This window comes from Dryobates pubescens, chromosome 8, assembly GCF_014839835.1.
Source record: "Dryobates pubescens isolate bDryPub1 chromosome 8, bDryPub1.pri, whole genome shotgun sequence".
NCBI classification, from domain to species: Eukaryota; Metazoa; Chordata; class Aves; order Piciformes; family Picidae; genus Dryobates; species Dryobates pubescens.
Genome location: NC_071619.1, coordinates 17,465,732 through 17,609,910, shown reverse-complemented (window position 1 = coordinate 17,609,910; position 144,179 = coordinate 17,465,732). Strand labels below are relative to the sequence as shown.

Genomic DNA, 144,179 nt, shown 5'->3' with positions numbered 1-144,179 from the left:
TAGCCCTGCCTCTTGTTTTAGGCTCATTTTAGAGGTTTGGGAGCATGGGCTTCTCCTTACCTTTCAGCAAGTGTGTGGCACTCCTTTTGCACAAGATGGTGATGAACTGTACTTCATCAGTGCCCTTTATCTTCTCCCCAGCAGCATAGAGAGCCTGTAAATTAACACAGAATTGTAAGAGAGAGGTTCTGTGTGTGCAGCTAATAAAGGAATAGAGCTTGGCTTAAGACACTGCTAGGGTAAAAGGGTTTGAAGTAATGTAAAATTTAACTAGCAACTGTGTTCCCCACTAGTGACCAGAACTAGACTCTCCTAGAATGGTTCATTATGAAAACCCTTCACAGTGTCTTCTAGGCAAAATGGAGCAGCCACTGTCTCCATCCTTTCTATTCCTCCTGCAGCAGCTGGAGCATCCAGCAACACTCTTGAGGTTTCTTCCCTATTCTTTGCTGTCCCACTCCACCATACCCATATACTTTCATGTATCAAAACCAAGTCTAGCTTTTGTCTTTGGGACAGCAAGGGTCAGCAGTACAGGTAAAGTTAAAGAAATTTCTTCTGCTTGAAGATCATCCCTCCCCAAAATTACTATGCCTCCAGCCTTCTGCTGACCAAGTTTTTGCTGCCAACTCTAGAATTCTGAAGTTGAAGACAGGTGGGATGCAGGCATATCTGTGTTCACAGGCATTTGAGAGTACCTCTGCATCCTGGCGAGCCAGTGCTGTATCCACATAGAGAGTGGCATTGTCCCTTTCACCCTATGAGAAGAAACAGAAACAAGGATCACAGTGGCAAAGATCTTCAGGTTAAAGGTCAACTTTCCTTCTCAGCTGTTTCTGCAGAGTACTCAAGCATTAATATTTCACACAGCACAAACACCTTCACTGAGAGGCACTGAAACCAGTCATATGCAGTGGAGTAAAAAAATTGCTAAATTATTCTGTTACTAGGCAGGAAAAATGAGAAAAGGTAATAGGATAAATGCACTCAGAATTGAGGACAGCCCCTGGAGGAGTGGTGAATCATAGTTGAGAGGCTTTGTGTTCTAAGAGCCTTGTAGATTGCAATGGCTTTAATCCTAGGTAAGTGATACATGTCCCTGCAGCAGAGCTGACTGTAAGTTCCCAGCTCTCTTATTTCATCATATTAAAGCTGAAACACAGATGCAGTCCAAGTGATGTTTGTCTTTGCATTTTATCTGGGGATCATGACTGTATTGCCCCTTCTATTGCATGTCTTCTCCAAAAAGGAAGAGAAAACCATGATAGTCTTCATATCCACACTGCTCTCCTCTAGCATTACCTGAAGAAGACAAACCAGAATCTGTTCCAAGTAGCCACTTGTTTCTGATTTGATGTCTCTTTCCAGATCAGAACCATATTCTATTCAACAGAAAGACAAAGACAAGGGAAGGACTTGTTATATGAGTGATAGGGTCAGGATATTATCAGTCAGCCAAGTACACAACTGTCTGACACTAGTCCAGAAGGTCACTAGGAGGGGGGGAAATAGAGCTGAGATCAGTTCATTCCCTCAGTGATCCCCAGGTTGGTATTTGCGTCTGAGTCACTAGATCCATTGACATCCATGGCATAAACACAGAGCTAATATTAGAGATGAAGTTAAAAGGTCCAAAGATAGATTGGATATTTACAAATAGATATTTGATAAATTCACATCTAGGGTGTGTTTAATGGAGAAAAAAAGCCAAGTACGTAACTCTGCTTTTGTTTGTGTTCTGACAGTAGCCTGTGTGGCCAAGCTGAACCAAATTTGTGATTTGCTGACCTATTCCTGTAGCGGTATGAAGACCTAGAAAGTGATTTTCAGACTCTCTCAGCATAGCCATGTTATGTTTGCCAGGCTGAAAACAGAGTTAGGTTGCAACTTCTTGCTTTTTCAAAAAAGAACCAGACATTTTCCTGCTGGCAGTGTTAGCTGGCAATACCATTCCTACTGTGCAATCGAGCAGCCACATATTACTCTATCCCCACAAAGCAGAGTCACAGGCACTTCACCTTCTTTGTACGCCTTGATTATCTCTTTGATCTGTGCTTTTGTCCGGGATGCCAGGATCTCTATAATGACATCTTCACTCGTTCCCACACCCTGTAGTAGAAAACATAGTGGAGAAATAAAGGTGGATAAAGGCTTATAGTAATAGAGTACAATTTATTGCTGGAGAAGCGTGGTTAACTGGGGAGTCAGGTGGCAGCTGCATGTTAGGCTGTTGTGCTGAGCTGTGAGAAACTGTCATGATGAAAGCTGGAGACACAAAGCATGTTAGGGCTGAACAAGGTTTGTTTTACTGAGGTGCCCAGTTCATAAAGAATGATTTCATGTAAACCTGCACTGCTGCAATGCATTTCTGGATTTGAATCTTTGATGACAGCCAATTTAAAGGGATACAGGGAGACCAGTGCTTGATGGTCAGTCCATCTTTGTATCATTTTAATAGACCTCTCTGCATCTGAACTTGAAAAAACAACCAACTGCATCAATAGGTAGGACTCTACCCAACCCCAGCTAACACATGACTCCTTGATTTCTTAAAGGTTTCACATCTTGGGAGGGGGGAATGTCAGGGCTGTAGCTTTGTGTCATTGCAATCCATTCAGTAGAGAGCAGAAAGCAGCAAAAAGATGCTTTACAAAACTGCATAATCTGTGGATATTCATTCCTCACCAAAACAGAATTGAATTCTGCCGTTGCCTTCCCCAGGCTGCATGAGACAAATGTGAGAGCTCTAAATATTAAAGTAGGTTTTTCATCCAGAATATGCATTAATAGTGTAATTAACTATTTCTCAAATGTTGTTGCAAATAACAAACTTAATCATCTAATAACCCAGTATTACCACTTGCATTAACAAGCAAGTGTTATTGAGCAATAAATTACAGAAAATCAGCACTGTGTCTGTGCTACCACTTGACTAGCAGCACACAATTCAGTTACCTTCATGGCATCATAGAGCTCCTTGGCATCGTACTTGAATGGGGAGTACATGAGAGCTACAATCAGCCTCTCAAAGTTACCACTCAGTTCTGACTTCAGGCTTTCAATCAGATCCTGTTAAATATGCATCACACAGTTAGATAAAAAGCCTTACATGATGTTTTTACTGCCTGGTACTGTTTCCATCCCCATGACCTACAGCAATGAAGCTGAATGACAGCATCGTGTTGATAGATTATTAGAAAAGATTCAGGGACTGTAAAAGGAACCCAGCTTCAAAATGGGATTTGTCTAGGTCATTCCATGTTCCCTGTTGTCCCAGTACTCAAGCTTCTCCTGGGTACTAAATAATTCTGCACAAGAGTCAGGAAGATTAGAATCTTCTGCCACCCTGCTTTACTCAGCGAGCAATCCTATAGCTTCAGATAGAGATGATTCTCAATGCCTGCACAAAAAGATGCACTCAGGACATTTGCAGAATCGGTCATGTAATCTCTTTGATAATAGAATTCAAACTTTCCTTTTACTATTATGCAGGATTTTGAGGGTATGACTCCCTCTGCTTCAGTGGGATGCAAACACTCTATTTATTATCCAATATTTGGCCACCCCTGCATTTGCTTCCCTTTCTAAGGCACTTGCATGGCAGTCTCCTTTCCAGCAAGGGTCACTGTAGACTCCAGAGTAGGGCTGCTGCCAGATTTGTGGTGGAAAACATTCCCAATAAAAATAAGATTGTATCAAAACAGAAAGATAGCCACAGGAAAACATGGTTGTCAAAGTTTTCACTGTAAGAATTAAAAACAAAACAAAACCCAAACACCAAAACCCCATAAAAAAAAAATCCCCCCCACCTCAAAAACAAACAACAAACCAAACCCAACAAAAACCACCCCAACCAACTATTTGAATTTTCCTTGGCATTTTAAATGGTCCCAGAGCAATATTTTACTCAAAATACCACTTAGGTGGCAATTTTTGTTACTGCTTCAAAACCACTAAGAAGATGCACTGTAACTTAAAATAGATTTTAAAAACCCAAATCTGGTCAAAATGCATTTTACAAAATAAATTACAATAATTGGAGGAGAAACAGTTTTCCCAGGGAAAAAAAACCACAATTCCACATGTTCACATCAGACCTTACAAGTTATAATCTACTTATTTGCAGAAGACATGCTTATCGTTTGCATCATGCATGCAGGAAGAACTATACAACCATTCCAGTGGAAGGTCTCCCTGCCCATGACAAGGGGGCTGTCCCTAGATGATCTTTAAGGTTCCTTCCAACCAATGATTCCATGATTTACTACATCCTGCATGCGGAGAAACAGTGACTGAAAATGGCTTTGTATAGGAAGAACCTTTCCAAACTGTGCTTTGAAGGATTTGGCAATCTGTTGACGCTGCATATTGGTCCTCTTGGTTAGGACATCAATTATAGCTTGTTCGTCAGTCCCTGTGGAAAGCAACAATAAGCCATAAACACAGTGCACAGAAATTAGTTGAGACCTGTCCAGCACCCCAATTCAAATATTCAGATCACCTTCTCTAGCTCATTGCCTTGAACCCAAAGTTTAAACATGTACAGAGGCAACTCAAATTTTAATGTTTCACATGGGGAAAAGAGAGAGGTGAGAGGAGAGGGGAGAGGAAAAGAGAAAAAGAGAAAAAAAGGAAAAAAAGAAAGTTGAAGAGAAGAGAAGAGAAGAGAAGAGAAGAGAAGAGAAGAGAAGAGAAGAGAAGAGAAGAGAAGAGAAGAGAAGAGAAGAGAAGAGAAGAGAAGAGAAGAGAAGAGAAGAGAAGAGAAGAGAAGAGAAGAGAAGAGAAGAGAAGAGAAGAGAAGAGAAGAGAAGAGAAGAGAAAAAAGACAAAGAAGGTTATATATCTGGCTGCAATTTTCTTAAGAAATAATTGCAAAGTTGGAAACCATAAGCAGAACTGAATTTACTCATGTGCTTGGAGTCAACTCACCAAGCCCTTTCATGGCCTTGTACAGAGTCTGAGCATCAGGTGTGGGGTCAAAATTTGAAGCACCTATCACAGATACACCCTCTGCTTCACTCTGAAAGAAGAAGAAAAATACAGGACTTTTCACCACTGCTTTTAACAACTGAAGAAAAAGTATTTTGAAAGAACATTAATATTACTCACTGCCTACATATGGGGAAGGGAGAGAAAAGTGAAGGGATTGGTTCAAAATCTCCCCAGCAGAGCAGAACTCCAAAGAGAACATAAATTTCCTGCCTCTACCTCTGTGGACCAATCTTTGGCTCCTGGAATAAGTATGAAGGATAAAGCACAACTGACAATGCTGTAATAGTCATTCGTGCAGGCAGTCTGGCAGAAAAAGCAGAGTGGGCTAGACTTTCCTATTCATTCCTCAAACACGATGCTTCACAGCATGCATGCTGTCACACTGCATTTCCCAGTTATTTGGTGCAGGGTAGTTTTTCAAAGTAGTTTTTCAATTTCATGGAATACTCATGCTCTTACAGATCATCTGTCTAAGTAGCAGCCTTACTCTGCTGCTGCTGCTGTACTTCTGCACAGCTAGTTTCAAAAATGAAGCATCTCCACTGAAAGGATTTGGAACTATTTGGAAGGAAAAGATGTGTCTGGAATGCAGTTTTGATCTCCACTGAGCCAAGGGCCAGCTACACAGGAATGCTTCAGACAGACCCGTAAGGCATTGCTAGTGCCAGAGTCCGAGGGCAGAAAGACACGCTGAGAGTCATTCCAGTCACTACAAGTTAGCAGGGCCATCAACCGGAACCCAGGCTTAAGAGCTTCGATTCAACAAAAGCTATTAGTCAAGGCACTGGCTTGACTCACCTCTAACAATAAGCTTCTATCAACAGGGGAGTATACAGGTAGTTAGCAGCAGAGAGATTTAAGTTGCCCTGGGAAATGACAATGATGAATTTACTTGCAGGAATGGAGCTGTTAATATTAATATGTTCTGATGGATTTTCCAGTGGGGGTGGCTTCAAAGTCAGATAAAAAGTACCTTCAAATTACAGCTTACAGACCAGAAGGAATCACTATGGTTGTCCTATCTGTCTTAGAGAACATGGACTACCAAGTGTTTCCCAGAAGCCTCCTGCTATGATGCAAATCCCTTCTGCTCTTATTTCCTGTGTGAAAGAGGGATCTACTCCTCTTCTAGAGTCCTTCTAGGTCACCCAAGTCCTCCACAGTGAAAAAAGCTTCCTAAGAGGATTAAGCCTTCAAATGATCCTTGCCAGGTAAAAAGAAAAAAGAAAGTAAAATCTTGTGGAAGTTCCCTCTGGGACCTGCATTCCTGGCTTTTAATGAGAGGCCAAGCGCTTAAGAGCATCTGTCAGCAGATGTCAGTTCTAGTCTACCACTAGAGCTGAAGCATGCCCACATTGTGCTGCACAGATGCTCAGGCTGGCTGTGGGAAAATCCAATCAGGTGTCCCTTTCAAGTGCTTTACCAGTAGGTATAGCTGGCACATGTTTGCATACTGGCCCCTTTGCCAGCCAAGCTCTGGGACCAGTAGAAAGCAACAGAAATGCAATGAGAAGTCCTGTGAGAGGCAGCATGTTCAACCAGTAAGATCTGGAGAATTCTGCTTTACAGCCAGCACTGAGACAGACTCCTGTGCTACCACACCTTGATCCCTGCAGAAAAAGCAGCTATGAAGCAGATGGTATCAACAGGAAACTTCATAACAAATGCAGGTTTCAATCCTAATGATTATGGAGCAGCAAGTTTAAGGCTGTGGTTAAGCTGTCACTGCAGAAAGAGCAGCCTTAGCAATGCCACTCTTAATCGCTTGTCATCAGCCTGGAAAAGTTTGGCTGATCTGGTAGGACTGTGGCAGGTGCTCCTTTTCTGGTCCTCTGAAGTCAGCCAGCACCATCACAAATGCCCTGGAAAGGGGGTTACCATTATCCACCTGACTTTGCTCTGAAGAAGATGAGCAAACCTCTCTAGCTGCACGCTGTGTGAAAGAAAACACCCTGGACTCATGCCTGGTGACTCAGTGAAAGAAGGAGTACAAAGCTGAGCTTTCATTTGGGGGCAGTGGAAACAAAGTAAACAGTGGTCTTTTTTGGTTTTAATTCCAATAAATATTTACAATGGGTGGACCAAGTAGCACACTCATGACTCACTCCTACACCTCTTTCTCTGTGTACACGATTGTTCAAGCACAAGTGCAATCACATCAGGTCTCCAGAGAAGCGCTGCCAGTTTGGTCTTGTCTCCCAGATGAACTGGGAATTACCTAACTGAAACTGCTCAAGGTATCAGTCTAACTGTCATGTGAATATTAATAATTTGTATCAAAGCAGTGGAATTAATGTGCCTTACAGCTGATGCTCTGAAAATTTTACTTACAAATGAAGGGAAAGGGGATTAAAAGTTTCCCTACCAGAAACCTAATTGAAAAACAGGAATTTGGGAACAGAGGGACTTCCTGGCTTTAGTTGGGTTTGTTTCCCTCTTTTTTTCCAGTGTAAAGTTTCTTAAAGAGTGTTTGTTTGTTTGTTTTCATTCTCTTTGCTCTTGAACTACATTTTTTTTTATGAAGGGTTTTTCAAAGTAAACCAATCTTTTACCATCCTTCCTTCACCCTTTCATCTTCTTCTCATGCCTCCACCCACTACAACACCAGCAGGTAAGAGATGGCTGGAGCCTGTCAAGGGCTTTCCCCCTTGTTTTCTCACTCTAAGTTCTCAAAAAACTTCCATCTTTGAGGGTGATGGGGAAAAGATTAGCAGAAGGCTTTGGAAAAAAAACCAAAACATTTCAGTATACTAAATTTCCAAAGCTGAAACAGGAAGGCAGAGGGAAAGGAGGAAAGATTACCATCTTAAAATTTCTGAGGGGAAAAATGTAAATATGAAAATCATGTTGTGAGATCAGGAAGCATACTGAAGGAAGCAGGTATTATCTTGCTATCTTGGTATTCCCCATCCCACAAGGTGTTTGGGGTTTATTTGGTTTGGTTTTGTTGGGTTTGGAGTGGGGTTTTTTGTTGTTGTTTTGTCAATTCTTTTACTTTTCCTTTGTTTGGTTGGATTTATGGGGGGTTTGTTGTTGTTTTGGGTTTTTTTTCCTTCTTCTCCAGTTCTCACTCCTCAGTTTCAAAATTGTGACCAAGAATCTGAAAACCAATCATGTCCATGTAAAGAGTTTTCTTACTCCTTGGTATATTGCAGCTGAGGTGGTGTAATGCACTGCAACACAACTTTCCTGTCTTGCTTGTGTACCTACACTGGCATGTTGCAACAGAGGCCCCTTGACCCTACTGAACCATGAGCACCAGGACTGTCAATGTCTCAACTGCAAGAACAGCAGCACTGGAGCCTTGGTGCAGGCTCCCCCCTTGCAGAGGCTACTGAAACATGAAACCCCCTTCACAAGAAGAATTGAGGGAGATTCCTGGACAAATCTTTCCACAAACAAGGCAAAAGCAGTCCAAAGAAAGCCTGTGTACTACTGAGAGTGGCGCTTGGTTGGGCACATGTCTGGGAAAGATTTCTCTACCGGTAGTCCTCCACTGCATGCCACCAGCATCTCTCTTCAAGGTTTGGCTTATTGTTACCTGGAGGTAAAGCCTGAGGGTACACCTCACCTTCAACAGATGTGAGTATGGCAGAGCTGCCATGGATGTCACCAGATCTGTGTATATTGCCAGGGCTGCCTGCTTCCTGGCTGAAACTGTACCCTGGAGGGTGCCTTAGCACACCCCATGAGCATCACCCCATCCTGCCACATTATTCCCAAACCCACAAGTGTTTAAAAAGAGAACATTCATAGAATTTCTGACTCCTTGCAGACATTCAAGTCCACATTGTCACTGCAATATTAAAAATCTACTAAAGAAAATTATACTGTGGCTTGACCACATCTCCCTCTGTGACCATAGTCTGACAGCATAACTAGGGATCAAAATGGCCAGAGGCCAGTGCCCTGAACTCACTGCCACAAAAGAAGAGAGTGGATAAGGAGCCCACAGCTTGCAGACCTTAGCTGTGTAACTTTGCTGCTAACCAGCACCAATTCCTCATGTACACAGGCACATAAATACCCCACTGCACCACTCTCAACTGAAAGACCAGGCAGTCTGCTTTCCCTCTTAAAGCTGGTAATCATGTTAACACCTTCCTTAATTGAGATTTTTGAAGTACTGAATGCCATTTTGTAGTCAGAGAACCAGTAGATAGGTCTTGCTAACTTCTAAATGGAAACATTAAATTCTCAGTGCCTGATGCAACTTCTCAGTTACCTTATTATGGTGCCAAAAAAAGCAGGGTGTTTTACTTCAGTATTTCCCCTACTTACCCAAGCCTTCCACCACGCCATTGCAGTCTCAGTAGGGACACTTGGGGTCTGTTGATGAAGAAAACCACACTTATCACACCTTGTGGTTACAGAATCTGAGATTCAAAGGGAGTGGAGGGAGAAGAATGAACAAAAATTCTTTTCAGTAAACTTACCACAAGTAAACTGGAATAACTGTACTCCTCAGGAAGCTTATTCCCTCTGTAAGCTGCAGAATGCAACTAGCCTCTCTGTGCTGAGAACACACAGTTATAAACCATCCTTATCTATAAATTCCATGGGGCAGCGCCCTCAGACGTGGCCCAACCTGTTTTTCGGATATGATCTCACAGTGAGAGATTAAGTTGCTTAATAAACGAGGTTTCCCTTGTGAGGAACCCTGCATTCAACCCTGCTGACTAAAGCTTGTAATTTTTCCACTGCTTCTCCCCACACACACCCTTGCCTGCTAACATTTTGGCCTCTTGCACAGACATCACATGCAAATTGCAGCCAAGTAATTTCTCAGCATAAAACTCCATAGAGGCTTGATGATTTCTGGTACAAGAGAAAAAGCTACTTGCTCATTAGTAATCACTCTTTCTATCCCTACCAATCTGGAAAACAGTGAAATGGGACACTAGAAACATAGCAAACCCTCCTCCACCTCCCTTCATTCAAAAAAGTCTATTAAAAAAAACCAAACCCAAACCAACAACCAACACAGCCACACTCCACACCATACATGTCCTACACCCTACAGTAAAGCTGAATAAAGCAGCAGACTGTACAGAGTCTTGGGAGGTCTGACCCATCCCATACCTAGACTTGGAAGGCATGAGTCAAGAAGCATCCCAAGGCTAACACAGGACCAGCACATTTAAGGCTAACAACATTCAGTAATGGAAATTTCAAAGTTGTCACAGGGCTTGCCCTAGCTGCTGTGACATGTTAAGGCTTAGGAGTGGAGTGTGAAATTTATTTTTTCCCCTTTTTGTTTGCTTTAGAAAGAGCTGAACAGCTCTTAATGTCTTAATTTGGAGAAATGTTTCTGTAAAATCAGCTGAAATATCTTATGGTAGCAATGTTTTCTGGTCTAGACTTTTGTCAGTGTCCACCCATGCCACCATTCATTTCATTTCAATGGAAAGCTGCCCTGATGGAAACATTCCCACCAGCTATACCTTAATCTTTGCTATATAGAAGCTTTGGTCCCTCTCACTTTTACAGACCAACATAGGATGCTGGATAAACCCCAAACTATGGGCCTCCATTATGTCCTTCCCACCCACTGATATTTCATTTAATCCAGCAGGGTCCCTGAAGGCCTGGGAAGCTGACCTGGCTATTCTCAAGAGAATGAGCTGTGCCAGCTGCTCTTGCCTCAAACTCATCCATCAAACGGCAAGGGCAAGTTGTGAAGGAGGCACTGCCCTTGGCATAATAAGCATGCTGCTAGGGCCTGCACTGGCTTGGTTTGTAGCCTTATTTGAGAGGCAGGTTCATCAACAGCATACAACAAGGAGAGCTCATGAGTGGTCCTTTAGTCCTCCTTCTGGGTGTTGACAAGAATTTGACTTAGACAGTGGTCCTATTTCCTTGTACTGTAGGGTTCTGTGGTACCCCACAAAATACGGTCGTGTCTGACCTATCTCCAGGAGGAACATCTGGGGAGTAGGTCAGTTGTATTGTAGGTAGAGACACCCATAGAGTGTCTGCACAGCAAATCTTTCTCAAGGCTCATTCCCTAGGCTGTCAGAATCCCCTGCTCCTGATGATATGTCCAGCACAGTCATCAGCCAGCAAGAGTGGGCAGAAACCTCCAGCAGCAGCAGAACATGCACCATAATCAAATTTGGTTTGTGTATTTCTAGCCATTTGGTCAAAACAAATTTTCAGCTGGACAAAAAGAAGAAGCTACCAGTGTATTCAGTTTTTCTTAACTCCATTCTTGGGACTTTCCAAGATTGAGTCAGTGACATTGCAGCTGCCTCTGAGACACTCAATCAGCCTAAGGAAAGTTATGATAGAAATCACAAGCAGGATTTTGCTCAACCTCTTCCATGCTGTATCAAAAAGATTCTGATTACTGTACATTATTTATGTTACTTCAAGAAGATTTTTACCATCCTTTAAGCTCTGGCTGGTCTGCTTTAGGCTGAATGAGAGTAGTCTAGAGGATATTTTAATTTAGACTTGGAAAGACTTAAGGCTTCTAGGGTGCATAAGCAGCCCCTTTACTCCATTCCCTTCTGTAGGTTTGTAAAGTCTGGCCCTACGCCTGGAAAGTTTCAAGCCAGAAGCTGACTGCTTTGGAACATGAAGGTTTATGGAAACCAAGTTCCCAGCTGCTCAACAATTTCACTTACACCATGGCTTTTACTTCTGATAAAATTTTTACCAGCCTGACAAGAACAGCACAGAGTTTGTATCTGGGGGGGGGTGGGGTGTGTTGTTTGTTTGGAGTTTGTTTGTTTTCTGGGGGTTTTGTTTATTTGTTTGGTTTTGCTTTTATTTGTTTTCCTTTTTTTTTTTTTTAGCCAGAAACTTGGAAATCAAGTGGAATCATTGGGGAATCAACAGACCAAACACAGATACTTCTGTTCAAAGCAATAATCTGATCATCATATAACATTAGCTACTTAAATTTCAGGAAATTTGAGCATACTGCTCAGATCAATGGGAGAGAGGTGTTGTGCTGCCAGGCTGGAAAATGGGAGAGAGGTGTTGTGCTACAAGGCTAAAAAAATCACTAACTTTCTCCAATCCAGTCTGTAAGCAACACCATGTAGAACTGTAGTTCTGTTGAGGAAGCAGTTCAGCAAACTGAAATCACCACACTCATAAGTACTATGCTTTCCAGGTCTGGATATTACCCCCTTGACTTACAAGCCTTTTAGTCCTACACCCATTGCTAACAAGCTTCACCTTACCTTCCAGAGACATACACCAGTCTCTTGCCCCAGCAGCTGCTATATTTGCAGACAGCCTTGTGCTCTCTCACCATGCAAACCACCAGCTTCATCTTGCATATGATAAAGCACTACATAAACAATCCAGAAACCAGCACTACCTTTCTGCTTCTACTGCTGTTCCTCTCTCTCTCCCCACCCCCCCCCCCCCCCCCTTTAATTTCCTCTTTATCACTATGTAAATAGATGAGCAGCTGAATGTCCTCAGAATTCTTAAGAGCAAATGCCCTGACATCTACTAATCAGCTCACCATCATAAGAAATCAGATCATTATCTAGGAGAGCTGTGTAAATTTGCCAGCAAGCCAATTCAAATAAAATGTTGTCTATTTTTGAAAGAGGTGTGAGCTAGGGAAAATGAGCAGCTGGGAAAAGCAGCAGTTTTGTACAAGCAGGCCATCTTTAATGCAAAAATAAAGTCACTAAAGCCTAACAACAACAACCAGAAAACCCCACGTCACCTACATGGCAGTTCCTTGCTCACTCTGCCCTTTCCTCTTGTACTTTGGATCAATTTTCACAGTAAAAATAATTTGAAAATAGTTACTATTTTAACTTGAAAATCACTAGTGCAACTTAATTTTCCAGGTTTCCTTTATTACCTCAAGCAGCTTTGTGCCAAATATCGTAAGAAAAAAAAAATCACAGCTATACTTTTTAGGGGATGTTCAACCACAGAAGCAGCAACAGAGTAAACATTCAGGGCTGGGCTCCCCTCAGCACCTTTGTATCCCAGGAGGATGGGGTTAGTGGGGACAGCCAGTGCTGCAGGGTTTGCAGAGGTTAGTGAAGGGTGTGTCACCTTTGCCTTTCCAAAGCACCTTTGCAGCACAGAACCTCTGTGCTGCCTGTAAGAGTGCTAGGGTGAGGCACTAACACCAATACAGCATAGCACGTCCCCTTGGATTGTTTTGCCTCTGCCTGAGCATTTTTCTGCTCATTCCTTTCTTATTCTAGTGCTGGTGCCAAGGAATTCCTCCCAGTCACCCTAACAACCATTCTCTACACAAAGCAGGCAACTGCTGCTCCTATTTAACCCCAAAGGCCAACAAAAGGAGAGCCCTCTGAATCAAACTGGGGAAGGGCAACTCACTTGGGTTTGATGGGGACATGACAGATGCCAGGAGTTCACATGCCAGCAGTGGGTGGTAAGCAGCATTCAGGAAGCTGTGTGTGAAATGGTTTGTGCATGTCCTCACCTACTTCTGTGGGGACTGGGTTTTGCGTAGTCCTTGATGGAGTAAGTACAGGTGTTTGTACACAATTAAAGACAGTCCTGTTGCTTGTAAATGACACTGAGATGGAGGCAGACGTATACAGAGCAACCTAAGGGAGAAGAGACGTCCCTGGATATGTCTGAAGTCTGAAGGCAGCAACATACCCTTTACTGCTTGCATTGACTGGCATGTTGGACAGTCTTTCTTGGTAAGATATGCTTTTCTACAGATTTGCACAATTTCTGCTAGTGATAGAGACATGAATTACTTCTACTAAGGGTAGAAATTAGCAGGTGAGTTACACTGCTAGCATTATTTACAATGTAGCTGTCTGGCCTTCTTGATCAGTCAGGGTATCTACCAATATCATATATGGCCAAGAACCACAGATCACACACTACCTAGCTCATGGAGGAGAGAGAAAACTTTAATTAGGGACATTAGACAATAATAACTGTTCAGAAATAGTGCTGTCCTGATGAGTTCTGGGATAAGCCAGACATGATTGGGAGCAGGGACCACCCTGACAAAGGTAAACTGAAGTAAAGAAACATAAAGTACTCCTTTCCTCTCTCAAGGACACAGTATTCAGTCTCTGCTCAAGTACCTATGGTCTTCATCACTTAGGGAGACCACTGGGGACACTTTACATGAGCACTCATGCTCACAGGCAGGAGCAAGGCATAGATAAATGTGCCTACCTGTAACAGTCTGTCATTTAAGGTATAGACAGTTCATTGAGCCAGATCTCACAACAGTGTGGGCACTTATATGTCTTCCTCTTCATCTAAATACCATCTTCTAAGACACACTGAAGTATTCACAGCTACTAGGAATTTGTGGGGAGGAACCGTTTGGGTTTTATGGTATGGTTACACAATAAAATGTGTGCTGTTGTGTGCTGTTGCTTTACAAGAGAAAACAACATGTTGCACAAATTGTTTTTTGCAGTAACAACAGCAGAAAACAGGGCAAATCATCTTATAACAGAGAAGACTTTGAATTCAAAGCACTGAAAATAGCAATAGTGTGGCTAGAACAGCCAGCTTTCCTTAAGCTAAGGGCTTTAGTCTAGCTGTATTAGTTGAAAATCTTCCAAGTGCTCAAGTTTTATCTTGGAGCCTTCTGTCAGATATAGGTAGGTCTAATGCCATCCCCGCTGTGACACTGAGGTGATTAGAGTCCACTTGGTTAAACTGAAGGTTTGCTGAGGATCATGGAGAGAGCAAGAAATTGCAGCAAGCTCTCACAAGAGCCAGACACATAGTGCCGCAGTCTCAATTGCAGAACCGCACAAAGTATCCATTCATGCCCCAACAGACCACCTTGTGTCCCTAGCTGTGTGTTATTTTCAGTGTGCCAATTTTTATCAAAAAGGTGATAAATGAGGGCTGAATGTTTCAGACATGGAATCATTGTCATCAGCTCATAGATCAGGTCAGTTAGGTACCTGCAAGAACAGAAGAGAACTGATTAGTCAGGTCTTGTTTGCCTGAAGGATTTTTTACTCAGCATGTTTCAGGACTGATCTGTGTTTCTTTGATAGTGATACAGCACCACCAATGAGCATGCCTGTGAGATGTGCAGTGTAGAAGACACAGCATGGGCTCACGCACACTGTGGCATTACCAGCTTTGCTATGCATGGAGGCTGCAAGAGGCAGGGGCATGGTCAAGGGAAGAGTGGCTTTGAGGAAGGTAAAGGAAGGAGCCTGGAGAGAGATACTGAACATGGAAGGAGCTGAGGAGAAGGGACTGGTTGTTATAAAGGTTTGTGAGTGCTAAAAGGAGGAAAGGTCATAGCCCCAAGGCCTGTCCCCAGCTTCCTTCATAGATCAGCCTACAGTGGAAGAAGAGCACTGAGCAGTGGGATTAGCAAGCTACAGCTGTCTGCCTGTTGTTCTGCTATAGAATGGCTTAGAAATGCTGAACCCTTCCCCATCTAAGAACTGAACCTTAGTGGGAGCCTTCAGCCATCAGACCATTTTTAATTGCAACTAGTTTGTTACAAGATACATAACAGCAGATGCTGTTGGCTTAGGAGATAGTCATCTTCCATAATGCTGGACACAGGGCATCACATTGCTGCAGAAGCTGTGTGATGTCTGAAGCATTGCTTTTTGTTAGGTTAGCACATCCGCTTCTGGTCCAATGAGCTTTTGTGAATCTCAGCAGAGACTTGGGCAATTCTATAGGAGCAACACAAGTAACTGGGAAAGAAATTAAAACTCTTATCTCAGGGTATAGTCACACTTCCCATTTCCAGTGGGTATCTATGTGAAGCAGTTCAATCACACAGATATGAGTTTGTTTAAATGCTCTTCTAAGTTGATAGACATGCAGCACCCAATCTGCCAGGGTGAGCAGATATTTCCAGCAGCTAGCTTCTCCCTGTTTAGTTGCACAAGCCCCAGCCTATCATGGGCACCTCGTGTTTGCAGTGGTTGACATGGATGCTGGTCAGTCGTGAAGGTGTGGACAACCAGAGGAAGAATGGCAGTGACTTGTCCTACAGGTTTTACAGGCAGGGAGTTGCTCCTTGGCAGGAGCAGATGAACAGAAAACACCTGAAGAGCATGCAGACTGTGGGCAGTAGAGAAGGCTGTTACTGGAGCTGAAACAGCTAGTTTAAGCAGAGTTTCCCCAGCAAAGCAGCTTGAAACACACTAACTTTTTTAAAGCAATGGAAACACATGCACTGCTCTGGAGAAGTCCGAGGCAGCTGTTCTGCTGCGGAAAATAGCCTGTCGAGTCCTGCCCTCCAGCGGCAGGCCAGCCAGGCCTAAGCTTAACCCCAGAGAGACCTGCGCTGTCCTTGCCAGAGCACTGAGCACTGCCAGGGGACTGCAGCCCAAATGGCCACACCGGGGTGGTGCCAAGTACCATAATGTCCCAGTGCCTGTGTGTGAAGCCCTCCCTTCCATGGGTGACAGCCTTGCCAAGCAGTATTTCCTGGCTGGCATTGATTTGGATCTTGCAGCATCTGTGCTGGGAAAGCCTCTGTCAGCTCTCACTGGACAAACCCTACAGTAACAAGGCAACAGGCTCAGGGGGCTGTCATTTTCCTTCAGCCTGCTGTCTGAGCAGTGCTTCTGCACAGATCATCTTCTGTGTGCAGCTCTCCCAGTGCTGGTTAGGAAAGGGGCTGCTGGGGCCAGATCCCAGCAGAGAGATATCATGCAGTTTGCTTGTCTGCATATACACTGGTAGGCTACTTTTATACTTATTTCCTGCTGCTGAGTTTGGGATGTTCCTGAACTACCAAAATTACTGGAATGCTGGATGTGGGTCATATGCATGGTCATCACCAGAAACCTCTCACCTCTTACCTCTGCTCCAGGGGGAGCTGAAAAGACAACCAGAGAAGGAAGCTGGCAGCTGCTGACTCCAATAGGAACCACTTCCCTCTACAGATATGAAATCTACCTGGCCAGGACTGCTTAGCTATAGAATTCCAATAGTCAAAGCAGGTCTCTGTCCTTACAGCAAGAGAAATGAAGGGCAGAGAAACAGACAGTAACATCACAGGAAGGAAGAAAGCCTTAACACTGACTATACCATCCTACCCCCAAAAATTACTCTGCAGAGTTGGTGAACCCAGAGTTTTCCCATCAACTCCTTGGAGCCCCTCTTGACACTAGCAGGCTGCAGCTCAGGCTTCTATTTGTTCATGGCTCAGGTGAAGGAGAAATGGATTCATGATAGATGCAGAAAGCTCATGCTCTAGATGTGCCACCCAGGATACCTCAGGAGTGTCCGCCTGAGGCCACCTAGAAGTGTCCTGTTGCTCTTCCCAGGGTGGTGCTGGGTCTGGCTACATTACAGGCAGATCTGCTCCTTCATTTCTGAACATGGCCAGGAGCGAAATAAGCTGTTTCCTATTTTTACCCAAAAGTCAGTTCAGTGATGCAAACTATAAGTATTGGCAAAACCAGACAGACAGAGGGCTAGAAAGCTCTAGATCCTGCAGAGAGATACAATTTCTCCCTGTCCACTTCTTCCCTTAGAGAAGGACAAGTGCTGCAAAGCATCAGTAGTACCTGGCTGTACCTGCTAGCGTGGGAACAAACAGACACAACCCTGGTCTCTGACTGTCCTGGTGGATTGACTGTCACTTGGGGTGTTTGAGACCTGGGCTGTGTGCATTCCTGGAACCTGAAGTTGCCTGTCTGCTCAGGACATTGCAGTATTTCCTGGTTAGAACTAGGCCAAACAGCCTTACTGCTGCATTAGCATCCCTGGTCACCAAAGATCCCAGCAGACCTTACACAGTTGTTTCAGAAATCTAGAAAAGAAAAACCCTAATGTTGACCAGAACTAACCCCTACCTTGAAGCATGTTCACTTTCAGCTAAGCTATTCCTGTTGCACAAGGGAAGAGAGGCACAAAGCAGCCACAGTTGTGTTTTTGTAGAGGATGAGCTGCCACGCACAATTGCCACATTCTCCTGTTGGTTTTGGTTGGACATTTCATTATGAAGAGGAATCTTGAGACTCCTATTTTCAGCACAAAAAAATTCCTATGTACTGAAAAATGGAGACTAGAAAACATTTGGGAGCGCTCAGAGTTTTATCCTGAGTCATGATCAATAAGGATAGAGTTGTTTTATTTAGTAACCTGTGTCAAACACGTTTATTATGTGTGAATATATCTTAACTGCTATATTCCCCTGTGCTCTCTGAGAAGACTCATGCTCTAAAATCTACATCCCTCTGCCATCAGAGGGAAAAACATATACCTCAAATTTGAGGTGGTTTGGATCACAGGATCTAGGACATTTCTGTGGGGCCCTCTACTTCTGTCATGAAGAAATAGTCTGCACCTGAAAATCATGGCCCAGAGACTCAGCAGGATGCTGGAGGACACCAGCACAGATGACGGGCAACTCAGCTACTACACAGCAGTGATAGGTTGGCATGGGGAGGGCTCATTTCAGTGAATGTTATGGCAGAGATACGGATGGGGTATCTAAGGACATTCTGTAAAGCATCTATCCATGCACAACAATCCTGCATCTCTGAAAGATTAAAGGGAAACATTTATCAATCTACATCAGACAGAAAACCTTTCAGCAGGCTGCTCCTCTTCTTTCAGGTAACTCTTTCATCTCAACCCATTTTCTTACAGTTCTTCTGAGCTGCAGTAGTGAGAGTAATACCTGGCTAGGACACTTGTCTACACTTCCAGTGTCTACACTCCCTTGTAGTGAAAAAGGGGTCCTCAATGTGCAGGGAGGGGGGAACTTTGCTGCAGAAACTAATAAAGCTTGAGAAGAGTCCTGACTCCAAGGGCAAAGCACATTCACAGAGTAGATATTAGACAACTTCCAGCACAGGCAATATGCCATGCCTGTGGTTTCTTGAGAAATGGGAGGATAGGGGGAAAGTTCATTTTTTCAGTTCCTGGCTCCAGGAAAGCCAGGAAAGTTCTTGCTGCCGACTTCCATGTAGCCAAATGGGGTATGCTGGTGTATGTTCATATGTAAATGCCACTCCTGAGACTGTGAAGTATGTTTAAGGAAAGATGCTAAATCAGCACTAGGGGCTATTTATAGGCAAGACCGTAACCAAAGCTCTGGATCTGCACATTCCCCATCTCTGGGGAAGTTCAGGTCAGATCTGAATTTGGTTGTCTCAGGCATGCATAAACCTAACCAGCCACAGCTGCAGCCAGTGTTGGGTTTTTGTTAATGGAGAACAAAAATGCCCAGCCCTGTGGCTCCAGGACTGCTTTTGTTTATCAGATCTCTTTCAAGAGCCCAAGCCTATTTTTTTTCATAAGAAGCAGATAGAGGAACAAAAAAGAGTGGAGACCACAAAACCATTCTGGGTGAGTATTGTCTTGCAAGCTTGGGGAGCGAGTAAGAGCAAGCCAGGCTCTTTGTCAGAGCCTGCGACTCCATGAAGGAGGAGCACAGCTCCAGGCAAATTATTTTGGCCCCCATTAGCCTCACAGCCCACTTGGAGCTGCCAAGTGGGAGGATGATGCCCACCTGTTTTACTGTGACAACTTCAAGTGGTTGTCAGACCCCTCAAATACCAGTGCTCACTGGTTTTGCAGATGAGGCTCACATGGGCTCAGGGTGCTGCATGTGCGCAAGGACCAGCTTCCTTTCCTATTGCACACAGGACTGTGGCTGCCATGCTGGGCAGACTGAGTGTGCAGCAAAGCTCAGCAGCTTTGCATCAGCTTTGATTACCCATAATTACAGCCTGCTGGGGTTGGAGATTTTTGTGGCCTACCACTACTGACCTTCTTGGCCATCTTGTTTCCATCAGTCCTTCTCCCCCCAATTCTCAATGGAGCTTGAAGAGATACAGAGGAAGCATTAGAAGCAGAGAGGGAAGCTTCAGATACAATGAAGATGGGGTCTGAAGATCCAGTCCTGTGTCCTTCAGGCAAGAACTCCTAAAAATCAGTAGTTGTGTATGAAGTCTGCTGACTCTAGTGTTCTTATAGGTGTATGGAAGATTTGCTATAGAATTTCTCTTTGCTAAACTCTTCAGCTTTAGCAGCTTATTTTACATGGCTTTTACTTCGTTTCTTTGCATTAAATGACTTAAGATAGCAACAATAAGTTCAGATCCTGCCCCATATGTTAGTGTTTGAGAACTGGCTCCACCAGAATTTACTTAGCATTTCTATCCTGCTACCTGACATCTAAAATCGTTTACAACAAACAATGGCTTACCTTGGAATTACACAGAGACTGAAACTCTCAGGATAGAAAAAAGAAAGTGAGGACAGAACATACCTTTGTCTCTAGTCAAATAATCAGTAGAAACTTGAGGATGGCAATTCTGACAGTCTAACCCCGTCTTCTCCTCCTGACCACTAGATGCTGAGCTGGCTAGAAACCAGGTACAGACAAACTTATCCCCTCTTAAAATGACCCTTCAATGAAATTCTCTGTAGTGTTTAACCAGTAAGCACTTTTATTGTTCATTTTGAATCCATTAAGACTACATTATGTTGGGTTATAAGACTTTGGCTACATCTCCCACATTTGCATGCAGGTGTTACATTTGCAAGGTTTTCCTCAGAAAAAAAAATGGAGCAGGCACATAAAATGCATAAAGGTTATATGATTATAACACAGAAGCAGCATGTCAGTTACAGAAACTTGTACCACATGTACCGGTAACAAACCCACACCTCCATGTAAAACTTCTCTGTCCCTCAAAAGTCTGACCGTTTGCCTCTCATCTCCATGCCTTGGCTGCCTATCAGCCCACATCTCCACTGCTCCTGAGAACACATCTTTTCTGGAAAAAAGTTCAGTACAGTACATCATTTCTCTTAAAAACTACAACTTTTCTCCCTCACTACCCTCTCCCCTGCAAATGAAAAGATCTATTATAATCTATACATCCGTTCAAGCGCTGATATATGTTAGGAATCTCCCTTGCATTATTCAGAAGTATCAGATCAGTAACAAACTTCTAGACAAATTAGGATGACCCCCAAATTACCCTTCCCCCCTAAACTACAGAGAACTGAAAACGCTATACTGCATTATCACACTCGCATGCACGTATCCTGAGCCACCTCTATTAATTCACCTTAAGCCCTTTTTAATAAATAACTGTCCAGCAGTAACATCCAGAAGTGTGCTGTCTCCTCCAAATTAAACTCCATATTTACAGAAGTAGGGCTGCTTTCGGAGTGACGTGTGTTTAAAAAAAACCAACACAACAAAACAACAACAATAAAAATAACAAAAAGAAACGAAAGAGAGAAAGCATATTATCGATCACGTTGTCTAAAGACCAACAGGAGCAAAAAAGCATTAGGAGCACCAGGTGCAGAAGCATTTGAACTGGTACAGTTCACGAAACAACGTCATTCATTGTTCTGCTCGCTCATTCAGATGAAGAGCTGATTCTTTTCCTTTCTTTGTTTTGATTTTTACTTTTACATGTAGGACCGTCTGCTCTGCAGGCTACTCCCACAGATGGCAATACATGCACTGAGGCTGAAAGATGGCCATAAATATGCTTTGATCAATGTGGTTCTGTATCAGCTTTAGACACGTGAGGTTTCCTTCCCTGCTGCTTTGCACCTTGTGTCAGTTCACATCTGTGCAAAGCATCAGCCAAAGGTCTCCTGAATCCACACTTTTCTCTTGGATTTGGGGAGGAACCAGATTCCTTTTTCAAGTTTCAAATGATATTGTATGCTAGAAAATACAGGGAATCATCCCACACGAGAACATTTCCGAGCAGTGTAACTACTCTAAATCATAACTGACATACAAACATACCAAAACAAACATTGAAATATCAAGGCAGTTGGAGGAATTTTGTCCCTTCATTTATTTTGAGCCATCTCTCAGCTGATAAACACCACTATTACTGCCTTGATTTCAGAAGACTTTTGTGGATTTACACCGGGTAAGGATCAGGTTTAACAGACGGTAAAACAGCAACCAGTTTCTCCTATTGTAATGTTAATGGTGCCTGAGATCACTGCAAACGGATACATTTCTACAAAACCAAAAGCCCTTTCTGTAGCCAGTGCAACATATTCACTGCTTCTACCTTTGCAAAGGAAATGCAGTTCAGGTTCACTTTCTTTTCTTTCTGTTTTATTGACAAATGGAATCCAAAGTGCTCTCATCACAGAGGCTGCAGTCAAAATTAGGGACACACACCAAATGCTTAGTTTTATATAGTGAAATGCTGAAAACTCCATTTATGTCGAATCTGATTTTCAAATTCGTGGGGCTTCTTGCTTTACCGTATACAGATCTGATCACCTGGAAGCCCAAACCACTCCTACCCTCACTGCACTTGAAAGTTATGCAGAAAAATGGTTAGTAACTGTTCTCTCTTCAAGACTGACTATTCCAGCAAACTCCAAACAGCAGGCATGTTGAATGTATGAGCATGAGAAGTCTTTCCAAAGCCAATGCCTTCATTCTTACTGGAAGTGAGTTAAATCCTACCAGCATCAACAGCCATGCAAATATGCAACAAGTCTACTGCCCCTTCTCAAGATCTGTACAGGTACAAGACAACACAAAATGTGGCTCCTGATCCATCAATTCAAGTTTGCTAGCAGATGCTAATTTTGTAAGCAAGTTTTCCCTTTTATTGTTATATCATTTGTAACATCTTTTATTGTTACTTCATTGTTTCAATCTCACCACCACTGCTGATAAGAGATTACAGAGCATCTACAGAGCAATGGTCTGCTCTACTCCCACGAGCAGCAAAACCTCAAACACCCTGTTTTGTCCTGGCAGGCCTCTGCCATTTCAGTTCCTGATCAGCATTTGCCTACTAATTATTCTTAAAACAGCCAAACACCAGGCTGTTAGGTTCAACTGTATGTACACATTACAACTGGTTTTTGACCCAGCAAGTTTATTTCACACAGGTTTCCATACAATTTAAAATATGCCAGCCAGTGATCTCTGCTTGTAAAGCACCTTCCCCCACACTTAGATCCCTTCCCCCACACCTAGGTCCCTGCCCCTTCCCTGCAGTCATCCAGATCCTTTCACCGTTGTCAAAAGTGGAGCTTTGCCATAATTGCAGTGGAAAATTGGATGTGTTTTAGTTTCAGCTTTCAGCTGACAGAAATGGAGATGGCAAGTGATGATTAGGTGTCACAGTGGCTGCAAAAAGGCCCTTCCATTCATAGGACTTGTACTCTCAGAGCAACTTTTCTTAAGGGAGAGAAACCAAACAAAAACCTACACAGTTCCCACACAGACACACACACACACACACACTTCTCTCTCCTCCAAAGAGAAATCCATTCTTATAGACCAAATTATGCAGACCCTATTCAAGTGACTAAAAAGAACAAAGCTAGGATTGAGTGCTTTCCAATTCTCCTGTCTGATCACAATGAAGTCACAGGTCAGCAAAGTATTTGGACATAAGGATGCTCTTCTTGACTTGCAAGACATTTTAATGCATGCAGGAGTGTTTTGCTGGCTTAAGCCTAAATCAGGAACAGCTCCAAGGCCAGCTGGCACCCATAACTGTGATTCTACTACCTGCATCAATATACACGAGGTAAGAGCATAACTCAAGAGAGCAGAGCAGTGCAATAGGAGAAAGAGGCTCTGTGGTTCTGAGTTTATCTTTGATAGCCTCAGCTGCATACACACGGCATATCACAGTGATCAGCACGGACCGATGAGAGCTTGGTATGGTGTTCTGCAAGGGGGACCTCCACTGGAAATAGTAAGTCTGATTTCTATTTGTACCAGTGCAACTTTATGTGCCAGTAACAACTGCATGAAGAGGCCTTAAACGTGGAGTAACTGCATGGCACAGTTAGTGTTTTATCACATTCTTATGTGCCAATAACCACTGTGATGTACTACACACCCACACCTACACACAGGTGGTGAGATAGGGATATGCAGAGTCATAACGCAACATACACATTACTTCTATAACTATCCTAGTAACACAGTGCCAAAGCAAACCAGCACAGGGATTTGCAGCCACCCTCTCCAATACACTATGATAGGTAGCAGTGGAGGAAAAGCAAGCTCAGGTATTATTTGGCTTCACTAGGGAATGAACAGAGCACAACCCACTCAGTATTGCTTAGCGAACACTATTCATGGGCTGTCCCACAGTCCCACGTCATAAATTCTCACCTCTGTGTGGGTGCTCACACCACTTTCTGATGACACACAGAACTGAGGAGTGCAGTCACAATGTTTGGGAAATCCTCTTGCCAAACATGGTATAAAATGGATAAAAGTTCACACTGACTATGGCCTGCCTCTCAACCACAGGTAAACTGCAAGGTTACATATTAGTGGGACCTGGGTTGGCTAAGGAATGAGCCACTTGTAGTGATTCAAACATGAATTCCTCATCTTGTCCTGCTTGGCAGTAAGATCAAAAGGAACTGTATCTAATTAAATAGGAATGGAATCAGTCCCTCAGTGCTGCTTGATATAAGTAATACATGCTGTTTGCATATTACAGCATTCATTCTCAAGCTGCACACATATTTGCTCTGTTCTGAATCATGTTTTCTGTAAAAGAAAACTAAACACCTAGCCAAATTATTCTCAAAATTCCTCTGAACTTTGGACAAATTTGAACCCAGGTCTTGTTAAAGGTTTGCATTTCTCTGGCTTTCAATGGCTATCCTATGTAACCAAGTCCAAGCACGCAGAGATGGCAGGCTGAAAACTGACTTCCTCAGGAGTAAAAGCTATCCCTCTTCCATGCTAGATTACTATTACTAGATTATTGACACATAGTTTCCATTTAACCTCATTACTGCTACAGCCCTCTTAAAGACTTCTATTGAAATCCCACCTGCAGAACCAAAGTCAGAAAGGCATCTTTGCAATTATTGTTCCCTATTAACATCTGGATGCAGTACTGTTGGGGAAAGGAAAGCAAAATCCTCAATGAACTATGTTTACCCAGCTTGCAGGTGGCAGCTATTAAAACAACTGATGCACGTGTACGAGCTAAAGTTATTAATGAATGATCTGACATACCAAGTCAGACAAATGTCATATGTAAATAGATCTTCAAATGTATACATACAAAAGCTGATACTGTATCTAGATGACCACTTTGGTTTGTTTCTATGCCCCATAGCTCTGAATCTATCCACTGAATGCTAACTCAGCACGTGTGGTATAAATATATTTTCACACTAAAATTGACACTTTTTTCTTCTTTTTTTTTTTTTCTTTTTGTTTTTTTTTGCTGACCAGCAACAAATTCTGATATCTTTATCTGTAAACCAATACTCAATAAATATGCCGTGTTCAGCAAAGAGACATGTTTTGTCAATCAGGGTTTTGCTGCACTCTAAACCATGGGCTGTGGTGGTGGGCGTGAAGGAGGAGGTCCAGGAGGGGCTCGGGAAGGGGGTGGTCCAGGAGGGGGCTGCCGGGAAGGAGGCTGCAGAGACACAGGTGGAGAAGGATTCCTTGAAGCATTGTTGAGAGGAACATCATTGCGCCGTGGTAGCTTGGGTGGTGGGCTGTAAGGAGCAGAGGTTCCATCTGATTTCACTCGAGTGAAGTTTATGCATCTTCCCTAGAGGAAAAAGAAAGCAGATGTTTGACTCAGCAGCAGCTAGGTAAAGGGACTGTAAGCAGAGAGGCCAGGCTACGCTTTGAAACCTTCATCCAGTATCATTCACTGGGTCCTAGACATGACATTCAGACCATGCTGTACAAAAGGTTGGCACTAGAAACCAATGCTTTCCCCAGGTTTCAGAGCTCCTGCCTACAGAGTATAGCCTAGGACTCATTTAAATCAAGAGACTGTGGCGTGACTGTGCTTATATGTGCCCTCTCTTCTGCCAAAAGAGCTGTGTAGAACTTGCCCAAAGCCACAGCTTCACCCAAGTCGTATTTGCCTTGGTGAGATCTCTGACTTGACAAAGCAGTGCTTGGATAAAACCCTCAGAGCAGAGACAAGATTGTATTAGAGGAACAACCTTAGCAAAGCCACTTCCTGTAGCTTTCTTTTTTAAACAGTGGTGTTAGCCTAGCTGGTGCCCATGATTTGATCACTACATTGGGAGAGTACATGTGTCTTCCATACTCCAGTATAGATGTGGCTTCCCTCACAAACAGCAACAAGCTGTGGGACTTGAACAAAGGGCTCTCCAAAGAGTGTGTGTTCAGAATGAATATAGGACGCAGGCAGGACCTAATGGCATGAGATGGAGATGGTAAACAGAGTAGCTTGGGTCTGAGAAAACAGCATGCACTGGGGATGTATTAGTCAACTAGGGGCTAAATGCAAATGTGACAGGGTTTCCTTTAGCCAAAACAAAACTTTTCATAGGTTCCCACTAACCAAGGTCAGATAGAATAGAATAGAATAAACCAGGTTGGAAGAGACCTTTGAGATCATCGTGTCCAACCTATCATCCAACACTACCCAATCAACTAAACCATGGAACCAAGCATCCTGTCAAGTCTCGCCCTGAACACCCCCAGCAATGGCGACCCCACCACCTCCTCAGGCAGCCCATTCCAGTGGGTAATCACTCTCTCTGTGTAAAACTTCCTCCTAACCTCCAGCCTAAACCTCCCCTGACACAGCCTGAGACTGTGCCCTCTTGTTCTGGTACTGGTTGCCTGGGAGAAGAGACCAACCTCTGCCTCACTACAACCCCCCTTCAGGTAGTTGTAGCTCCAAACAGGAAGAGAGACGGATAGTTTCCTAAAGACCACCCAGCCTCTTCTGTGGGGAGCAGCCAGAGGCTCTCAGGCACTTCAAAATCAACATGACAGCCTTGGTCAGACACCAAGATCTCTGCTGCTTGCTGTACTTATTTCTCCCCAAGACCCCTAAGTTCTGTAACAAACTGCCAAACTACTTCCACAGAGGCTTCATGAAATCCTGCAGGCACAACATTGTGTGAGGAGATGCAACAGTTAGCGTCAGTCTCTAACTCCTCACCTAGAAAGGTTGGAGGAGATGCTTATGCAAGAATCCAGCTGCCACAAGCTTGCCAGAAGCTTGTGCCTGGAAGTAAAAAAGACCTCTCATTGCCATGACCAAAGCTGGAGATGACAACTGACTGAAAACACCGGAGTGACACTGCCAATAGCTCGTTTACAAGAGCTGGGATGTGGTTACCAAATAGGTAATTGTGGGTGTGAAAGTACCCATCCCATCAGAGATTACATCCATTTGCTAGCACCTTTTCCTTTGCACAACAGGCCTGTTTTATTCCACTTAGCAATCACTCCAATGAAAATGGCCTCTACTTTAGCAGAATTTAGTGTTATCCATTTCTCTCTTTCCAAGGTAAGCATTGCTGGGGGAAAAGGAAAAAAACCCTGCTTGGTTTGTCCCAGAAGGCATCTTCCCTCCATTGCTCTAAAAGACCCACAGAGCCATGGTGCTGATGACAGAGGTTTAGGTTGCACACTGGAATCAACACTAAATTCAGCTCAAGGTTATGCCAACATCCCCCATGCAAAACTCAAGAGAAGGACTTCCAATTTTAAGAAGTTCATCTCAGAGTTAAGCAGCTGTATATCATGATTCCCACAGCTACGAATTGCTGGGGCTGGGGGGGGGACACAAGAACTCACAGCAGTGACAGATCGCTGCTAGCTTGGTGCTGCCTGGCATGAGGAGACTCTGGAGGTGTTACGGAATAGGCCAGGTTTCTTTGGCAAACCCACAAATCAGGCAAAAGCAATTACAGCTGAACCACAATTACCTGTTCTGACTTTCAATTCTTGCACTTTTTTTGATGAAAATGAATTATTTTAAAAAGAAGGAAATTAGTTAAGCCTATGGCTTATCTGAAGAAAGGCAAGCAGCCTATCAAGAGAAACTTGTGTAAGCTACAGAAAGCCCAGAAACTGATTCAACAAATGTGCTAATGCCCTAAGGATGGCTCAGGACTTCTAGAGCTTAGCTGCAGTCAAGAGTTGTTTAAATGGGTGTGGTTTTGCCTGTCCATGAGATGCTCCATAATTCTCAGTCCCAGCTTTCACCACAGCAATTCACCAAGAAACTTTAACAATACGAAGGATGAAACCTCCTTTCTAAAAATCTAGGCTTGTTACAGCAGACTTTGGCTATGAATGAAGCCTTTGCATGGAGGCAAAGGACAAAAGCCAAGGTCTTGATTAGTCCTGCAACAAAGAAACTATTGAATCAAAAAGCCCAAGTTGATGCTTTGCTTTACTTCATCACAGAACTCATGTCCTCACAAGCACTGCAGAAAGCAGCCATCCTTATCAGCTATTTATCTTCTGCTGCACTCCACTGTATTCAGAACACACTTGGACGTTTGGTATTTTTTACTGCTCTGCAATGAACATTTCAGACAGGTTTAGCAGCCACACTACAAATACATGTAAAAACCCTAAGCCTTGATATTTATAAAGTTATTAACTTAGAACAGATAAATCATCACCCAATATAAAGAAAAGAAAAAGGGAGAAGGAAAAAAGTCAGAGGTACTCAGATGAGAGATACCATATGGGGAAGGAGAAAAATAAAGGACAGAACAAACTCCCTTATAGTAAATTCAAAGCTGTGAACCAAACACTAGGGCTTTTGCCTACAAGCCTTTCCTGCATCTCTGTTGTGTCTCTCTCCCAAACATCAATTCCAAATATATTCATAGCCTATAATCAAAGGGGATCCCATAAATCTGTTTGCATTACTTTCACTTCAGTTAAAGTGATAGGCGACGTCAAACTGCTGCCAGTTTCTGCCACACTCACTGATTTGTCAGACAGATGGGTAATTTAAAGGCCAAGCGCCGCATTGTGTCATGAAAAATACGGTTGGGTTGGGGGAGTCTGACAGATAAAGGCTTGGATGATCGATGTATGCATTGTGACACTTCCTTACAAAAGAATATCAGTGTTAGCCTACAATCGCATGTATCAAAGACTTCTGGTGAACACTGGAGCAAATCCTCCTGAGCACTTCAAGCAGCCATTGATAAGATGACTCTGAACTATTAGCCAGTGTTAGGATTAACAGCTAAAAGGGAAAGGAAAAAACAAATGATAATAAATCATAAGTCATAGTTAGACTTATCAAGCATATTTCACCAAAGGATCCCTAGGCTGAGGAAACGAGACCCTCACTTACCACACATTTGTAATAAGAGAGTGCCACAGCTATTCTGACTCACTTGCACATCTCTGAGGCTAGTTTACTAAAACATGTAACATTTCTCAAACAAACATGCTAACCACAGGATTATGAATATTCTGAGTCTGAAAGGATTATGTAATTTCCTCTCCAAAGGCATATAAAGGCTTTTAAACCAAAGAGAAAACGGACAGAAATCAGGTATCCTGCACACTCACCTATGTTCTCACTTCACGGGAGATAAACAGGGATTAAGAGGCACCCCCACTTTGCTAGTGGTAACAGTATTTTCTTTCAGAATCATGGTATACACAAAGTGGTCTAGGGAAGGTGTCAAGAGTTGCGAGGTGCAGTAATACCAAGATGATCTCAGGCACAACAGCTGTCAATAGCTGCTTTATTGTTTCCTAGGAAGCAGATGATCTGCGTAAATCCGGTTCTGTCTGGTTTCAGCCCCGCTCCCAGTGCAGCATCCCTCAGATGGTGCGACCCGCACCGCGTACTGTCATTCAGGCACCAACCGAAGGTCAGCAATGCGCCATATGGAGTTACGCCCTGTTTTCAGTTCACATCTGCACAGTCTTTCTAATGCACAATTATTTTGCTTCTCCATATGTCCATCCACTTGTTAGGCTCTTGTTATGTTGCTTGCCAAATTGGCTTTTCAAAAAGTACAAATACTGAAGCAGCGGGATCTGCCCTTGTCCTGACTCCCGCTTTTATCCCAGTGTAACAATCACATGTGCAATTCAGGCACTTTGTACTTCTAGGCAATGCCTCCTTGACCACCTAGGATGCGTTTTTGTGTGTAGTTTAAAGTGGGGGAAGGAAGGGAGGAATCTCTTCAAACTCACTGCATCTTGTTTCTAGGCTACTTTCATCACAGCGCTCAGCACATGATTCACCACTGCTTGTTCCCCCAAAATCTTTAGCTACTACTCAGCAAGTCTTCACTGGAAAGGAACAGCTGTTTCATGGATCCAGGCAATTCAGAGTGCTATGTGCAAGGCTCTTTGCCCGTGATACTCAGGGCACTTCAGTACAAAGATTTTTAAAATGTTCTCCATCTGCCAGTGGCCATCCCCTTTCTCCATTTGTTTTACTACACACATTGACGTTTATTTAAGAAGAATCAAAGCTATTTTCACCTCTGCGCATGCCAGAGTGTTTGTGTGCACAAAAATGTTCCTTATTTTTATCTGCATTAGTTGACCTAATAACAGCTATCCTTCCCGTTACACATTTTGCTTAAGCTTTCATTCACTCCTGGTTTTGCTTTTTTTGGAACCTCAGTGCTGTAATTCTGCCTAGAAGAGGGAGTATCTGACTGAGGAAGAGTTGGCTACACTTAAATATATACTCAAATGCCTTTATCTTTCACTTTGTAAGAATATGATACTTACTTTTACGCTTTAGAATGGATTAAAATAAAATCATTGTTTTAAAGGCCGAGGATAGCAATTCCAAACAACGAACCACCAAATCTAAAAAAGAAAGTAGCTCCCAGTCAAAATAATTACATTTAGAATGCTGAAATCTGAAATGAACATAATTTCCTTGGGCTCAAATGAGTAGTCATCTTTCTCCCCAATTTTGTTTATGGATGTCACTGGGATGACTCTGCCAGCTTGCTATGGGCACGGTTCATCAGCATGTAGCTTCACTTCCTAAATATCTGTCAACAGTTTAGTATAAAAGTGGAGCTCTAAATCTTAAAAGATTAGAGAAAGGTTGTTGTGCCACCTACAAACCCACAAGTGTGAGCATCTACAAAAAGAATCACTTTGGCCAAGTGAAAGCTTTGATGCACACATCTGGAAACCAAAAGCATATATATCTTGAAGATCGGTGACTTTTGCAAAAGCGTTCCAGTGGAAATACCTAGACAGAGCTTCTTAAAACAGCAACGGTGTGGGAAACTTGTTTATCAAACGAGCTTACGAATGAGGCAAATTATGGATACAGTAATTTTATAGAGAAAAAGCTGAGATGGCACAGAGTTTCCACTATTTTGAGTTCCATGGGCAAGTGTCAGGATAAGCAGCTGGCTCCTCAGAAGCTAGGATGTCTGTGCACCAGCCCTTGCCAAAAGCTCTCTCACACTGCACTGCTTCGTGCTGACTGTGTGCTGAACATGTCACGGCTCATTAAAACCTTCATGGATTCCCTGGGAATTGCACTGATTACCCTGCAGCATACAGGCTAGAAATTGGTGAACTGCTGGAAGAGTTTGTCACATAAAACCTAAACCTGAATGTTTTTCAGGCATATTCAAGTAACTTTTACTAACTCCTAATCCTGTTTTTTGTGTAGAAAAATAAAGTATTGGAAATGCCAGAGATTCCCATATCAACACTCTGGTTGCTGACATGCTTTCAGGTCAATAAATTTATAATTATTTTCTAATGATATTACTTAACCATTGATTCTTAATCATCACCATTAATTATACTATTGTTATTGCATTAATCATTAACAATTACCTTATTAACTTGTAATTAATTTTTATATGTAGCCATTTTAAGCTATTAGTTCTCAAATCAACACATGAAACATCATCAACATAAAATACTTGTTTGCATGAGCATCTGAGTCTTTAAAACTCTTCCAGTTTAATAAGTCCTCTCTTGTCACTAACAATTTTCTGGAGATCTATTTGGCAGCTCAGCATGGACACCCAAAATGATGGCAATCCAAAACTATGGAGAGGTGACTGAAGAGGATTTCAAAATTACCGTCCAGTAAAGTGGCAGTGCCCAACAATGAGGATGTAATTTAGTGCTGCTTTTGAAAAGGGGAATGAGTTCAGACCACTCTTTATCCAGTGTATTATCTGGCCTCTTTATAAGTAAACTCATATCATTTTTGCTCCCCCCTTTCTAGGAAGAAGTTACTGGAGGGGAAGGAAGTCACTGCATTGTAAATGGTGAACCATTGATACTGTTACAGTGAGTACCCTCTAATGGCCTTAGGTACGTCAGAGAAATTAATATTGAAAACTACAAATTGATGAATGCAAATACACAAGGATAAACCAAGTAGTAGCAGAAAACTGTTAACACCACAGCATAAATGAAGGGGTGCTGCCAGGAAATGCAACCCACTGTGCTCACTCAGTGTGCTCCACATCACAGAAGCAATGAGCTTGAAGACATACGAGGTAACACAAGTTTAAAGAGGACACACATCCTGATGCAGGAAGGGACAGTGAGATTTAAAATCACTGAGGCACATGCAGATATTCCACACAGTCCACAAAGGCATTAATAAGCCCATTTTATGCCTTTTCTCTTACTTTTTAGCAACTAAACTGAACCACCTGCAAGCCTGTCACTGGCTCACTGGCGTAGCACCAGGGAAACACAGTACAGGAAGTTAATCCCTGCTTCAAAAAACTCTGACATCCAAGTCACAAATTAGAAAACAGCCAAATATAGGCTGGGAGGAGAGCATGTGGCAACAGTGAAACAGAGCTAAGCAATGCCTTGGATTACCAACACGCTCAGAGTAACAGCTGTTGGCTTAGTTGAGGTATGGCCCATATTGCTGCCCATAAGGCCCAGATGAAGGCAAAGATGTGTGAGCTCCTCTTACAAGGCAAAGGGGGACCAGCCTTGTTTTGTAAAAGGGCTGGGAGAAGAAATCCTTCAGAAGCCCAGTATGTCTGTAGACATCTTGGCTATGAAAGCCAAACAGACATGAAAGTAAGATTTATGATGTGAGGAAGGGAGGAGAGCACAGGAGCTCTTTTTGACATCAAGTGTGTGGTAACACTGTCCAGGGGATCCCCCAGGGGCCAAGGGAGGTAGGTTGCCATGGCAAATTCACAAACAGGCCCATGGCATTCACCTCACATAACAGTGGGAATGAAAAGTAATCTTTCGGTTCACTTGTTGGCCAAGGGAAAAAAAAAAAAATCAACAACCAAGTGTCTTTATTTTTCAAGTAAAAGAAGTATGTCAAAATAAGCTTCATTTGGGCTTGAAACATATATGTTATTCAATCCAAAACAGCTTTACCTTGAGTTTCGGACAGAAAAGGCGTATCAAAACTAAACCTGAAAATATTGAGACTTTTTCAAGGGTATTTTTCCTACTTCAGCTAAGTCCACTTAGACTGTCTAAAGCAGCAGTTTTTAGCCAAAACAGTCATGTAGAAAATGGTGTCCAAATCTACTGGGGAATTAAGATAGGAACTTTTTTGCAGTAAGATCGATAGCTGCAGTGTCCCAGGCTACTGCAGCTTCTTTAACCAGAATACTGGAAGTTGGACACAGTCAGGTACTGATAGGTTCCCAAGATATGCATGTCTGCAGACACTACTCCCCTGTTCACAGTCCCCACTGTGCATGGAAACCAGGAATGGGTCCACTGGGAGAAGCCTATTCAGTTAGTTTGAGGACCAGCGCAAGAATACCCTGAAGAGAAGTGGGTTCCTTCCAATTTACCCCCAGAGCAACTAGCCAATAATGAGGAGTCTGAGGGACGAATAGCTCAGCCAGGGAAACTTGCCTTTTAAGCTAGGGCCTGGACCCCTCAGCAATATAAATTTTGTGCTGAACACATCCTCACCATCCAGCTCTCACATGCCTGCTGCCATTTTTCCAGCTTAGGCACATAAGGAAAGTGGCAGTGTAGAGGATATGGACAACCCATCCCAGTACTGAAGACAAGGCTATGCAGGCAATTTGTATCACACTCCATTCGGCAGGGAGCTGCATGTTGTTTCCAGCCCTGCCTTAGCAAGAAGATGCAGCAATCGGCTATAGACACGTCCTGCAAGAATGGCCAGAGTCACAAGATATCTTGCAGGAATGCACAAAACATCACATGGCTTGGACCTTGATGAGGTTGTGGCTCAAATAAGGCACAGTACAGACACAGCCTGTTGATTCTGAGCCCTAAAAGCTAAAATGGTAAAGAGAACAGAAAAGGGCATAATCAAAGTTAAGGTCTATCAGGCATATTTTATATTCAGTACCAGTCTCTAACTACAGCCATGCCAGAACAAATCCCACCCAAACTTGAGAGAAATATCTTAACCTAAACATGCACTCACAACCCATGAGTTACTGTCTTCCTCTTTTCTGACAGATTTTATGGATGAGGGTCTCAGAGTGGAGGAAGTGGGGAGAATCACTGCCAGGTCATGTCATCCACCCAAGGTTAAGCACCAGCTTCAGGAAGAAAAAAAAAAAAAAAAAGAGGTTTACAAGTTCAGAACTTGTGACTCACATCCCTTGTTTTAACCACAGCACCACACATTTCCACACTTGAATGCTGACCAGACTAGAATGTGGTTCAAGAAAAAAACAACAGTGGTTGGTTTGTGAAAGGTTTTTCTCTTTCCTTTGGAATTTTCAGGGAAAATGAAATTGCAGTTGTCCAACACCTAGAATAGGAGGGTTTTGGAGCATAGCAACAAGAGCAATAAACATTTGCTGGGTGCCACATGCTCATCCTTGAGGTATTGGTGGCTTGCTGGGAGGAGCAAATTAGGCCACAAAGGATCATAACTAGTCTCGGTCAGGCTGTAATTAAGTGTCATTGTGCTTTCCAGGGTGAATAATTTGACTGCTTCTTCAGGAGCAAGCTGGGGTTATGACATGCACAGAGGAAGAACACAAAGCCCTTTACCCATTTAGGGTATAGGATGATGCTGGAGACCCAAGAGAGATTTCTGGTGAAAATGGTTATTATTTTTTCCCTTGCCTCTAATATCCTGGCCCACCACACAGACAAGCTGCCACTTTGTTTAGTCTGGAAACAGATGCAAGTATCCCCAACCCATCTCTGGGTAACTGGCCATTAAATGGCTCTGCTGCTACCTAGAGCAAGTAGATGGTAAACCCACTGCTCCCAGGCTACTGTGCATATCTTACAAAGATTCTTCTGTGATGAGACTAATACAGTTCATCATCAGTGCCGGCATACTTAAGAAGCACAGAAAACCTCTTCTCCCCCAAATGCTTCTGTGTTAAGTTGGATAGAAGAGCCCCATGGAACATAACTACCTTACTATTTCTAGGAATGAACACACCAGGGAAGCAACTCAAATCCCAAAGTCTTGACATGGAACTCTCCTTCCCATTTCAGAGACCCTAACATTCTATGCAAACATATATCTGCCACATTTCCACCATGCAGCTTGACCAGCCTACCAAATACCAGCTCTTTTCCATGAGCACCCTACTGCCACCTCTCTCATACAAATTCTGTCATACATGCTGGTGTCAGCTTAGCAGGGACAGTGGCTTGTCCCCCAGCAACAGAAAAAAACCCCAGGTACAGCTCTTGCTTTTCAAAGTTCTGCTTCACTCAGTGTTTGGCCTTTAGCACTGCAAGAAAGGACACAGCTTTGGATAGGCCTCACTGCAAAGTTTCCATATAGCCTACTCCTTAAAGTTATTGGCCAGTGAAGACTGAGGTGTTCAACTGGGTAATTATATTCCCTGGATGAAAACCCAAAAAGGAGGGGAAAAGAAAAGATATATTCATATGCCTCACCCTCACCAAAAAAAGAGCATTTTCAGTCTTGCTGTTCCTATCTGAGACTAGAACTGGCATATATAAAACTAGAATATTTTATTATTAACCTGATGTTTATGCTCAAAGCAAGGTTAAGTTAAGATTTAATAGACACAGCTCATAAATTCTTCAGGTTGCATAGTATCTTTGTGGTACTCATGGGATGGCAGCCACGGTGATTGTGGTTTTCTTCTGGTACCACATATGAACCACAGGAGTTTACAGAAGAGCAAGAGGCATCCAGAACCGCAACTCAGCTGCAGAAAGTAGTGATGCAATACCTTTTCATTTTAAGTTATCACTCTGTACACTTAAGTTATCACTCTGTAGTGCTCAAACACCTTCAGAGGGAGGTTGTGCCATTACTTGTTCTGCATATAGGGAAATAGATTCCAACATCGTTACTAGAAGTCTGTAAGCAGAGAGCTGGGGAAAGCTGGATAGGTTAATTTTTGGACTATTACCCAACCCAGGAGACAATGAGAGATGCACAGCACCCAGCAATCCAACTGAAACTAACATGGGGTTCAGCACTGATCCAGGGGTTCTGCCAAGAAACAAACATACTGGCTGCAGCATACCTGTTCATGTGGATGTGCAAGTCCTGGATTGTACATGCACTCCTAGTAAGCAACTCCATGTGCATTTCTGTACTTTAAGAACAATCATGAAGCATTAATAAAGTGCTGCCTGGAAAACTGATAACACACAAGAGACTATTCCCCCAAGGTAGCAATATCAGAGTTGAACTAAACAAGGGACTAAGTCACCAGTTCTTACCCCAAAGTCACATCACCTCTGAAAAACTGAGAATAAGCTCTGATGAACCTGTTCTTTTACCATAAATACCAAATAAATATCAAAGTAGTACACATGCTGTAAGAGCAGAAGTAAAGTCCCCTGTCTGCTTAACAGAGTTCATCTATGAAGTGCTCAAAGTGCTGTTAGGAACATGGTCTCGATCTGTTCATCTCTTTTATCACTGTGGAACTACAACACAACAGAAGCGAAATAACTTACATCAGCTACAGACAGGGTCTCAAAAATCACACATCAGTGTTTTAACCACAAGGCCAATCCTTTTTCATTCTGTTGTGTGCTCAGTGGCACCAGCTCTGGGATTCTTCTCTGCTGGGGTGAGCAGACAGCACCTATCCCCAAAGCATCTGTGAATTCTTTTTCCACATCAGAAATAACACGAACCTGGCACAAGTGAGAGGTATGCCAGTATGTGGGCTGCTTACAAGACAGGAAATTCACTCCTCAGTGACTACACGTTTCCAATTGTGGTGCTCAGCACAGCCTCAGAACTGTGCTTTAGGTCACTGGTACCAGACCAGGGAGCCTTTTCCCCCCCAAAGTAAGAAGGGGAGCTACATGTGTCACATTTTCACATTTCCTTTGAAATTGATAAAGGGAGGTCATCTACTGTGGCACGCAATGTTCTCACCTCTTCAACTTTTTTTTAGTAGCTTATGAAGGTAGCCGGCTCCAGAAAGGTTAAGCAGGAGAAAAGCCTTAGAACAAGGCAGTCATCACTGATGAATACAGTCTGAAGGAGCTCAGTGCTACTTTTCCAGCACCCCCTGTAGTTCTGACAATTACTAAGTGGGGGATTACAACACATCTCCAAGGATGAGGCAGGGAAGCCTATTAAAGGCCATTACTCAGTCTTGAAAAGAAGTAATTAGAATGAGCTTTAAATAGCACTGGTAGGCGGACAGCTAGGGTGGAGTGACAGGTGGGTGCTGCCATCTCCATGGCCTGCATTCAAACTGCTGACCACCTGTAGGCAGCAACCAGAAACTAATTACAAGTCATTAATAATCCATAGGCTTGGTGTCCCACCACTCTTCTGAGGAGTGGTGCCTGTCAGGACTTAGCTACAATTTCACAGCTGTAATGAAGGCACTGAGTTCTTATGATTATTTTACAGTTGGGAAGCTAAGGAACATAGATGTTATGGTAAGCATTACAAGGAATCACTCAAAATTTGAGGGTAAACATATCTTCTGATAAAACCTTTCATAGAATCACAGAATCAACTAGGTTGGAAGATACCTCCAAGATTAACAAGTCAACTGATGACCCAACCCTATCTAATCAACTCGACCTAGTTCACTAAGTGCCTCATCCAGTCTTTTCTTAAACACCTCTAGGGATGTTGCCCCCATCACTGGGCAGCTCATTCCAATGGGCAATCACTCTTTCTGTGAGAAACTTCTTCCTAACATCCAGCCTAAACCTCCCCTGGTGCAGCTTGAGACTGTGCCCTCTTGTTCTGTTGCTGGTTGCAGAGACCAATCCCCACCTGGCTGCAACCTCCCTTCAGGCAGTTGTAGACAGCAGTAAGGTCTCCCCGAGCCTCCTCTTCTCAGTTTAAGAGTGATTATTTTGAAAGGGACACACAGAAGAAGGAAACAGAATACTCCTAATTTCAGAGGCTGGTGTTTAAAATTCTAATTGCTGTGTCTTATTCAAACTCAGCTCAACAGTGAGAACTTGAAGGACCCAGAAGTCATGGCTTCCAAAATAACCAGCAGCTCATAGATTGTAGAAGCTGAAGGTGAAAACCTTCAGTTTTAAGCAACATAGATGAAAAAAAGGCTTTCAGATTTTTGTACAACAGCTGCTAGTCCTCCTCCTCAGTAAAGGGTTTTGCACATGCAAAACACTGGGTAGCACTGCTAAAGCACTGCTTTTTTTCTAAGTCCCATGAGCATATGGTGACAGCAAAATCCAGTCTACGCTCTCATTCTCTGTTGCAGGTAATTTTCAGTGACAAAAATGAAATCACTTTCTAAGGCATTAAAGCAAACAAGAGCAATTCTGCCTGGGGGAAAAATGCCCTTTTTTTCCAGTTGAGGTTTTTGGTAAACCAAGCCTCTGAGAATTTCCTGTGACAGTATGTGCTGAAAGGCAAAATGGAGTAGATTTGCTGAAAGCAGCAACTAAGCAGACCATTTGAAAGAAGTATTCCTCCTTCCTCCTTGTACGTATTTGGGATTTTAATGTTTCCTTGCTGGCACTGGTAACAGTCTCACTGTTGATCCATAAAGCCAAGAGGAAAAGCTTGAAAGTTGCCTTTTGCAGAGACTACTGACAACCTGCCCTATTAGCTAATGTGGTTACTATGAGATACTTCAAGCCAGTCAGATATTGGTATTTCTGAAACACCAATCATCACGGCAGTCCCCTTCAAGCTCAGAACAACACCCCCACAGAGATGGGTAAGCCCTCAAGGCAGCCCGAGTATCTTGAGCAACACATAGCTCACCAGGCCATGTGGCCACGCTGTCATGCTCCCTGTTGCCTGATGAACATTGTGTCTACCTCAGGGCTGTTAATTCCTGTCTCTGGTCAAAAGAGGGACTGCTGGTCCTCAAACCTCTCACCCCAGCTTTCTGGGAGAGGAAGGGAAGTATTACTACAGTAGTACAAAAGCCTATAAAGTCCTCATCTTTGTACATTACTGCAAGGAAGAAAGCCCAGAAAATTGCAGCAAAGAGCTTTTAGCCCTTTTTAATCTCTTTGCTCCTCTGCTGATGCTGTCTGAGACCTCAGCAAAAAGCCATCCCACAAATAGCAGCCTATCTGCTAATGATGGGGTAGAGCTAAGTGCATTTATCCCTTGTGGTTCCATCCTGGTGCAACAGAAGCTCCTGCTAGGGGTGACCTAGAGAAGTTCAATAAGCAGTATTCTGTGACCCTTTACTGAGGTACTTGGCAAACTAATAATCAGTTTCAGTGGTGGTGATGTGACACGATCTTGAATGGAAGACAAGAGAAGAAGCTGTCTGCAGAGCCAAGCCAAACACTGTGGGCACATCTCTCAGGAGCAGGGGCATCAGAGCTTGTGCTTGGCTAGTTTTCTTTAAATAGACAGTTCTGGAAAGTGCCTGTGATTTTTACAGCCAGTCCTATTAATAAATTCCTGCCTAATACTGATGGGTTATCCTTCCTGAGATCCTTCTCTTGATAAGTACGTGGAAGACGCAAACCAGGGCAGGGGAGTTCTCAGGAGCCTCAGCCAGATCTGCAGTGGGGCCAAAATTCAGGGCATACTGCTACAAGCAGCTCAGTTCCAGCTGTGAGAGAACAGGGGAAAGAGATTGGTCACCAGCCCATCTCTACCAGAGGGCAGGACTACAGGGCACCAGTCTGTCTTATCAAGGAGAGGTGCAAGGAAACAAGAACTGATAGCGACAGCAAGGAGAGAAAGAGACCACAAAAGGAAATGAAAGGGAATGCCTAGAGCAGGAGTCCAAAGGGGGAACAGGCAAGGAAGAGAGCAGGTGGTTTGGGAAAGGTAATAGGATGACAATGAAGGAAAAAATGAGGATGGATGGACAGCATCACTGGCTACCTGGAGCAAAGGACAACAGAAAGTCCCTTGCAGCAACCAGCTCTGTGCTCCTGTATACATGCTTCAGCCTGAATTTCCACTGCAGAGCTCTCACACACTCTGGAATAGGCTTCACACACACGAAGACTAAAATACAAATACAAATAGTGCAATTTTTAACTTTGTTTCATGCTGGCAGTGGGGGAGAAGTCATGATTTGAAAACCTGGGGTAGCAATATTGCCTTTACTGTATGGTTTGCAAGGGCAAAGAGAAGAAGGCTGTATTGTGTGGAAAGATCCTGAACAGCTCCAAAAAATATTTAAGACTTTTGCATCTCTGTGACAAAACCAGGTACATTGGTGAATGTATCCAAAACATGTTGTTGCCTGCCAAAACTATCATAGAAAGTGTTTTTCGACAAGTATTTTTTAGCTTTTGTTGATAAAAGCTCCCAAACCACAGTACTCATTTTCAAATGATAAAAGAAATCCCATTTCTCCAAAGTTTCACAAGAATTTTAATGCAAAAAAATCTCTTTTGTCATCTTCCCACTGTCCCAAAAGCCTTGTGAAAAATGTTTTTCCCCCAGGTACTGTGGATGTTCTCTTCTCTAGAAGTAATAATTTCATAATGCAGGAAAAAGGTGTTTTGCTATAATGTCTCCTGGTAGTGACAAAAAGTGAACAACAGAAGCAATAACAAGGGAAAATGAAAACTTCCCCCCCACACCTTCCCCTTCTCCCAACAGAGGTAAACTGTGAAATATAAATTTGGACAATGGAACTTTAGTAAGTTATCTTATTCCATCGGGGGGTGGGAGGGCTGGGGGGAGAACAAAAAAACATGTGTCCCTGGCAATACCTGCAAAAACTATATTTTGACTGATTCTGGGAAATTTGGAGACTGGAATTTTTGGAGTCATGAATCCAAAAGACACTCCCAAAACAGAGTTAGACCTTGTTTCTTTTTCTTTCCTGAAGAACCAAAACGAGGCAAACTAAACCCCCCAAAGCACACTTCCCTCTTTTCCTCCCAAATCCCTCAGAACACTTCCTCCCAACAAAAGCCTAACTCACAAGGAGCTCATTCTCTACTAAGGGATTGCTACTAGAAAAGTCAACCAAACAATAAATAATGTTGCCCCTTTTTGTGCTAGCTTTCTCCATGAAATACAGGTCTGTGATGTCCTTTACATCTTTATTTATAAACAGCAGAAGGATGTCTAGTCATTTTCTTGTTTCACTTTCAACATTCTTCAGCTTTAGTTAATTTCACAGGCCAGGGAACAGAGATGATCCTATTCTTCCTCTGAATCTGGCTGAATAGGATTCTTTCCACCCTATTTCCCAGATGTACATTTGATTTTTCTAATTTCTCCCTGATACAATAATCCTTCAGCTCACTCAGTTTTACATTGCCTCTTTTGAGCCTTTTGTCCTCCCCACAGCAGAGCTGGAAGGCAAGGAACTGAGGATCCCTGTTTGAAGCCAGCCTCCTGCATGTTTCTTGACTGCACAGGCTAACAGAGGCTCTGTTGTGTCCTGCGCCGATAGAAATGTACCAACCAAGGGAGTGAAAGGCAGAGGATAGATTCATGTTATACAGTGTTAGTCCTATCAAAATACAGCTGAGTCTAAAGAGCCTATTCAGAAGCTCTAGATCATGCTTAAAAAGTAAATAAGGTGTTTCAAGCACAGCTGCCTTGAAAACACAGCTTAGTTAAACAGTTAAGACCATTTTGCAAAATAGCATAGGAAGCTGAGTTGTTCTCTTTAGTTTCCTTATGTACCAAAAAGAAAAAATGGAAGAGATGAAACTTTAAATAACGAAGTTGCATATTTGGTTAATAACTAAAGAATGCCAGAACAGTGGTTTGCCAGAAGGATGCAACTTCTTTGTCCTAGATGATGCAAATTAGGGCTACTTTCAAAGTCTGTTATTAGGTATGAAGGTCACACAGGCAAAAGAGTCCAGTACAAGAGGCTCTGCACCCTTCCTAGCCCACAAAAGAACTTTATGGCCCTTACTGCTGTAACTCTGTAATTCCTTTCCTTGAAAGCAAAGGGGATAAAATGTATGCACTCTAGTCAGAAAAGCATCAGAAGGAGGAGAAGGATGCTGCCATCTTCGTTCAGTCCTCATGTTTCAAAGCAACACCATAAAAAGTCAGACCTGAAGGTGCAACCACCTAAAGCAGCAGCTCTCAATTTTTGTGGAGTTGTCCCCAACCAAGTAACAAGATAGAGACAACCATAACAAAGCCAGCTACCTGAACTAAGCTATCACAAGTGACCCAGGGGCAGCACACAAATACCTCTGTGACTCTGAAAGGCACAAACTTCCTACTTCCTCCCAGGAGGAATCTACTCCTGACAAATACACTTTATCAAGGCAGGTGATGCTCTCTGCCTACATGCAGGAAATGACTGAGAAATGTGTCTCAGCCAGAATTCCACAGAAAGCTTTTTCTCCGTTAACTTTGCTATACTTGGTTTCTTCATCACCTGTGCAGTTCATGGCTTCTGTTACTAATCGATTACTAAATCTGAGAAGCATTTTCACTAATTAGGATAGGAAGGATAATTACTGTTGTAGAATGACTACTGCATATGAAATTCAAAACCAGCTGTCCCCTAGAATCCACAAAGAACTGATCCTGTGACATCAACACACACACACAGGAGAAAAAAAAGGCTAAGACCATATATGTCTGCAAAAGGTGTCATACACTACTGTGGCTGGCCAGTTTCCTCCTCAGTCCACTCAAATCATTGCAGCAGAGATGTTGCTGTTGACCTTTTGGGGCAATACTTCTAAATAGATGCCACCACAAACATTTTAGCTCATTTTGAAATCTCTAGTTCTTGTGACAAATTTTTAGCCTCAGGGTAGCGTGAAGAGAACCAAGCTCACAAGAGAAAAAAAAAAGAAGATAAAAATGAGATAAAAATGATGAGGTGGTTGGAGCAAAGAGCATTGATGCTTCTAACAGAGAAGTAATGTGACAGTGTGTTTGTGACACCTTACCTTATCCCCTGGCTGTGGTCTCATAAGAGAGACTTGATCATAGCCTCGTCGAACCAAAGCCCACAGTGCATCAAGTTTGCCCTGGAATAAAAATAAATACATGAACAAATAAACAAAAGACATGACCAAGAAACTTGGGGATGACTTACAGGTGAGTTGATCCAGCCTTTCCGTATGAAACTATCTGCACAAACATTGCTTCTGTGTCCTTGCCCTCCCTACACTGCCTATGCAGACATTCAGAAAACAGACCTCAGTGGAGTAACATCTACCTGATATGCAGTGGGCCAAATTTAGCCTGCATGAAATTCACTGAGGATGACTATAGTTTAATGTGAATGACTCCTCTTAGATGCACAATTAAACAGTTGTTAAATTAACAAAAGGCAGAAGAAGAAAAGTACTCTACTGATGGGAGACAAGCTGGAGAACAGATTAATGCCCACAAGGCTACCTGCCTAGGCAGGCTTTAAAATTTGCGAGCAAAAATTTCCAGGCAATAAATTCAAGCACTGCTAAACTGATCTCTGAGCATGAGGGATGGAGGACCTTATCCCACAAAGCACTGGTTTGGGACATGGCCACAGGTTTCTGGGATGAGCATGATATGCTGTTTCCTCAGCCTGCACTAGCCCTCTAGCTTCCTTCTCCATAAGCAGCGAGGTAACAACTCTGCACTGCCTCAAGGGTTGTGTGAGGATACATATATTACAGGGAGACACCAGATACTATAATGACATATGAGAAATGGGAATGAAAGCGTGGAGAGACTGAGTGGCTTGCCCACAATCAGATGCTACATCTTGTGGCTGAACTAGAGAGAAACAGAGCTGAAGCCCAATCCAAGGCCCTAGCCACAGTGCAATCAAAGCAAGGATAGTGCACTGTATCTGATCTTCTTTGTATGCTGCCTCAAGATGGCACAAACCAGCATCTGCTCTTTCTAACAGTTATCTGCTGTTGCAATTCAGACTGTGTAAAAGAACCTGAAAAGAGGGTGAGAGCTAAAGGAGGGAAGATCTTTGCTCATAACCCCCCAACATCCTCCACGCTTCCTCAAAAAATGATGGCACCACAGTGCCAGGTGAAATGCATGTTCCAAGAAACAGGGAAAGTTGAGGCTTGCTGGCCATTTGTTGAAACAGGCTCTTCCACCTCTGCCACAGGAAATGGTGTGTTAAGGAAGCAGGATGCAGCAACATGCATGATACAAACAGACTTGGTAAAACTGAGTGGCAGAGGCGTTACCTTGATGGGAGTGTACCATTTCCGCTGGGAAGGAGGTTTTCTCACGTGGGGCTTCTTTGGCTTGGGTTCCCATGGCTCATACTCCTGTTCTGGCAACTTAATAATAGCATTTTTGGGCTTCTCCAATTTTGCTCCTTCCTCTGTTGACCCCTTGTCTCCCCACCGCACCTGAAGTCAGGAGAGTACACTGTTAAGCAGAGACACTTCAGCAGTTCCCATCAGCAGTTTCCTTTTCCCAAGGAAAATGGTTAAGGATATTAAGATGCTATACTTCCAGTGCAGACTTGCAAGGACTTGCTGAGAAACCATTGCTCTCACTGTCATCCCTAGCTTGGCCCAGATCCTTGTCTGGCTTACATTAGAATACATAGAATACACCAGGTTGGAAGAGACCTTCAAGATCATCACGTCCAACCCATCAACCAATCCAACACCACCCCTTCCTCAGCTACCAATGAAATCTAGTGGAAATTTCTGGTGTAACATGCCTAAAAGTCATCATTAGGCTCTCAGCTGGTACAGGAGAATGAGGATTCTCTGCCTTATATTACCCATGGCTAGAAATACTGAACTGATTTCGCTAACATGGTTATTTACAGGAGTTAGTAGCTGATCACAGCAATAGCCACTTATTTTCTGAAACATACATAGGAAAGCACATGCCAAATCAGATTTTTCACAGTCACACCTTACTTTAGACACCCAGACTATCTTGTGCATGAATCCCAGGGCAGGTTGTAGTTCATCAGCCAATGTCAACACAGATGTGCCTTTGTGTATTAGGGATTAATGCTTAACTAGAAACAAAGAAGGAAAACAAGCAAACAAAAAACCCACCCCCAAACCAACCTCTGCCCTCCCCCAAACTAAATCCAAAATCCCACAAACCCCCAGGGAACCCAAAAGGACAAAACAAGAAAAATAAAAAACCAGAAACATCACTGGTTGAAATTCCTGAAACCAACTGCTTTCAGCCAGCCAGGCACAGTGTAGCTGGTACCCTCAAATACTTAACACCAGTGTAACTGGACTCAAGTGCTCTGAAGGGCTTCATTCAGTAAATTAAACATTCTTTTGGTGCTTATCCCATTTCATAATCTTCAAGTTTTCTCTGGGAGGTGATGCGACAGTCATTTAATTATTCACATGAATGATGGCAGCTTGATGCCTGTTTCTTGGACAGGAGGTGAAATCAGGTGGACAAACCCTAATTAAATCCCATTCTCCAGTCCATCAGGGTAGCTTTTAAAAAAAATCTCTTAACAACAATAAAAAGCCAAGCCAAATACCTCCATTCTCTTAATCCCACCCACACCTCGACCTCCATAATAAGATGCATCCACAGTTGGCCACTTTTTCTTTGGCAATCCATCTTCATCATCTGATTCCTATGGGAAAGACAAGAAGATATTACTGCTGTTCTCACATGAACAGCACAAAGCATGGAAAACAACTGAACATCCTGTGGTCCAATCCCTGGATATCTGTCACTGTGTGTTATTTGCTGACAAAAACCAAGAGAGTCTTGTCTCCGCAGCTGCAATTTTAACTGGTGAAGCCAAAGAGGGTTGCCTATTCCTCTCTCTGGGCAGCTTTTATTTAGTCAAATATGCATTGAGCTTCAAAATTACAACTGATTTGTCAGGGAAAATGAAGTGGAGATGAATCGTACATTATACTGGCTTGCCACTATTTATGCAGAAAATGCAGCGATCAGCCCAAAGAAATCATTTAGTAACTGTGCTCTTAGAACTTAGTGTCACCTAATGGAAAAAAGCTACCACTGTGAGTTTTCTAACATGTATCAGACCCTTCTCTCATGGCAGCTTTAATCAGTTATTCTATGCTGCTTTGTAGAGTCTGGCTCAAGCTGTACAGTTTGGAACCAGGACTGAGACTGGAGCATCTCCAAGCTGTCAGGAAACTCAGATCCAGAGTTTTTGACCTACAATTATAAAGACTGCAGATTATTTTTCTGGAATGTGGGAGAGTCTAAATCAGGGGTTTACACCAGGTTCACTGTTCTGTTCTTGCTTAACTAAAAGCTGGCACATGTTTCTGGTTCAAGAACCCTGAGAACACTTCCCCTGCTCTATCATCTTGAGCTGATAGAAGTCACTAGGATTTCCCAGACTCCTTATCATTAGGCTGAGCTGAGGCAAATGAAAAATCACACAACATTCTCCAAGTATGTAACTGAGGAAAGGACCAAACAAGCCTCCCACAATACCATTTTACACAAGCAACTACACTTCATGCTGATACACAGGTGCATGTTGCTTTTGGACTAGCCATGCAAAGTGCTCTCTGCTCATTTTCATCAGTAAAAGTATGTTCCTAGAAACACTGCCTGGACTAATTTTTCACTTAAAACCCCCAAATAATAAAAATATCTTCATATCTAACAGCTCTTATTGCTGGCAAGCCTGACAGTAGCAGGATACAGGTAATAGTGATGGGTGATAATTTTCCAGCTGATAAAGTATTTACACCAAAAAAAAAAAAAAATCCCCAACACTAAACACAGAGCAAAGAAACATTCATGGCTAGCACATAAAGTTAAAAAAATAATGGGAATACAATGCTTGCATTTTAAAACAAATTTTAGATAAGTATATTCAATTTAAGAGCAGCAACACCAGACTACGTCAGCTAAAAGGCAGGTCACCATACCTAGGGAGGCTAGTGGTAAGCATAACAAAACAACAGTCCTTACTGGATAAAGACAAGGCCAGGTAAAAGGATAGATAACATCTGTATTCTGTGTCATTCCAGGAGGCTTACATGAGCTCACAGTCCCTCTGATTGCAGTTACAATCTCTGCTGATCAGCATAATCACAGAGCAGTTGGGAACTCTGCTGTACAAGTGTGATGCTTGCTGAAACCTCCTTCAAACACAGAATGGCTGCAACCGCATGCTTCATAGCAACCCTAAGCAAAAACCATGCTGGTTTTCAGATGGTGTGTATTCTAAAGTTGAATTGTCACAGGGCTGCTGCCTGGGACAAGCAACAGGATCACATACACAGCCACGGTGGCCTCCAGCAACCTCAAAACAGCAGCTGTGGTTGCCTGCTGTTATTCATTCCAAATTACAGCAAGTTAGCAGCAAACTGTAAGCTTGTCTTTAGGGTTAGTAAATATTTGTTCCATCATTTAACTGTCTATGCTTAGGAAAAAATAAATGCAGGCTTGAGCTTTCTCAGAAGGTACTTCAATTTATTATTATTATTTTCATTAAATTCGTACAGTGACACTGCGCTGAGTCAGGGTCAGTGTGTGACTGTCCCAAAAAGAGTTAAATACAACCTTTCTTGAAACAGGTCACAGACTAAATGGAGGAAGGCCAAAAGACCTTCCAAAGGTCATTCTGCAGCAGAGCCACAGAGAGAGCAGGCTCTTCTCTCCATCTCCTGTAGAAAAGCCACAAAAATGTGGCCTTTGCTGTCCTTTCTTCCATTTGCCAGACTTTGTTCCTTACTGTCAATCTGGGCTAAACTCCTGCTGAGATCAGTGGCAGCTTTACTGGTGGAGAGACAGCTTTCAGCACAGCTTGAGAAGCAAAGATTTGCTTACAAGCCTGCTAGAGGCACAGCAGAAGGAACAAAATACTATAGGAACTGTTGGTCTGTGGACTTTAAAGTTATGCAACTGTTTTCCCTGTGGATTGAAATTAAATATATATATATGAAGAGGCCAGAAGACAGAAATAACTGTCTCTATCCAAGAGACGTCCTCCCTCAGCCTTCAAGGTGTCATTAAGACACCTACAGGGCCAAGGTTCCAGGGCAGCACAATACACTACAGTAGCTGCAGACATGCCAAAAATACTTACAGGCTCTGGAGGTGGCGGTGGTGGTGGCTCCTTGATCACCTAGAATGTAAAAACCATGGGAGAAATCAGAAAAAATGGTAAGGTTTTTCCACCTTAATGCTATATCCTCTCTGCTTTCTTGCGCATATCACAGATGGGTTGCCCTGCTTCATTCGCCCACATTCAATCCTCTCATTAGCCCCATTGTTTTTCAGTGGGCACAAAATAAATGCAGATGAGAAGCTAAATCCATCACATTGGACTACCTGATTAGTCAAGAAGTGCCCTGTTAAGTAAATTAGAATACAGCTCCATATTATGCTAGCTCTGCCTTAAAAATGTCATACAATTACGAAGTGGTGCAAAATACTCACTCAGAATCTGCAGCTCCTCAGAATAAAAATGCCTGACTTTTGTCTTTTTAAGAGGACTGTAACAGTTTATGCACGTATTTGTAAATGAGTTCCATTGTGCTTTTTTGCAGCAGGTTTCAAATCTTGTTCTAAGGACAAGCCACGTCCACTAGCTAACTTCTCATTCAGTGTGAAAACCAGGTAGATCTTGCAGCTTTCAAAAACCCAGACCAGAGCAAATTCAACAAGCCCTTTAAGCAATTTGTTGAACCAGGGCCTTACAAATCAGGACGTGTTTTTCTTAAACAAATTAACCACCCACTCCAACACTCTTAACTCTGTGCTTTTGCAGAAAAGAGATGAAACCAAGTCAAAAGAATAAAACCCTGTACTTACCACTGTGCAACAAAGGGGCCAGAACCACCACAGAAGAGCCAGAGCCAGCAGCAGAAAGAGAATCAGGAGAGCAATGAAAAGGATGGTCCCAGTCAGCTGCAAACAAGATGATTACTTCTGAGTTATCTGCATGTGTCACAAACAAGGTAGGTTTCCCCTCACTATGAGGTCTCAAGAATGATGTCCAGCCAATCACTATTACCATTAGAGTCAAAACAGTATTTGATGTGACAAATCTGTGTTTGAAGTCATGACTGTGGGAAGCAGCTCCTGTTTGTGGTGTGTAAACATGTGTATTTATGGTATATAATTTATGTGCAAATTTATGGCATATTTGCAAATGCCAGTCTCATGAAGTTCAACCAAAACAAGTGCACCTGGGTTGGGGCAATCTCAAGCACAAATACAGGCTGGGTGGAGAAAAGATAGAGAGCACTTAGGAGGAGGACTTGGGAGCGCTGGTTGAGAAGCTCAAAAGGAGGGAGCCAGCAACGCGTGCTTGCAGCCCAGAAAGCCAACCATATCCTGGGCTGCATCAAAAGAAGCATGGCCAGCAAGTCAAGGGAGGTGATTCTCCCACTCTACTCTGCTCTCCTGAAATTCCACCCAGAGTACTCTGCTCAGCTCTGGAGCCCCCAACAAAAGGAGGACATGTAACTGTTATATCAGGCCCAGAAGGTCATGAAGATGATCAGAATGCTGAAGCAACTCTCCTGTGAGGACAGGCTGGGAGAGTTAGGGTTGTTCAGCCTAGAGAAGAGAAGGCTCTGGGGAGACCTTATAGTACCTTTCCAGTATTTGAAGGGGGCCTTCCAAATAGCCAGAGAGGGACTTTTTACAAAGGCGTGTAGTGACAGGACGAGGGGTAATGGCTTCAAACTGGAAGAAGTTACATCTAGATTAGACATTAGGAAACAAATTTTCCTCACAAAGGTGGTGAGACACTGGAACAGGTTGCCCAGAGAAGTTGTGAGGCTCCAGCCCTGGGTATGTTCAAAGCCAGGTGGATGGGTCTTGAGCAACCTAGTCTAGTAAGAAGTGTCCCTACCCATGGCAGGAGGGTTGGAATTAGATGATCTTTAAGGAAAAAAGGTACCAGCTGCTAAGAGTTTTGCAAAGCTTGAGTGAGATCCCAAATGGCTGACTTAAGTGGTACCTATTTCTTTTTCAGATCAAATCCTAGAGGTGTCAGGCCCAACATGTCCAAGATGTGACTAACACAACCACAGTTCCTCCTTGATTTTAGAGATACGGGATTCTGAGCTACCTGCCTGTCATAACATGACCATTCCTCCACTTATCATAGATGCAACAAACTGACATGTTTTGGGATGCAGTATTTAGCTCACCTCCTACTTTTGTTCAGGGAGCAGCTGAAAGGCAAGGTGGAGCACTGTGACACATGCTACATACCCTGCTCAAAGGAATCCTATCAGAAGACACACTACCCAACTGCAGTTCAGTGCTACAGCCCTTCTCTCTAGCCCTCCTATGGCTATGTGGCACTAATACATCTGGAAAGCAAACACCCAAGAGATGTGAATTCCCAGTGAGGCTGGTTTGCTGAGAAAAGGATGAACAAGAGTCAACAAGTAAGAGGTACTGATGAAAAACAAATCCAAGCACAGCACCAGTGCAGTGTATGAGCCAGAGATGCACACACCACTGCTACAGTTACGCCAAACACACATTACCTCCTTGTTTGGTAGCCTTTGTTCCTAGGCTTGCTTTTCCCAGGCTAAGTACTCATACGAATTTCTAAGACATTTGCCAGCAACTGCTCAGGAGCTGCTGACAACAAGAAGCTAAAGAGTTCTCTTTTAATGATTAAATACACAAAGCATCATAGTGAAGCTGGACTTCCAAAATGAAAGATCAGACAATGCAACTGAACAGAAATAAGCATAGGAATCACACAGAAGCTTTAGGAGTAAAGTGAAGAGAACATACTTACTGTACAGAAAGGACAGAAAGACCAGCTGGGGAGGAGAGCTGAGCAGGCCAGCTGACTGCCGCCCACAGAAAAGGAAACGGGAGAGGAAAGGAAATAGAAGGAGTCTCTAAAATGAGAAGAGTGAAATGCATGAAATTAAGCCAAAGTTGGAAACTGAACTGACAACCTCCCTGCTTACAAGACACAATTGTAGAGAGACTTTTTTTTTTCCTTTTGTACCAGCTGAGAGACAGGCTCCCTGCCTCCTTCACATTCAATCTGCAAGAGTCTGGTCAAAAATTGGTAGATTGACAGGACTGGAGATTGGATTCCTTTCTTTATCCTAAGGCTACTTAGAGGAAATCTTCCTCCATCCATGTTCTTGCCTGTAGGAAGCCCCAGCTAGGGCTAAGATTTCAGTCTTCATCAGAAATAAACTACATATGAGTAACTAAATGCACCAGTTAACACTTGTGTTTCAGTGAAGATTCAAAAGGTTTTATTGTATCTGATGTATAAGAAGAATAAAATGTGAAAAGTCAGTCTTCACTGTAGACAATTTGGAAGAAAGTTTTGGGAAACCAAAAATAATTATGTGAAGCAGCAAACACATGTCTGGTATATCCTGAGTTCTGAAGCTTCTCAGCTTCATCGCTGAAAATATAAGAAAATAAGATTTGCAAGTTCCAGCCACTGCCTCTCTTTTCATTACTGTCCTATTCTGCAGCTGTCAAAAAGGCTAACAATGATTCCAAACCAACGTGACAGCATTTGGCATGGGCTATAAAAGTCCTTTTGACACCAACATCAATAAAACTCAACTTTGATACAAAGAGTTTGCTATCAGATACTTCAGCAAACTTTGTTTAGTCCACAAGCATAAGGCTAAACTTAGCTACGGTACTTAATTGCACCAGCTATTGACATTGATTATTTTTACTCCAAGGCAAAGAAGAAAACTGCTTAGCTATTATTATCAGCTTCTTCATTTTAATTGTTTGATTCTAAAATCAGATTTTGATGAAGTATCACTTCTAGCTGTTGGTCCCTGACACTTCACCTGAGGATGGGTGGTCTTTGACCAGGAGATGCTCATATCACAGCTATCGCTGTTCCACAGCAGCACATTTTCCCTTGGCTGGGCTAAGCAGCAGCCTTTCATCAAGAAGTTCATCCCAAGATCTAAGGCTGCTCTCTCTTTCTGGTCATCCCCTGTGATGCCAAGAGAAGAGCAACTAGCTCCTGTCATTAAAACTGTAAAAACATCCTGGCAAATCCTGAACAGTAAAGGCCATTTGTGGAGGACTAGGAACAAGTGCTGCAAGCTCCAACCAAAAAACAACCATGCAAATTCAGAAGACCTTCTGTGCTGTGGCCCTTCCAGATTCAAGTCTTGGCAGTTGCAACCTTCACTTCAGATCCTATTAGAAATTCCAAAGCTCAACAGATGTTGCTTCCTGATGATTCTTCCTTCCTCCTCCTAGTCAGATCCAGGCTTTGAGGATCTATCTTTCCTGGGATAAAAATGGGCAGGGTGCCTTTTGTGGTAATATTTTACTCAGTAAATCCATAATTATCTATGTGATATCATCAATAACAATTTAATCTTAACTAAATCTGGTTATTTCTCAAAAACACCTGCTGAGGTCCAGTCAATAAGCTTAATACAGAAGCTGTAGAGAGCTCATGATCACTCAAGGCTTTGCCCTGGAGAGACACCATTTCTCTCCAGGATCTCATGGTTTCTCTGTCAAGCCCCATTGCAATTACTTACACATTGTGTGCTGGTGATGCTGACAGAGCTGGAGATGAATGTTAGCCCGTTGTTCATGCTGACTTGGAGAAAAACCACCCTAAAGCACAAAACAGATACACTTATTTTTAGTGTCATCTTTATACCCATTATTCCTTCTATTCTAGCTGCATTTTAGCCATTGGCTCATGAACACGCATGGATAAAATGACCTGCTGAGTCAAGGCATTCTCATGGCTTCAGGTGCTTACCTGCATTTGTCTCTGTGCTTACCCAGAAGCTATCCTTTTTTCTTTTGGCTTAAGTTGGGGCATATGCTCTTTATTAAATAACTCCATCCCACCTGGGGCAAAGGGCACTGGGACAGTGAGTACATTTGTAATACTACCCTAGACAGCATGAGAAATTTCAAGGATTTCTTTATTATTTTTCCCCCCTCTCTAAACCTGCAGCTTAAAGAGCCAGAATGTGTTTTCTTTTATGTCCCAGTAAATCCAGAACACCTGCACTGAGATCAAAGGAGAAAAACACTCAAATGACAGTGAAATTAAAGGAGAATCTATCCATAGTCATTCTCCAATATCAGAGTTAGAAAAAAACCAACCAAACAAAACCAACTTAACCAACCAACACCCCACAATAACCCACCAAACAACTTTCCCTCATTCACAAACAGGAAGAGGCAAGGAGGCATTCCCCCTCAGCCCCAGTGCAGTATTTATACACCCACAAGATCACCCAGGAGGAAGGTAGACCCTTGTATCACGTCTCACAGGAGTCTGCATGATTACATAAGCAGAAAAATACTGACACCAGCCAGAGCAGGGCAAAACACGGGGAGCAACAGCTACAACAGCAGCAAAAGAATTAAAATCAAGTAATGCTTTTCAATGAAAATGAAAAGCTTGCCTGGAATTCAATTAACATTTTGTCTGGAAAAAAAGGGATATAGGAACAGAGCAGAAATCACCATGACTCTGAGATATGGAACCAGGGTCCAAGAATGCCTTTGGTTAAGCTCTGCTAAAGATTCAACACTGAATAAAACTACACTGGCTCATACTAGGAGAGGATGTGGCAAAAAGAAGATGGAAGTAATCCCACCAGATGCACACACAAAAGTATTAACATGGCACTTTAGGCCCTTAGCACAGTAATGACATCCTCATCCAGCAGTCCCCTCTCTCTTGACACAAGCTGGAAAGCAATACTTACTTTCCAGCATCTTCGATCACTGGGGCAGGACAAAGTAAGTATGTATCATGAACAAAAGTTGGCTTTTCACCTGAAATGAAATGAATACAACTGTTAGGGCTGAAAAAAAAAAGGGAAACTGTCCCAAGCAGGCCACCCCCTGGAGAAGTGCTGACACCAGTGACAGCCACAGAGAAATTGAGCATCAAGTACCAATATTCCCCAAAGGTACTGATTACAAAGCCAAGTATTGGGGTTACTGTTCAGTATAATGTTATCAGGCTAGACATATCACAGCTAAGAACTGAAAGTACATCTCTGTTCCTAACAGCAGTGATCAGCCATTTGGAAGCCAGCTTTGTGCAATACTTGTCTTTATAACAAATGCATGCAAACTCTACCCATACTGAATATTCCCATCCCACAAATCACTCAAGGGGTAAAAAGTACAGGGGTTGATTTTCTCCTACCTAACTTCCCAATACACACAGAAGAGAAGTCAAAAATTGACTTTTTGAGCACAGAGAAAAGGAATAACAGAGATGGGGTTCACATGAAGTGGACAGATACCAAAAAATGAAACACAACAAATCATGGCTGGTCATATAAGGAGACAGACAGAGAAGGGTCTGCCTTGATGTTACTGGGAGGACCTGTCCTGCACTAACTGCTACCTTTCCTGTCCCAAACCTCCCCTTATTGGCAGCACTATATAGAAACAGCCCATGTTTATAGGAGTCTGATGCTGGCAGAGTCAAAAGCAAGGCCATAGGTATTTTCCTTCCTCCTTGCACTCTGCTGCTCCAGGAGTCACCAGTGCTAATCTTTTTGCTTTCAAAAGCCACATCCAGAAAACCAAGTCCCAAGAACACAGAGAGGAGGCCCAGCAGTAATCCTGCAATGACACGCCAATAACAGTACGTAAGCTGAGGCACAAAAGCAGACAAGTCACTGCTGCAACTGCACCTTAGCTCCAAACGGCCCAAAGTGGCTAAGGTGCTAGTCCAGAGAAAGAGTAGTTTATACAAAAGTCAAACCCAAGTGAATTAGGGTGTGGTAAAAACTGCAAGTTTATTTAAACCTCAGAGACTTAATTACTCTTTCTACCTAGGGGGAAAAAACCCCCAACAAACAAAATCTCAAGCAACAAAATATGAGACCTGTTCTTTTATGCTTTATCCAGCCCATGCACACCTGAAGATGAAACTTATTTCTATGTTTTGGCAGAGTTGAGCCCATGGAAATGATAGTGATACGTTTTAGGGCCAGCTTGAGGCTAAAAAAGCCAGCCAGCAGAAATCAAAATCTCATCACATCTATTGCAGACCTAACCCAAAGAGAACACAGAATGAAGGATATGTGGAATCAGACTAGTTTTCTTTCTGTGTACTTGCAGGTCCTAATCAGCACTAACTGTGTGAAATCCAGTCAAAGTGCCAGGGCACTAGGGACAGGGAATTAAAAAAAACACAAAACAGAAATCTGTCTACCTGGTAAACTGCAGGAAATAAAACCTTGGCAAAGGGCATCTGTAAGCGGAATGAAAGTAAGACCACCAGAATTTATTGAATGTAGCCTCCATGTAGGCAACCAGGATGGGAAATGAAGGAGTAATTCATGTACTCACTCTTCTAAATGAATTCACTGCTAGGGAAGGCACCAGTCTGACCATGACAGGATATGAAAGCCTCTACTGTGCTCAGCCAACAAGGGTAGCATATACGGAAAAGGGGCAAAGCTCCCCTCCCCACGCAGTGGTTCACCCTGCCAGACATGTGCCTGGGAATAAGAGAGGACTGCTGAGAAACTGGACACTCAATCTTTTTTGGTCATTCAGTCCTTTGCCCGGCTGCTGGGGCAGCAAACAAAAGATCCTGTTTAACACAGCGATAGCAGGGAGTTTCCTTGTTATATGCTTGCTACACTGAGACCAGCATCTGGCATCAGGGAGGGATGGAGCAGGCACAGAAAGGCCCTGCTTTACAGTATGTATCTCCAGACTAAAGAGTCTGAAGGCATCATCAGGGAAACGAGATGGCATTTTTTCGGTTTACTGCTGAAATTCATCACGTGGCAGCACAACCCAGGTACGGCCTCATCATGTGGCACCCACAGATCACAGGACTGATTAAAGATGTATTTCAAGCTTCTGTGAGGTGTAGAACCCTACTCAGCTCCCCCCACATTCACTACAAGGACTCCCCCAACCTAGACGAGGGATAGGCTATATCACCTCTGTCACTCATGAGGTGACACAGCCACAGGGAACACTGAAATCCATCAGCCTTCAAACTTACTGATCGTAAGACTGTCATTGAGCTTGAAGCTGCAGAGCACCTGGTCAATGTTTCTTGCATGATAGAAGCCATTGCCTCTTACCACAACTTGAAAGGATTCTGTAAGTGAAAATACAAACAGTAATGAAAAATAGCTCAAACACAGCATTTCCTTCCAGAATGATCTGACATGACAATAACTGTTCTCTGCCCTCTGCCTGAAACAAAATATTCCCCCTGACACTCTCTGTATTCAGTAGCAAGTCTAGAGCACTACACTGGCACAGGTGCTTCACAGAGCAACACGCATCTCAAGGTTGCTGCCATAGCCATCCTGTTGACTCCCAATGCTTCAATGAAAGGTGCCACAGTAATACTGTATGCCTGACAGGGTTGACGTCATCTCATGGTTCCTCCATGGTTTTTGGGTCAGACAACTTTACTAATCATAAGCACCGATCCTTCCTTCTATCTCCACAGCAGATGGCACTTGGCTTTCAGCAGCAGCTCTGTTCAGGCAAACAGAACTTCCCTCATAACCCCACTGTGAATCAGAGAGGAAGCTTTGCATCTGGTGCAAGTCCTGGAAAATGCAAACTCTCAGTTGAAGAACTGAGCCTGTGCAGAACCCCATTAACATTTGCTGTGCATGGGAATAACTAAAGATCTAGGTGCTGCAACTTTCTTTGTGCTCTTCTCTGACACCACTGTCCCAGCAGCAGAAACCACCAGTGGCACAAGAAGTGACCTGCCACATCAGTCACACTGCTGAACACATTCCTCCAACTGTCCTTCATCTGCTATCCACTTCTGTTGCTTCAGTCCTAATGGGGAGACGGCACATGATTTTTGTTATTACTTACAAGCAACTTTGATTTGTTCATTCAAGCAGGAAAAGTATTTCAATTTTTATCATCCAACCTATCATTTGTCTTTTGACTGATAGAAAAGTTTCACATCTGAGTAAAACTAAGCTGGGAAGGCTTCTGTCAGAAGTGGGATCCTAACTGCATATGTCCTACATTGTTGGCACCACTGATCATGTTGCAGTGCACTGAGCTTGATCACACACCTGAAAAATTGTTGCCAGAAAGATCAGTAAGGTGAGCTACCTGGCAGAGCATCTGCTGGGAACAGAAAGGTACAAATGAAGAGAAGACCCAGCAACAACTCATGGTAGCATCAGGTTATTTCACATCTGCTGTGAAACCCCTTTGAATCAGTGTACCCAGGACAGTTAGAAACAGGAAATGTAACTTGAGGAAGAAGGAATTAAGAAGATTGGTTTGGTTTCTCAGAATCTCCACAGCAAGCTTTCAAAAGTATTTCTTCATAACCTTCACAGGTGGTTTCAGAGTTTTGATAACAGCAAATCACAACTGCTCACTGCTTTTCTTTCCCTTTTTACCTTACACAAGTGAAGCCAAATAGAACCACAGCATCTGTCCTCTTGGGCCAGCCCAAGAAGCCTAGCCAAGCTGGGCACAGCATGCACCAGGAGGGAAAACAGCAAGGGAAACTCCCCTTTAGGTCATAAAATGTATATTGTAGCTGCTACCTTGATACTGTGTTTAATACCCGCAACTGGGGGGACATGAAAAATTTGTTCTGTGACAAATGCATGCAGTAAGAGAAAGCACAGACATGGCACTTCCACACAGCAGTCTCCTGCATCAGCTGAATCCTCCACAGAGCTCACTTACACCAGCTACTGAGCAACATTTGAGACCAGTCCAATGCTAAGGGAATACCAGCACAACATAGGACAAATGAATCTTCAAGGTACACATACAAATAATAGAATCGAATAAACCAGATTGGAAGAGACCTTCAAGATCATCGTGTCCAACCTACCATCCAACACCACCTAATCAACTAAACCATGCAACCATGCAAACCATGCAAAAATGAGAATAAACTGCACAGAAGTGAATGCTGCATTGCAGCAAGTAAAACCATTAACAAGCCCACACTCTACCAACTATATTTTGACCAACATACTAAAAATGAGAGGAAAACAGTGTTGATAGGATTGAAGGGAGCAGTACCTAATTTTCAGAGATATGAGATCTGGCTTTTGATAATATTTCACGAGGCACTGCTGTGTTATTTGTGTGCTGTGGAGGAAGGACTTGTTATTGGATAACACTACGTGAGGCCCAGAGGTGCTGATATACACATGGAGATTAGTCTGCCTGCTCTTCACTATCACATTACTACAAGGCAACCCAGCATGAGGACGTGGAGTGCTTTAACTTTTCCATACAAACAGCTTGCTCTTGCCAAAAACATACCCACACTATATTGAAATCTAGTGCAACTCCAGGCAAACTGGGCAAAGGCATGCACAAGTTATGATCAGGCACTGGAAACCCACACTCTTTTTTTTCCTCATGGTAAATTTCCCTTAAAGCGGTGCTCTGAACTGACACAGGCTGCAAGGAACATGGGCATCTGAGAAGATATTTGGGAGAGGAAAAAGAAAATATCTACTGGAGTGCATATTAAAATGAAACACAGGCTTTGGCACTTAGCTGAAGAAAGATTGTTCATTCTGAAACATCATTGAGCACATCAAGAGCCAAATGCACAAAACTAGCACTGGAATTTGACTTCTATTTTAAGAGAAGGGTCATACCTCCTGATTCATACTGGGAGTCAGGGGCACTTTAAACAAATAAAAATAGACTGTAGGGCAAATTCAACTGGTTTTTACTTCAGTAAGAATCTGGAGTTACTCTAAGTCTGATTCATGCCTTGAGCAATTCAACATTTAACCCATTTCACACACTGAGAATTATTCTTGATGAGCATCCCTTTTTTGCCAGCAGAACTGAGAGTCATGGCCAAACCTGAGGGCAACTGGGCCTCTGCCCACCTACCAGAACTACCTGCCTGAGACCACACAGCCACACCACTCCACTGTGATGTGAAAACCCAGCTAAGATAATAACGTTTTTTCCTCAATTATACATTACTGATGTGGCTTACTGAAATAAAATTGTACTAAGATTCCCCCCCCTTTTAAAAGGCAGCAGTCACAAAGACTTCACTATTACCTATTTCAGTGGCTTTACAAAGATGCAGCAAGAGACTTCCAACACAAAACATCAAAGGCAAAATCTACATCTCCAAGTTTAGTCTTGTCAAGACAGTTTACTGCTTCTGCCCTTCTTTTCCCTGTCACTGCCACTGCACAGTCATGAACAACTGACTGGGTAGTAACCTGTCCACCAATACAAGCTGACAATACAGTTTCAATATCAGGCTGGCATGGAAATGTAAAGAGCTGGTCCTGGATTTGGTTGCCGACATTAAGAAGCCTGCCCCTGCAGATGCTCGGGAACATTAGTGTGCTCTGGCTGATGGTCTGTTGAAATGGCTAATTCCATTTAATTTTGCGCCCTGGCTCTGGCTGCGTCCTTTTCTTCCTTAGTTACTGTCAGATGGCAGATTGTAGCTTTTGACAAGACAGCGAAGGGAAAAAGGTCAGCACTGAAATAACCGGGCGGTGCTGGCAGCGAGATGGTAGGTTGAAGCTGGTGTGTGGTGGCTGTGCTGTCGGCTTCGCTTCTGTGACTCTGATGAGAAGCTGACGGCTTGCATCCACACCTGGTAGTTGATGTGGCCAGTAGGATGCCACATCCAACAAAACCTTTCAATCACATCTGCGTACCGTAAGCGTAATCAAAGCAATGATGCTGTCAAACAGGATATGAGGCACCTCCGATTCTGCACTGATAGCCTGTTTACAGGCTGCATGTCTCGGTCACTCTAAATCAGAGGGAACAGGAAGGACCCAACTACGTTGCTCCACATCGGGAACAATGAATTTGTAGGCTCAGAAAGCATTAAGCATCAGATAGCTGTCACAACATGACGAGATCAATTTGTAAATGGACTTGCCAGATAGCTTCGTCACAGAGAGCCAGAGCTCCAACTGCAGTTGTCACCACATGGAAATAATTTCATCGGTATTTTACTAAACCTCTAGCAAGTCACAAATGAAGCCAAGATCACCAGGAATCACCAGAACAGTTGCAAGAATAGCTACCAGGAGTGGCCCAGACTGTTCTAGCTCCTGATCATGACCAGCTTCCACTGAGCAAGACAAAGCCCTCATGATCTCATGCCAGATTCTAAAAATTAGTAATAATGTTAAGTAAATCTGAATTGATTATCACCTCCTCACTCAGATAAGTTTCATATAAAAAGCATGGACAGACCCATCTTCTGAGGCTGTAAACCAGCCATCTTCTTTGCTGAAGAACGTGTTAATATACTGCACTTTCAAGGTGCAGGTGGGCAATTTTTGGATCAAAAATTTGAAATGCACACTTCGATTATGTTTTTGGGTTTGTTTTGTTTTGTTTTTGTTTTTAAATAAATACAACTCAAAATTCCTTCCTTGGAAAAAAGGAGGGAGGAATGCTACACTTCCTGAAAATGCTATGTTCTGATTATCATCCAGCTCTAAATGCAGCTGTATAGATATTTTGATACAGGAGTCAGTGGCTATGTCTTACCTATACATTATCAGTAAACTGTGCTATTAACTGCCCACATTTAAAATGCATTGAGATTCTAAGATGACTTCATTAGCTTCATTACTTTTTTTGTGTTAATGTCCAGATAAAGTACATTTTAAAAAAAATAAATCACATTACATATAGAGTAGAACTATATATGACTGTCTCGTGATCTGGATTCAGGATCTGCATTCACACTAACATGAAGAAAGTTCCTTTCAGGAGACAGTAGAGCACACGGTTATAAAAAAGAACCCCTGGTGATGCTGAAGTGGGATAATAAAGCCAAGTACAAATGTACATATTTGTAGCCTGATGGTAAGAAACTTCTTGCAGGAGTTCATTTCAGCTACGACTTGCAGGCCTAGACTCATTATAAAAGCTGTGACAGGCCTCATTCTTGGTGCTAAAACCCATTTAATCCACACTGACAGTACATACCATTCACAGCCACAGTTTTGGCTTCCTCCTATTTTCAAGCTCCCTGCTGCTATAACCAAAGGTTCAAGTACATGAGATCCAAGTCTTCATGCCCTGGTGATTCAGCACCACACTTTCATGTTCCAGACTTTGCTGGATGGCTTCGTTAACAGGACAGAACAAACCTCAGAATTTAAGCAAAACAAGTGCTGGTATTTTGCTCACTTGGCAGCGATACACAGAAACTGTGATCGACATGTGGACATGAAGAGTGAACAATTTCTCTTCTCTGTGATATTTATTAGATTTTTCTTGAGTTTCCTATTTTTATCTGTTTTCAAGGTCAGTTTTCATGCATCATTGCTATTTTATTTTTATGTGTTCATTTTACAATGAACAAGGAAATAAGCATAAGACAGTAAACATCAGACCTAAATAATCATTCTGTAAACTCTACCTTCCAGCAAACTTATGGTGTCACACTTACTCTGCTGCAATAGCCTCTTAAGCAGACAAAATACTCAGCAAGTGAACTGCTAACATAAGCTAGAACAAATCCAAGTTAAATGTACTAGACATGAAAGGTATGAAATTATCATCAACAGCTACTCTGGAGAGTCATCACATGTACCATATATGCTAATAGTTCTTTCATTATGAATAAGTAAAACATCAGTCTTTCAGAAAATCAAGTATCTTGGCCTTATGCAGTTAATTATATCTGGTCCAAGAAACCTGAAATTTCTGTGAGTGTTTTGCAAAATCTTCTAACTGCTCACGAGTCCTGGCAGATCTCAGGAATGCAGTTTTACCAGAAATTTCTGAGGTATCACCTCTAGACTCTGAAGTACCTCTGGCAGTCTGACTTTACAGTGCTTCTGTCTCCTTCTCTCAGGTACTTTAAAAAGCAGTACCCCCAGTTCCCTAAGTGCTATCTCTGTGAACTCTCCAAGCTGGCACTCAGCTGCAGCAGCTACATATTTATCAGCACATTTTTTTTCCTCAAGTAAGAAGGGACACATAGAGCTTTAGCTGTAGCCTGAGGGGTTGCTCTAACACATCCACAAGCTTCAGCTCCAATACCACATTAGGCAGTTACTGACATTTCATCATTGTCGTTCATTTGCCTTATCACACTGTTCTTGTGGAAACTTACCTCCTGCACAGACACTCGATGGTTCAGCTGCTAGGATCTCAATGCAAGATTTCTTGAGAATCTAAAAGAGTCAGATAATGGGTATTTTGGCAATCATTTCCATCTATGCTTTATTAATATGGGAAAGGGTGCCCTTTTCTGAGTTTCAGAACACCAAACTTACAGAATCAATGGTTCCTCTCAGGGCATAAAAGCCTCCCGTAACTGGAAAAACATGGTCGATGCTGTCAGCAATTGTTGACAGCTGCAAAGACAGACAATCATAAATCATAACGAAAACAAAATTGCAGTGCACAAAACTGGCCCCTTCCACACTTGCTAAAAGACATCATACTGACATGAAATGATTTGTGCCTCAAGAAATCAAATAAATGCCTTCACCCAATACTTGTGCACTATTATAACAGAAAAATGACACAAGAAAACAAGCGAAGTTACCTGAGTTTCATTGAAATCTTTAACTCCAACACAATAAACAATAGCTCCCAAGCTTCTGGCTCTGTTGGCCTGAAAAAAAACCAAAGCATAGCCCTCAAGTGCAAAGCCATATAATCTGCAGGGCCAGCAGTAAATACCTACAGGACTGACACAAGCTAGTTAGGGTAAACACAGAGGTGACTTACTTCTTGCTCTGCATAATAAAACTGAACATCTTGCAACTCTCCGTCCGTCAGAGCAATAATCACGCTAGCTGTCCGAACTCCTACATGGAGAATAGGTAACAGATTGTGTAAGTATGACGCAAGATTCAAGCAATGAAGAAAACCTTTGAAGATGTGAGGCATTCTTTTTTGCTGACACAAAACTGTAAGATCAGCTTCTCCACCTAATCTGTGTGGACTTTACTGGAGATGCACCAGGTCAAAGTCAGGTGCATAACAGCATGCACTAAGCCAAAACCTGTGGACCTTCACACCACAAGCATCACTGTAGAGGAAGTACTGCTCTAGTCACACCCACACACAAGCTTCTCTGTTCCAAGTAAAATATAGCACCTACTGAGATTACATCTAGACCCTTCCTGTGGAGAAGTGGCAAAAGGGATCTGCAAACAGGGGAGAAGCATCTTCTCCTTTTTTTGACCAACATGTCTCTCTCAAACCTTGCCCAGAGATTGTGGTAGGAGATACCTATGCAAAAGGAGCTTTCATGCTATCCTCCCTTATCCTCCATCAGACTTGCAAGGAACCACCCCACCGAACATGGCATAAAATGTGCTTCTATAGGTGAGTTCAGTCCTACACTTCTTGAGCAACACGAACTGTCAGTGGAGTTCATAGGAATTTTGAGCATGTGAAAACCTTAAGATCAGGTCAGCTGGAGAAAATTAATGTATTGTGGTAAGACATTTCAGATCCCACCTAAGCTTCAGTGAAAAGGTTGAATTGACTTTGGATAGCTACATATGTAATGCAGTATAGAATACAATACTACCTAGAGAAATTAAACATGCTAACAAAATTAAATCAAATTAATATACTACCTATGGTTCAATCAACCATTCTGCTTCAACAGCTTTTAAGCAAATTAGCTAATACAAAAACTTTTTACTTTCAGGAAAGAATTTGTTATTTTTTTCAAAATAATCTGTTACAAATTCAAGTGTCTTTCCCCATACTGTCTGAAATTAAAGGCTGGTTAACTCTGACAAATTTCTTATGCCAGGTAGTCCTTCCCATGTCATGTCAGACACAGACATGAATTTTAAAAGAATGACCTGCAATCTGGGGGGGGGGAAATAGCTTGGATTCTTATATTCCTCTGTTGTGGTTTTATTTGTTTGTTTTGGATTTTGTTTTCTGCCTGACATGCTTGAAAAAGGCTGAAAAAGTGGAGCAACCCCATGTGCAGTGCTACAGGCTGGGGTCAGAGTGGCTGGAGAGCAGCCAGGCAGAGAGGGACCTGGGGGTGCTGGTCGATGGTAGGCTGAACATGAGCCTGCAGTGTGCCCAGGCAGCCAAGAGGGCCAATGGCATCCTGACCTGCATCAGGAACAGTGTGGCCAGCAGGAGCAGGGAGGTCATTCTGCCCCTGTACTGGTTAGGCTGCACCTCGAGTACTGTGTCCAGTTTTGGGCCCCTCGGTTTAGGAATGAGGTTGACTTGCTGGAATGAGTCCAGAGAAGGGCAACAAAGTTGGTGAGGGGTTTGGAACACAGCCCTGTGAGGAGAGGCTGAGGGGGCTAGGGTTGCTTAGCCTGGAGAAGAGGAGACTCAGGGGTGACCTTATTGCTCTCTACAACGACCTGAAGGGAGATTGTAGACAAGCAGACATTGGTCTCTTCTCCCAGGCAGCCAGCAGCAGAACAAGAGGACACAGTCTCAGGCTGCACCAGGGGAGGTTTAGGCTGGATGTTAGGAAGAAATTCTATACACAGAGAGTGATTGCCCATTGGAATGGGCTGCCTGGGGAAGTGGTGGAGTCACCATCATTGGAGGTGTTCAGGAGGAGACTTGATAGGGTGCTTGGTGCCATGGTTTACTTCTTTAGGTGGGTTGGATTGGTTGATGGATTGGACGCGATGATCTTGAAGGTCTCCTCCAACCTGGTCTATTCTATTCTATTTTTTTCCTTTTGAACACTTGTTCCTTCCCTAACAGCTTATAAATCCAGATCTAACCATTCCTCCTTCCACTCTAATCAGTTATAACTAAGAACTAATCAACTATTCTGTATGTTGTCAAGAGGTAAAACAGTTTTCAGGGGGACTCCTCAGAATGCTTGATTTCACTGGCAGAAGGACCTGAGAAGCCATACAGTGTAGTTGCTGAAGAATCTATATTCATAGCCTAATTCATTAAAAAGGCATTAACATATTTCTCCATCTTTCAAAAAGACCATCAGCCTACAAATAAGAACAACCTCACATAAGGGTACAAACCAGGCAAGAAGTTTTCAATTTCATTAATTAAACCTTCTTTTGGCTCAGATAAACACAAATACATTTCTCTTTCAAAATTTAGTGAAAAATTACACTTTAGCAACATTGAATCTGATCCCAAATCATTCACACTGATGCCAAAAATCTCAGCTGATCGCATTCATACCTACAGTACTGAGAATGAAGACTTTGGGCACACAAGGCAGACAGGGATGAGTGTGTCAGGACAGGAGGATGCAGAAGATCCAGGTATGCCTGTCCCCTAGGTACAGGACAGGCAGTTCTGTCTGTAATGCTTTGGTCTGTATTTTGCACTGGGCCAGATCTGTGCTGGTACAGGTCTCCTCTGGTCGCAATAAACCACGAATCACACATTTAAAAGAAGAGCTGTAGTCCAAATGGAATGTAGCAATTGTGTAACAGCAGCTCCTTCTCCAACACTTCTTTCAGTGGGTTTACTGCAGGTCATATAAAGAACTATCTATCACTCCTATCAATGCAGATATAGAACATGAGTGATATACAACACATACCTCCATAGGTTTCATGGTAAATCTGCTCATTTGCCTGCAATGGAGTGTAGAACATTATTAGCTCTTAAGTACACTGGCAGCAAGCAAAGCAAAGTTTATATGCATTTATCAAAGAAAGGAGGTACTGTGATGTGTACCCTTTTAAATCCTTCATGCATGAACGTGTCTCCTCCAGGCACTTCATTCTGAAGAATGTTGAGCCCTCGTCTTATGGCTTCCCTTTGGATAAAAAAAACCCAAAAAGATAAATATACAAGCAATTTTTATTAGTTCTTTTTTCTGTTGTTGAGATATTTCTGTACCACAGCTAGTCTATGCACTCTGTCAGTACACTGCACAGACTGCATACACATCAGCTAAAATACTGGCAAAACCAAGATTTTTTCAAAACTTCCAATTTTTCAAACACCCACAGAAGCACAAAACCAGACATAAGATACAATGTTAGGGTTAACACATTTTAAGGGTGTAATTCTGTTACTGCTCCCTCATTCTGGTATACTGTCAGTCAAGATAAGATTGAATTAAAGCAAATGCCAGATACTAAAACCTGACAAACTGCAGATGGAAAGAGAAGTTAGAAGCTTATGGCTCTGTCATGAAAATTAAACAAATAAAAACACTGTAGTCAATCAATCAGGATGGTTGGGATTAGGACTTTTCCATCATAAAGACAGAGAATGATGGGAATTTCCTATCCTAGACAAGGTATTGATGAAGGAACCTTCCTATGGCAGATTGCTCCCCAGTAATAAAGGGAATTTGATACCCCTGTTGCATAGCTTCTTACTCCACAAACCCTGTTAACCAAGAGGATTTCTCAGAGAAATTAGTAATTTAATTGATCACTGATCACTAAAAGCCCCTGATCCTTGTAAAAGTTTTCATTAGATTATTAATGGAACACAAATAAGGTACAAATATTCAACAGGCAAGATGTAGGCAGTCCAAACATCAGCCCCAGATGCTATGGAGTACTTTTTCTTTAAAAAGGCAGCAAGAGCCTGTCTAAACTCTGTTTTGCAACAGGGCATTTTAGATGGCACAACCTCAGTTACAGAGGAAACAGTAATCTGTGTTAGCTGAAGGTAAAATCAGGAGCTATAACTGGGAAAATTCTTAGGGGAAAATGCATACTTTAACCTTTCAAAGTATAAAATGTGCTCAAAACCCACATATGGCGATATGTATAAAGAACAAGAGTTTAGGAGAGGGAACATTCTAATACAATGGTCAACACGCTGCCACAGGGCTCCTGTCAGCTTTCCACTTGGCACCTTACTTCTCCCTACCCCAGGAAGAAGCAAGTTTGAGCTCCTTCACCAAAATATAAGTTGGAGACCGGAGTCACATCTCCTGTGGGGTTTCTGGCAAGATGCCTGTGGGGTTTCTGGCTTTGGATGAGGCTCTGGAATAGGAAATAAAAGGAGTGGTTCTTTCAAGACTACTCCAGAGCTCACTTTACATTGCATTATTGAGACCCTCTCAGACAGAAGCAGTAACAAAACCAAGGGCTTTAAGATGAAAGAAAATACTTAGAAACACCTACATGACAGAGATTTCAATGGATAAGACATTAAATCCAGAATTATTTGAATTATTTGGAATTTTTGCTTGGTGCTTTGTGGGGTTTGGTCATTTAGGGGGCAGAGGAAGGGGGTTGTGGGTTTTTTTGGTGCATTTGGGTTTTTTCATTGTTGGCTTTGGGGTTCTTTTTGGGGTTTTATTTGTTTTGTGGTTTGGTTTTGGGTTTTGTGGGGTTGTTTTGGGTTTGTTTTTTTGGTTTGTGTTTTTGGGGCGGTTTTTTTGCTTGCTTGTTGGTTTTTTGGAAGGGGGTTGTTTTGTTTTATGGTTTGTTTCTGGAAAAAGGAGAATTTGGTTATGAAGGTGACAACAAGAACTTTGCTCCAGCCTCAGACTCTCTCAGGAAGCCTGTCGCTTGGGTTTGCAAGCTACCTTTGGCATGGGTGTTTTCTTAAGGCTTCTCAGGAGAGGAATGCAATTGCCTGGGGACACAGTGCTCCAGTACAGGGTATGACCAGCTGCTGGCATAAAGCTCGAGGCTTTGGGTCACTTTGGGCCTTTCATACAGTTTTTTGTTCATCAGCTCAAGCTCTGACATTTCTTACACAAATACCACCCTTATCTGGATATTTGAGAATAGTGAGAATGTACATGAATCCTTGACTGGAAAGGCAGTTTCTCCCCAAAATACTGTCTATGATTAAAGACCAGACAGCCCAGTTCTGCGTTTCTCTTATATGGCTGAGAACAGTGGTAATGGGAGACTCAAAGGCCTTGTAAACCCTCTTTCCACTGCTCCCAACTGGGAGGATTTAATTTGGCACTTGAGTTGGTGCCACTCATTGTTTGAGAGGAGGGATGGGAGGGGTATTTCTGCATGAAAGCTATGGGGAGTACTTACCTGTTTTCTGTTAGTTTCATGACTGTAGTTCCTCGTGAAGAAAAAACAATGAAAGACATCCGCAACATTGGACTGAAACCAAAGAACAAGTCAGATCTACGTCACACACAGATCACATTCATCAGATTTTAACTTGCTAAGAGGCAGTAAATGAAAATGGAAATTACATATATAGCAAATTAGAATATTAAGACTTTACCTTATGAACTTCTCAGCTAGGCTTTCCACAAAAGAGTAAATCTCAGTCCAATGATTCCTGACACTTCCAGACCTGTGTACAAACATAATTGATCACATTTCTCTTATTTCACAGGGAAATTCCTTGTTCCACTCAGAATTGTAAGCCTGGGCTATTTTAAAGGTGATTAGTGACAAAAATTACACAGAAGTATAGGGAAAGAAGGCAGCTAACTGCTGAGGCTTCTACAGCAGTCGTTTTAAAGATGGAACGGGAAGCATTGTAACAAAACCCACTGCCAGGTCTGAAATGGTTTACTATACAACTTTGAAACAAGTTCAGTAACTTTCCTATCTCTAGTTTCTTTTATAACATAAAATACACATATAATATGCTAGTTTAATTAATTTTATTTTACTCCAATAAATCAACTGCTAGCAGATTATTTACTTTCCCAGAGCACAGCTCTGCCCTTGTAACCACACTGAAAGTCTTGACTGATCTATTCTCTGAGAATGTGTGGGAGAATATTTGCATGAATTACTGTTTATTCCAAAAAAGAAAGCTTTTGAAGTAATTCAGAGGGGAAAGGCAGTACTCATAGCTAATTCCCTGGGCTAGCATTCTGGACAGTCAATCTCTGGCCCCCTTACAGAGTTCTGTGAAAACTTGGGCAACAGAGTTAAATGCACAAACTTACACATTCATGCTGCTGTTACCAATACATAAAACTGCATTACTGGCACTCCCCAGCTTTCTTCTGCTTAGTCTTACATTCTCAAGGATCCCCACAGTCTGATGGGACTCAGACCTCACACAGAGCCCTACATGCAGCAGTTCTACAGTGTATGCTAAGTGATTTCTACCATGTGGACCTATGCCACACACTTTCAAGCCATTAAAAAAGCTACAAAAATGAGAAATCAATGGCTTTAAAAGCCCTCTCTAGGGCTGTGGTGTTTATGTAAGAATAGCTTGTTTGCTTTCCTTGCTAGGCAGACTCATGTATCAGGTGTCTTAGGCAGAAAGAAGAATAAAAGAATAGAAGGATCACAGGGGCTTAGACACACAACTAAAACTTCTGAAATTTAACTACCATAAAGCAGTAGGTTTCTTCTAACTGCTCTTAGACATTTTTTTTTTTCTGTGAAAATGTATTAAAAACATGAAAAAAATATCCTGTATTACAATTCACAGTTCTACCATGGGATTTCCAAGCAATCTTTTGCCAGTCGTTCCTGTCTCTATGTCAGGTACAGATTAGCATACAGAAGGCCACATGTACAATACAATATGGCACTGCCTGACCTGTAACATTACTGGTGGAGTTGAGGAGAAGAGTAAAAATAATAAAGGAACAAAGACTGAAAGGAGACCCCTGAAATATGTAAGATAGAATAAGCTTTCTTGTGTCACCCTCTGCTTTCATGCTGCTCTTCAACAGGTCTGGTGATTCATTCACATAACAAACTGGTTATCAAAGAATGAAAAAACTGGCAGGCACTGAGGGAAGGCAGCAAAGCACCAGGACTGCTCAGAACAAAGCTCCTTGCAGTCTCCAATTTACACACACTATGCAACAACATGTTTATACACTTGTGAACAGTAGCAACAAAAGGTGCTGGCAGTATTAGCAAATGAGCCCTTTTCTTGTAGTTAAAAAAATAATCCATGCTGACGTGATGCACGTTCTTCAAAGTTCCAAAAGTGATCTGAAGTGGTTCAACATGCATAATTCCTCAGGATTTTCTCAAAGTCTCAGGCTAAACTTCTCATGATCTCAAAGAGATGTTTCTTGAGTCTATGGGTGATGCATTTACAGCTCATGATTTTTTTTTATTTACTCGTTTTTAATTCTTTCTTCCCTGGATTTGACACTTTCAGTTTCATTCTGAACTTGCAAACCCAGCAAAACCAAATTTTCTATGGAGTCACTTCCCTACACAGAAGAGCCACAGCTTCTTACTTAGAAAAGACCGACCTATTTTGGATGATGCATTAAATTTCTGCTGTCAGCTGAAAAGGCACTCATGCAATTAAAACAAAACAAAACAAAATACAAACAAACAAAAACACAACAAAGAAAAATAACAATGAATTTTTGTTGTAACAGCAACAAATCATCATTTCCAGTACCTTCTCAGGACTACATCTTTCCCCCTCCCTGTTTTTTTGGGGTTTTTTTTCAGTCTATATTTTAGGCACAGCTCAGTAAAACAACCTAGATGCTGAAATTTAAGAGAATTATAAACCACTAATGGTGGAAAAACACGAAGATTTCAAAAGTGAACTTGCACAGATAAACTTAATACTGTGCAATTCCATGTACTCTTGACTACAATGAAAGACTCACTCTTGGAAGAGGTACAACCAGTGAATGCCCACGTCTGAAAAGCTAGGGAGGTCTTGGTCTTGAGCTAGTCCTCATAGGAAGTGTACCATACTGTCAGAGTGCCTGGTTCTACTGAGCTACAACATGGCAGTAGGTCTCCTTCTCACTCAGGAGGAATTCTGCACCTACATGTTCCTTATCAGCTGTTAAGTGTCAAAAGTGAACTAAGTACCATAACTGGAAAGTATTAAAGCCAGACAGAAATACTAGCAAGAAAACACTACTGTTTCAAAACCCCACATATAGAGTACTAATGAAGTGGTCAGCACCTAATCACTTAATCCACCATACTCCTCCAAGCACAGGTGTGTCATCTCCCACTGCAAATGCCAATGATGCCATAAAGCCTACACTGTCAGTCACATCAAACCCCTTATGAACACCTGTGAGGATGGCCTGGCTTCCAAAAGAACCTGATTTCCTTCTGTCCCACCCAAATTTGCTTCTAAATATCCCTGTTTGCAAAGTATTTTTATTTGCTATTTCACATATACATACGCACGCACACACACACACACATATATATGTTTTGCTGTCTCATATATAGGTTTTGGAGGCTTCTGGAGTCCTGATAGTTCAGTCTGTTGCCACAGAAGCCTGTGCTAATAGAAGCCTCAGACAGAGTTCACATGTTGTCCCAAAGTGCCATCAGTAAATAACTACAAATTCTGTGCCTGGATTGTTTGTCCACCAAATTATATATTCCTCTAGGGCTTCAGAGGAACCATGAAGACTTCTGAACAATGAGGAAAAAAATAAATTAAGTATGTAAAACATCAGAAAAGGTATTGGGCATGTGACACACACTCATCCACCCTCCCAAGGAACTAGGAGGGCCTTGGGGAAGTGATACAGCCATGGAATTCTATGTATCTTGCTGTCAAGGTTTGTGGATCCAAGCACTATGACTGTCTGCAAGGAAAGACTGTGTTACAGCCAGATCTTATCTTGTTTGATCATGCCTTAGAGATTTCCTGCTTTCATCAGCCACCTGGTTCAACTCCTCACATCAACCAAAATGGCTGCCCATCACCAGCCGAGCCTTGGGGCTCCTCCCTGCATCATCCCACTGAAGAAGCCCAATGAGTCTGACTTTCTCTGCAAAGTACCAAGCCCCACAAGCCAAAGACCTTTCAGAGCCAAAGCAGGCTGGTGGGGCTTCAGCCCTTGGAGGTTACATAAGCAAAATGCAGTGCAATAAACAGCTGCTGTGGACAGCCAGAGTGCCACCAAGAAAAAAAAGAGTATTTCAAGGCCTGTTTCTGGTGCTGATTCCACTGGGGTGAGCCTGGAGCCAACCCAGAGAATTGGCATAATTTCCCCAGGCTCATACCATGCAATTGGGATCAGAATTAGGCCCAAGAGTGAAAAAACCCACAGGAGTCATTTATTGCGAGCGTGTTTCTTGCTCCACGAGCTCTGTTCCCATTACATACTAGACAAAGAGAAGAGTCAGCAAACCACAACATAGGAAAGAATGTGCTCCCGGCCTCATTGGGACTCGGCTTGGAAGAGCAGCTGCTGCTACAGCTCCTGCTGCTGCTGTTTTCCTGAATTTCACATTGCTACCACTTGATGGGAGGGGGGAAAGAGGAGGTCACTGAGTATTTCTGGGGGTGGAAGGAAGTGATGTTATTGCAAGGCTTGACTCTGCTCCTGCTTGCTTTGGAGTGCCTCCTTCTAGCTTAGCAGAGCTTTATGTCAGTATAAAAGCAGTGAGCATGTTAGAGTCATGCCTACCCCAGCCTGAGATATTTCACTGCTGTTTGTGACAATGACACTTGGCAAGTTGTGCTGGAAGCCTCCTCTTCTTTTCCAACAGGCTCACAGAGGCAGTGGAAGCTGGAGCACAGAGAAGCCCAGCAGCACAACCCAGGTGCCCAGTTATTTCAGCAGGCAAAAATCTGGAGCGTTAGTTGTAAGGTGTTTGTCCTAGGGCACGTGTGATTCGGTTATAGCTAAACTCGTTGTCAGGAGCCTATTACAGATCAACCTAGCGCAATAAACATCAGACCTGAAGCTTATCAGTGAAAGTTTAAACCCCAGCACTACCCTAACAGTAAATACCTACATTATTACACTCTCTGAGAGAAAGCAGCAGGACCCAAAGCCTCTCTTCCCTGCTGAAAAGTGAGACAGTGAAAGCTTTTGAAGATACAGAGCTGCCCTTTGTTTTATTCCCTGCCACCATGCACATTTGGCTGTTACAGATACATGAAGGCAGCAGCAGGCAGATCCTGGAGCAAGAAACAGACCCTGTATTACTGATGATGGGTTCAGCTTGACTATGGTGTCAGGGGTGTAAGACACCCATTGAGTTTGCAGGTCCCTATAAGTCTCTATCCCCTTGAGCTAACAGAGTCCCTTTATAGGCCTATTGCTCAGAAATGTGACATTTTGATATTGCTATATGGAGAGCTCTTTGTGGCCACAACCACATGGTAGACAACAGAATTCTTGCACATGGCTACTAACAGCTCTGCAAAAAAACTAAACCCTGGGGCATCTAGTTTGTTGTGGTTTCAGACACAAGCATGTTCATCCAACCCTCTGCTCCCTTCTAAGCCAGCAGAGCATTTGAAGTGACATGAATCCTCCCCTCCCAAACAATGCTTCTTACAAAGCATGGAAGGGGCCTTGACTGGGGTGATTCATCCAGGCAAGGAAGGCCTAGTTTATATTATGTGCTCCAGAGGCAATTAGAAACACTGCAGAGACAGCCACTCTGAGACAAGTCCTTGCTTCAGACTACTTCTAACATTAATGAACAAGACAAGGGCTGGGATGGAGAGGTGAAGCAGAGAAGTGACTGGAAAATGAATTTTAGTCCTAGGCCAGCACCCTTAGCATATTTGAATCCAAAAAGTTTCATGACCAAAACCATTACAGATAGTTTTTATCCTATAAAACTCCTGACAGAGTCTGCAGCAACTTTACAGCCTTCTGGAAGTCACGACTCAAGGCATTATTCTTTACTCCATCTAACCCACAAGTTGTCTGCCTGGTACTACAGCTCTTGCTACATCCCCAGCCAACAAAAGAGCACAAAATAAAATCCAGAAGCCATGCTCAAACTGCACCCAACCACTTCAGATCCCCCTTTAAAGCTCCAGAGCTGCACTGAGCAGAATCAGGGCTGGAAGATCTGCCCTCAGCATCCCAGTTGTCTTCAACACAACATAAGGAGCAAAGCAGGGTGCTCAATCCCAGTGACACTGCACCACTCTTAAGAAGGTACAAATCTTAGTGAGGAACAGGAAGATATACCTCTAAGCTATGAGTAACTCTCAGGAGTTAATTTGTCTTCTCTGCATTTGAGATTAAAAGGTTCAGTCCTACTACACCTCACAATTCACACCAGTGTTTGGCTGGCAAGCTCAAACAAAAGTAATGAAATTCTCAATCACTGAGTGCACACAAAAATCCTAGGTCAGTGGCAATCTTACAGTTTACTTCCTTGGCTCAAGCCCCAAATAAATCACATTTAGTTACATGCATAAACAGACTGCAAATGACAAGCTGCCATGGCTTTTTCTTCCTGTTAACTGTACACATTTTATGTCAAATAAACACTCCCCATTAGCTTTGCTTGTGTTTTATAAATAATTTTTGTTCTTCAGACAAAAGGGAAAAGAATTGGTTTTCCTGAGTATTCTTTTTCCTGCCAAAAGGCAAATCTGGAAGAATAATATCAGGCAAAATACAAACAAATAAAACCTGGTTCCAATAACAAAGGTATGCCCCAAGCCAAATTAAAATTTGCTTTGGAACATTCCAAGCAATTATACCTGGTTGTAAGAAAATCACAGCACTGGCTGAAATATAACCACAACAAAGAAAGATGCAAAGGCAAAATACCAACAGATTATGTTTTGAAAACAATAAAGGTTGCTTAAGGGCAGCTGGAGAGTAGGAGAAGTGTCACCGAGATGATGTGGTTACACTATAAAGGGGGGGCAGAGGGAAGACCACAAAACAGGAAGACAGACAATCATTTTTAAATACACTCAAATAGTAATCAACGCCCTCTAAGGAATAAAGCTGATACTTTTCAGACAGCTACTCCTCTCAATCAATACAGCTGACCTGCATCAGGTCCTACATCTTAAAATGAACTGAAGTCTAGCTGCAGCAAGTAGGTATTCTTGCTTACAGAATAGGGTGTCCAGTGGTGGTTTAAGGTAGTCAATACAAGATTCTCAAATGCAATTGACTTAAGTGGCAGAACACATGTTCAGGCACCTATCCTTGCCAGCATTCTGATTTCCAATCAACAGTGCTGTTAGCCACATTCTTACCTTCCTCACACATTCACAAAACCTGTACACAGCATGGCACTGGACCAAGAGAGTGCAGAGAGAGAAGCTACAGAAGCTCCCACAGGTCCAGCTCTGTCCTGGGACTATGTGTGCACAAGGAGACAGAGGGCCACAGTGAGAGCCTAAGGCAAACAATAGTCCCTAGTATTTGTAATTCATGAATGTTAAATTCATTCAGATCGTTGGCAAGGAAATCATTGGGGCGGGGGGGTATATAAAAAGCACAAAATACATTTACCAAACTCTCATACATTGCATTAAATAAGGCATATTGTGAAAAGACAAGGTATGTGGAGATCAGTAATTCATTACAGCTGCCTTAAAATGAGAAAAGGTGGCCCACAACACCAGCTCCTGAAATGGTTTCTGTTCTGAGGGATTTTTTGCTTGCTTGAAGTGAATTAAAATGTATGAACTTGTTTCCCTTGAGATGCCTCACTCTTCCACAATATTGGCTTTTCAAGATGAAGTTGTGGAGGAGGACAAAGATCCAAAACCCAAAGTCAGGAAAGAGATGGGACTGAGGAGCTAACCTCCCATCTAATCACAGGTTGTGCTCTTCCCCATCAACTACCTACCAGTGACATTCACCTCTGGAGCAAAGCTTACCAAGTTTAGAGAAAGGCAGCTGGAAAATAGATTACAAGTAAGAGGATGGCCACATTGTACTGATGTCTTTACCAAAGTTGCTGCTGACAGAGATGCTCTTAGGAACACAGCAGACAAACCAAAACTGATATTATTATGGGCCCAAGAGATGGGAGCACCATGAAGACCGTCTATCCAGAAGTTTGGGGGAAGATGAGGAATGGAGAAAAGGTAGTTAGTCTGCTTCCTCAAAAAAATAAAAAAAAATAAAAAAATCACTGTTCTAAAAGAAAATCAGCCAGGGCCTCACTCAAGACACTTGTGCTTCCATGATCTCTGCCTTAGAAAGAGATGACATTTTCCCAAGGCTATGTGGCTTTTTCCTCAAAATTCAAACGTTCTTAACTAACATCCCAGCAAGAAAAATGAAAAAATATTTTTTACTATCTCACATTCTTCCTTCCCCCATTTCTGATCCTGTCCTACAGTCTAAAAAAAAATAATCAAAGAAATGTCTTTGTATTTGGTAAACAAACTGCAGAGAGCTCTGCAGTTCAGCTCTGTCATGTCAAGCATCGCCAGCAGCAGATATTTATGGCAGATGTAAGTCCTTACTTTGAAAGGGTTTCTATTTGTTGCACTAATAAACAATCATAACGATGCTACCAGGCATTGTTATAATTAGAAAACACTAGAGGTCAGTCACCCTTTCTGCTTTGCAAGTGCGTTTCAATATGATTACAAACAGCAGCTGGATGTTAACAGTAAGACAGGGATGAAAGTTAGTTACTTACACACTCAAGCACAAGGATATCACTGCAAGACACGGATTCGTGGCTGGACTTAATGTTCTTAAGGTCTTTTCCAACCAAAATAATTCTATGATTTTAAGACTTGATAGTCAAGCAATCAAATCCCTAAGAGGACTTGTCCTCAATATTGGGATGTAACTGAAACAAGGTCTTCATGCACCTCGACAACCAAAGCAAATGAAGCAACTGAAGTGAGAACTACTCAGCTTCTCAGCTTCCATTATGTTGGGCTGAAGAGCTATGCTCATTTGAAAGTGAACATGAGATCTTTGATATCACATGTGACTTGATCTTACCACCTGCCATAAGAAAGATATGCCAACCGCACTGTATACTGCCATACCTCATGCAGACAGAAAGACTTAGCTATAAACAAAAAATTCTGTTGCTTCAGTACGATGTTTTAAAGTCTTCCACTACATCTCCCAACAAACTCAAGCCTGCGTAATTCATAATGTATGACAGAGGCAGCATGATTGCAGACTCTAGGCGGTTGCCTCTGCAGCCAGCAAATGTCCAGTTTTCCTAGCTTCAAGAGATTTGCTCATTTAAGCATCCCCATAGACAAGGCAGTCCTAATGTGGCTCTGGCAGGGTCAGACAATCCTAAGGAAGATGGTGGCAATTCTCTCTCCAAATGCTGCTTTTCCCTTTCACCACACCAACTTCTTGGGTGTCTAAGGCTTAGTTCCACTGCTCTGACCTTGCCTATCCCATGGAGTTAACATAGAGGGCTGCAATCAACTCCAGGCAGAGAAAAACTACAAAATCAGAGAGGTTTGATTTTTTTTTTTTTTCTAATTGGCAGCATATACATTATACCAATAACTTCACCAGCAGATGATCTTTTCCATCTGATGGTTACTGCCTGCAGGACTAAATTCCCACAGACTTTGGCTGGCAGAATGAAAAGGAAAAATCATGCCCCAATAAAGTCATTGCAGTAACACATAGCATTTACATGCATGAGGAGAAAGGTTTGTTATCTTTCAATTTGCCTCCTACTGATATGAGAGTACATCTTTCTATGGGGGAACAAAGAAAAGCAAATTTAAAGTCATTTTGGTTCACTCAGGCTGACTTCAGACACAAGGTCTGTCATTCAGCTAAAGAGTGCACTACAGGGTCACAGGATTAAAGCCCAGAGTTTTCACACAGCCAATGCTTCAGTCCTATTGTTAGACAGCTAATTAAGACTGAATGCATCTAGCTCCAGTCTGGCAATACACTAATGAAGGGAGGCAATCCCCAGGCCATGTGGGAATACTCTGTGGTGTGTAGGGCTGGGTTTTTCTGGGGATTCTCCCACTAGAAATTAGAGCCAAAGTCCTTCCCAGATATGTATCAGCATGGGACCAGTTCCAAAAAAGTGACTACTGCATTTTCAGATTTGGCCAGTTACTGGCCAGTTACTTCTGACTGGCTTCCTGCCTTCTCCTTACAAGGAATTCCCTGACCTTCTCAACATTAATGGATTATCTAGCTCCTTCCTCACTAACTGCCCCAAGATCTATCTGCCCCAGAGTCTATCCACAGTCAATTCTTCCTGCCTCCACAAAGCTACTTGTTCTGCACCAGAAGTTATAGAATACAACTGGGAGTAAGTACACCCTCAGCCAGCATGGGACCCATGGCTCCAAAGGTCTTGCACTCTAATATTACCCATATGGACTGTAATGCAGTATCATCGAGGCCAAAAGCAGCTTTGCCACCATGCCACCACAGACATGGTCAGGGAAGGGATGGCTTCTAAAACTACATAAGGGTAAGGGTCCAAGTAACTTTTACTACAGCTTTTAACCAAAGAGGAACTTACTAATATACCTCTCAAAGGTTACAAACAATCAGTTCGCAACTGAAGCTAAAAAGAATTTTCCCACTGGAACTGACATGCATGACTTTTACTTCAACAATAATCAGGTCCAGTCTCCAAAGGACCACTGTATGAACTGGGTAACGCCTAAGCCAAGATACAAGACCCGTAGCCTCATAAAAGAAAATGTATGATTTCATGTCTACAATACTGAAGAGGATCTTGCTTACACAAGCAACTCGCTATTGGTTGACATATCAAGTAACTCTGACCAAATCACTCTCTTCTCTTCCATGATTTTCCCTAATATGACATGAATGGTAACAGAAATCTCCACAGTAAAGTGCTTTCTGATCTAAAGATGAAAGGTAGCACAGGAGTGCAGCGTGGTGATTGCTAGGAGTACACAATGCCATTGTAAACAAGGAAACTGCCCTGTAGATGACAGATATGTCACAAAGAGAACCCATACTGCAATCATCATTTATTGTTAAAAGGAATTGGTACGGCAAGTGACCATAACAACAGTACTAGTCCCTCGAAAGTGAGGATGAATCTTAGAACACTAACCCCCTGTAGAGCTCCTTCTAGACACAAAGGTTACTTCAGGAACAAGTTTGTAGTACAAGAAAACAAAACAATGACCACATGGTGTGTTAGCGCCTTTTGGAAAGGCTGAATGCCTTTGGTCTTCAGATCACTTTGCTCTAAAAATAGAATCACTACTTAATGATAGTTTTATTTATTTCTTCTTGATTATGGGAATATACTGGCTCCTGAGCGTTGGTGGCTTTTTGTCCGTGCAGAAGGCCTGCTATACAGAACAGTTCTCCCAATCAGGAAACAGCCCAACACAGACTTCATACCTGGCTGGTGGGTAAGAATCACCAAGCAGAGGCTTCGGTCTTTCATAACACCATGCCACTATGGATGTATCAGATAACACAGTCGTCACATTAAGTATATGTGGGAGACTAACAATCCTTGATTTTAACTTTTGGCATCAAGATGGAGCAGTGCACGAGGAGAAACAGCTATTTGTGCCTTCTAAAAAACACCTGTGGGCGTACCAGCTTAGCACTCACAGTGCTTGCTATAACATGCCTACAAATGTGAGCTTAACTATACCCTCCGGCCATACTTTAACAAATGTGAGCCTGGTTTAGGTATTTGCCAACCTATTTTTATACATGTACTCAAACACAGGTTTAGACAATTCCAAAAAACTTGAGCAGAAACAAGTTTTACAAAACCTCACAGTATGTCTCTAAAAAAGCAACCACTTAGGATACAAACAGTCTAGTCTCAACTTTAGCTAGGTCTGCACAGTCCACAGGTGACATCTCTGTGCTTAGGCAAAGTCTTGACACCCTGCGTTCTGGGGGCATCGACCATATCCTTTCAAACTCAACACTCACACCCCACAAACCCCATGCTACAACCTGAAGGCGACCTGGTTTTCCGGGTTTGCATATGCAACTAACCATATGCACTAACCAGCACAGTGCTCTTCGAAGTGCTCCACTTGGGAAACGTTCAAGTTTTGAGAAGCAAAACTAAGGACCTTGCCCCACAAATCTTATTCAGCACCAAGGGAGGTGGGGGAAGGCACCCGGGGAGGCGGGGGAGACAACGTCCCTGCTGCTGCGAGGAGGCACTGAAGGGTGAATAAACGTTTTTAAATGCGACTGTCACTTACTTATCCAGGACGAAGTAGAGATCAAAGGCACCGTGACAAGAGCGCTGCTCTTCTTGCTCTTCCTCCTCCTCCGGCCGGGCACAGAAGGTTAGGCTCCCCATTGCCAGCAAGAAGCAGCACAAAAATGCTGCTTTCTCCACGCTGCTCCTGCAACTCGCCATCTTTTCCTTTCCTTAATTCTTCCTCCTCCCCGTTTCTTTCTCTTACTACAGACCTTCCGGGCTCTCTGGAAGTACCGAGGGCAGATGAGAAAAATAAATAATATAATAAAATAAATTTAAAAAAAAAAAAAAACACACAAAACAACTTCAGGATCTCGGCTCAACTCTGCGGGCTCAAGGCAGCCCTGCCCGCCGGGCACCGGACTGCTGACTCAGGGCAGGGGGCTGAGCCCAGGCGGATGGTCCCCAGAGTCCAGTCCCCATGCCCCGCCGCCTCGGCGGCTGCCCCAAGCGCCTCAGCCCCGTCCCGCACAGAGAGAAGCGGCTCCTCTCGTAAGGGCCAGAGGCAGGAAGGGACAGAGGGAGGGGAGCAGGGGGAGGGAGACAGGATCTTATGGGGGAAAGCTGAACTGGGACTTTCCTGTTCCGGGATACCGAGGTGGGAAAGGCTGCTGCGAGCAGGGGATCGAGTATAGGGGCCGCTGCGCCCCGGACCTGCCGCCTCTTCGCCGCCCACCGCGGGCACAAGGCGGGCGTCCCTGGCTCTCCTTCCATTCTTCCATCCCTCCCGGACTGCCTGCGGGGCGCCCGGCTGCTCTCCGGGGTATCGCCGCGCGTCCTGCGCTGCTTCTCGCCCGCAGACTCGAGGAGCAGGGCGGGGGGGCTCTGGTGTGACTGGGGCTGAGGGGCGTAAGCCGCCGAGGCATGAAGAAGTTGATGTAGAAGATGGGCGTAATTGCAAAGTCCTTTGACAAAACGGGCATGGGAGGACGACGCGAGAGGGCACTTAATGAAAAATTTAGTTACAGGAGATGAGTGTAATTAAAAATGTTATTGACTGGGGGCGGCGTTAAGGGCAGGTTTTAACGACCCCCTCTTGCCATAGCAAATAGTAAAAAGCTGAGTTGACTTATGTTGGAGCCTGCGCACATCCTGCAGGCAATGAGTAAAGATGAAACGAAATCTCTTAATGGAGAATTTGCACCGTGCCTTAATCACTCCCCGCCTGATACACAGGTTACAAAGCAGTGCCCTAAAGAGCTGACCCAGCTCGTCTGGATGCTGTCTCCAAAGTTTGAATAATTAGTGGCTTCCAGCCTCTTTCCCCTCCCCCAGCCCCTAATTAAGGAAAAGAGCCACGGGGAGGGATGCGAAGGAGAGTCACTTTGCATGACAGAGTTGGGACTAGATGTTTCTCTTTCTTGGGGGAGGGCTTCTGAACGCTAGTCAAGGTCGAGAGAATCCATCCCCTGTGGGGTGCTGGCACGCTGCCCCATGGGGCCGTAATCCCCCAAACATCGCTTCGCTGGGCGCCTCTTCACCAGGGAATCCAAGTGATAACGCACTGGCCAGGAGCCCCTTCTACGTAACAACAACAAAAAGTGTCAGCTCCTCCTCCCGACAGAGTTGGTATCCGAGGGGCGCAGGGCCCGCCCGGGCAGGGCTCAGCTCGCTGGCCTGCGGCGAGGCGCGGGAAAGACAGCGGGGTATGAGCTGTTCCCCGCGGCACATGGCAGCTCTGGCTTGGGCCCTGCCCGCTCCGGGGGAGGTATGCGGAGTGTCCCCACGCAGCCGGCGGGCTCTTTCGTTCTTCGCCCGACGAGGACATGCGTGGAGGCGGCGCGTCTGTACTCGGCGCGCAGAACTCCTTCCCCGTCGGACCCGGTGCTCTTCTAGCAGCCCTTCGCGTGTTTTGTCACTTGCAAATCTGAAATAAATTTTGTATTGCGGGGTAAGCAAGGTTTAGTTTTCCCTGTCGCTATGCTGAACCTAGTTCAGACACAGCGGCGGTCGGGGACTTGGAAAGATTAGAGGGGCCACCAGCTTTTAGTTGCTCTCACAGTTTTAACCATGCACGGCTCGAAGTTTAATGCCCTACTTGAGCTAACCACTTTAAAAGGTTTTGTGCACTGGCCAGTTGAGCCCCAGCGATTACTTAGATCATGGAGAAATACAAGAAAACCACATCCTCCCTAGTGACATTCACAAAAAATGAGCAAGCAGCGGCTGGGCAGCATCCTCCTCTGCCGCCGGGATTCGGCCTCGACGGTGCCCGCTAGCGTCTGCAGCCTGCATGGTCCCCGGAAGCCGCGACTCTCCATCACAATCCCGGCCGCTCTCGCTCCCCGCTGCTCGAAGGGGAGGCGCGCCCTCGCCGCCTTTCTAAACAACCAACCAAACAAAAACCACCTAAATGCTAATAGAGTCAGATTTTTCGTGAATATAAAATTGTTTCGTAAAACAGTGGGACAGACTTAAAGGGAGACTCCACTGTTTTCTAATCCCGTGCATTGCCCTTCTCTGATCATTAACAAATCATATTATTTTGCAAATAGAGCAGGCTTCCTGACCTGTCTTCTCCAAAGGACACACAGTCCCGGCGTGTAGGGCATGTTTTAAGGTGTTCTGAAGGTACGGAAAAGCCATGACACCCCCGCCATTAGCGCTGGCTAGCGATTGCCACTGTTAGTGTGGAACAGAAGAAAAATATTGAGGAGTGTGGGGCCAGCTCTCTGCTAGCCCCTCCCGACTCGCCCAGCCCCTTCGAGGAGGGTCGAGGCCGGCAAGGGGTTTGCGAGCTGTCTGCCTCCGGCACCACAGCCGCTTCTATTCAACAAAACAGGATTTCCGATCCTCGGGAGACCCAGCAGCAGCTGTCACATACACCGGGCAAGCCTGACAGGTCCGAAGTGTATGTGTGTGGTTAGTGTCCAGGGCAAGCTAGCGAGGAGGCAGGGGGATCTGGACCGGCGGAGCCGCCGGAATCCGGGCCGCGATCGCAGCCCGTGGTGTGCCGGTGACCTGGACGCCCGGTCTCCTTTGCTTTGGTATTGCTCGAAGGAAAATCAAACCAAGCAGCAGCTGATCTGATCGCAAGATGCGGATCTTACCCTGGGACACGGGTTACCTCAGCGCACTGTTTCACAGTGATTCAAGTTCCGTAAGGCAGGTGACAATGTCTAGCTACCCCTTCTGCAATCATTTGCGTAAAGGCTGCCCAAATATAAACCCTTGCGATATGAAGTGCAGTGGGAACTGTTCATCTCCGTTTCCTGACAGCAGCACCTCAAATTAGAAAGTGTTCCCAGAAGAATATTGAGAGATGGTATCAGCACGCAAACCCATCCCTGCGAGGATGGTGGGATACAGATCTTCCCACAGCGGTGCTTCGGCCACCCACCCCCCGTTATGCTTTGTAGCGTTGTTTGTTCTGCCTGAGCTGAGTTTTAAAAGAAGATACAAACTCTCTACTTCATCCTATTTAATCCCTGTAGCACAGAACACGTAGAGCGTGATTCACGCTATTGGTATAAGATTACTCTTTAATTGCAGCGAAAATCCGTGCTTTCAAAAGCATTAAAGGGTTGACGTTTCTTTTCCCAATACGAGGCAATATTCAGATTACATAGACACTAATCAAATAACCCGGGTTATTTCGTTTGTCAACATGTTCATAAGAATTTTCTACCAGGCGTTAAAGGCATTTATATGGAACGACATCTTTCAAAAGCAATGTCGCTAGTCCAGATTTAGGGAATATTTGATTATGACAAGACGTTTGATGGTTTTGTTTTACATACCAGCTGTGCCACAAATCGTTTCTTACTTCAAACAAATGTATAATTTTGTATCCTCCAAGTCCTTTCTTTGAAGCAGTTATTTTCATTTTGAACCATTCTTGTCAATACCTTCAGCTCCCAGAATAGCCTTTTACTTTCTAAAGTGTTTTCAGACAGTTTAAAGGGCAACTGGAAGGAAAACTTTGGAGGTGGTTTTGGTTTGGGTTTTTGCACAACTTTGGAAGAAACTCCCTTTTTGAAAATACCGTTACAAGGGGGAATTCCCTCCACCTTCTGAGCCCCCCATCGCCGCCGTTCGCAGGCATTCCCAGGATGGCTTCTGCCTCGGGAAGGACTTCACGGCTGCCGCGGGCGGGGGTGGCAGCGGGTCCTCAGGGAGGGAAACAAGCCGGTGCCAGGAGGGGGGCCGGCGGGCAGGCCCCGCGGTAGGCGTTTCCCGAGGTCTGCTCTGGGCGGGGAGCCGTGGCGGGGGAGGAGGGTGCTGCCGTGCTGGGGCGGTGCGGCGGCGAGGGCCTGCCGGCGCAGCTCCTGGGGTGCCGGGTGGCCCCGGCGGTGGGGTGAGGGCTCCTTGGGGACGTGGCCTTAGCGGGATCCCAGGAAGGGGGCACGGCGGTGACCTTCGGTGCTGGTGAGCCCCGGTGCTGGAGAGCCCCTGTCCGCGGCGAGCCTGCAGCCAGGTGAGTGGGGCCGGGGCCGAGGTGGCTGCGGTGCCCCGGGGGGCGGTCTCGGCGGGGCGGTGCGGGGTGGCCGCTCTGCCGCCGGCAGAAAGCGGGCAGAACGCAGCGGGGTGGGTAGCGCGGTGCTGTCTCTCCCGCCCAGGCTGCGCGGCCGCGAAGCGCGGCATTGCCCTCCCGCATCTGGTAAGGGTGACGGCGAGGGGCCGCGGCGTTTTCGCCATGCCGGTGGCCGATGCTCGTCAAGGGGGTGGCGAGGGCGGAGACGAGGCCGGAAGGGTTCCGAGACCAGTCTGGGCGCTACCGCAGCGGGACCTGCCACGCCGGGGCCGAATTGCCCCCGGGGTTTTGCCGGGGAGCAGGCGAGGGCATCGGGTGCTCCTCTATGACTTGTGCTTGACTCGGACCTTTGTCACCGCCCGCTTCAGTACTTCTATAACAGCGAGAGGGCCCGAGGAAAGTGCCCTGCGCGGCGGATACTATCCCTGGGATGCCGGGGGGCTATGCGGCGGCGGTGCGGCGGAGAAGGCGGCCTCCCCTCGGTAGTCCCGAAGGCAGTAATGCTTTTCGTCCCTCCCGGCTCCTCTTTCCGACTCCCACACCTTTCGAGCATCACTCGCCCTTTTGATTTGTTACAGGTCTCCTCATCCTTCCAACTTCGACAGGTGATCAGAGCATCGTGGCGGATTTAGGTACTTATTTAGGCTCTAATTGCTTTTAAGAAATTGATAAACTTTCTTTGGAATAGCTCACACTGTTCTTCTCTCTTTTTATCTAAGAATATCCACGTTCCTTAGTAGAAAATTTCTACTGCCAAAGTAAGTTAAAGGCTGCTATTGTAATTTTAAAATGTCACATCCATCTCCACATTTGCAAACCCTTCAATAGAAAGGTTTCTGTAGGAATTCAGTCTACTATAGGGGTGTTTGAAGCATTTTAATAAGTTTTTTCTGTGATCTGACAGGTACTAATTTGGAATAAACATCATTAAAAACTTGATGCAAGACACAATTTTAAAGTGGTTTTATGTTTTTAATGTAGGTACTCTCCAATAAAAAGTTGTTATACTAATGCATAGATTTCTGAATTTAATCATAATCAGGATCATAAATGATAATCATGACCTATCCCTTGCTTTTAGCTTTAAAATGACAAAATTTTATACTCGGTGGCTCTTGTTATGTTTTATTAAATATAGCTGGTACTAGGGAGAGGGATTTCTGTAGGCAACAGACTGGGAGATTAAGGTTTATTTCTTTTAACACGCAAAACTACACCAGAGCATAAGCTGATCTTTGAGAAAACAAAATTGTTTGGTATTTCAGTGTTTTCCAGTATGTCAAAACAAAGTAGAGCTGACTTACAGAACTCTACAGAGATACCATCTTACAGGGGGTAAAAAAAAAGGCAGCTTTATAGCTATAGAAATATTAATGTAAAATCAAAATACTGCTTTAGCTTCTGTTCTCTGAACATAACATAACCAGATGAAGAAGTACAAATGTAATTTTTGTGTAGAGAATTATTGATTGAATGGAAGATTTTGCAGAAGAAATTACTTGGCTAAATGCTAGTATGTTGTACATGGATATTTCCACATCTCTAATGCTGTGAATCAGATAATATAATTTTCCTACAGCACAGGCATCTATTACTTGCAAATGCTATTAATAAACACCAGGTCAAAGAACAGAGTATTTGCTGGGAAACAGATTATTTTAGGTCAGACCTATTTTAATTTAGAAAATTCACTTTCCAGTAAAATATTTCTTCATTGCAGTGTAAAATAAGTCATTTATGTTATTCCCCACAATTTTACATTACATAGTGTTCTTCAGCGGAGTTACTTGCTGGCATTGCAATTGGCATAGTGCAGTAAGTTAAACATTAGTGTAACTTAATGTTGCTTAGTACTTATGAAGAGATATCAGTATTAACTACATAAAAGTGAGTGAATGCACTCAGTTTAAAATATTTATTTTCAAATATAGATGGTGAACATGCATCATCACAAAAGATTATCTAGCTGTATGTATAGTTGTCAATGCATGTATTTATATATATATGTATATACTTACCTCCCAATATATTAGTTTCCTGTCAAAAAGAAACATTTGAACAGGTATAACAGTTTTTTTTCGTTTTAGTGGAAAGCTATGAAAAATAAGTAGCAAGACTGTTGCAGAAGAATGCACCTTACATATCTTGAACATCAATTAAATAATGTCATTTCTTTTAATTTGCTAAAGAAGACATCAATGTGAACTGTGTGAAGACAGAGGAAAAACTATTTGTGACTGTTTTAATAAGTCACATGTTTTGGTTCAGTCTGCATTTGGTTCAGTCTGGTTGTGTTTGGATTGTGTTGGTTGGGTGACTGGCTGGTTCTCCATTTTCTGTGGCTACACATAAGGAACGGTGGTTTTGTGTGCATGGATGTCTGCTTGAAAGAGCAAATGTACAAGACTGTGTTAGAACAAATACGTTAGCGCAAACTGCCGTGGTCAGGGCTCCCCTTTTTGTGTGAATCAAACAAGGATTTTGCTGAAAGTGGATACATGCATCTGAGTGACAAGTAACTTTCTTACACTACATTGTCAGATGAGTAGTTGCCTTCTCTGTTCCTCCAACTTTGCTGGTTTAAAATGTGTTTTTGCTGTATTATCTTTTGTGTGTGAGAATAGTAGAGGCATTTTTATGTCTGCTTTGTCTTCCTTCCTGGTTGTCCCCTGTAAAATTCAAAACTCCTGTGACATTTTCAAGCGTCGCGTCTGTTGCTGAATGGTGAACGATGACAAAACAGTAGGAGCAGACATAAGACCAAGTCTCTGAGGTGGCCACTAGCACAATTCAGATCTGGATTATGAAATACTGTGGAATATGGACTGAAATATATCCATACAGTGTAGTGCATATACTATGCAGCTAAAATTATAAATATCTACAGAATTCTGTATTTACAGAATATTTAGTCTGATAGTCTACAATCCTGGCTGAAGAGTTAAATCATGCTCCCTTTGTTCTGTAAGAGCCGTGGTTTTTAGGCCTTATGCCTTGAAACAACAAGAGCATGGTGGTGGATTAAGGTAATACTTCAATGAGACATAACAGCTGTAGTCCAGTGGAGAGTCATCCCTTCAGTGCTTTGCCCCTGACACAGAAATGAAGTCTTTGAAAGCCAGAAGGCTACAGGGTTGCAGTCAACTCCTCTTTATCCACAGGTGGATTGTCTGACTTATGAATGACTTATACAAGCCAGTACCATCTTCCAGGGTCTAATAGATCATATGCAGACAGAAGCACTAATTCTGCCTCTGGGGCCAACTCAGCTGGAAAGGGGTACTAACTTTTTATGTGTCATGGAGCCAAATTCCTAGGCCCAGTCTGTCTGAACCACTGGGACAGAAGAAAATAAGCATACTAATTCTGTCTGAGGAGGGCATCATGGCATTACTGTTGCTCATTGTCCAGCTTGAAACATCAACAGCCCTCCCAATGCCTGTGCTGTCCTCCCAGTGGTATTCCAGCACTGGGAAGTGTGGAGCAGAGACGTCAGTGATTCTGTTACTCATGTTGTAGCAGATTGAAAACCTCCAGTTTACTACAAGGTCTGCACAAGGTCTCTCAAATCAGAGAAGGCTTCCCGTGGAGCTGTGCAGATACTCTTGCATCACACATCCCAGCAAATCAGTATTAACTATGCTTTTCTGCTATGTGGGATAGTTTATTCCTCTCCTGCCTACTCCATTTCCTGCCATGGAATATGGTGGCACTAGAAATAAGGACTCGGTGTGAAAGGAAATTTGGTGCTGAGCTGTCATTTGAAAGTTAGTGGGGCTAGGGCACATGGTACTTGTTTGAATCTCATCTATTATCTTATCAGGTTCGATCAATGTCAGACATTTTGTTCCTGATCTTCAGGTAAAGAGTTGAAAGTACATCCTTATAGTGGTCTTGGAGAAGTGACTCAATCCACATCTACTTGGAGAGGCAGCTGTGAATGACTGTAGGGCAGATACCATATATGAGGAGAGACTCCACTTCAACTTTCCCTATCCTCAGATAAAATAAGAAGAAGCTTGGAAGTTTTTCTTTTAATCTGCACTTCCAAATGACTCCTGTTTTTCACAAGACTTACTTAAAGCAAATGTGGAGCTTGAGGTATTTACTCATTCCCAAGGAAGGGTTTTAGCTCTGTCTGCATTATTCCCACTGAAGTTTGAGAGATTGTTCGTAATAAAAAGATTTGGCAGCTTCATGATTCACTAGGCTGGGTATCCAGCCAAGATATAATGATGGTTCATCAAGAGCTGTCAGCTTACATTGCATGTACTGGGGATTTCAGGTGATGGAAGACAGTCCATAGACAGATCATAGAGCTTTAAAATAGTAAGAATTGGAGAACTGTTCCCTGAAAATAATATGATGATACAACAACAGAGTACTGAGCACCCCATAAGCTTGGAAGTGTCTGACAGGCAATAAAACTCCCAGACTGAACTCATACTTCTGAAGGCGCCACTTTCTGGGGGATCAAAATAAACACCAGGGTCTTCACTCTGAGCTGCCTCATGATCTTTTCAGGGGATGCTAGGCAGTGAGTTCTCCTGTTTCTATCCACTATTTTTAGGGACTTGTCAGATTTGTGCAGCTATTGGATGGTATGAGGAAAGAAAGCCATGGATGCCTGGAATGCCAAGGGAAAACTATTCTTGTGCTTCAGGCCTGTTCAGTCACAATTTTATTCCTCTCTCTTTGTAGATTCAGTTAATCTCTGCAGTCAGAAAATTCCTCCTTGGTGCATAGTTGTACTTCCTTCTGCTTCTTCCCAGATGGCTGGGACAGGCATGCTGCAGGGACAGAGTCATCCCTGGAATACAGGGGATATGTTCAGAACAGCACTACCTCAATGGTTATGAGGACCTGAGAAGAGAGGTACTCACACTATGCTGCAGTTCTAGTTCTGAAGAGCAAAAAAAATAAATAATCCAGTCTCCACAGGTTTAATTATTGTTTTGGTAACTTTATCAGTGCTAATGGAGTTGTTCTTAACACATAGATGGGAAGTGGCTCACTGTCAGGAAAGAGCCCTCTTTGGATCAGCTGCCTCCTTGTTTCCATGCAGAATCATTGCTGCAATCCAACTTCCTCTCCAGTGAGAATGGGAGGATGAAAGAGCATGCGCCGAAATTCAAGGAATATTGTATATGAGCTGTTTCTTTAAAATGGATGGGTTGCTCAGAAATTAGTGGCACATGACTAGTTTTCTTAAAGTCAACAGCAACTATTTGTTTTCTAAGGTAATCCAAGACTCCTGTGTAGTCTGCTTGGGATAACGGCAGTCTGAGGGGTAGTAAACCCACAGCTGGTGTTGTTCATCCTGAACAGGCTGGGAATGGCAGCATATAACTATACCTGCCTGTCCTCTCTGTGTACACTTGTACAATTTTCTTTATGTATGCCTGATTTCAGCAGTAAAAATATGAAGGAGCCACTTCAAGCCCCAAAGGAAACAGCTTCAAGACTCAAGTTGAAGCACAGAAGCTCTGTCTTTAAGTGGCAGTGAGCTAAAAGAAATAACTTGTTTAGACTTTTCATGCCTTAAAAGGACCTTCTCATCTTATAATTTAATAGATTTAGGAAACAAGTTGTAGTTGCTTTCAGAATTTATTTTCTGGGTTCTGGAATTGTTTCTTTTATCCCTTAAAACAAGAATTCTCGATTTCTTTCTTTGATTTCCTGCCAATTTCCTTCCTTTTGGTTTTGATTCTTCTCCCTTGCAGTTCACCACTTGAATAAAAAAAGAAAACTGCACAGAATGAGAGCAAATGTATAAAATGCAAGAACTGGATTTTCTCACTTTCCCATCTCTGATTCACTTGGAATTCCCTTCCTGTGTTAAGAATCCTCAGTTCCTTATGACAACAGAGAATAATACATGCTGCAGATAGAAGCACTCTGTCTGCATCAGCTCAATTCCTTTAGTATCTGTAGTTTATTGTGTGTGACAGTGCATGTCTGATCATGGATTGCTCAGACCAACAGACCTCCTGTTGCAATAAAAGGCAGTTTTGGCAGTGGCCATGGGAGTGCATTGGCACGAAGTCACAGGTTATGTGCCTCAGGGAAAATACCATCACACTTTAGAGTAAAGAGAGTACCTTAAAAGGTGAAGGGAATGCTGGTTCCAGTATTTTATTTTATTTTTTCTTATTTGTTTCCAGTTTTGTAGACACAGCAAATGCAGAACTATACTATTTATGCTAAACCCTGTTCTGGAGGTAGACTGGAGTAGACGTAAAAATGGCCGGGGAGGCTATGGGATGATTCTTTCTGTGGTCAAATTCTTTCATTAGTGTTCATGAATAACTGCTGTGGTGTTTTCTTCTCCCAACTGTGGTAATTGCTTTGAAGTGATATCACTGCATGCAAATTAATCCACAGTTAAATAGAATGTAAAGTTGAAACAGAAGAAACTATTGAAATATTTAAAAATCAAATCATTTCAGAGAAGCAATTTTTATTATCTCCTATTTATGATTGTGAGGAGATGACCTAGCTGATTAAGTTCTGGCTGAAAAGATTCCCCTCTTGTAAGGTGATTATTTTGTTTCCTTCACACTTGGAAAGTTGGTCATAATATTAAGTAAGGCTACTAGTGCTTTTATAACCACCAAGAAACACCAAGGGAGGCCACAGTTGAGTGTTGTCACTGTGGCAAGAAGAATCAGGCCAAGTCCTATGAAAATGGGAAACCACGGGAGGCCTTGGTCAAAATGGTCTCTTAGCATTTTGGCATTTCCAGACATTTCTTAGGAGAGCTTGCAGTGACATCTGAAGGCCATACAGTAGAAAATCAGGAATCTGAAAATTAGCTGAGAACTGTTCCAGTGCCCTTCTCTCACTTCCCCTCTCTCAAAACATATTTTTCTTATGAGGTGAGAGAGTTATATAAATATTTTTTTCAGGAAGGCAGAAGTTGTGACCCTAGTTAGTTAATGGGATGATATATCAGTGCTAGAAATGGGGAGAGAGAGGGAGAAGGCTATCTGCAGGGTTCCAGCTTGGAAGGCCATTCAGGGAGCCAAAAGATGACTAGTGACTTGTGTGCTACTTCTGCATGCAGGAGGTTGGGAGCAGTTGCTGTGAGCACCATTGTGTGCTTTTTAATGAACGTCCACAGCTGCCTAATCCATAGGGAGTTGCCTACCCATAGGTACTTGTTGTTTGACAGATCTGTCACACTTCTCAGAAATCAATATGCAAAATCCATCACTCAGGGACATGGTATATGTGTATCAGATACTCTCTGGGGGATGAAGAGTCTGTTAAACAGCAAGTCCCTAAACTCATCCATATAAAGAATTTGCATCTGTGACAGATAGAATAAGGAGAGTACCCATCATCTAACAGGTGATCTGACTCTAATGTGCTATTACAGCTCTATAAATATACATTTTATTTCACCCTTTCAGACACAAGTCTATGGGGTGAGCCCAGAGGGATAGAAACTGCTTATGAAGAATGTGAGTGAAAACAGGAAAATTATGTTGCATGAGGGCAATCATACCTCTGGGAGGCAATGGCACTCTCAATATTAGCAGTTTGAGGCAAGCATATCATTGCCTGCATGATACAGAGCTCAAGAAATGACCTTCACAAAGGCTTATGACAGAGTTCTGTAAACTTTACTGTGTGGCAGAAGAGGAGTGAATTAGTGAGATGTATGACATCTGTAAGAAATCAGTAAGAAATGAGAGCTAAGTAGAATTACTGCTTCTTAAAGTAGGTAGCTAAAATGTGGAAATTAATAATACAAGTGAAGAATTCTCTGTTATGAATGTTTTCTCTGTGCTTCCACTATGAAGAATTTGAGCAATTTACTTCCTTCAGCCCACTGAAGAAAAATGCTAGGCTTTCTGCTATACCTTCACCATTTCTCATTATGACTCCATTTGTAGTTTCTTAATAAGGATAACTTTCCTTAGACTATGAAGACTGTTGGTAAAGATGTGAGATTTTCATTAAGACTATTTAGGATTAAACCTAGTACTCAAGTACTGGGTTCACAGATTTGTGTAGAATTCCATTCAGGTCCAAGTCTGAAATTCCTGAAAATTGAAGAAAGTTTTGGGAAAGCCAAATCCAAACAAAGGTTGGCTTTGGGAAAGCCAAAACCATGCAGAGATTAGTATGGATCCAAATCCAGCTTCCATCTAAACTGAGAGGTATTTTAGATTTCTATTCCAGCCTACCTATATGTGGGTTTACTTTGTTTTACCTGATTTCTGTCATTTGTTTCAGCACTACTGGCCATGCTCCCGTATTTCAGCACTAGTAATCTGCTCTCAAGATGTGAGGCTGCACTGACTGTTATGCAGCAAGCCTTATGCACCACATGCTGCCGTGGTGTAGTCACACACCTGGTGATCTCTTTGGAGAACAAAGCAGATGTCCTTCTGGCAGCTGTCGGACCTGACCCTGCACACTGTCAGTCGCTTGCTATCTCTGGGTTTGCAATGAGTGGTGGCAGGCCTGATAACAGCACAGCTGATTAGGGCCCTGGGCAATCTCATGCCCATTTCCTGTTCAGATTTACTCCTGTAAAGTGTCAATGAGTATTTTGCTGGATTTACTTGTCAAGGAGCACTGGGCAGATTTAGGCTTGGGGTACTGCTAAACTTTGCTGAGCTGAAAAAGCACTTCAGCGTGCATTTTCCAGACACTACCATCATCAAACTTCTAAGACAAAGGTAAAATCTGTTAGTAAATGTTCTTAAAAAGAGCCATACAATCTGATCTGTTTCTTTAACAGCAATAACCATTAAAAAGGTGATTTTTGAGAGTCTGCAATGTAAATACACTGCCTGGGCTATCTGAGAGTGTGTGTGCTGCAGCTGCTGAGTTGTACAATCTAGCCATAATATTGCAGGGCTGCAGCATTTGTACATGCTTAGCTTCCCTTCAAGTCTTGATCTTGCTGTCCATGGTTCTTTTACGTGGTTCTTCAGCTCATCTATTGTGTTTCCTTTACTCCACCAGAGTATTCAGAAAGTAAATCAATCTCTCTCTCTCCTCCCCAACCATGTTTCAAAACTCAGTCTTTACTTTTGAGGAGGTTAGTATTTCAGTTCTCTGATGTAAGGACTGTGGCTACCAAAGAACCCCTTACCACCCTTCAACTGTGCAGAAGGGAGGACTTGTTCCAGTACTGTTGGGTGGATGAATCTGTGCTTTGCAGTGGAGACCTCTGAGCGAGTGCTGGCCCAGGGGGCAAACCCATAGGATGTATCTCATCCCTTTGCAGAGGTAGAAGCTCATTTTTGAAAGCAGTACAGTCAGCTTGCTCACTGTTGTCACTGAGCTGATGAACTTGCATGTTACACAAGCTGAATGCTTGTACATGCAGAGGGAAGAGCTTTCTTGTGCTCTTTGTAGAAAAAAGAGTCACCTTTTTCTTCTAAAGATGTTGTAGAGCATCACCACTCTTCAAAAAGACAACATTGTAAAGTTAAATTACTTTCCCTATCTGACTTAACCCTGACCAAACCTTATAAAGCCTAGTACCTTTGCAGGCAACTAACCTCCTGTTTGGGCAGAGGATGGCAGAGAGAATGACCTACTCATGAGGGAAACAATTCTGATTCATGTCTGACAGGGTGCTCAGGAGCTGTGGTCATGCAGCAGGCTAGCACCATCAGGGACTTGAGGACGTCCTGCTGTCACTTTGTCTTAGGACACTGTTATACTGAGATGTTACACTAGATGGTGCATTTGACAAATTATTTGCAGAGATTGATCTTCCCATACCCAAAGCTTTTGGTGCAATGCTGACCATATCAAACCTGTTTGCTGTGTACAAACACCACATCGTTTTCATAACTCTTCACAAAGTTGACCCTTCTGTGCAAGAATGTGATCACAGCTGCAAAGGCAGCACTTTTGCCTGTAGATCTGGGTAGATCTGGGTGACTTTTTGACCTATCACAGATCTTTAAGTAAGTCACAAGTCACATAGAAACAAGCAAACCATAATGGCATATTGAGTTTGAGGGCTGCCTGAGTTTGGACACAGGAAAGATCTGTTAGAAAATACCTGATGTTATTTATCAACCTGTTATTTCACATATGCCATAAATCTAGGCAAATACCCTAGGAACGGAGCATGTAGGGTGTGCACATATTGATTTATTTGCCAGAGAATAAATACTGATTTATTTGCCAAGTGTGGCCAGATACCTTTTTTATAGGGCAGTGCTTCTAATGAGGAGCATTTGCTTCCCTTTTCCTGCCCAGAAGAGAGAATTACCCTGCAGGGAGGACTGTGGGATAGTGAGTATAGGCAGAGACTCCTGTGTCCAGGGGATTAGGTCCTGCCCTTCCCTTTGGGCATGTGAAAGCCCTTCAGTAATCAGGATTTAGAACTGGGCAGTAGGCAGCATAGCAAGCAGCATGTGTTGCTGGGAAGTGTTCACACCTTCACCAAGTAGCTCAGAGGAGCTGTCCAGGTTGGAGGTATGGGATGTGGGTGTGCTCTGGGAGCTGTCAGCTGCAGACCCTTCTTGCAGGTAATGGTGCTAAAGTGTGCCCTGCACCTTTGTGAACCTTTTCTTTGGGACGTCTGTCGTGGCAGAAATCACTAGGTGGTGCTGTTACACGAAAAGCTGACACGTTTGCCTGGGATCCACACCCTTTCAGTCTTTGAAGAAACATTTCTCATTAGGGTTGGGTCTAGCATACCCTTTCAGAAAGCCACTGAAATAGACAAAAGTGGTAAGCAGCAGAAGGTAGCTGAAAATGAGTGTAACTGCTTCAGACTCTTTTATCTGCACTTAGACTGAGATTTCTAGACAAAGAGACTGACTACACACAGGTACCACCCACCCTCTTCTGATGAGTGGTGTGTGTTCCTTCCCCATTGAAAACTCAGCTTTGAGAGACCTAGACTCCTGTTTCCTCTGGAGTGACAGCACTGTGCCCTTTTACTTTGCATGGAGAAATTCAGATGAATTTGAGAGAAAGGGAAATCTTAGTAAGAGGATTTGCCTTACAGTGTCATAAGTGGATATGTAAAATAATGTCAGAAGAGATTAGCAGTTTCCTGAATATGAATTCTTTAGGAAAAACAAATAAACACACAAAAAACTGCCTCAGGTTATAATTTATTTCTAAACTTCTTTGAGGTCTTTTCCAACGTTGTTGATTCTATGATTCTATGATTCTATTCTTATTTAGAGAGACTTTTACACATTTTTAGATCTCAAATGTGTTGTTTGCTTTGGAACTTTTAGTTTTGGTACCATTAAAATAAATAGAGTTTGACTACTTCCATATATTAAAAACTGGTATACTTTAAATGGCAACACACACATACATATCAATATGTTGTATTTATTTAGGTAGATTTTATGTAGTATACATATGCACACATAGATCTCATCATTCTATTCTTACAGTAGTAGTAATTATTGAAAAACCAGGCAATGAAACTTGTCATTAACAGAAAGCAGAAATTCAGTCTATTCTTCTTTCAGCAACTAATCTCTGGCAAGACATCTGACATTTCTTACCTTTTACATACCACTCTTTGCCATGATTGTCTGGTTTAGGCTTTCATCCTTCAGACTTTGACTACTTTTTTTTGCATATGTAACCTCGTATTTCAATATTTTCAGGGTAGGGCATTAGACCTTGCATACCAGGAGGGAATTTTAGCAAATTAACTGTACTGATTTCAAAATTGATTTAGTTGAATCAGTGCAACTCTCCTGAGCACTTTATATCACTTCAGTTTAAGTCATGAGTCAGTAAGTAACAAATCAATTCTGTTGGCAGAGAGTGAGAAAGATTAGACTGGATCTTCAGTCTTATCTCACTATTTATTAGGCTAAGTCCTCTTTAGGGCTTGCCTCTGTTCTCTTTAATTTTTCTATGCCTAATGGACCTGATCTAGCTCTTGATGGCATAAATGAGGGTTTTTCCATGACCTCCAGCTGGGAACTGGAGATGGCAATATCTTTATTAAAAACCTAGAGAAGCTTAGAATGACAAATAACTCCAGTCTGGCTCCTCAACACACGCAGAGCTCTCAGATTGTGGCTTGTATTGCAGAAATTGCCTTTGCTTAAGAAATGAGATATCCTATATTCAGTGCAGGAAATTCAGCCTCTAAAGAGAGCAATCTCTACTAACATTATGCTAAGATTATCACCATGCAAAGGGTCATAATCTGATTTGATTTTCCCAGCATCAGCAGATAGGTAAGATCTCACATATCTTTTCACAATTTTACACACTCTATTAAGAAATAAGAAGGCTATCTGAGAACATGCTGAACAAGAATATGGTAAGTTCCACTCCCTGAAATTTTTGCTTGTTGTTTCCAGTGCATCTTTGTAGAGAGGAATAGTGTAGCAGGAGTTGAACTGTAGGAGTGCCTGGGTATTTCAGAAAAGAGAAATTCACTTGTTTACAAATCTAAGGTTTTCTGTAACCAGCAATTTCCTGGCATGCTCTTAAAATTCACCTACAGCTCCTGGAAGTCTTTATATTTTAAGCAGTGATGCCCCCTTCCATTTCCATCTCTATTGTAAATGCCATTTCTTTTATTTTACAGATTTATGATGGAGCTTACTTCTTTGCCTAAATTCCTTTGGACAAGTGACAACAAAGTTCTCCATCACCATTTTCCGGACATATTTGCTACTGTTCATACCACGCAAGACATTCCCAAAGAAGTGGTTTTTGGACCATGCATGCTCCAGAACACTCTGCTGGACACTGTAGCTTTTATTGCTCTCAAGTGTTCTGATAGACGTAACATCCACTATGTATTTAAGGTAGGGGAAAGCAGCATTTAATGTTAGTCATAATAAGAAGGGTTACATCATCCCTCCAAAGGTAATTTTGCCAACGAGCAGGTTTTTGTTTTGTTCAGCACAACTAACAGCTCCTTCAAATAGGAGAAACATCCAGCACATTTCTGATTGTAGACTGGAGGGGACCTCAGTGAAAACTGTTTTCATTGCAAGAAAAATTCAAAGTCCCACTTCCATGTTGATAATTGATGACCTGCTTCAGCACTGCCCAGGAATAGGAGGAAAGAGGGACAAATATGTTTAAAGACTTCACACTGTTTTCATCCTTGCAAAGGAGGCTTATCAGGAGGTGTGAGAGCCCAGTGAGAGCAGAGGGAAAGATGTAGCACTGCACTGATTCAACTGCATCATTCATTGACAGGTCTGAGCAAGCATTATCCCAGTGCTCAGTTATCCATAAAAGTAAAATCACAATGGTGGTGATCTCAGCACAAAAGATAGAAGCTACCAGTCAGTCCGCACAATCTTCAGGCAGCCACAACTTATTGCTATTAGTGTGTGGGTCTTCTAAAGTTACCCTAGGAGTAGTATCTGTCTGTGTTACAGCTGCACTTTTCAATCACTGTGTGAAACAAAAGGAACTGCCATGTAGGGAAAGTCAGAAACTCCCAAACTGTGATGGAGTGTCAACTCTCCAACTCTAATTCCCAGGCTTTTTTGTTCCCTAGCCATGTTTATTACAACATTTTTATTTGGACAATGCATACTTCTCATGCTGGCCTCTTACCTTGGCTTTCTGGGTCTTGGAGTGTGTTTCAGTTACCACTGGGCTAGACGAAGACAGGGAGTAGTGTTTTATAATGTGCGGCAAGCAAATTTCCCACGGTATGGCATGGATGGATCTGGGAGATATCCAGGTTCTCCTGAGGTTTTTCTATGCTCTGGAGAGGCCTACAGGAAAGATGAGGAGGGATTGTCTGCCAGAGAATGTAGTGCTAGGATGAGGGATACCATTTCAAAAGGAAAGAACGTAGATTTAGATGAGATGTAGGGAAGAAATTAATTACTGTGAGGGTGATGAGACCTGGAACAAATTTGCCGAGGGACAGCCCCTCCCTTGATGTGATCAAGGCAATCTGATGTTGTGGAAGGTGTCTCTGCCCACAGCAGGAGGGTTGGAGGTTCCTTCCAAGCCATTCTATGATTCTCTAATTCTAATGTGAAGATGCAGCCATTGGGAGGTACCTGCTTGACACTTTTGATTAAAACAAATTAAGAAAGAATAGAAGAGGCTTCGGGGTCTTTTTGACTATTTGAGTGTCTGGCACAAGTTTGCTTGCTTGGATGGTGGTATTAGTACTTCGGGAGAGCTACAAGATGTTTGGAGAAATACCTTTCCTGGAACAAGGCTTTATTTATGGAATATTTCTGTATTTCTCCTGGGAGTTTTGGAATGACTTTATACTCAAGAAAGAGCCTTAAAGGGTTTTTACACTGGAAGAGGCCTCCAGAGGGATGGCTTTGGTGTTTTGCTACATTTGAGCTAAGTAATTTTTATGCAGCCATGAAATTGGATGCTGGAGTTGGCTCAGGTCTCTGTCTTTTGGCAGCAAATAAATCAAATGCTGTGCAAGTAGCTATTTCAGATGCAATCGGTGGTCCCATATCCTGTTAGCTCCTCATAATTAAAAATAAACCTTCCAGAAATCAGGAACTATTGTTAAGCTCCTAACTCTATAGGCAGTTAATTAACCATTCAGTCATGACACCATTTGGGGTTTTTTTGTCATGGCACTGAGGTGTAAAACAAGAAATACATTTTGATATGCTGACTATGGTATGAGCAGAATTCAGTCAGGAATAATTTGTCAGGCTGGATTCTTTGCAGTTGAGGTTCATGTTTATCACAGCTCAGCAGCACTCCTGCTGAATTTTGGGGAATTTTATTTCAAATAAGGGTTTCTCCATCTTTGGCTTTTATGTTTAGTACAAAAGGTAAATCTATGGGGTTTTTTTTGTCTCTTGGAGACCTTAATTTACACTTCTTGGCCCAATTTGTATGCTTGAGTAAAGAAAATGCCTCAGCAATCATTGGCACAGGTGATTCTTTCCAGCCAATCATTTACCCTAGGATACCAACTGTCCTCTTAAAAATCTATCTGTCTGACTGAGTTCCTCTGAGCCTTACAGATTCCTCTGGGTTCTAAAGAAGAGTCTTACTCCCTTCCTTCTCCTCCAGTCTCTGTCAAGGAAGCCACATTATGTCCATTGCTCAGCTGTGATCCAGCCTGTTGGGCTGTGAAGCCTTTACCATGTATATGGGTGCAAAAGATTCTTCTGAGCGATTGTCACCTCCAGAAAATGGTGGACTTGAGGTGTTTGTGGTGTCTCTAAACACATGGAGAGAATAAAGCTCCCCGTCTTCTTGAAGCTCTCTCAACTCTCCCTGAAGTTCTGGTTCCTGGAGAAGCTGTGTTCCCTTTGACTTTGCTTAGAGCACTCGGGCGATGCTCAGTCTATCTGAAGCACAGAAACTAACAAATGACAGCCTCTGTCACAGCTATTAGTTACAACCACTGTGTGTGGGTAGGTGTGCTTGTGTCGCTCTCAGGCTTTTGTATTTCTCAATCTTTGCTAATTGCTATGGCATATAGAGACAAGGCGTTGCAGGGCATGCTGATTTATTTTCTCCCTTACACTAATTAACTCTTATCCAATGGTACCTTAATGGGTTGTTCTTGTATCCAAGCTGCCAATCTAGTCTTACTTTTTATGCTAGGCAACAGCTAGAGAGAGTTAAAAACCGAGATGGCCAAATGACTGTTTCTGATACCAAACACCAATGAATGGCTGCCCTGTAATTAGTGGAAAACAAAGAGCTATATGTTGCTTGGGGTGAAATTTAGATCATCCTTGTCATTAGATATTTTTCATTTCCAAACTTCTCCCTTTCTAAACAATGACTTAGTGCTTCAAGAAGTAGCTGGGGATTTTTATGCATGTAAATATTGCCCTTGATCACACTATGTTTCAGCCTCCAAGCTATGGAAATCTTTCCCCATCTTTCAAATACTACAGAAGACACAGATTTGCTGTGGTAAAACACCAAGGAAAAAACCTATAAAGAAACAAATAATTCTCTATTCAGAGCAAATGCAATAAAGTCTAGTCATGGGGTTTGTGGTGTCAGGTTGGACTTGATCCTCGAGGTCTCTTCCAACCTTGGCGATACTGTGATACTGTGAAAGTAAGATGGGAGCCACACACTGAATGAGGAAAGCAAAGCAAAATGCTTTATAGATGTATTATTTCCAGAGCACGGTCAACCTATGACTAAATGACTCGTGAGTCCTGTGGAGAAAGGAGGGCTGAGGACTGTGTTGTAATATACACACAGAAGGGAAGTGTAATTTGAGCAGCAGACTTGATATTATTTTTTTTTGACTTCTGAGTGTCTGACCTTGCAACCTAAGCAACAGTTTTTGACTTAATCTGTTTGGTATTTCTGAATACACATATACTGAAAGAAAATCAACCCCTCACAACTCTCGGAAATAATTTAATGAAGAAGAGTAATCTGATGATTTTTTTTTTCCTGTTTAGAAATGTTGAAATTAATTTAATAAATTTATGAAAGGCAGGAGCAAGAATGTATGTTTCTATTTCTGAAAAAGGAAAGAGATTACAGAAGTGCTTAGTTGCATTTCCTAAAATCTACTTTTAATGTAATTTAGTTAGGTAAGCAGATGTTGTCTTCTTGGGGTGTTGGATCAAATAACTAAGATTATTCTTATGTCTCCTGATCCATGTCCTCTTATGCTCCACATGCAACTGCCAGAGTGTATAAATTTTCGGGCTCACAGCTGGTGAACACACAGCACACTTCCCAGACTACAGCACTCACACCTATCCTGACTTATATCCCATTTTCCCATGGGAGTGAGACCTCTGCTTGCAAAAAGAGCATATCTTCTGTATCTCTGTGATCCACATCTGACATAGTCCTATAGGACAGCCTGCACTGGACAGAGGACATCATCGTTGCCATAAGTGGGCTAGAGATTGACCAATGTACCAGCTTTGGCATTGCCATGAGAGAATACACATGAGCACTGGTGTCTCCTTCTCCCTCCCATGCAGCTGTATTACCAGAGCTCTCAGCACTGCACTCACACTGGCCAAACCTCCCTCTGATGACTTTGGTTTTGGTGACACTGGCTTATGGACCAGACTCGGACCGTTGGCATACTGGCTCTCTGTGAGGCAGAAAATGGGTGTAGTTCTTGAATTTGCAGGAAATCTACTTTGGGTCCCAAGACATGAAACTTCCCTTTTTTCATGTCCTGTCTCACAGGTAGATGTCACATCTGTGCACAGTCCCACAGGACTACCTTGGATGAGACTTGTACAAGCAGCTGCCAATAGCAAGGAGCAGAACTTGGAAGCGTACTTAGAAAACAGTCAGTTATATTATCGCTCCACCAGGAAAATCAAAAAAAATGAGGAGCTGCTTGTTTGGTATGATGAGGAGCTTTCCAGCCTCTTGGGTTTCAATGAGATAAAAGCACAGAGTCCCCAGAATGGTAAGTACCAAACTGCTGACTGCAGTCAGGGGTCACTGAGGACTGAAGTTAGTCTGCAGCTTCTTTAGTATGTGATGATCCTTTAATACAATGAATAAAATCTTTCTAAATCCTTAGCCAGTCAGCTAAGAAAAAACACCTTCTACTTTGGGAATTCTGTTGGAGGCATAATTCAAGAACAAATATGTGGTGCTTATCATTTTTGCTTCTACTTTCCAGCAGAGAATCGTGCACTGGTGATTAATGCTGGCATTTTTGAGCTGTGTAATAGAGGTATATTCAGCTGTCTACCTTGGAATCCTGGAAGGCTAAAATATAGTTGGAAATATGCCCTTTTTTTTAGCTCATTGAGGCTAGTGTTCAGCTTTAATCTTGTAAATGATCAGGGCTATACAAGTACGTAGCAATCTAAACAGTGCTGTGTACAGCACAGCCTGCCTGTTTAGAGTGGGACACAGTGAAAACGAGTAAAAGGACATGGTTTTCATTCTGAGATGTTGCTAGAAATTTATTGCTCTGCAAAAAAAAATTGACTTGGCAATTGTTGAAAAAAATAGCACTCTAGATTACAGAGAAACCCAAACAATCACTGTCAGGTCCATGCCAGGGTTCAAACTTCAGTCTAATTAGACTTGGACAAAACCCTTTGTACATTGCCTTTGTTTGATTTAAATACAGCTTATGTAGGTTGGTTACAAAGGCGTAGGCTGGTAAAGGTATAAGTTGGTAAATTTATATGGTGATGTGCTTGTCTGTAAATTAATGTTAAATCAATATAGACACATTCATAGCAGGAACCCTCTAAATCATTTTAACTGATATCAATGTATTCTGTTAGATTGTATGTAGGCACATACTGCCAGCCCTTTGAATTTACCATGGCAAAGTGTTATCTACACAAGAAACACTGTATCTACACTCAAGACTTCCAAGTAGCAGGTATAACGTTTGCACCCAAATCATCAGACTTTCTTTCTCACAAAAAGTTAAGTTTCTTTAGTTTGGGAAGCAATTGAGATTCAGTGATTCACGAACCCCTACACGTTGTGGTTCTACCCAACCAGTGTATGAGCTTTCCTGTGTAACCCAGAGCTAAGGGGCCGTTTGGCACCATTTACATTTGAAAACTACTGTGTGTTGTGAAATAGCATAGCATGGCTACTGCTTACAAAGGTTAAGATGCACCGTACGCATCCTGGTCACTGAATTATGTACCATCTATTCAGGAACGATCAATTATCTCCACGAATCAGAGATGCAGTACATCCAAGGGCCAGGTGGAAACAGCGTTCCCCATTCCTCCAGCCAATCACTGACATTGTTTCATTTTGAACATTATTTTCTGAGCCTTAAGGCACATAGCAGTTTGCCAACGGAGCATGAATAAGGGCTCCAGGCACTATTGTCAGATGATTTGTGAAAAGTGTTAAAGTTCCACAGTATCCTGTGCAGAAAATAGAGGCTTGTGCCAAAATTTTCGAGTCCCAAGTTTAAAATACATTATTACTTGGATATAGGGAATAAAACTTCTAGCCTGTATTAAAACTGCCTAGGAAGGTAGACCCAAATCTGGGTTCAGACTTCAGATTGTCAGAAAGTCCATTTTGATTTTATCTAGACCATCTTGTACCAGCCATTTTACATAATACAAACTGAAGTTAAGAGTAAATTAAAGCATTTCCACAAGTAGCACATGGAGATAAATATGAGTGGAGGGGCAAGGGACTTGGTTCTGCATTACTGTTAACTTTACCATGTGTAATCTTGCATGACAGGAGATGTTTCTGGGTTTTTTGTTTCTGTTAGTGACAGGGTCAGGATCTGCAGCCATCCATGATTCTACCTTTGCAAAACTCATCATCTGTTGTCTGTTTCTGCAGAGTTGAGATGCCAAGAATGCAACCGAGTTTTTAAATGTGAGCATTCCTATCTCTCCCATGTCCGCTTCCTATGTGTCTCAGAGAAGAGTGCCCTGCTATGGAGAAACTTCCAGAACCCTAAGACTGAAAAGAGCAATTTGACTGAACAGGCCACAAATTTCCATAGCCTGGCAAGGGATCTAGAGGTCAAAATGGCAGCTTGCAAAGATGATGCCAATGGTCTCATGGGAGAAAGGAGAGCAAAATCTGAAGAAGCTGAGAACAAGAGCAGGAAAACTGTGTTGCTGGAAAAAACAAATAATCTGAGTGAGGAACATAATTGTGGGGGCAAGGAAAAAGTTGGAGGAGAGCATGCATTAGCTGGTTCTTTCTGGAAGCTTAGTTCTGGAAGGCAGACAGCTAGGACAGATGATTTAGAACAAAAGCAGAGTGCTTTCACTGAGGTCAGGAGGATGAAGGAGAAGCTGAGGAATGAGAGACCGAAGGACCCAGAACAGGAGGATGGCGTTGTCCCACTTGGTAAAGAGCAGGTATCAAAGGAAGTGTTGCTGAACTCTGCTGGTAGTGCATTCTCCTTTGTGTGGCCCACCAGAACCCGAGGAGAACAGAAAAGTGCTTTCAGCAAACCCAGTAAGTGTCTAACAGAAAGAGCTGCAATAAATTCTTCTCATCCCATGAGTGAGTCACCAAAGAGCCTGGGGGAGCTGTCTGGCTTCATTGCCACAACAGACATCATGTGCTGCAGCACTCTTCTCAATTCTAAGTTCTTTGTCAGTGATTTGTGTAATGCTCAGATGCTACAGACAAGCATTACTCGAAGCAATGTTTTCCCATATACCTCAGAACCATGGCTCAAGCAAGCAGGAGGGCAATTACAAAACACAACCAGCACTTCTTCCTCCTCTTCCTCTTCCTTGACTCTTCTTCCTCCCACCTTCACATCCTTTGGAGTGGCTGCCCAGAACTGGTGTGCCAAATGCAACCTGTCTTTTCGCATGACGTCTGATTTAGTCTTCCACATGCGGTCACATCACAAGAAAGAGCACTCCTCCAGTGAGTCCCAGTGCAAGCGGCGACGAGAGGAGAAGCTGACGTGTCCCATTTGCCACGAGTACTTCCGAGAACGCCATCATCTCTCCCGCCACATGACTTCTCACAATTAGAGCTGTGCAGACAGATCTCGCCGAGGGACTGGGCAGGCTGGGTAAAGAAAGGGAACGTCGTTCACCTGTATCCATTCCTCTTCGAGTTTACATCAATTAATTACAGGAAATCACTGTTTAAAATAATTTATAATAGAGACTTTGCAAAAGAAAAAAAAGTACTAATATGAAATGTTTACAAGAGTCTGAGTGGGTTGTAACTTTGGAAAACTCAGCCTAGCCCTTGCCAATCTATTTTTGAGGAAATAAAATAGTGAAATGAATGCCCATGCAGTATTAATTTGCAAAGAGTTGGGATTTTTTAATTATATTTTTTTTTTTTTGCAGACAGAGGGTTGTTTTTTTCTTTGCCTGTATTCAATTGACTGGTGTCTGTGTAAATACAGAAGTATCAACCACCTCAGTGAGTGAGGAATATTTAAGCACTAAAAAAAAAAAAGCGTAGCTCACATGCTAAAAGAAAAAAAAAGTACAGTTCCTGGCACCACTGGTGGACTCTTACTCCTTTATGTTAGCTAAATCAACTCTTAGCAGATGTGTGAGTCTGAGTAAAAAGCTTATATCACTGTCTCTTTGGATTTGAAAGGGACTTGAAGCCTCTATTTGAAGTTTGTGATCATCACCAACTGGCCAACAGACTGCCAAAGAGAATGTGGCTTGTAAATCAGTGTGTCTGAATTCTGTTCTTGGCTCTGCCACTTTTGAAGTATCTTTTACAAAGGTCAAACCAGCCTGGATCTGTATCAAAATGTGACCTATTGTCAGTGTTATTGTGTAAACAGGGAGCACAAATTCTGCCCTACTGTGTGCTTGAAGAACAGTAGGTGTACAGGTCTTTTGGGGGTAGCATTTGGCCCGTGGTTTTCAGGTTTTGAATACACTAAAGGAAGCAGCAAGGGTGTTTGAGGTACTATTAGCTACTGACAAATAGAATCTGCACACTTCAGTAGGGGATGATAGGCTCTGTGCTGTTAACAGCTAGAAGAGGAATGTCCTTTCCAAAATGACACAGGCATACATGAATTGCATTGCATTAGACCAGCTTGTCTGCCTGGCTTCTGCAAGGGCCAGTTTCAGGGTTTTAAAATGGAAGTGCCATATTCTCTCTATAGCCTGCCCATTTGAGGCACTTTTGTCTTGCCTACTTTGGTTTGGGCTCTGCTTAGTCTCAGAAGCAGATGAGTTTATACTGTTCAGGGCAGGGTGAGGGAAAGCAACAATTCTGTCCATTGTTACTGCAGCTCATCTAATTAACCTCTCATTACTTTAAAAATCCATTTAGAGTCTTGCTTTTGATATCTTATGACAACATGTTCTTCAGGTGAGCATTTGTAGTACTTTTTCAGGCTGTCTGATGTTTTTGTGGCCTTTCTCTGAGCCTCATCTGCTATTATTCTCTTTAAGATAGAGAATGATCAGAATCCACTCATTTCCCAGATAAGACTAAAGGACATTACAATATGCTTCTCATATTTTCCACCATGCTGATGATATAGTCCAGTGTTTGTCTTCTGCAGGCCAGACAGAAGTTTTCTTTGAGTTCCCATGATGATGCCTAGGCTGATAATGCAGGTATTGGAAAGTAAACACATCTGAGTGATAAAAGAGAGCCTAAGAGTCTTAGGCTGTCAGTTGAGATCATTTTACGTTCGTTGTCATCTCCTGGGAGACTTCTACAAGACAGGAGACTGTATTCTCAATGTATTGCTGTTGAACACTAATACATGGCTCTTTTAATTTTAACATAAACATTAGACTTATTGAAGGCCAACTACCGTCTGTGGGCCTCAGCTTTATTTTTCCCAACATAAAATGATTAAACTGTTACATTATGCCTTTGGGTTCAGAAGACATAAATTGAGACTGGAGGTCTGGTTGGATTGTAACACTGACCTTTCCAAGGTCAGTAGTGGAAGCTCTTTCACTGGAGTCATTAAAAACCAAAATGAACAAAAGCTTTGAAACACAGAGCACAGGGAACAACCTTGCATTGAGAAAGGGATGATGTGGTTTCCTTCTAATCTTTCCATCTCTATTTTGTGCCCAATAACATTTACTGTGTAAGGAATATATTTATGGCAAGATTTAATAGGCCCAATTTCACTTCATCTGGTTTTATCTGGGTGCCAGCCAGTTTAGTGTGAAATCAGTGTCCATAAAGTCTACTGAAGGACTCCATGGTGTAACTGCTTTCATATGTGGTTAGGATTATAGTTCCCCATTAGTAGTTTAGGCCAGATTGTGATCTCATTTATTCCAGTGCAAATCCAGAATAATTCCATGTTGCTACTCCTGATTTACATCAATTACTTTAAGATTAGCATGGCCCAGTATAAATAAAACTAAGATATTTTTTTTTTGTACCATTGCTGCAAAATGTTCTCTTCTCTGCTTACTAAAATGTGCCATGTTGTCTTAATAGGTTTATGGGTAGAAACCTAGCTTCAGATTTCTTCCAGAAAAAAGACAAGACCAGCTGTATAATTCCCCCCAGTATTATGTTGGTGCAACGCTTCAACATTACCATGCTCCAACAGTCTGTTTTTCCAGTGCACCACACCTGGAATGTCATTTAGATCAGACTGAAGCAGTACCAAATATAACCAGTTACTATTGCACTTATTTTTTGTTGGTGTAACTTGAGAAAGTGTGGAAAATCAGCCACTAGTAGACAGCTGCTGAGTCTCAAAATCTCTTCCAGTGCTGTCTTAGATCTACAATCTTAGAGGTCTCATCTGTTATCAAGCATCTTCATCCTTCTTAGGGTATGAGGCTTAAGGAAGCAGCAATGCTACTGGGAGAAATAGCTTTCCCTTATGTCATGAAGTTATTTTATTGGGGGAAAAAAGAGGTAAGAATTTTTAATCAGCAACTTAAATACTGTGATGGCAATCAATGCATATGCACCAAAAGGCAGGAGAACCACTTACGCAAAGTGGAAGAGCTGATTTAAAATGCAAAAATGAAGAGGAGAGGTTTTAATTGTCTTATTTCTGGTGCTGTCCTCACCTCCTCAGGATGCAAGGGCAGCACACCTTGGTCCTAGAGTGTAATGATTAGGGCAAATGCTGCCCTTGCTCCTTTGCAGGAGGCCACTGACATAAAAACTGTGCAAACAAATTCCTTCTTATACTTGGCTAAAGTGTTTTGTGGATTAAGACTTGTTTACACACACAACTGGCCAATACAATACCTTATTGCCTGCTACACCTGTGCTGACGTCAGAGCAAAACAGCCTAGATGCCAACAGAACAAGAACTAGATTTCCTATGTGTAAGGCCCGTGCGCAGGCAGAGGGAATGTCTTCCTTGTGTCTGAAGTTTGAGTGAGTGTCACATCTGAGTTGGGTTGCATAAAGCAGATAGCTTAGTCAATTCTTTTTTTAAGATTTCATTTCTTTAAATGAAACTATTGGTATTAAAGCTGAGCGAACTGAATATTGCACAGGCAGAAGGAAGCCTAACAAGACAAAGAAAAACAAGCTTCCTACAACTGAGTAATGCTGGAAGCATTTTTTTCCCTTACGTGCAGAAGTCTGAACATTGATACTGATGCAGATAAAAAGAACTCCTGGTGGAGGAATGGCTATCCACTAGAGCAGGAGGTGCATGAAGAAATGAAGAAACTGAAATAATTCATGAAGGAACTGCATTCAGTCCCAGTTTAATATTGGGATTTTACAGCAGGGATATGTATCTTTTCTACAAATAGAAATGCCTGGAACTGGAAAAAAACAGAATTTTTTTGTTTTATTACTAAACAGGAGAAGACAATTTGAAGACAACTGACTGATGCTTTTCCCGTTTGATGAAGCCACTCTTTCTCAAAACATCTGTTTCTGCATCAATGAAAAAGGACATAGCACAAACTTCTCAGGCCTAGCTGTTCAGGCCGTTTTTCTGTAGTGGGTTGTGAGTTTACTGATAGGGAATGCCAGATCAGTATATTTGTTGACTCAGTGATGCCACAAAGGTGTATTTCTCTATTGAAATGGCACTTAGATATGTTTTTGAATAATATATTTTTACTTGATTTTTTTGAGGGCAATTTTTCACTAACTGATGCAGCCTCTGGGCTCCCACTGGTCAATAAAGCGCTTTGAAAAATCGCTGGGCTCAGGCAGCTTTTGATCAGGGAAGACTAAAAAAAAAAGTGAATAAACTGGCTGCCAGTTCTTAGAGTTCTGTGAATGCTAAAAGGAGGATGATCATAGTGTTAGGAGGCCTAATACACCAATTCCTTTCTTCCTGGCTTTAAATACAACATGATTAGGATTAAAATTCAGGAAGCTCTTCTAGGTGGGATGGTAAAGAAACAGTGCTACAAACTGCTGAATGTTCATGTGAACTCTGGAGTGAGGAGAAGGGTGGCAGTTTCAGCCTATGTCCTGTTGTTTTGTGGAAGGACAGTTCTGAAATTGCTTGTCTGTTCCTCCCTAAGAAAACTACTGTTTGACTTTCTCATGTAAATCAGAAACCATGGATTTTTCCTAACTAACTTCCATTCATGGTTTTGTGATGTTCAAACCCTTTTCTATACAATTAGTGTCTATAGTTTTGTGAGGTCTGTCGATCACACTGTGCTGTCATCATGGTTTGGTTTGAGCTGACAGTTTTAATGGTCACTAGGGAAAAGAAAAAAAAGCCAGGTGGAGCCAAACCTCAGGGACATACATACAAAGTGGGACACAGAGCTCAGGATCCATGTCTTCTGTGACACTGTAGAAGAAGGTGGAAGATCCATGCAGAAAGCAGCTGTGGGAAAGCAAGAAAGTTCTTGACCACATAGATGATACAGATATGCTGCAGTTCTGAAAGTGCAGGTTTAGGTTTCAGGGAAAGTTCTGTTATTTATCCTAATTCCAGGTGTTCCAGAGGTATTTGGTACCTCTGAACAGTACAATCTCAGCAGGTTCAGTGCCACACGCCTGAGTGAGTCCTGCAGACTTTGTCTTTACACATACTTCTTTTTTCGCCAGTTCTGAATTTATCTCCATTCAGTTTCACTCTATTGAAGTGAGAAAGGGCATAGTTCATCTATCCTGCTCATTGTCTCTCCACTCTGAAGTGACAAAGCCAGTCTTTCCAGTGTCTTTGAAGATGTTTCCAGTGATCCTACCTTGAGCAAAAAGTACATTCTGACACAATTTGTACTCGCTACACTGTGTCCAGGTTCTAACCTCATTGAGATGGGAATAAAGGTGACAGTAGTTTGTGTAGACAGGACAATTTTGGTTTTGAGCACACTGGCCTTTGTTAAGCCTGAGAGATTTAATTTCAATTAACCAGTAGATGATATATGAAATACTAAATAATGTTTTGTCAATTAATAACATTTTTCAGAGTTGCACATTAATTTTGCAGTGAAATCGATCACTTCAGTGAACTAACAGCATTATTGCTTTCAAATGGACTCACCAGCAAATGTGTCTTCATTTTTTGTCTTCTCAACTGGATTCCACTTTCTAGATGTATTTATTGATTTTTTTTTGGTATGTACTTACCGTATTAGTACTGGAAGAAATTATTTGCTCTTTGTACCCACGTGGTATAGCTTTTGGTCCCTGAATGGATGCCTAAAGTTTTTAAATGTTGGATTTAACTACTATTGTTTGTACAAGACAGCACAACTGATTGTGTTTAGGAGAACAAAACAGTATATCTGGATCATTGAGATATTAAAGAGGCTTTAAAGACATTAGAAGAAATACATTAGTGTTTACTCATTCATTGAATACTCCAGTCTTTTCCATATTTTCCAAGACTCTTTAATATTCTTCATACATCTATCACTTTACACAAAATTCTGTGGCAGTTTTAATTCATTGAGATATTTTCCACAACACTGGGAAGTTTAACAACTAGCTAGTGCATAAAAATCAGAACATGAAAATGACTCAAGAGTCCAGGCTGGTGATCGCACTGATTGTGGTTGGTAAGACAAACAAGCAGTAAAAAAGGTGGAATGTCTAGTTGGTTGTCAAAATTATTTTCTTCTAAATAGTGAAAGATTGTCTGCAGTCAGATGTTTAAACACAATTTATGAAAAGATGGCAGTAACTTACAAATGAGTAAGCAAACAGCGATGTGTAACTACTACAGCTCTTAACTGGCTACATTTCAGGGCACCATTTTCCTACCTTAAGTACCATACAGATGGCATTTTGTAGAGATGAGAAACATTGAGATCCAAATTGCATATATTCCTAAATAATTATGCAGACAGATGGTGAGATAAGAATTGTAAGAAAGACAAGGAACATTGTACACTGATTAAGCTCATCTCAATAACTCTGTTAGTTGCCCTGGAATAAACCATTACTTAATATGTGCTCTTCTTATCAGGTTGAACAGGGTATTTCTCTGCTTTTCTCTTGTATTCAGGGCATGAATCTGTTTTCAGCCTTAAGTAAAACCATGTGATTCTTTTCCCTGAATCAGTTGATCTGAGCCCTGGGTGAAAGAGTTGAGTACTGTCTTTCTCCTGCTCATTCTTCCTCCCTCTACCAGAAACCAGGGGAGAAACAGGCATGCACTAAGAAACGCCAGGACTCTGAGCAAGCCTAAGAGACTTGCCCAGGACTTTGGGTACATCTAAATCATTAAATTGAGAAGAGACTTAATTTGGCTGTTGCAGTTTGGAAAGCAGACTCCAGACTACTGTAAGTCATCTTTCACATGTACGAATAGGAATATACACAGTTCTCAAAGTGCCTTTTCTATCTTTGCATAGATGCTTGGAAGTTGTTCACATGCTTTTAGTACTGACAGACAAGATTTTCTAAAGGACTGAAGGAAATCTGTGATTTGGAGTTAAATCTTACCAAACCTGCACAATACAACATGTAACTTTTACATCTGACCACTGGAGAGGAATCCAGAAATCCCAGCAAATTTTCCAAGTATCCAAACCATACCCAGAAAGAGATGGGTTCTAGAGAACTGGGTGAAAAAGAGGGCATGCTGAAAGGGGATTCTCTTTGAGCTACGTACAAGGAACCATCACTGACTACAGAGATTGAAATGAAGTTTCCACTCCTTTCTAGGGTTTACATTTGGACAGGTAGCTTGCTTTCCCCAAGAACTAGGGCCACATTCCACCACTGGGCTATCTAGAGCTGTGCAGGTGAGCACTGAACATCTCCTTTGCCTTGATGAGTGCTGCTTCAGCTGGTGTTTCCATGTGAGGAGGCACCCCTTTCCCTTCCCAAGAAGTGCTTTCTGCAGAAGTGACTGATCTGGAGGTAGGGATGATGATGTAGAAGTTGGTATCATCTACTTGATATGTCTGTGGGGAGTGACAGCCACCACTGGTCTGTTCCCCAATGATGAGAGCTCTGCCTAGTCTCTTCATTATGTACACAAACTCTTCAGCAGCCCCAGCTGTCACATCACTGGTCAGGATTATTAGACCTTTCTGAGAGCCATACCTCTCCCCTGCCGGATAGGACAAAAAACATCAGAAATGCATCCATTTTCAGACACTTACATGGGAGAGCAAGAGAGACCAAGACACAGCACATTTTACATAGCATTAACAACAAAAGTTTTGAAATTTACTTTGTACTTTTGATGGTACCAAAGCACTAGTCCAGCTTTTATACTGTTAACTCTGTCACCCTATGTGGAGCTCTTGTGCCATGAATTTCTAGTCATGAACTCCAGCAGCTGGGACACCAACTCATGGTTACTACTGCTGCCTTTTCTGTGCCTTTGTCTTTTATAGGAGCTCTGGATCCCAGCAGAGGTGTGGTGTAGGCAGGTGAGGATGGTGATTTTTTTTTCCATTGCTCCAGCAGGAATACTCAAAGCTCTGCCAGCACCATCTTCAGTTTCACTCTTATTCCTGCCCCAGAAACATGGCTGTCATAGAGCTTGGTCTGCAAACATGCAGGCAGCCTTTTATGAAATTTTAATTATAGTGGTTTCCCCACAGGCTTTTTGTAGTCTGTAAATGGAAGCTGTTGCATGGCCTTTGTCCCAAACCTTTTAACAATTACTCCTTTATTATTAGGATATGAACCAAGTTATCTCATTCTCTTTACATAAATAGCTGACAGGAGTAGGGAGGTTTTTTTGCACTTGATTTTCAGTGTATCTGAACACACTAGCTTTTTGAGAGCTTAGTTCCCATGTGAAAGTGGCCAGTGTTTCATAACTGGGATTTGATAATTTGAAAACTACTCTAAACTGCTCTAAAAAATGTGATTCTTTAAGTAAGTTACAATATGACATACAATTTTCAAGCTTAACTGTAGGAGAGGGACCAATAGCATGGTAATTAATTTTCACACCATCTTTGCTCTTCTCATTTCACTGTAGATGTAATATCCATTAGAAGATTCTTGTCACAGTATGCATATATATATATATATATGTTTTTATGAAAATACAGGACCAGATCCAGCTCCTTTGAAGTTAATATGAGTCTGCCTGTTCTCTTTGATGGCAACTGGAATGTGTCCATAGTAATCATATCTCTTAGCACAGCCCACCTCTGACTTCCTGGAAAAATAGATGGACCCTGCTGCCTTTGACAAAGTTTAACTATTTCAGCATGTTCCAAGCCAATAATTGCAGACACCATTGTGACACTTTTCTTTGGTACTGTCTTAGCTTTAAAGGGCAAAAAAATTGAACCCAGTGTTTAATGCTTCTTAGCACTCTAATTGTACTTTATGTGCTGAAGCTGAAGAAGTCTATTTCTCCATGTTGCAGCATCCTTTCAACTTTCATGAACAGCAAGGCAGGGTGTGTGGGAGAGAGAGTGTGTGTAATAACTCACTCAGATATGCAAAATGTAGTGTTTTTCTTAGTCCCTTGTGTTCTCCGGACAAAATGGGACATTGTGGGTGCTTTCATCTACTGAAATAGTGGATTCCACATATAGAGGTGAGGAACAACATATAAAACAATGAGTGAGTATTGGAAGAGATATTACTAGAGGTCTAGGCAGCACAGGACTTATTTTTAATTTTGGCAACTTTCAACAGCGACAAATCACAACCGCTGTGCAGAGCCAAACTTCTGGGAACCAGCCTGCAAACTTCTGTGCCTAACATAACTCCAGTTCTAGGAGTGATAAACTGTAGTTTACAGATGGCAGGGAGGGACATGGCTGAAATGCAGATTTTATTTTTCACACTCTCTGAACAGTTTAAGCTAATTGTAGCAGGTACTTTCACCAAATGCACTATGGTTTCTGACAGCTCACTTTAAAATATGCAAGGAGGGATGTCTGAAATGAAAAGCTACTCTAAAAAGTAATCAGCACTTTACCTTTGAGCTCTGGCTGGGTCCATATTTCCTTTACTGAGTCACTGGGTCTGTCATAAACTTTGTCCAAGAGAATTTGGTGTCCTTCATCAAAGAAGTATGAGCATAGGATTGCTATGGAAGTGGTGGAGCCTCCAATATTGTACCTTTTCAAAAATTAAATATATTAAGGAAACAATTGAAAATTTGTGGCAGACAGTAAATCTCCCTCCCAAGTATTGCTCTGTAACGTCGGTACTGCACAGGCTTATGGCAATGTATTGATATATTTACATTCATTCTCCCCTATCAGCATTTGCATGTTTATTAGAGAAAGAAAATCCTGTCTAAGGGCCTTGAACTGTTATTGCCCACAAGTGACTTCAAAACCAAACACAAAACTGAATGGTTGATTTTATTTCTTGATTGCACCTGGAAAAAATTCAGAAAGAAAGCAAAAGCTGTTAATCTAAAAGAAACATTAGATTCTTGTTATTCTTCTAGCCTGAATAATCTGTGCTATTACTAAGACAGCATGAGTAAATACCTGAAGTCTTGCATTGAAATGTAGTTTACAATTTAATCAACATGTATTTGCAGAACTGTCATGTTCTTATTTCCTATGGCACATAATGAAAATGCTTGGTGTTTGGCACCACACTAGATCAGGCCATTTCTTTTTGTGCCTATTGATTGTGTTAGCTGCTCCATTTAGGACAATCATGTTTGAAAACTTTGGCTGTAGTTTCATTTCATACCAGCCTCTGAAGATTAAATTCATTGAGCAGCCTAAGTGTCATCAGAGAACCTCTGCTGTGAATACACACAATGCAATGTGAAATTATTTTTGATCTGCCATATTTAACTAATACTAGAGCATATGCAGCACTGCAAATGCTTGTGCTTTGCTGACTCATAGGAGATATGTATGGTGATTTCCTGTATGTGACATTAGTATTGCTTGGCAGAGACATTCCAGAAAAGAACTGCTAGAAAGTGAAGTTTGTTCATTCCAGTGGTTTTGTTTGCTTGGTTTTAAATTAGTTTGGCTTGTTTTGTTTCATTGTTGTTCCCCCCCTACCTCCAGAAAAGGATTGCACAACCCGTGAGGCCTCTGTCCCAAAGAGTGAAGCTGCCTCTTCGTTCTGAAGCATTTGGGAGCTGGTTTCTGGATTCACACTGTGAATGGCTACAACTGAAATAAGCTCTTTTTGTGTGTCTCAGACAGTGATGTGCTGCCAGGAGGTCCTGCTGCTGCTGCGCATACCGGGAAGCAGCTAGACCCAGCAGACTCCGGTTTCATGCAGCTGCCATCACCGCTGAAGTGAGTGGCAAGCAGGCAGCTAGAGTAATACTGGAGAGCTCTTCCTGGACTCTCTTGCAGACAGTGAAACTGCAGCAACTTTGGTCAGTAATAATGACAGAGCAGATGCTAGAATTTTAGTTTAACCTCTGGAGGCAAGTACTTAATTACAGAATTCTTGTGTGACATTAGGGAATCTGTTTCGTTTATCAGTGTCTCTTCTCAGTGCTGCGAAGGTAAAAAATATGAAGTTGATGAGTGGCACAGCTGTTCCACAGAGGGGAACTATTAAGATGACAGACATTTTGCATTATGGATAATCCCATGCAAAAATGAAAATATAAAAAGATGACGTTCATGAGTGGCCCAGCTGTTCCAGGGAGTGAAACTTGTAAAATGAGAAACATTATTCATGATGCTTAATCCCATGCAAAATTGGAATTATCAGCCTTACCGTAAAATCCTAAGACTGGTTTAGGGAAAATTTCAAAAGGTAAAGTGTTTGGGGTTCTTTTTCATATGTCTTCAAAGACTGGGACTGATGTGTGCACTCAAAGGGCTAGAAATACATTAAATATACATAAAAAAATATAAAAATCCCAAAGCAACACAAGAGAAGTATAAGGAGGCCATTCGGTACTTGGGGCATGATTTCACCTTTGCTGGTTTACTGCTCCTGGATCTAATATGCTCCAGGGAGAAAACTGGGGCAAGAAAGAATCATAGAATCATAGAATCAATAAGGCTGGAAAAGACCTCAAAGATCATCAAGTCCAACCTGTCACCCAACACCTCATGACTACTAAACCATGGCACCAAGTGCCACGCCCAATCCTTTTTTGAACACCTCCAGGGATGGTGACTCCACCACCTCCCTGGGCAGCACATTCCAATGGCTAATAACTCTTTCTGGGAAGAACTTTCTCCTCACCTCGAGCCTAAACTTCCTCTGCTGCAGCTTGAGACTGTGTCCTCTTGTTCTGGTGCTGGCTGCCTGGAAGAAAACACCAACCCCCACCTGGCTACAGCCTCCCTTCAGGTAGTTGTAGAGAGCAATAACGTCTCCCCTGAGCCTCCTCTTCTCCAGGCTAAACAATTCCAGATCCCTCAGCCTCTCCTCATAGGGCTTGTGCTTGAGACCTCTCCCCAGCCTTGTTGTCCTTCTCTGGACACGTTCAAGTGTCTCAATGTCCTTCTTAAACTGAAGGGCCCAGAACTGGACACAGTACTGAAGGTGTGGCCTAACCAGTGCTGAGTACAGGGGCACAATGACTTCCCTGCTCCTGCTGGCCACACTATTCCTGATACAGGCCAGGATGTCATTGGCCTTCTTGGCCACCTGGGCACACTGCTGGCTCACGTTCTTCCAGCTGTCAACCAGTACTCCCAGGTCCCTTTCTGCCTGGCTGCTCTCCAGCCACTCTGACCCCAGCCTGTAGCACTGCATGAGGTTGTTGTGACCAAAGTGCAGCTCCCAGCACTTGGACTTGTTGAATGCCATCATGTTGGACTCTGCCCATCTGCCCAGCCTGTCAAGGTTCCTCTGCAGAGCTCTCCTATCCTCTAACAGATCAACACCTGCTCCCAACTTGGTAGCAGCTGAAAATTTACTGATGATGGACTCAATGCCCTCATCCACATAATCAATAAAGATATTGAACAGGATGGGGCCCAACACTGATCCCTGGGGGACACCACTAGTGACTGGCTGCCAGGTGGATCTGGCACCATTCACCACCACTCTCTGGCTTGGGCCTCCAGCCAGTTCCTAATCCAGCTCAGAGTGCTGCTGTCCAAGTCACGAGCCGACAGCTTGGCCAGGAGTTTGCTGTGGGGAACGGTGTCAAAGGCCTTGCTGAAGTCCAGGCAGACTACATCCACAGCCTTCCCTACATCCACCAGGCAGTCACCTGATCATAGAAGGAGTTCAGGTTGGTCAGGCAGGAGCTGCCCTTCCTAAATCCATGTTGGCTAGGCCTGATCCCTAGTCCCAGTCCTACCTCAGCTCTTTTGGAAGATTGTGGTGCTTTTGCTGAATTTGAATTCAGTCATGGGAATGCCTTCTTGGTGGCTGCCCTGGCTTCTCTGTGCTCACATAGTGAGACCTCTCTTTCTGCTCTCATTGCCATGCTCATCTGTTCCTGTACATGCCCCTGCTCTTTCCCTGAGGGTTAGACTAGATGACCATTGGAGATCCCCTCTCAACCCAGACCATTCTATGATTCTATGTTGCAAATCCCAGAGGAATACTGAGATTACCAAATATTGAGATCCCCATGATGGCAATGGACATAAATGCTTCCAGCACTAAGAACAAGTTCTTACAAAGGCTTTCTTTTCCTTAGCTGATATTTGTAACGTTCTGGCCTCACAGACCAAAAACTGCACTAAGCCAAGGGAATGATTAACTGCATATTGCATGGGAAATATGTATTTTTGATATTCATCTGCTTTGATAGCTGGCAGCAAATGGATGTCATCTTCTGCCTCATAAGATTTGGAGCATTGTTGACACACTGGAATGTCCAACAGAATCCCAAGTTGAGTGTAGGCATATGATGCCGTAGCTGGCTGCAGCAGGATCTAGTACCTTTAAGCCACCTTTCTGTGCCTGTGTACAGGAGGGCTCATAATAACTGTCTTATTAATTAGCACTGCAGATATGGCATATCAGGTGCTGTAGCACATCTTGTCATAGCCCATTTTTTGGTTTTGGCTGTTAAATCACTTGATTTAATAGTAGATTTAATTAAGCCATTTATATGATCAATAGATACATGGTAAATGCAGAGTTAGAATAGAAAGTAATCAGAGAAAGAAAGCAGATGTGACATTGAGGATTGTGCTCTGCAAAATATGCCTATTTAGTTCTAAACATCTCAAGTGATGGTACAATTTATCTTGGGATATACTTCTAGACTGTTACTGTTTTCCTTGGCTGTTTTCCTTTACTCATTTAATCCCAGCAACTTTAGCCTGTAAACAAGACTGTAAGCCATGTAAAGCTAATTCACTGTTACAAATAAAATGCTGTTTCAAAAGAGCTTTGGTTATTTGCCATTCAAAGGTTTACCTCATGTCTATGATTAATGCATCTGTGTGAACAATTTTCTTCCAAACATGCTCTAGCAGTAGGTCGGACACCTGGGTTAGAAGTTCACAGTCTCCAAACATATCAAATCTCAGATAGCCGACGTTGTTTTCAAATACATTTGTATGGAATGAAAATTTAATCAGATCTTCAAATACTTCTGGGGAAGGCATCTGAAAGAGTTTGGAAAAAACCAAAATAAATCATTTGCTGGCATCGATAGCTTGGCACAGGATTTGAAAGGAATTATGTGGGTCAAGTTTCGTCCACACATGTGATGAATATAACCAAGTCTGAAGATCAAAATGAAAGATATTAAAATGTTTGTAGATTAAACATAGGTTGGAATTGGCTGCTGCATTGTTTGCCCAGTATAGGGTGCATTCACAGAATCTGGATGAGGCACCTATTTGGCAAGGTTCAGTTTATTTTTCAAAAACCCAGGAATTTCATTGGACAAAAGAAGCTAAGAAGACTACAAGGGCCATTCCTCAGCCTGCATTATAGGCCACTGTCCTAGGCCTGCCATCCAAGCCCACTTGCTAAATAAGCCACTTGAGATTTTATAATCTCTTGATTGGCCTCAGCTGATAAACAGCTGCTGGCTTCAGGTGAGGAAGGCCCCAGCCCTTCTTACTGAGCCAGTTCCTGTGACAGTAAGAAACCTGATGTATTGGGCATGTGCTAGGATACTCATGAGGTAGATAGTTAAATCTCTTATATAGTGGCATGTGCCTTGAGTCTCACGTGTTAGGCTGTGATTAATTTCATTTTGTTTGGCTTATATTATTAAAAAGCAAGATTTTTTTTTTTGTAATAGCAATGTGTAGCAAACTAGAAAAATTATGTTAGTAACCCTTGCATGCATTGAGCCATACCCTACTCCTGTTGCTAACTTCTGTTTTCCTTGCACATGTTGGAAAATGGAAGATTCTCCTTCAGCTTAAAGAGATAAGGGTTTGGGATATATACATGACTTCCATAACCTTCAGCAATTTGTCCTTTTCTCCTCAGGGTTGCTGTGAAAATTATTTTATACTTGCTTTTTAATGATTTGTCCTTTGCTATAGCTCAGCCCCAGACAAGCTCTACTTTTGCAGCCAAAAGAATGAGCCAGCAGTCAGCCATATTCTAAAAGGTACTCTTCCAACCTGCAATGTGCCACAGAAACTGGGAGCCATATGGACTTTCTGTGGCTGTACAGGAGCCAGGCAATCTTCTGCCCTACATGCAGTGCTCTGGCCTGGGGTTGCACTCCTGTCAAAAGCAGATTTGCCACAGCAAAAAGAGCCTTTCCAAGGTGTATGAATGCAGCAATATTTGACAGAGCCCAAGCACTAAAGTACTTCTCCTCATCTACCTGGGGGAAAATTGCCCAGCACATCACATTTCTATCTATCCTGGGCTTCTTCATCATATAGTGCCAAAATTTCAAACATTAATTTAAAAGCCCTGTCAGCCAGTAGTTGTTAATCTGATGGTAAGAGCAAGCTGTGCTGTGTGCTCTCCTGTACCCTTCCTTCTCACGGTGCCTTGTGAAAATAACCATTCTATCTGCAAAGTAAACCTATCAATCTAGCATTACTGAGTTTGTCATTTCCAATCCACTTCCCAGTGACAGCAATGCTACTTGTCTGCACTCTGTACTTTGATTGTCAAACCACAGTTTTGAAGACTATACCCAGCATGCATTGCATTGTTCTGACAGAGATTGTGTCTAGTTCAGAGGTGCTGGTACCCCCAGGAGAAAAAAAGTCAGCACTCATTGGAAACATCTACAAATAAAATTGATGTGTTACTCACAGCCACTTGCTAATGACATTTTAAGTGAACACACAGATTTCTTAGTTCTGACTCTAGCAGTGATACAAGCACACTCACAATCATGTTGATTAAGAATAACTTCTCTATGTCTGGAAACTCTTTTTTTTCTACCTGTTTTACTGTGCTTCATCATGTATTTGTACCTTGAGGAGTTCAGTACTTGCTAGCAGTGTTGCTAATGACTGCAAATTCATTACAGATTTTAAGGTGGGCAAACTGTTCCTTAAGTCTTAGACGCCATGGGGTAAAATGAATATGCAAGAATCTCAAAGAAACTCTTCTTCATCTTCATGGCTGCAGGAAAAGGTATGAAAATATATATATTCTAAAGGTGATAATACCAGAAGTCAGATGCAAAGCACTCCAAATGTAATTTGCAAGGAGCGGGGAAAGCCTCCTAATTATTACGCAAAAAAGGGAAGGAGGATGGGACTGACAGTAGGGAGGTGCTGTCCTGGAAGACTGCAGCTTCATGACACTGGCATATAGGCCATATGCTGCAGTTACCTAAGGAGGTAAGTCTAGCTTCAGGGAACAACAGAGTGCTCTTGTTTGGAAGGCAGACCTCTGTTTGCAGGCCAAGGACAAGCTGGGACAGGATGCAGCTGAAGATCCTGCTGCTCAGCCAGGCAATGTTTACATACAAACGATTTGATGTTAAATATAAACCCTCAGGTGCCTTAGAAAGAACACTATAAGCAACATGGCTAGACTAAAGAATGTCCAAGTTAACAGCACTTAAGCCAAAGAAGAATAGTTTTTTCATTAACTATATATGGTCTCCAGTCCTGTTCTGTGGTCTCCTTCCACAAGTGAGTGGCCTAATTGGAACAAGTGATGTGACATAAAATAGGACCCAGAATGCTGCCCTAGGACTCATGCATGGAGTTTCATCCCTGGTTTTGCTACTGACACAGTCCCACCACAGGCAAACTACTTTTCCAACTGTGCCTCTGTTCCCTCTTTTCTTTCCTTTCACCTGTCTCCTAAGTTGTTTTGTCTGTTTAGATGGAAACTGTATTTTCATAGTTAATTTTGTGCTGAGTGTTGTAATGCAACTCTGATTTCCACCAAGATTGCTAGTGCTGTCATCTGCCAGCTGTTAAAATAGTATCAGCCAGCACCCTTGTAACACTGCAAATCTAGAGACTGGTTTAAGAGGCATAAGATCTTGGGGGCTGGGTGGTAGGGTTGTGTCTTTCTTTCTTAGAATAGCAGTTGGGTTCCTTGTGTACCCTCATGGGGTGGAATGCAATCATTTATCCTAGTAGGTCTTCCAGCTCAAGGACTGAGCAGGATCAGCTATATCCCTGACAGCTGATTCTCACTTAAAGTACCCATATTACTGAGTGATTTCCAGGCAATCCAGTCTAGTACGTCACTAGCCTTACTACCACAAAGATGTTTTTAGAGTCTAGTGTAAACAGTCTGAGTTCACTACTTTCTGCAAATTAAGTGCATTGGACTATTTACCACAGACGAGGGAACAGATTATTCCCTTCCTATTTGAAACAGCCTCTTACGTATCTGAAGACTGTTTCCATGTCTCCTCAGTTTTCTGCTCTCTGGAATAAACAACTCAAATCTTTAAAACTTTTTCAAGATGACTCTTATTCAGTCTACCTCTGTTCCTCTCTTCTGCTGTCTCCCTACTTGATCCACGTCTTTCCAGAAATACATTGCTCAAGACTGCACATAGTATACTCTAGCTGATCTTTCTTTAGAGCTGAATGTATCACAAGACTTCACATTTCTTACTGATTGTGTTCCTCCTTAGCCATAACAGTTTAATTACTATTATTTTTAACTGCAACAGCTTGACTGTAGTGACTTGTGTTCATCTTATGAACTCCAAAGAGCGCATATATTTTTTCACAGGACTTGCCCCAAACAAGCTGTTTTACATCTAAAGCTGTGCAGTCAGTTACTATCACCCTAGAAACTGAAAGAACCCTGCATATGTTCTTATTTAACCTTATCTGGCTTTTTACTGATTATTTATACACATTTTTTTCCCCAGAACTGTAGCTTTGAATCCTAACACTGCCCTTCAATGCACCAAGAGAGCTGGGATGGGGAGTTTACCACAAGGAGCTGAAAACCTCCAGGATGGTGCTCCAAAAAGAATTGAAAGAGGTTATTTAAGGATCTCAGTCCCCATTGAGAATATACAGGACAGAGTGAGAAGCTGTATTTTCACCTTGCAAAGGGCACTACTGCACAGCAGTGAGTAAGCCTGCTCTGACACTATACAGCTTGTAAGATACTCATTGCAAGCCAGGGAGCAGTTATTTTCTAGTCAATGCCCTAGAAGATTACATGTGAAAGCAAAATTTGGAAACATAATTCATGGCTAAATTTTTATTTTCACCCAAACCCCATTGAAAATCCTTAAAACCAGTGGCCAAATCTACTGCAGTATTAATGATAATGGGGAAAAATACCAGCATAAATGGCTCTCTTCAATGGGGTTTTAACTGCAAATGTAGCTGCATTGAGCTTGAGCATCAGGATCAGAAGATTAAAGGTGCTAGAAAAAGAGAAAAAGTTATTAACCAAGTGTCTTATTCTTTTCTGCACCAAATACAAGAATCAAGCATGAATTGCAAAAGGTCATGAGTCAATGGGAGTTAAACATGAACCTTTTTTGTTTTGCTTGCATATACCTGTATAATTCCATACTGACTTTACTGTGGTTATGCTGATATAAGTCAGCATTGTACAAACCCACAACACTTTTTTTTCCACCTCTCAGCAACAGGTATAGCAATTTGATTATCTGTCTTGTCACTTCCAGGATGAGAATTTTGATTTCACTCATTAATGAAAGGACATAATCAAGCACATTACTCTGCTATAGATACATATTATTTGTCTGAGAGAACGAGCACTTCAAATGCAGGAAGAATTTATTTTATAAGGAACTCCTTTTTGTCTTTTACTGTGATAATAATTTTCAGCTGCTTATCTAAAATAGTAATATAAAGACCCTCTTACGTGTGCAGACTGCATTAAAAGTATTCTGATATTATCAAGGGGCCAAAAGAGTCACTCAGGGAGACTCATTACTCAAAACTGACATAACACCTTTGTTGAAATCAGGCACCAGTTCTTTCATAGCTTGTCTACAACACTCAGCTATTCATGAACTTTCAATATGGAAAGGAAGGTATGACTGGAAGGAGAGAGAGGCAAGTGGAAGAATAAGATATAGAGGTTATTGAACTGCACATCAGCAAGCTTACAGAGCTCTGGCTTGTAAGCAAAATACTATTTTATAAATTCCAAACAGTATATACAACATTTGCCTCTGGGAAGTCTGACTTTGGAAAGTGGCATTTATGCAGCAGGCAGCTCCGGCTAGCATTGACCTTGCAGCTGTCACAGAGGAGACACATTCACTACCCAGTATTATGCTTCAGCAGCTCTTCTAGTGTAGCAGATGCAAAGGTCTACGTGCATTTCACTTTTCTGTCTCTTATGTCCCTTCCCATCCTTCCTGCAGTTATTCATCATCACTATCATTTAATTATGTTGGAGCTGCTTCATTGTCAAGGTCATTATCAAGAAAATTCCACTGTTGAGGGAGAGAGTGGCTTGGAAGGTAGGCAGCACATAGAGAAAACCTAGCTCTTTGGCTTTTGAGGAATAAATGTGATACAGATTAGAAGAGCCACTATGTCCGTCTATAGCACTGTCCAAAAAATGAAAAATTACAAATGTAATTAGTGCCATCATGTAAGCTTTACTGTAATCTTAAGGTATCTGCTTTCTGGGGTACTGGTATGAGGTATGCTTGACACGTTCCACACAAAGCATGCCTCTTGACCCTGCAGAAGCAAGGCAGGAAATGAAAGTACTCTTGCTCTGTGGAGTGGCTAAATTATCTCTTACTTTTGTTACAAGTAAAAGCCGTTACTTCAGTGTCTTTGTTCACTCAGCCTCTTTTCCCTTTAAATGCCTTGAGACAGCTCTCTTGTCCCTCTGCCTCTCAGTTTCCTTGAGTATTATGAGGCAATGCATATGTCTTTGGAGACAATTTTAGCCTCAAAGGAGACCTGTGCTTCTCTTTTGCTGTTTATATATTATTTTGCCTCGATGAAATCTCACATTTGTCCTGATTTTCCTCTACGCTGATGTGATTTCCTTCTTATGGATGCATCCCCAACCTCTTTCAATCATTTTGCTTGATAAATAACTGAACTAAATGGAAGCATTAATTAGTGTAATAGCTCTCTCAGGATCAGAATTTCACATCATGGGACAGATAGGATATTTGTCCCATACATGCTGTTCTCAACGTTCAGGCTCTGAATAAAGTAAATAAGGTTTGAATAAATGAAAAGAGAACAGTGACTAATTTGCAAGATGAGGAGAGTAGGATGAGGAGAAGTCATGACATATGCTGACATGTTGCTAGCAATTTAGCAGGAAGATCTATCAAAAACATCTTTAGAGTGGAGTTTTCTACACCTAGCAAGTATAGGAGAGAAAGAGAGTGATGGAACAGCAAACCGATTTATTTCTATTTAAGCTTAAAGGCAAGAATGGGGCCAGCATCTCTTGGCTAACAAACTTGAAAAAATTGCCTTCCCCTAGCAGTGCTTAAACTTTGCTCTTGACCTTTGTGTTGGAGATAATACCACAAAGGTCATGCCCACTTTAAATCATGCATGCTAAAAACATCAGAGGGTAGAAGACCACAGATTTCCTCCCCCAGGAAGCATTTAATAGTTACCTGACACTTGGTATACTCTGGTTCATTGCAAATGAACATGCACTCTCTTCAAAAAGTAATTTTATGAGTCCCTGGAGAAAAGTCTCTGACAGCCATGCTAGAGCAGTAGCCAGAAAAGAGCTAAATCCATTCGAGAGAGAGATCAGGTTATCCTAACCCTCCCTTTAATTTGAAGGTGGAATTTTAACAAGTGCTCCTGGGAGCTCCCTCCAATACAACAATGAACAAGAAAGATTGCCAAGGAAGACTAGCGTATAAATACACAGGCTCAGCACAAAGCACACACTGTTGTGCAAACCACATAGCAAGGGCAAAAGTAGATTATTAAAAATCAATTTCTCCCTGGGGTCACTTAACTTCCACCCAGATACTTCTTCTAAAGTATTTCTAGGTCACTGGGTAACTGTCTGATGCTGAGCATGAGATACAATCAGGTGAACTTTCTACTGTCACTACTAAAGGAGTTGCTTGTTATTCTGGTATAACAGAAGTTGGGTACAACCATTGCATATAGAAGTATGTGGCTGCATGTTTTGTGGGTTCATGGTGTGTTTACTCTGTCCAACCAAATTTTTCTTAAATTACAGTCTTGGTTTGTAACCAGTGAGTGTTTGCATTACAGCTTGAAAAGCCACAGCACTGAAAGAGAGATAACAGAGACTGAGGTATCTTCCCTCTAACTGTGAAGCCCTGCATATTTGCCTTGTGGCAGATGACAACTGAAAGAGATTCATAGCCTGAGGGCTATTCCCAAAAGGCATGCAGCCAGAGCTACCATCTACTGTGAGAAACTACTGCCCTGACTAGCCTTAGTGTCAGAAAACTCAGCCTCCAAAACCCACTCAGGCACTGGCTTCTGACCTGAGAACAGGCAAATCCTGGTGGTTTTATGATATGGGATAGAAACATGATAAGGTATCTGAGCTAGTGCTCCCATTCTAGCTGACAATATAGCTGGGCACAAGAGAACTGTACCTGTTTTGGCATGATCCCTGGGATGCTGTCCTTGGCATGTTCAGGGATGTAAAGTAATTTCAGGTGCTCATCATGAGAAAGAGCTTGCAAGTTGGCAGTCACCTTTCTGGCCAGCTCCTCTTCTGTAGTAATCCTTTTATAACTGTCTTTATTGATGTTCTTGATGAGGTTGGATGCTACAGCAGTCCCAATGTCCACAAAGGCATAATTATCTGCCACAAGCTTGCCCGCAGTTTTCAGTATCTGTGGCACCTGGGCACGCAGGTTGGCAATGTGCTGAGCTACAGCCATGGCTTCACTGGCCTGGACGGTGATGTGTGGCTCCACTCCAGACACGCTCCATACTTTGCCAGTGACTGGGCTGAGCACCACTTGGCTGGGGATGGAGGCATATAGAGAACTGTTACCAACACGATAAATGCCCACTGAGAGGGAACCACCTACTGTGGGCTCACCAATAACTGTGGCCCGGTGGAGATCCTTCATAGATCGAGTGAAAGCTTCAGCTGCTGAGCCACTCATATGGCTTGTTAGGATGTAGATGTCCTTGAGGGAGCCATATCTCTTGCCAGTGACTTGGGGGAGAGTCCACACTTCTGTGCTGCGGGAGGTACTACGATCAAAGACAGTGTAGAGGTGTTGCTGAGGCTCAGGATCAAAGAAGTAGGAACAAAGTATGGGGATGGCAGTGGAGTAACCCCCTGTGTTGTACCTCATGTCAATAATCATGGCATCTGTGTCCACCAGCTTGTTCCATACCATCTGCAACAGCTGGGGCCCAATGGCTTTCACTGTTTCTGCCTCAGCCATCATATCAAAGCGAAGGTAGCCTACATTGCCTGGCAATACTTCAATTTTGAAGAGTGCCTCAATGATGTAGGTTAGCTCCTCAGGGCTGGGAATCATGCTGGGGACTTGTTCTTCTGGTGTTGGTTCAACATGGCTGTGGAAAACATGAAGCCGATGGTCCCCTGAGGCCTCCTGCAAGTCACTGGTAAGCTGGGAAGCCAATGTCTCAAAGTCTACTGCTGATCGATAACCTCCTTGAGCCCGTTTGGTGCTGAGCATAGCACTGACCTTACCAGCCACTTCTGGGATGGCATAGTGAGCCTCTAGGAGTTGCCCAGTACCCTCTAGAAGTGCTCCCATGTTCTTGTGGAAAGCTAGCACCTCTTCAGCCTTCTCCAGTGCATCCTCAGCCAACACTATGGCATCAGGCACAACTCCTCCACCCATCCAGCTTTCTCCATTGTTGTCAATGAAGGTGATAACAGGAACTGTGATAGTTAGGCCACGGGTTATTCCCTTCTCAGGCTGCAGCAGAGGGAAGGTGCGGGTGTGTGAGAGGCTTCCTGCTGTGATCTCACCAATCAGCGTAGCACGACCCAGGGACTGCATGAGGTAAGCGAATTCCTCAGCAGCTGTGGCAGTGTGGTGACTGGTGAGCAGGTAGATGCCACGCTGAGACCCATAGGGCTGGCCCAGCAGTTCTGCCTGGCTCTTGTGTTCCTGTGTGTGGTTGGTGCGCCTGTCGTAGGTTGTGAAGAGATGGACCGGGCCAGCAGCGGGATCTTGGAAATAGGAAAGTAGCACAGGCACAGCAGAGGAGGAGGGGCCCCCAGGGTTGTATCGTAGGTCCACAATCAAGTTCTCTGTATTTTGGAGGGGCTCCCACACTTTGTGGACAATGTAAGGTCCCAGCTTAACAAGCACAGAGGCATCTGCAAACTCATCAAAGCGCATGTAGCCAACATTGCCTGGTAACACTGACACCTTAAAAACAGTATCCACCAAGGCATGCAGCAGTTGTTCATTGTTGGGTAAGTTGTCTGCCACTGCAATTGGCTTCTCAGCTGGGGGAGCAGCAGCTTCACCTGGCATCATGACTCGAACCAACAGGCGAGGGTCTTCAGATAAGCTCTGCATATCATTGTTGAGCTTGGTGGCCAGGTCCTCTGCTGACTGCACAGAAGAGAAGTCAGAGGTGGCAAGGTGCCGCAGCAGCACTGGCACCCGCTCCACTAAGCTGTAGTAGTCCTTTATTATGTTTGTGAGGTGGCTTAGGGTGCCAGGCACTGCTCTGCGCACTGCCAGGATATCCAAGGATTTTTGCAAGGCTTGTTCTGCCTCAGTAGCCACACACGGCACCACCCCAGTCACCTCCCAGCTCTGTCCACCCCCACTCAAAGGGCTCACAGATCGTGACACAGGAATCATCATATAGAAATTGGAGAGGCCAATTCGCAGCTTCTGGATATCCAGTGAGCCCCCAGCTGTCTTCTCCCCGACAGTGATAGCCCTGTTCATGTGTTTGAGGATGTAAGCCACATCTTCAGCCACTCCTGTGGTATGGCGGCTGATCAAAACAATTACATCCTTGTCTTTGCCATACCTCTCTCCCAGCACCTTTGGCAGTGTCCATATCTCTGTGGTGGTGTTGGAGGGCCGATTGTATACAGTCTCAATATGCAACATCTTGTCTGCTTCATGCAAGTATGAGATGATAAAGGGGAGACCAGAAATCTGACCCCCAGTGCTGTGACGAAGATCTATCACCAGGGCAGATGTCTTTATCAGTGTCTTCCACACTTTGTCCACTAGAAAAGCTCCAACTTTCTCCACAGCTTCTTGTCCTATGATATAATCAATCCTCAGGTAGCCAACGTTGCCCTCCAGCTTGTCATACATGACCACATGCTCAATAAGACTCAGCAGCTGCTCACGAGTTGGGGAAGACTCAGCTTCTTGTCTGGGACCCTTATGCGATGATGGCTCATAGGAAATCACCAGCCTTGGGTCATTAAGAGCACCCTGCACTCCAGCTGTCAAGACACTGGCCAGCAGTTTTGGATCTGAGATGTCCAGGATCTCCCCACTCTTGATTGCTTGTTCAATAGCTTCTTGCATTCCCACTAGGTTTTCAGGATAGCAGTAGTTATCCAGTAGGACTTTAGCCATGTCCAGCACTAGAGTTGGCTGAAAGATTTCCTCAGCAGGGCTGGTGCACATGGTCAGTGCGGAAAATAGGAAGAAATGTGTCCTGATCATTTTATCTTTGTACAGAATAGAAAAGAAGGAAAGAAGTCACAAGCTCTTATTGATCAGGATGAATGTAGCTTTCCAGTGACTCCCTGTGAATCACACTGAAATCCTTGTGTGAATCCAAGTGCACAGAACAGATACAAATCTCTTATCTGCACTAAACCTTTAATCTCATTAAAATGGAGTGCATCATCCAAAGTGCACCAATAGAAGTTCAGCTCCTTACTACTTCACAGCCCTCTTATGAAACTGTAATAAACTTCAGTCATCAAGGAAGATCTTCCTGGCAGTTACTTGTTTCAAAAAGGTAATGTGCTGCCTGTTATAACTGCTCCTGGTTTATCACGACAATGGATTTTTCAAGACAAAACTTTGATTTTAACAGCAGCCATCTGATCTCTTACTATTATTTATGAAAAGCTTATACCAGGAGATTCTGCAGTGACTTAGTTGTATAAATTTTTAACATTTGTCAAAAGCAGTTGACAATGCATTGTCTTTGGTATTTTTCAGTCTGAGTTGCAAAGAACTGTTCTTACATATATGACTAAGGGCTCCAAACAAGCAACTCCAGACATTTAGAACAGCTCATAAAATCCAGTGTAATAACAGCCTGTTAATTTCTGTGCTAAGAATTGCCAGCACAGAAATACGTTTGCCTCAATATAATACAGCTAAATCTGAGGTGACTTTAATCTTCATAATTTGCACTCAATTAGGATTTACTTGTAATACTATTGAGTAACATATGGTCATGTCTGCTGACAGCTTCCAACCAATAGACTTCAGGCTCAACATACAAAAATAGAACAGGGGGTGGTGGTGTGTTTCCTTCTGCTCACAATGTATTTGAGACCCTATTGTATTAAGAGTTTTAAAGAGGATCAGAATTTGTGGAATGCAGCTGTAGACTGTAACCATGTGAGTTGTCAGCATTCAGAGCTCCAGTATGACATGCCAAAGACATACAAGAACAGATTCTTGTCTCCAAGTCTGAAATGAATTCTTACCTCAGCCACTCTGCTTGCCGGAGGTAGCTGCAAGAATAGATGAGAGAATCTGGGGAGAGTGGTTTTATATTGCATTCAGAATGCCAATTGTAGCCACATTAGAATATACATGTAGAGAAGAGTCTAAAGACTCTGGCTGGATGCACACTGTTGGTGTTATGTGTATGATGAGCAAAGTCTGCCACTCACATGAGCAAATTTACTGCAGACCTCTTTCGGGCTCATTCAGTCGTAGTAATAAAGGGATTCTGTAAAATTCCTTCCTTTAATATGCCTGTATAGGAATAGCCTTATCTAGAAAAGCAGGTACTGTTTCATACCATGGTTGATTTTTATCTGTGTGCATGTAAAAGTACAAATGTAAATCCAACAAAGGGAAAAAATAAATTATTTTAAGAGTCCATTAGAGAAAGGACTGTTCTACAGCAAAGACTGTAAAACTTGATGCTATAGACACAGGTATCTCTGGCAACCAGGCTGTGTAAAAACCTGTACAAATAATAGTTACAAAAAATGTTGCCACTTCCCTTGTCAAAGGAGAGGCCTAGGACACAGCTGAAACTATTGATAATGTAAAAATAAGCAATTAAGCTCCCAGTGTGCCACAGAAGCATTCTATGTGCTTCATTGGTAGAGTAGCAGTGAGATTCAGATCTGTGGTGTCTTCATAATTTTGGAGGACTGTTCTATATTGTGACAATGTGTGACATCCTTCACAGACCTAACTCCAGGGCATTGCTAACAGTCTGAGTTGTTCTTGCTTTCTTCCTGCAAAGAATAATCCAGTTCTCTTGGGCAAAGGTAACTGGAACAACAACTCTCTAGCATAATTACATTTTGTCCAGAAATTGACTTTTGAGCTACAGAATTAATTGCCAGAGGTGCATTAATTTCTCGTGTGGCCAATACAGTGGAAAGGATCTGTGAAAATGAATTTCTATTGCTTTTCTAACTCACAGCTTCTGTGCCTGTCTAATTTTGGAAAGTTTTGGGGGAAAGAGATCTCTTTTACTACATTAATGTATAGCATATACCCTACCTTTACTTCCAACCCCGGATGAAGTCCCTAAATGCCGTTACCATAGAGAACTGGGGCTGCTTAGTCTTGAGAAGAGAAGGCTATAAATATCTGATGGGTGCCAGTCTCTTTTTGGTGGTGCCTAGTGATAGGACAAGGAACAGTGGATGCAAGCTGGACCACAGGAGGTTCGACCTCAACATGAGGAGACACTTCTTTGTGGTGAGGGTGACAGAGCACTGGAACAGGCTGCCCAGAGAGGTTGCAGAGTCTCTCTCTTGACTTTCAAAACCCATCTGAATGTGTTCCTGTGTGGCCTGCCCTAGGTGATCCTGCTTTGGTGTGGGGACTGGATTCAATGATCTCTGGAGGTCCCTTCCAACCCCTAATATTCTGTGAGTCTGTGAATAATTGCATACGCTGTAGTGTACATTAAGATAATGAATTTAGCAGACAAGATAGGGTATTTCATAAATCTCCAACTTAATTCTAAAGCACCATTCACTCTGTCCACTGACTGAAATGAAAACATTATGATCTGTAATTGTGCAATTCATGCATACAACCAAGAGGAGGATGATGCATAGATAATCTTAATTCTGACACTTCCCTCTGTGGAGTGCTTAACATTTTAATGTTACTTGAAAATTTTGTGAGCTCCAACACCTTCCAATTAACTTGAAAGGGAAGATACACACTAACTCATTTTGTTATGACGGAAACAAAGCATGACAATAAAGAAAATATATTTGTGATCTAAGAAAATGAAGTAAAACTGTGTAAACATGGAAGGTTAGATATTCTGCCTGCTGGGCTAGGGGGTTGTGTTGTTCAATGGGTCCCCTTTTTCGTCTCTTATTTCTTTCTTCCTTTTACTCCTGCTGGGTGCTGTAGGAGGCCATGCCCAGGAGCCAAGGAGCAGGGTTACAAAAATGGATCCATTGTGACAGGAATTGGGAAAAAAAGTACAAGAATCCATGTCCCTAAGAACGTGTCAGGATGGATCTCTATTTCTGTCTGTCTGTACAGTAGCTTTAAGCATGCAGCTTTCTATCCCAGAAAAAAAAGAATGACATTGCATGTTTATGGAGTGTACATACTTACTTTTTTAATCTTTAATTAATACATAACGGACACTTAGATGAAATTATTAACCAAGTATAGGATAATGGTGGATATAAAGTTAAATTATTTACCATAAAATTAGAAAAAAACCCATTTTTCTGGATTTCTTGAATGTCACTTTATTCTGCTGTTTAAATCATAGAAAATACTTTACAAATGTAATTTTCCACTGTAAAATTTTCCCACTCTCTGTCACTTTCTGCTTTTAGAATAGAATTTAATATAATGACAAAGCATTACTCACATAACTTCAGTTTAAACTCACTGTGCAGAGGGTGTTATAGTGTATTACAGATAGTATATATCACAGTATCACAGTATCACTAAGGTTGGAAGAGTCCTCAAAGATCATCGAGTCCACCCTGTCACCACAGACCTCATGACTAGACCATGGCACCAAGTGCCATGTCCAATCTCCTCTTGAACACCTCCAGGGACGGTGACTCCACCACCTCCCTGGGCAGCACATTCCAATGACGAATGACTCTCTCAGTGAAGAACTTTCTCCTCACTTCGAGCCTAAACTTCCCCTGGTGCAGCTTGAGACTGTGTCCCCTTGTTCTGATGCTGGTTGCTAGAGAGAAGAGACCAACCCTTTCCTGGCTACAACCACCTTTCAGGTAGTTGTAGAGGGCAATGAGGTCACCCCTGATCCTTCTCTTCTCCAGGCTAAACAATCCCAGCTCCCTCAGCCTCTCCTCATAGGGCTTGTGCTCAAGGCCTCTCACCAGCCTTGTTGCCCTTCTCTGGACACATTCAAGTGTCTCAATGTCTTTCTTAAACTGAGGGGCCCAGAACTGGACACAGTACTCAAGGTACGGCCTAACCAATGCAGAGTACAGGGGCACAATGACTTCCCTGCTCCTGCTGCTATTCCTAATGCAGGCCAGGATGCCACTGGCCTTCTTGGCCACCTAGGCACACTGCTGGCTCATGTTTAGGCAGCTGTCAATCAGCACCCCCAGGTCCCTCTCTGGGAGCTCTCCAGCCACTCCGACCCCAGCCTGCAGCTCTGCATGATAACTGTCACCTCATCTTACTCTAAATTTAATAGACAGAGATGAATGGTCATGAAGAACACACTCAGAAAACAGACAGTAACAGACAGTAACTGAGCATTTTTAATCAAGGTATGTGCCATATAGCTACCTTTCATATATAAATGATTTCTATATATCTACTGCTAAACTCATTACATGACAATTCTTTTTCCCGACATTTAACCACGTTTTTTCACAGATCCACAATATTCTTCTCCAGTGAGGCCTTCTAAGATTAGAAAAAAGACCATTTTATTTTTTTTTCTAACATTTATTGTGCATTGTATCATGTTAAAAAAGATAATTCATCTCAGCAAGGATGACAACTGTAGCTGAAGGTTCCTAGTTTCTAGGAAGCTAGAGTTTTGAGAAATGTATAGAGGACTGTAATTAGTTTTACCCATTAAAAGTAAAGATGTGGCAACACTCCACAGCTCAATGTATTACTCAAATTCAGATATGTGTTTTTCCTTATGCTTCCTACCACTACCACGCAGAAACAAAACTAGCTTCACAATGTAAATACAAAATTAATGCCTTTTGAAACCACACCACCAATGACTTTAAAGTATAGGAGTGTGGAAAAAAGTATTTTCCCACAATGGGTCTGTTCAGCCATTTCTTTCTCCTCTGAATTCATTATGACATGTGTCACCACCACAATCACTTACTGCTAACTTGGCAATTCTTTACAGATGGTGTTAAAAGGTAAGAATCTTTCCTTGTATGGTGTGAATTCTTCAAGTTTTGGAGAATTAATATTTACTTACTCATTTCTTGACACTTGTTTAATGCCAGTCTGTTCAGTGAACTCTGAGTACCTAGATTCAAAATGTAATTCTACCATCAGTTCTAATTTCTAATATAACCTAAACCAAATTCTTATTTTGATTTTAGTTTTGAGCTGAACTCAATATCTCAGGTCTAGCTCTAGCTTTTATGACTCATAAAACTTTATAATCCTTTAAAATCCATGAGCATTTAATTGTCTGACTTCTTGTGTCCGTATTTCATTTTCTGACTTCCTTTGAGTATGAACTTCCCACACAATCTGAGAAGAGGTATTTTCTTTTATATGTCCCAGACTAGTCTGTATTACCAAATCATATGCTAAATATCTTACACCAGAGTGAGATTAAATGTTTTGCTATATATATTTTGCTCCAATGATTCACTGTTCTCATCTGCAGTTGATCTCACGATTCCCTCATCAGGCCTGTATAGACCCATTGGTCACTGACAAACTGCAGTAGCAAAAGGCTCATCTGAAAGTGGCAGCAAGAGCTGGTTTTCCACCATCAGAAATGCCAACAGGATAAGGGTGAAAGCTGAAAATAAACTACTTTTGATTTTAGTATAGCCTTCCAAAACAGCCATATTTTAAATTATATGTGTGAATTAGAATTAATGTAAAGGTGATGCTAGGCTCCTAAATACTGGGCTCCTAAATACTGAGAGACAGGGTTTAATAGCTCAAGAACAGGGCTATGCTGTGAAATATTTAATATTTCCAGAACTCTGGTAAGTATTTCCAGACAAACTTTCATCGGCTTTTATAGATGCAGAAGTCTGGGTCAACACTACTTCATGGCTGTCTGCAGCAGGCATGACTGGATTCCATAGGCATGGTCTAAGACTTCCTCTTCTATTCCTCTACTGTTCAGTACAAAGGAAACCCTGTCCCTGAACAGGCTTTTTAGGCTTCTTAGTAATACAAAAAATGAATAGTATCACCCTTAGATTCTGTTGTAATTCCCATGACAAAGGAAGTAATGTTACAATGTTTGTCCCTATTTTTTTCAGTTCTTATGCTTTCAAGCCTGTAGAGATAAAAATTGAAGCTATTGGAAGTTTTCTTTTGTATTTTTTAAATATTGAATGCTTCCCAGTTTATGGAAATTTAAATAGCACTTCAAAATGTTTTTTTAATGGTTACATTTGTAATAAGACAAACATATCCAAAATGCGTTTGGTACTTTTTCCCTCTTAAATTTCCTTTTTCCCTCCCCCTCCCCTCCCCTCTTTATACACTGAACAAGAAAGAGAAAAAAAAAACAGAATGAGAAGACAACTTGTTTTTTTTATTGGAAGATTGGGGGAGGGCAGAAAATGTATCTTCCCATTTTCAAGCCTCTCAAATTTCAGCGAGGAGCAGGTGGATACTCATCAGAGCTCACAGAACACAGCTGTGATAAACTGACATTGAGCAACTCTGCTCAACTGCCATATTCTAGGTAAGCATAAGATTCAGGTGGGCTTCAGGAAACCTGAACTAAATCAAGAACATAGTTTTGAATTTTGCAAGTAATTTTTCATCAAAAAGGGGAAACTGGTGTGCAGTCCTTGGAGAACTGGTATATTATGTGTTGGCACTATGTAGTCTGTATCCTTCAGATCCTACATTTCTGACAGATTTACATTCAATACAGAGGACCAAACAGAGTTAGCTGATAACAAATAGTGAATATTAAATACTGCATGAAGTGCCCTCCTCTCCTGGATGGCTCTTGATGCAGTATTTGAAACAGTGAGAACTCCAGTCATCCGTGGTAGCCTTTGTTTAGTGGCCAGGCACTGCAAATGGCTGCCACCAGAACCGCCTGATTCCTACAGATTATACTGCTGAGGGAGTGATGCCTTTGATGACTGGTCAAACATGTCCTAATGCTGTTGTCTGCCATGCTGACATAGAACAGAAGTGGCCAGCACATACTAGCTAATGAGCTCTTGGCATCCTAACATACCTAGTTTATTGTAAAGAACTAGGTTTCACTCCCACTGCATGGTAGGACAGTTTAGCTGCTGGGCCAGTAGGATGGCCCAGGCTGCTAGGATGCTGCTCCCTCACCTCTTTTGGTGTGCTGGGTCAGGGTCATGGCTTTTGTGAGGGCTAAGAGCAAGTCTGCTGTGCTCCAGCCAAACCATATGCCTCAGTGACCGTGAGGGTGTCCCATTTTCCAGGGCTACAGAAAAGCCATTCTCCTGTGAGGATTTTAGTTGAGTTATGACTGATGGTCTGGCAGAATCTTTATGGGCAGAAGACAAAAAAGAAACAGGAGCAGTTTGGAAGCAGCTCAGAGGGGTGATGTTTTCCTGAGGCAGCAGACAGTGCAGACATGGCAGTGGGGCAACTCACAGGCACGGAGAGTATAAAAAAGTGCAGCCCAGAGGGAGAAGGTAGGAAGCAGCTTTAAGGTGAAAGATTATATGGTACCATGTGAGGGAGAGTAAGAAAACGTGTGAAGAGGGCTGGAGAGAACAGAGCTGGCGCAGAAGCAGCCCGCAGCCTGAAGATGGCGCTGAGGCAACACAGAGGCCCTAGCAGCGCAGCGATGGCGGGACGGGGCCTCATCGAAGTCCCTCAACAGCCCTGCGATGATACTTAGCCAGCATGGAGACTAGGCTTTGAGAAAACACTGAAGGATGAAGAGAGGCCAAGATGTCTCTGAGGTGGCTTGTAGGCGTCAGTCAGACCCGGTGTGACACGGTGGAGACTTACACCTCAGGTACGTGCAGTTAGTGCCTCCAGCCTTGCATGACTGTGGAGGGACTGTGGAGGGTTTTGCCTCTGCTAAACACACAGCCCATGCTACCTTGGGAATTTAACACAGGAAGAAGGGAGGGGGCTATAGTTGGATCCCATGTCCTGTTAGCTCTTTGGAGCACCTTGAGGGAATGTGAAGTTCTAACTGCCTGAGCCCACCTTGGCCACCTGGCTGATTGTATCCTAAAGCTTTTGACACATAATGGAACTTGAGCAATCGTTTAAGATCAAATGTTTGTATCTACCTAAATCAATCTGTTACATCTGCAATGTAAACCCAAGCACTGATTTAACAAACTTCAGCCATACTGTAGGCAGCACCCAAACTCACTACTTGTTTCTCATTTTGTCTTGATCCTGATCATCACCCTATTGAAAAATTCCTATTTTGTTTTGCTACTGCACCAACCAAAACGTTAAGCCTATGGGAATGTGATCATTAAAGCAGGCTGGAAGAGCAATTGATTTTATCTATTTATTTATTTATTTTTCTGAAATACTAAAAGCAACTTGTCTAGTTTTGGAAAGGGAAGGCTAGAGCTTCTCTGAAATTCTAATAGCATAGCTAGGATCTCAGTTTTTAGCCAAAAATGGTTTGGGGTCTTCTCTGCCCCTCCTGAACGAAGATCAACATTTGAATTCACAATGTGAAAAAAAAAGTAAGAAAAAAGATTCTCTAGAATTTATTTCTGTGAGCATGTGGGAGCTGGTCTTCCCCCCTCCCCACTTTTTCATTTAATTATGGACAAAGTGCTGTATTCAGTGAAGTCAAAATATAACCAGGACTTTCTGTTTATATGACTTAAGGGCACACAGCTACAATTACCCGGACAGGAGGGGATAACTTTTAATGCGATCACACCAAGTGCTTGTTTGGTGGCTTCTTTTATTTGATTAAGAGAAGTTGTTCAAAATGGCATGAGCTTAGGAGACATGAACAAAACAAGGAGATCATACAGGGCATTCTGAAAAGCGGAAGACATAATGATGACTGTAAGATGACGGAAGCCAGTGGGGAGTGGTAAAATGAGAAGACAGCCACTGGAAGCTTAAGAGGTTAATGACCTGCAGCTATAGATGGAGTCTGCATGGACCCAGATCACAGATCTCATCCAATTGCAGCCCAGTTCTAACGGAAAAGCCTATAGATCAGTCCAAGGATTCTTATGAATTGTGCTTTGTGCTCATGGTTTGTGATGCAACCAGCAGTTCTTTGTGGAACTACAACCACCCTGCTCACTCTCACCTGCTATTTGCTCTGTATTAAGTTAACAATGATAAATAAACTGTGTATTAGATTTCAAGCTGACCAGTTCATACCAAATGAATTAGTTTTGCCCATAGGCTGCCTAATTTAAAACATATGTATGGATTTGAATCCTGTTGCTTCCATATATTAAGCTACTGTTTAGATTTTGTCCCTCATCAATATTCTTTACCATTTTGAATAGCTCTGTATTTTGCTGTGGGCTTGGATCAAAAGTGTTCTCTGATACACTGATTATTATTATTATTGTTATTGTTATTTGTGTGTGTGCGCATGGAAGGTGGTGAAAAAGTGGGGTGGACTATGGTGGCATTATACAGCATTTACTTCTATCACCTGAAACCCACAGAAGACACTTTGGACTTGCACAGACAAAGCCTTCATTAAAACCAAAGGGACTTTACTTAAATTACAGGAGGGAGAGAGAGTCCTTTTTTAGTGAAAATACAACTGAAGTCAGGAGAACTGTTGTGTGATAGTATATTTCCCATACATCAGTGTAAGCCTTATACAACACAAAAGTTTTCAGTTTTCCCCAGACTTTTGAGGTGTGAAAGAATTTTGTATGTAGAGTTTCACCTAAGAAGACTTTTTAAAAAAAATTGAAATCTAATATCAGACTTGAAAGAACATATTTAGCCTTTAAATGTAGACTGGGCTTTTCACAAGTGCTGAGGTCTGCTGGTCCCCCACTGCTTTTAGAATACGTCTTCTAAGGCTGAATGTCATTTGACTGGATGTTCTTGCAAAGAAATACTAAGAATATGCAGCAGGTCAAAGTAGCTTCTTATCTTTGTGCAGAGATAAAGGCTGCTGTTCCTTGTAGGAAACAGTGTCTTAGAAGCGGAAGGCTGCAATTCTTATCATTCAAGTATGTGCCATAAAGGGGTAAAAATAGGGACACTGAGGATAAGAAAGCTGAAAGCAAGGCACCTGCTACCCACAGAAGGAAACTGGGGAATGAAATAAGACTGAGAGTCTTGTCTGTTTTGAATACTTAAAATCTTCACATACAGAAGTAAATAATCTGCCTCTAAAATGTTCTGAGATTACTGATATGAGGAAAAAACTTGTTGGATTTAGACTTCTGACTTTACTATGCAGAATAAATTCTGTTTACTAAATTTTACAGAGGTTGAAAATATCAGAGTTAGGAATGTGAATTAGATTTCTATAGCTATTAGACATGTACAAAACATCCTAAATTCCCATTGAAAATCCTTTAGTTTGTGGCATAAACAGGATCATTAAAGAGAGATTTAAAATAAAGTATTCAAATTGTATCACTATTGTCAAATAACACATAGTTCAATCACTCTCAATATTTTAATCCAGTATTCATTTTGCAATGGTATCTAATGCAGGCTATTTACAATGATTTCCATTCTTTAAATGCCAGTTTCTCTTTAAAATGAGCAGCAACAATAACCAGCCTCATACCCTGCTCCAAACCTTGTTTGCAAGTATATTCACTTGCATCACTAATGTACAGATTTACACAGAACAGACTAGTGGGATATTCTTGGAGGTTTGGCCTCATATACTACCTGCAGCCACATTCTGCAACTTTCATTCCTTCATAGTTGTATATCAAAGTGGGCACACCAGCATCATCCTTATAAAGAATGGAGATTGAATCTAATTTTGTTGGCACACAGCAGGCCTTGGAAGCTTTCTTTGGGTTTTGGAGATGCACCAGAGTTTGGACGATAGCATGTTTTGTTGGGGTAACATTATCTGTCAGAGGGAAGAAACAACCTCCTTTACACTCAAAAGCCTCATAATCTTTTGGTGCAATGATCCAGGAATCCCAGCCAATCTCTTCAAAGTTCACATGGAGGGAAGTTCTCCGGCAGTGATTTGCTCCGATGCTTCTCTTGCTTCTGGAGGAGTACTGGTGGGGCCCAATGATGGCCTTTTCCTCAACCTGTTTTTCCTCTTCAGATGAAGTGGTGTTCTTTCCTAATTTCTTTAGTGCACTTTCTTGCTCATGAACAATCATCTCCCGGAGCTCCGCCTTAGTCTCTTTTGTCCCATTGCTGCGGTCATTGGAGAACACTATTAACAGGGGCAGATTTTTAGTGTCAGTGGTAACACTGATATCCAGCTTTTCACAAGTGAAACCACCCAAAGCTTTACTCTCTATAACAACTTCTAGCTTGTTTTTAGTATTCAGTTTGTCTGCCCTGACCCATCTTTTCACAGCACTAGACACTTCAAATGTCTCCCAGCCACACTTCTGGATGTTGTGGGAGACAAGGAAAGATTTGGTACTTTCTGAGTTTTCCCTGTGGTCACCATCTAGAATATCATAAATGACCATGTTGCCTTCTAGCCTAGAGAAAGACCCAACTTCTCTGTGGCAGGAGATAAAAACTTTCAGTTCAGCTCTGGTGATTTCCTCATATCGTGGAACAGAGATGTTGAAGAGCAAGATGTGTTTCTGAATTGGATTTTCTTCTGCTGTAGCTAAAGAAACAACATCTGCAATAGGAAATTAAAACACTTGGTTACAGTGCTTCTGACTGCCCAAACACCTTGCATTTAAAAGACTCAGGATGTATTTTGCAGGTAAAATAATAGTGTGACTACTCAGTGTTAAAAAAAATAAATAATACTGGCTTCTGGGTGAGTTTCAAGGGCAGGAAGTGAGAAGAGGAAATGGAGGTCTCTGGTGTTGGCAGAATTTTCACCAATATGCATGGTCAGGGGTGTGTGTGTGGAGTGGAGCGTAAAGAGTTTGCCTAGAACAAGCTGTGGGTGATGCTCATCATGGTTAAGTATGTAAATAAGGCATCTGGGTAGTTTCAGATTTAGCAACTTCTTAAATAGATTTTTCCTTTTTTTCATACAAAGAATTTCTAAAAAATCAATGCATTTTCTACTCTTATCATCATGCAATGGGATGAACAGCCCTCCAAAACCAGCGTAGTATGTCATACATTATAAGTGTCTCTTAGAACCAGCTGTGCTGAGGCTTGTGGTATTGTCTTCAGGTAACTTTGAAAGCAGCTTGGATTACTGGGAGTTTGGGGGAAATCCTGAATTGAATCTTCAGGGTCTGTTTAAACTGGGACTTGGTGATAAATAGTCTTTCAAGCCCAAGTCCCAGTTCACTTCAGGCTGGACTCATTGAGTTTGTGTGAGTTTAGTTTCTTTGGTTTTGTTTTGGTTTTTTTCTGTAAAGGTTTTCCATACAGGACCAGCAACTCTACCTTGGAAGAGGGAGATATTTGCTTGGAAGATCAGATTTGTAGTGTTTAAAAGCCATTGATGACTATGTGTATTTGATGATGAGTGTAAGATAATTAATCATGACTGAGTTTTTGGGCAATTTTAATAGGCTAATGATGACACATCTTCACAGTGTTTGCCCATTAAAGCAGTCATAGAAGAGAGTGAGATATGGAAATGATAATCTATTTTACACTGTTAAGGTTTCTTTCCATTTCAGGACTAGGGGCACTTATTTGGGAATTTGGAGTTCTCCTTAGTGCTGTTACCTGTGTACATTTATTTTCTTATATAAATAGAAGCTTCAGTTCTCCCTGTCTCATTTTTTCACAGAGATTGCATTTACTTTTTTTTTTTTAACTGCTTCTTTTGACAGAGCTTTAAAAGTCTGTGCAATGCTCTGCAGACAGGGATCTTGAACATTTTTAATTGAAACAGGCTTGACTACTCATTTCCACATAAATCTTTGCATCTAACCCAGAATTTTTGGGGAGCACTGCTGTTTCTTTCTGGAATCCAGAGACACATTTCACAGTCATCTGCTGTGGTTTTTAAGTGTGCAGAGGCCACCTGAAAGAGGAACTTTCTAGCATGGAAGTCTCAGCCATAGATAATCAAAAGTTTTCATTCTAATATTAAAACTTAGTTCCAAATCTCTAGCTTTAAAACATGTTTCATGTAAACTCTGTTATTCAATGCACTGTCTCAGTTGATGTGTTTGAGAAGAGAGTATTGCACAGTGGAAATATCAAAGCAAAACAATAAAGGGTTTTGGTTTCTTAAGATTGAAAGAAACTACAGAGCAAGACAACAATCTGTTTTTTTAAAAATCAGTTTCTTTTCTAAAGAATCTGTGGAAGTTAGGCAAAACTTCCCTCTGAATCTCAAAAGATTCAGAGTAACTACTGTAAATATACCTCTTCAAAATTCTAGTCTATGTATTTAGAACTTCTCCTACCTTCAGTACTGAAGCTCCTTACAATATTGGATGCAGGGATGGAGGACTTGTCTGCAGCATATCTGTTGTATAAATCAATCATGAACTGAGGTGGTTCTTCTTTGGTCTTCATTTGTGAGGGGACTCTTGACAAATTCAAACTCCTTAGTAAATCTGTCTTCATGTTCTCCAGGAAAGATTTAAAGTCAAAATGGTTCTCCTCTTCCACTTCCCCAGAATCATGAAAGTGTGCCTCAGACTTTCCCACAGCTGGTAAGTTGTCCCAGTTTTCCAAAGGCTTGCCTCTTGTCAAACAGGCTATGATGTTGAAAACAGACAGTACAGACAATACTCCAAAATAATGCATTTCTTCTATATTTACTTTATGGCAGAGAGACAAGAGGGTATTTTAGATGATTAAATTTCCTGCTTTATTACAGAGGAAAAGAGATGGAAGGCAAACAACTAGAATGCCCTTTGCAAATCACTTTCTTGTGTTCTTTTTGCAGTCTGCTTGAAACCTCAGCCTCTTGTCAGTTGTCAAGCAGATTGGTTGTACACTTGCCCTTATCAGAGTCATTGATGCCATGCTTCAGCTTCTGTTATCTAGCAAAGCTCTTAGTTAATGAAGATTCTGTAAACATCTGACAAACACATGAGGCTAGTGGGAAGGACATTGTATATTGTAGCGAATCCACATTTCACTACAGGGTCATCATTGCTTAATTACACTTTTTTTATCATTTCCTTGCCAGCACAGAGAGAAGCTTTCTTAGGGGCGTAGATTACACTGTTTTTATTAAGACTAGAAAACAGAGTTCTATAATAAAATTACTCTATTAGCTAATAACACCTTTCAAATCTTTGTTACAGAATCTTCATGTGCCATCAGGAAACCTCTGATCATTTGATGCAGAACTGTACTTCTGCAAGACGTGATCTCATGACAATAGAAACAACCTTAAAACTTGTTTCCATTTATCAGCCAAGAGTTATTGTTTGTATACAGTGAAATATCTGTTTTGTGTCAAGTTTGTTTCATGTTATTTGCAGGCTTGTCCATTTTCAGTTTGATTCCTTTGGTGTATGGGAATTTAGTCTTGTTTTTATAGTATCTATGTAACATATTTCTTAGATTCTTGACAGTCAGTCCACTCTGAGAACAATTGGTCATTATTTCAGTCACCTCAGAATGAAGGCAGAACTGGGCCTTTTAAGGCCACATGGATAGTAAAAGGTGTCCATGAAGATAGAGAGGATTATCTATGAAGATACTATTATCCATAAGAAGCATGGGCCAAGGCAAAAACACAAGACTGACGATAGAATTTCTTATGATACAGGAGGAAAACCTCTCATTTATTTATAGACACAAATATTACTTGCTGTTTATCTTAATATATGCATTATGATTGAGTCTAATGATACAAAGATGATTTACATATATCATTAAGTCTGAATAGTATCATTGAAAAGATGTGGACAAGAATTTGTCCCTTCTGGTCATTCTCCTGTTTTCTAGCAGTGCATACACAGCATTTATGACAGTCCCAGACTTCCTAAGTACACCCTTATATATCTGTTCAAGTGACAAACAGATCCAAACCCCTGGTTAATTATGTTGCTATGATATAAAGTCAGACAGGATTATTTGGCACTGATCCTGATCTTCTGCATAGCAAGAGTGTTTGTTACATTTCACTCAAAGCCTTTGTGTTTCCTACCTGCCTATTAGTTGTGTTTGGCTAAAGCGTAACTTTTTAAGGGTATCTAGAATTTATCTGAAGATGTCAAAGAATCAAAGATGTCTTTTTTTTTTTTTTCTCTCTTGTTTTTTTCTTTTTGTTAGCACTTACTCTGAAAGAGTATTGCTTACACTTCCAAACCCATGGTGCTTCATTTGTTACTTCATCATACCTAGCTTCACATTTTAGGCAGGAGTTCTTGTAATTTCCTGGCAGGCTTAATGGTTGTCAATGTACTTGTATAGTGTAATCAAGTGGACTTCTCAGTGTGCTTTCTGACAAAATAAGCAGAGTATGCTTTTTAGTAATGTATGACATTTTTCTCTGACTTTTCATTTGTTCTTTTCTTTCTGTCTTTTGGAATTTTAATGTCTTTTTGAAAAGGCAAATGCTGGGGCTATATGTAGTTTTCTAGTAATAGTTCACCAGTGCCACATACAGAAGGAAAATCTGCTTTCCTTATGTGGTTCAATACTATGGTGTGTATCTTTTCACAGCTCATACTGTGCCACAAATCCATCACATCCATAAA

The 144,179-nt window shown here is 42.3% G+C and overlaps 6 protein-coding genes across 6 annotated transcripts in view; 2 read left to right on the top strand and 4 right to left on the bottom strand.

The window, feature by feature from the left end:
- The window catches only part of ANXA8L1 (annexin A8 like 1), a 14,080-nt gene extending 4,538 nt beyond the window's left edge, over positions 1 to 9,542 (bottom strand). Inside the window, exons 1-9 of the mRNA XM_009897700.2 lie at positions 9,429 to 9,542; positions 9,274 to 9,321; positions 4,930 to 5,020; positions 4,320 to 4,414; positions 2,956 to 3,069; positions 2,019 to 2,109; positions 1,303 to 1,382; positions 699 to 758; positions 61 to 154 (exon numbers count right to left, since the gene is read on the bottom strand). Of these exons, the coding sequence (XP_009896002.1) occupies positions 61 to 154; positions 699 to 758; positions 1,303 to 1,382; positions 2,019 to 2,109; positions 2,956 to 3,069; positions 4,320 to 4,414; positions 4,930 to 5,020; positions 9,274 to 9,294 (646 nt within the window). The 5' untranslated portion in view covers positions 9,295 to 9,321; positions 9,429 to 9,542. The remainder of the gene's footprint in view (positions 1 to 60; positions 155 to 698; positions 759 to 1,302; positions 1,383 to 2,018; positions 2,110 to 2,955; positions 3,070 to 4,319; positions 4,415 to 4,929; positions 5,021 to 9,273; positions 9,322 to 9,428) is intronic.
- Positions 9,543 to 25,139: 15,597 nt separating this feature from the next.
- Positions 25,140 to 79,916, bottom strand: ANTXRL (ANTXR like). The gene is made up of 18 exons (XM_009897770.2): positions 79,641 to 79,916; positions 68,040 to 68,111; positions 67,841 to 67,912; positions 65,553 to 65,634; positions 65,416 to 65,449; positions 62,625 to 62,704; positions 62,440 to 62,508; positions 62,165 to 62,245; positions 62,002 to 62,062; positions 55,918 to 56,016; positions 53,642 to 53,711; positions 52,448 to 52,526; positions 48,741 to 48,836; positions 48,013 to 48,051; positions 45,466 to 45,564; positions 44,177 to 44,344; positions 42,929 to 43,009; positions 25,140 to 25,478 (listed from the first exon to the last, which is right to left on the bottom strand). The coding sequence occupies exons 1-18, from the start codon at positions 79,799 to 79,801 to the stop codon at positions 25,248 to 25,250; spliced, it is 1,674 nt and encodes a 557-aa protein (XP_009896072.1). The 5' UTR covers positions 79,802 to 79,916; the 3' UTR covers positions 25,140 to 25,247.
- Positions 79,917 to 84,025: 4,109 nt separating this feature from the next.
- On the top strand, positions 84,026 to 101,564 carry LOC104297710 (PR domain zinc finger protein 8). The gene is made up of 3 exons (XM_054163439.1): positions 84,026 to 84,059; positions 96,673 to 96,895; positions 101,229 to 101,564. Exons 2-3 carry the CDS (start codon positions 96,677 to 96,679, stop codon positions 101,523 to 101,525), a joined length of 516 nt encoding a protein of 171 aa, XP_054019414.1. The 5' UTR covers positions 84,026 to 84,059; positions 96,673 to 96,676; the 3' UTR covers positions 101,526 to 101,564.
- A 1,964-nt stretch (positions 101,565 to 103,528) lies between these two features.
- On the top strand, positions 103,529 to 104,500 carry ZNF488 (zinc finger protein 488). Its single transcript, XM_054163658.1, has one exon. It carries the CDS (start codon positions 103,529 to 103,531, stop codon positions 104,498 to 104,500), a length of 972 nt encoding a protein of 323 aa, XP_054019633.1.
- Positions 104,501 to 110,656: 6,156 nt separating this feature from the next.
- On the bottom strand, positions 110,657 to 128,749 carry RBP3 (retinol binding protein 3). The gene is made up of 4 exons (XM_009897705.2): positions 125,686 to 128,749; positions 118,131 to 118,321; positions 113,779 to 113,921; positions 110,657 to 111,936 (listed from the first exon to the last, which is right to left on the bottom strand). The coding sequence occupies exons 1-4, from the start codon at positions 128,731 to 128,733 to the stop codon at positions 111,608 to 111,610; spliced, it is 3,711 nt and encodes a 1,236-aa protein (XP_009896007.2). The 5' UTR covers positions 128,734 to 128,749; the 3' UTR covers positions 110,657 to 111,607.
- Positions 128,750 to 139,258: 10,509 nt separating this feature from the next.
- On the bottom strand, positions 139,259 to 142,388 carry GDF2 (growth differentiation factor 2). Its single transcript, XM_009897706.2, has 2 exons — positions 141,924 to 142,388; positions 139,259 to 140,215 (listed from the first exon to the last, which is right to left on the bottom strand). The coding sequence occupies exons 1-2, from the start codon at positions 142,267 to 142,269 to the stop codon at positions 139,275 to 139,277; spliced, it is 1,287 nt and encodes a 428-aa protein (XP_009896008.1). The 5' UTR covers positions 142,270 to 142,388; the 3' UTR covers positions 139,259 to 139,274.
- Between the last annotated feature and the right edge of the window lie 1,791 nt (positions 142,389 to 144,179).

Coding starts and splice junctions, on each gene's coding strand:
- GDF2 (XM_009897706.2), bottom strand. CDS start 142,269: ATGCATTATTTTGGAGTATTGTCTGTACTGTCTGTTTTCAACATCATA. Junction 140,216..141,923: donor AAGGAGCTTCAGTACTGAAG/GTAGGAGAAGTT, acceptor TTCCTATTGCAG/ATGTTGTTTCTTTAGCTACA.
- LOC104297710 (XM_054163439.1), top strand. CDS start 96,677: ATGATGGAGCTTACTTCTTTGCCTAAATTCCTTTGGACAAGTGACAAC. Junction 96,896..101,228: donor ACATCCACTATGTATTTAAG/GTAGGGGAAAGC, acceptor CCTGTCTCACAG/GTAGATGTCACATCTGTGCA.
- RBP3 (XM_009897705.2), bottom strand. CDS start 128,733: ATGATCAGGACACATTTCTTCCTATTTTCCGCACTGACCATGTGCACC. Junction 118,322..125,685: donor CAGGGATCATGCCAAAACAG/GTACAGTTCTCT, acceptor AAACTCTTTCAG/ATGCCTTCCCCAGAAGTATT. Junction 113,922..118,130: donor GCATTAATCATAGACATGAG/GTAAACCTTTGA, acceptor ATTTTTGAAAAG/GTACAATATTGGAGGCTCCA.
- ZNF488 (XM_054163658.1), top strand. CDS start 103,529: ATGGCAGCTTGCAAAGATGATGCCAATGGTCTCATGGGAGAAAGGAGA.
- ANTXRL (XM_009897770.2), bottom strand. CDS start 79,801: ATGGCGAGTTGCAGGAGCAGCGTGGAGAAAGCAGCATTTTTGTGCTGC. Junction 65,450..65,552: donor TGCATGAAGGATTTAAAAGG/GTACACATCACA, acceptor ACTCCATTGCAG/GCAAATGAGCAGATTTACCA. Junction 48,837..52,447: donor GCATCACCAGCACACAATGT/GTAAGTAATTGC, acceptor TCTTGTTTGCAG/CTGACTGGGACCATCCTTTT.